The sequence below is a fragment of the Lepidochelys olivacea genome, assembly GCF_965140295.1.
Source record: "Lepidochelys olivacea isolate rLepOli2 genome assembly, chromosome: 11".
In the NCBI taxonomy this organism is placed as follows: Eukaryota; Metazoa; Chordata; order Testudines; family Cheloniidae; genus Lepidochelys; species Lepidochelys olivacea.
The window spans coordinates 72889005-73033183 of record NC_140421.1 but is presented as its reverse complement, the minus strand read 5'-3'; positions in this window follow the sequence as shown (position 1 = coordinate 73033183).

The following is a 144179-nucleotide window of genomic DNA, read 5'->3' as shown; positions in this document are numbered from 1 at the left end:
CACTGCGCAGCCTGCTCTGAATCTTCAGAACCTTGTGCCTGTAGAAGTCCGTATGTGTTCATTGTTTATTATGTTTTATGTTTTAAAGCACTGCTGTCAGCATTCTGCATCTGACTGGCCATTGCATGCAGAGTGTAATAAATTAAAACAGTGTTTAATTGTATAGTAGCGTAATAGTAGGCATTTGGATATGCATATAGGCTGTTAGAATTTGTTTGTATACGAATATATACTTGTTACGTTAAAAAGGTTTTTGGTTTATTCTTTTAGTATATGCATTAGACTTATTACGTTAATTTATTTAATACAAAATATTCCCTATTTTGTTTTCAAAGAAATTACTGCCTGTGTGTTAATCCTTTGAATGGACGGCTGTATCCATGTTCTCCCAAGGGGTAACAGAGCTAGTCTGTTATGGGGAGTCCTCTGCAGGTCAGAGACAAACTCCCTGGTAAAAGTCAGGGCTTGATGAGTCTCGGCAGACTCTCCGTCACATCGCGAATCTTAGCCTGAATGGTAGAATATAGAATTATTCTTTATTCCTCATGACAGCAGTAAAACAAAATCGACACAAATATAGTGCTGCTCCAAAACTTTGAATTGCTGAGCTACAGCAGGACCTGGGGACAGATCCTGCAACCCTCATGGGTTCAATAGGATTAAGTGTCTGAGTAAGGACTCCTTGCTGTGTAAAGGTTTCAGGATCAAACCTTAGGCTCCTGCTGATAGGTTTCTGCATGCTCCCAAGAATAAAGTAAAGGAAGGCGAGAACCCAGGCAGATGGAGTGGGAGATAGACCCATATCAAACTAGTGCAGAGAAGCTGAGAGATGGTGGTAGGCGCTGTTGAGCATGATTTCAGGCGTCTAATCTGAGACGTATGTGCAATTATTTGTAAAATACACAACAATAAAAACGAATAACCCCTGCTGCACCTCTTCTCCACAACGCCTCCTGCTGTTACCCCAAAATTCAGCCATACGGCACCCCACAAGGGCCTTCCTATCCTAATACCGAATTGTACACAGTTTTGTTATGTAACAGGAGGTGGCCTGCCCTAGAGGAATTGCCTGACTTTTACCTGTCCCCGCCCCCGGGGAAATGACCCCCCTTGGGTCTGCCAGCTGGGCAGGGCGCAGGAGAGGAGCTGCTGGGAGACATGGCGGGAAAGGAGCCGAAGTGAAGGGAGGGGGCAGTAGTATGGGCCACAGGGTAGGGACATCAGACTGGGGGTGGTGCAAGTTGGTACCGAGGGCCAGAGCCTGATCCCGGTGGGAGTGGCAGGGTTCAGCATTTGGCCCCATCTTTATAGGGAACCAAGCCCAGAGCCTAAAGACTGTAGGGGGTCACATGATTCCTGTGATGGACCCCCCCCTGGATACTCCACCCCTGGAAGGAGCCCTGCTCTTCCATTGGGCCACAGATGCAGCAAAGGACTCGATCACTGCACTGCCACCAATGGGAATGGAAGGAAACAGGCACCAAAACTGGAATGACAAGTTGGACCCATGTCTCTCTGTCCCCGAGGGCTGAGCATCCAAGAGGCCAGAGAGCTGTGGAGCCAGAACAGGCCCCAGGAGTGCTGGCTCCTGACCGACGTGAACACAGCCAAGGTGGGGCAGCTGAGGGCACTTAGCCAGGGAATTGTATGAGCTCAGCACAGGAGCTCCCTGCAGCAGCTGCATCCTAGATCCAGGACGGAGTCTGCTACTTATTCCCAACTTGTGTAGTTCCTCCTTCAGCTCTGGAGGGAGGCTGGTACGGAGGGGCCCAGGTTGCAGTCTCGCTAACGGCTGAGGTTTGTGTGGTGCATGGGTTCACTGCTGCTAGGTAGGCGTAAAAAGAATCCCTGGGAGGGTGAGTTAATGCAGGATCGTATCTCTAGGGTCTTGGGTCCTTGTGCAGTCTCCATGACTGATATGTGACTGTCTGAGAAGGGTGCCATTACTGCTCCATAGGCTGGGTTGGCCTTAGGGGTGGGCAATGTGGGCAACTGCCCAGGGAACCTGGTTGTGGCGGGGCAGGGGGAGACGCCATAGGTGTGTGCTGCCGGCAGGCAGGGGAGACCACCGGACCAGGGGGATGAGGTGGACGAGGCACAATGAGTGACAGCAGTGAGTACTGCATAGAGGCAGAGTTGGGGGACATGGGACCATTGCCCCCCTAAAGTCACAGCGGCAATACATGGGGGGACACCCAGATTTCTCCCTGCTTCCTGCCTGTGGAGGACTAGTCAGTGACGGGAGAGGTGAGGGTTAAAGACGCAGAGAACCAAGTGCTCTGCGCATCCCCAGGTCACTTTCCCCACCTGGGCTGTGCTGCTCTCCTGCTCTCCCCTTATGCAGCTAACCTGGAGAAACTGACCTGGCTGTACAGGAGTGCCCGGAATTGCTGCTTGCTCCTCCCCTCCCAGCCCCCTCGAGGGGCACGGAGGAATGTTCGACGGCAGCTGAGCAGCAACGCCGGGTGCTCGGGGTGTCAGTTCACTTTCCCCACGTGGGCACAGAATGGGGTGCAGAAGGGATTGGTGGAGAAGGGGCCCCAGGAAGGGTTTGGGAGACGGGGCGCAGTGATTCAGAGCATTTTTCCGGTGCTCTCTCTAAGCTGAAAACGCTGTTCAGCACTAGGTGCTGTCCAGTATCAGTGTCGCTGATCTGTCACCATGAGCTGATGCAGGGAGAGATCGAGAGTTGGGCCTATGTAAATTAGTGAAATTGGAGTGGTGACAGTGAAATAGCATGATAAGGTGCTTATAAATGTGTAATATGTTTGGTAATTAGAAGATGTTAATAGTTAATATAATTTTATGCGGTTAGAGTTAGGGAAAACAAAATGATGGCTGTAAGGAATCAGAGCTGTGAAAACCAAAATGGAGGCCTTAGAATGGTTTGACCAATGGCAATCGGGTAGACTGGGGTGAAATAAAGATCACTCCAACACCTGAAGGGAGGGGTCAGTCAGGTGGAACACAGGTCTTCAAGTAGATCCAGCTCTAAAGGCGCAGGTTTTCAACCGGGTCCAGATTCTAAAAGGCTTGAAGCTGATTAGTGGGTTAACTATATACATAAGGCAGAGAGCTGACAGGCTTCAGACTGTCCATGTCACACAAGTGGAGGGCTCTGGAGTGAGTGAGAAGAACAGCAGAGGAAACGTTGGAAGAGAAGATTAAGAAGACGAAGAAGAAGAATATCTAAACGAGCTAAAACACTTGAAGAAGCAAAGCTGATACCAGCTGCAGGAGGCCGAACAGAAAGACCTAGACAGAGCAAAGGGAAAGAAGCCATCAGAGAAAGTAAGCATGATGATTTTAGTAGAAGACTGCAATTGAAACAGGTATTTGTATCAGACTTCGTAAAGCTGAATCACAGAATAACAGAGTTGGAAGGGTCCTCTGGAGGCCATCTAGTCCAACCCCCTGCCCACAGCAGGACCAATCCCAACTAAATCATCCCAGCCAGGATGTCAAGCTTGACCTTAAAAACTTCTAAGGAAGGGGATTCCACCACCTCCCTAGGTTACGCATTCCAGTGTTTCACCACCCTCCTAGTGAAAAAGTTTTTCCTAATAGCCAACCTAAATCTCCCCCACTGCAACTTGAGACCATTACTCCTTGTTCTGTCATCTGCTACCACTGAGAACAGTCTAGATCCATCCTCTTTGGATCCACCTCTCAGGTAGTTGAAAGCAGCTATCAAATCCCCCGTCATTCTTCTCTTCCATACACTAAACAATCCTAGTTCCCTCAGCCTCTCCTCATAAGTCATGTGTTCCAGACCCCTTATCATTTTTGTTGCCCTTCGCTGGACTCTCTCCAATTTCTCCACATCCTTCTTGTAGAGTGGGGCCCAAAACTGGACACAGTACTCCAGATGAGGCCTCACCAGTGTCGAATAGAAGGGAACGATCATGTCCCTCGATCTGCTGGCAATGCCCCTATTTATACATCCCAAAGTGCCATTGGCCTTCTTGGCAACAAGGGCACACTGCTGACTCATATCCAGCTTCTCGTCCACTGTCACCCCTAGGTCCTTCTCTGCAGAACTGCTGCCTAGCCAATCGTTCCCTAATCTGTAGCGGTGCATTGGGTTCTTCCGTCCTAAGTGCAGGACTCTGCGCTTGTCCTTGTTGAACCTCATCGGATTTCTTTGGGCCCAATCCTCCAATTTGTCTCGGTCCCTCTATATCCTATCCCTACCCCCCAGCGTATCTACCACTCCTCCCAGTTTAGTGTCATCTGCAAACTTGCTGAGGGTGCAATCCACACCATCCTCCAGATCATTTATGAAGATATTGAACAAAACCGGCCCCAGGACCGACCCTTGGGGCACTCCCCTAGATACCGGCTGCCAACTAGACATGGAGCCATTGATCACTACCCGTTGAGTCCGACAATCTAGCCAACTTTCTACCCACCTTGTAGTGCATCCATCCAGCCCATACTTCTTTAACTTGCTGACAAGGATACTGTGGGAGACCGTGTCAAAAGCTTTGCTAAAGTCGAGGAACAACATGGCCACTGCTTTCCCTTCATCCACAGAACCAGTTATCGCATCATACGAGGCAATAAGCTTAGTCAGGCAAGACTTTTCCTCGGTGAAGCCATGCTGACTGTTCCTGAACACGTTCTTCTCGTCTAAGTGCTTGAGAATTGATTCCTTGAGGACATGCTCCATGATTTTTCCGGGGACTGAGGTGAGGCTGACCGGCCTGTAGTTCCCAGGATCCTCCTTCTTCCCTTTTTTAACGATTGGCACTACATTAGCCTTTTCCCAGTCTTCTGGGATTTCCCCCGATCGCCATGAATTTTCAAAGATAATGGCCAATGGCTCTGCAATCACATCCGCCAATTCCTTTAGCACTCTCGGATGGAACGCATGCGGCCCCATGGACTTGTGCACGTCCAGCTTCTCTAAATAGTCTCGAACCAGGTCTTTCTCCAGCGGGCTGGTCGCCTCCTCCCCATGCTCTGCTGCCCAGTGCAGTAGTCTGGGAGCTGACCTTGTTCGTGAAGACAGAGGCAAAAAAGCATTGAGTACATTAGCTTTTTCCACATCCCCTGTCACTAGGTTGCCTCCCTCATTCAGTAAGCTGCCTACACTTTCCTTGGCTTTCTTCTTATTGCCAACATACCTGAAGAAACCCTTCTTGTTACGCTTAAGATCCCTCGCTAGCTGCAACTCCAGGTGTGATTTAGCCTTCCTGATTTCATTCCTACATGCCCAAGCAATATTTATATACTCATCCCTGCTCATATGTCCAATCTTCCACTTCTTGTAAGCTTCTTTTTTGTGTTTAAGATCAGCAAGGCTTTCACTGTTAAGCCAAAGCTGGTCGCCTGCCATATTTACTATTCTTTCTACACATCGGGATGGTTTGTCCCTGTAACCTCCATAAGGATTCTTTAAAATACAGCCAGCTCTTCTGGACTCCTTTCCCCCTCATGTTATTCTCCCAGGGGATCTTGCCCATCAGTTCCCTGAGGGAGTCAAAGTCTGCTTTTCTGAAGTCCAGGGTCCGTATTCTGCTGCTTTCCTTTCTTCCTTGTGTCAGGATCCTGAACTCGACCATCTCATGGTCACTGCCTCCCAGGTTCCCATCCACTTTTGCTTCCCCTACTAATTCTTCCCGGTTTGTGTGCAGCAGGTTAAGAAGAGCTCCGCTCCTAGTTGGTTCCTCCAGCACTTGCACCAGGAAATTGTCCCCTACAGTTTCCAAAAACTTCCTGGATTGTCTGTGCACCGCTATATTGCTCTCCCAGCAGATATCAGGAGGATTGAAGTCGCCCATGAGAACCAGGGCGTGTGATCTAGTAGCTTCTGCGAGTTGCCGGAAGAAAGCCTCGTCCACCTCATCCCCCTGGTCCGGTGGTCTATAGCAGACTCCCACCACGACATCACCCTTGTTGCTCAGGCTTCTAAACTTAATCCAGAGACTCTCAGGTTTTTCTGCCGTTTCATACTTGAGCTCTGAGCAGTCCTACTGCTCCCTTACGTACAGTGCAACTCCCCCACCTTTTCTGGCCCCCCCCCCGTCCTTCCTGAACAGTTTATACCAATCCATGACAGTACTCCTATCATGTGCGTTATCCCACCAAGTCTCTGTTATTCCAATCACATCATAATTCCCTGACTTTGCCAGGACCTCCAGTTCTCCCTGCTTGTTTCCTAGGCTTTGTGCATTTGTGTATAGGCACTTGAGATAACTCGCTGATCGCCCCTCGTTCTCAGTATGAGGCAGGAGCCCTCCCCTCTCACACGCTCCTGCTCGTGCTTCCTCCCGATATCCCGCTTCCCCACTTACCTCAGGGCTTTGGTCTCCTTCCCCCGGTAAACCTAGTTTAAAGCCCTCCTCACTAGGTTAGCCAGCCTGCTCGCAAAGATGCTCTTCCCCCTCTTCGTAAGATGGAGCAGGTCTCTGCCTAGCACTCCTTCTTGGAACACCATCCCATGGTTGAAGACTCCAAAGCCTTCTCTCCGGCATCACCTGCGTTGCCATTCATTGACTTCCACGAGTCGACAATCCCTACCCCGGCTTTTTCCTTCCACGGGGGGGATGGACGAGAACACCACTTGCGCCTCATACTCCTTTATCCTCCATCCCAGAGCCACGTAGTCCGCAGTGATCCGCTCAAGGTCATTCTTGGCGGTATCATTGGTGCCCAGGTGAAGAAGCAGGAAGGGGTAGCGATCCGAGGGCTTGATGAGTCTCGGCAGTCTCTCCGTCACATCGCGAATCCTAGCCCCTGGCAAGCAGCAGACTTCTCGGTTTTCCCAGCCAGGGCGACAGATAGATGACTCAGTCCCCCTGAGGAGAGAGCCCCCGACCACCACCACCCGCCTCCTTCTCCTGGGAGTGGTGGTTGTGGAACCCCCAACCTTAGGACAGTGCATCTCATGCCTTTCAACTGGTGGAGTCTCCTTCTGCTCCCTTCCCCCAGACATATCATCAGGGCCACTCCCCGCAATGGTACCTGTGGCGAGAACATGAAAACGGTTACTTACCAAAATCTGCGTTGCTGGTACATGGACGTTTCCCCTTCTTCTTCTGGAGGTCACCTGTTGCCAAATTTCTTCACCGTCCTCCTGTCCCCACTGCGCAGCCTGCTCTGAATCTTCAGAACCTTGTGCCTGTAGAAGTCCGTATGTGTTCATTGTTTATTATGTTTTATGTTTTAAAGCACTGCTGTCAGCATTCTGCATCTGACTGGCCATTGCATGCAGAGTGTAATAAATTAAAACAGTGTTTAATTGTATAGTAGCGTAATAGTAGGCATTTGGATATGCATATAGGCTGTTAGAATTTGTTTGTATACGAATATATACTTGTTACGTTAAAAAGGTTTTTGGTTTATTCTTTTAGTATATGCATTAGACTTATTACGTTAATTTATTTAATACAAAATATTCCCTATTTTGTTTTCAAAGAAATTACTGCCTGTGTGTTAATCCTTTGAATGGACGGCTGTATCCATGTTCTCCCAAGGGGTAACAGAGCTAGTCTGTTATGGGGAGTCCTCTGCAGGTCAGAGACAAACTCCCTGGTAAAAGTCAGGGCTTGATGAGTCTCGGCAGACTCTCCGTCACATCGCGAATCTTAGCCTGAATGGTAGAATATAGAATTATTCTTTATTCCTCATGACAGCAGTAAAACAAAATCGACACAAATATAGTGCTGCTCCAAAACTTTGAATTGCTGAGCTACAGCAGGACCTGGGGACAGATCCTGCAACCCTCATGGGTTCAATAGGATTAAGTGTCTGAGTAAGGACTCCTTGCTGTGTAAAGGTTTCAGGATCAAACCTTAGGCTCCTGCTGATAGGTTTCTGCATGCTCCCAAGAATAAAGTAAAGGAAGGCGAGAACCCAGGCAGATGGAGTGGGAGATAGACCCATATCAAACTAGTGCAGAGAAGCTGAGAGATGGTGGTAGGCGCTGTTGAGCATGATTTCAGGCGTCTAATCTGAGACGTATGTGCAATTATTTGTAAAATACACAACAATAAAAACGAATAACCCCTGCTGCACCTCTTCTCCACAACGCCTCCTGCTGTTACCCCAAAATTCAGCCATACGGCACCCCACAAGGGCCTTCCTATCCTAATACCGAATTGTACACAGTTTTGTTATGTAACAGGAGGTGGCCTGCCCTAGAGGAATTGCCTGACTTTTACCTGTCCCCGCCCCCGGGGAAATGACCCCCCTTGGGTCTGCCAGCTGGGCAGGGCGCAGGAGAGGAGCTGCTGGGAGACATGGAGGGAAAGGAGCCGAAGTGAAGGGAGGGGGCAGTAGTATGGGCCACAGGGTAGGGACATCAGACTGGGGGTGGTGCAAGTTGGTACCGAGGGCCAGAGCCTGATCCCGGTGGGAGTGGCAGGGTTCAGCATTTGGCCCCATCTTTATAGGGAACCAAGCCCAGAGCCTAAAGACTGTAGGGGGTCACATGATTCCTGTGATGGACCCCCCCCTGGATACTCCACCCCTGGAAGGAGCCCTGCTCTTCCATTGGGCCACAGATGCAGCAAAGGACTCGATCACTGCACTGCCACCAATGGGAATGGAAGGAAACAGGCACCAAAACTGGAATGACAAGTTGGACCCATGTCTCTCTGTCCCCGAGGGCTGAGCATCCAAGAGGCCAGAGAGCTGTGGAGCCAGAACAGGCCCCAGGAGTGCTGGCTCCTGACCGACGTGAACACAGCCAAGGTGGGGCAGCTGAGGGCACTTAGCCAGGGAATTGTATGAGCTCAGCACAGGAGCTCCCTGCAGCAGCTGCATCCTAGATCCAGGACGGAGTCTGCTACTTATTCCCAACTTGTGTAGTTCCTCCTTCAGCTCTGGAGGGAGGCTGGTACGGAGGGGCCCAGGTTGCAGTCTCGCTAACGGCTGAGGTTTGTGTGGTGCATGGGTTCACTGCTGCTAGGTAGGCGTAAAAAGAATCCCTGGGAGGGTGAGTTAATGCAGGATCGTATCTCTAGGGTCTTGGGTCCTTGTGCAGTCTCCATGACTGATATGTGACTGTCTGAGAAGGGTGCCATTACTGCTCCATAGGCTGGGTTGGCCTTAGGGGTGGGCAATGTGGGCAACTGCCCAGGGAACCTGGTTGTGGCGGGGCAGGGGGAGACGCCATAGGTGTGTGCTGCCGGCAGGCAGGGGAGACCACCGGACCAGGGGGATGAGGTGGACGAGGCACAATGAGTGACAGCAGTGAGTACTGCATAGAGGCAGAGTTGGGGGACATGGGACCATTGCCCCCCTAAAGTCACAGCGGCAATACATGGGGGGACACCCAGATTTCTCCCTGCTTCCTGCCTGTGGAGGACTAGTCAGTGACGGGAGAGGTGAGGGTTAAAGACGCAGAGAACCAAGTGCTCTGCGCATCCCCAGGTCACTTTCCCCACCTGGGCTGTGCTGCTCTCCTGCTCTCCCCTTATGCAGCTAACCTGGAGAAACTGACCTGGCTGTACAGGAGTGCCCGGAATTGCTGCTTGCTCCTCCCCTCCCAGCCCCCTCGAGGGGCACGGAGGAATGTTCGACGGCAGCTGAGCAGCAACGCCGGGTGCTCGGGGTGTCAGTTCACTTTCCCCACGTGGGCACAGAATGGGGTGCAGAAGGGATTGGTGGAGAAGGGGCCCCAGGAAGGGTTTGGGAGACGGGGCGCAGTGATTCAGAGCATTTTTCCGGTGCTCTCTCTAAGCTGAAAACGCTGTTCAGCACTAGGTGCTGTCCAGTATCAGTGTCGCTGATCTGTCACCATGAGCTGATGCAGGGAGAGATCGAGAGTTGGGCCTATGTAAATTAGTGAAATTGGAGTGGTGACAGTGAAATAGCATGATAAGGTGCTTATAAATGTGTAATATGTTTGGTAATTAGAAGATGTTAATAGTTAATATAATTTTATGCGGTTAGAGTTAGGGAAAACAAAATGATGGCTGTAAGGAATCAGAGCTGTGAAAACCAAAATGGAGGCCTTAGAATGGTTTGACCAATGGCAATCGGGTAGACTGGGGTGAAATAAAGATCACTCCAACACCTGAAGGGAGGGGTCAGTCAGGTGGAACACAGGTCTTCAAGTAGATCCAGCTCTAAAGGCGCAGGTTTTCAACCGGGTCCAGATTCTAAAAGGCTTGAAGCTGATTAGTGGGTTAACTATATACATAAGGCAGAGAGCTGACAGGCTTCAGACTGTCCATGTCACACAAGTGGAGGGCTCTGGAGTGAGTGAGAAGAACAGCAGAGGAAACGTTGGAAGAGAAGATTAAGAAGACGAAGAAGAAGAATATCTAAACGAGCTAAAACACTTGAAGAAGCAAAGCTGATACCAGCTGCAGGAGGCCGAACAGAAAGACCTAGACAGAGCAAAGGGAAAGAAGCCATCAGAGAAAGTAAGCATGATGATTTTAGTAGAAGACTGCAATTGAAACAGGTATTTGTATCAGACTTCGTAAAGCTGAATCACAGAATAACAGAGTTGGAAGGGTCCTCTGGAGGCCATCTAGTCCAACCCCCTGCCCACAGCAGGACCAATCCCAACTAAATCATCCCAGCCAGGATGTCAAGCTTGACCTTAAAAACTTCTAAGGAAGGGGATTCCACCACCTCCCTAGGTTACGCATTCCAGTGTTTCACCACCCTCCTAGTGAAAAAGTTTTTCCTAATAGCCAACCTAAATCTCCCCCACTGCAACTTGAGACCATTACTCCTTGTTCTGTCATCTGCTACCACTGAGAACAGTCTAGATCCATCCTCTTTGGATCCACCTCTCAGGTAGTTGAAAGCAGCTATCAAATCCCCCGTCATTCTTCTCTTCCATACACTAAACAATCCTAGTTCCCTCAGCCTCTCCTCATAAGTCATGTGTTCCAGACCCCTTATCATTTTTGTTGCCCTTCGCTGGACTCTCTCCAATTTCTCCACATCCTTCTTGTAGAGTGGGGCCCAAAACTGGACACAGTACTCCAGATGAGGCCTCACCAGTGTCGAATAGAAGGGAACGATCATGTCCCTCGATCTGCTGGCAATGCCCCTATTTATACATCCCAAAGTGCCATTGGCCTTCTTGGCAACAAGGGCACACTGCTGACTCATATCCAGCTTCTCGTCCACTGTCACCCCTAGGTCCTTCTCTGCAGAACTGCTGCCTAGCCAATCGTTCCCTAATCTGTAGCGGTGCATTGGGTTCTTCCGTCCTAAGTGCAGGACTCTGCGCTTGTCCTTGTTGAACCTCATCGGATTTCTTTGGGCCCAATCCTCCAATTTGTCTCGGTCCCTCTATATCCTATCCCTACCCCCCAGCGTATCTACCACTCCTCCCAGTTTAGTGTCATCTGCAAACTTGCTGAGGGTGCAATCCACACCATCCTCCAGATCATTTATGAAGATATTGAACAAAACCGGCCCCAGGACCGACCCTTGGGGCACTCCCCTAGATACCGGCTGCCAACTAGACATGGAGCCATTGATCACTACCCGTTGAGTCCGACAATCTAGCCAACTTTCTACCCACCTTGTAGTGCATCCATCCAGCCCATACTTCTTTAACTTGCTGACAAGGATACTGTGGGAGACCGTGTCAAAAGCTTTGCTAAAGTCGAGGAACAACATGGCCACTGCTTTCCCTTCATCCACAGAACCAGTTATCGCATCATACGAGGCAATAAGCTTAGTCAGGCAAGACTTTTCCTCGGTGAAGCCATGCTGACTGTTCCTGAACACGTTCTTCTCGTCTAAGTGCTTGAGAATTGATTCCTTGAGGACATGCTCCATGATTTTTCCGGGGACTGAGGTGAGGCTGACCGGCCTGTAGTTCCCAGGATCCTCCTTCTTCCCTTTTTTAACGATTGGCACTACATTAGCCTTTTTCCAGTCTTCTGGGATTTCCCCCGATCGCCATGAATTTTCAAAGATAATGGCCAATGGCTCTGCAATCACATCCGCCAATTCCTTTAGCACTCTCGGATGGAACGCATGCGGCCCCATGGACTTGTGCACGTCCAGCTTCTCTAAATAGTCTCGAACCAGGTCTTTCTCCAGCGGGCTGGTCGCCTCCTCCCCATGCTCTGCTGCCCAGTGCAGTAGTCTGGGAGCTGACCTTGTTCGTGAAGACAGAGGCAAAAAAGCATTGAGTACATTAGCTTTTTCCACATCCCCTGTCACTAGGTTGCCTCCCTCATTCAGTAAGCTGCCTACACTTTCCTTGGCTTTCTTCTTATTGCCAACATACCTGAAGAAACCCTTCTTGTTACGCTTAAGATCCCTCGCTAGCTGCAACTCCAGGTGTGATTTAGCCTTCCTGATTTCATTCCTACATGCCCAAGCAATATTTATATACTCATCCCTGCTCATATGTCCAATCTTCCACTTCTTGTAAGCTTCTTTTTTGTGTTTAAGACCAGCAAGGCTTTCACTGTTAAGCCAAAGCTGGTCGCCTGCCATATTTACTATTCTTTCTACACATCGGGATGGTTTGTCCCTGTAACCTCCATAAGGATTCTTTAAAATACAGCCAGCTCTTCTGGACTCCTTTCCCCCTCATGTTATTCTCCCAGGGGATCTTGCCCATCAGTTCCCTGAGGGAGTCAAAGTCTGCTTTTCTGAAGTCCAGGGTCCGTATTCTGCTGCTTTCCTTTCTTCCTTGTGTCAGGATCCTGAACTCGACCATCTCATGGTCACTGCCTCCCAGGTTCCCATCCACTTTTGCTTCCCCTACTAATTCTTCCCGGTTTGTGTGCAGCAGGTTAAGAAGAGCTCCGCTCCTAGTTGGTTCCTCCAGCACTTGCACCAGGAAATTGTCCCCTACAGTTTCCAAAAACTTCCTGGATTGTCTGTGCACCGCTATATTGCTCTCCCAGCAGATATCAGGAGGATTGAAGTCGCCCATGAGAACCAGGGCGTGTGATCTAGTAGCTTCTGCAAGTTGCCGGAAGAAAGCCTCGTCCACCTCATCCCCCTGGTCCGGTGGTCTATAGCAGACTCCCACCACGACATCACCCTTGTTGCTCAGGCTTCTAAACTTAATCCAGAGACTCTCAGGTTTTTCTGCCGTTTCATACTTGAGCTCTGAGCAGTCCTACTGCTCCCTTACGTACAGTGCAACTCCCCCACCTTTTCTGGCCCCCCTGTCCTTCCTGAACAGTTTATACCAATCCATGACAGTACTCCTATCATGTGCGTTATCCCACCAAGTCTCTGTTATTCCAATCACATCATAATTCCCTGACTTTGCCAGGACCTCCAGTTCTCCCTGCTTGTTTCCCAGGCTTTGTGCATTTGTGTATAGGCACTTGAGATAACTCGCTGATCGCCCCTCGTTCTCAGTATGAGGCAGGAGCCCTCCCCTCTCACACGCTCCTGCTCGTGCTTCCTCCCGATATCCCGCTTCCCCACTTACCTCAGGGCTTTGGTCTCCTTCCCCCGGTAAACCTAGTTTAAAGCCCTCCTCACTAGGTTAGCCAGCCTGCTCGCAAAGATGCTCTTCCCCCTCTTCGTAAGATGGAGCAGGTCTCTGCCTAGCACTCTTTCTTGGAACACCATCCCATGGTTGAAGACTCCAAAGCCTTCTCTCCGGCATCACCTGCGTTGCCATTCATTGACTTCCACGAGTCGACAATCCCTACCCCGGCTTTTTCCTTCCACGGGGGGGATGGACGAGAACACCACTTGCGCCTCATACTCCTTTATCCTCCATCCCAGAGCCACGTAGTCCGCAGTGATCCGCTCAAGGTCATTCTTGGCGGTATCATTGGTGCCCAGGTGAAGAAGCAGGAAGGGGTAGCGATCCGAGGGCTTGATGAGTCTCGGCAGTCTCTCCGTCACATCGCGAATCCTAGCCCCTGGCAAGCAGCAGACTTCTCGGTTTTCCCAGCCAGGGCGACAGATAGATGACTCAGTCCCCCTGAGGAGAGAGCCCCCGACCACCACCACCCGCCTCCTTCTCCTGGGAGTGGTGGTTGTGGAACCCCCAACCTTAGGACAGTGCATCTCATGCCTTTCAACTGGTGGAGTCTCCTTCTGCTCCCTTCCCCCAGACATATCATCAGGGCCACTCCCCGCAATGGTACCTGTGGCGAGAACATGAAAACGGTTACTTACCAAAATCTGCGTTGCTGGTACATGGACGTTTCCCCTTCTTCTTCTGGAGGTCACCTGTTGCCAAATTTCTTCACCGTCCTCCTGTCCCCACTGCGCAGCCTGCTCTGAATCTTCAGAACCTTGTGCCTGTAGAAGTCCGTATGTGTTCATTGTTTATTATGTTTTATGTTTTAAAGCACTGCTGTCAGCATTCTGCATCTGACTGGCAATTGCATGCAGAGTGTAATAAATTAAAACAGTGTTTAATTGTATAGTAGCGTAATAGTAGGCATTTGGATATGCATATAGGCTGTTAGAATTTGTTTGTATACGAATATATACTTATTACGTTAAAAAGGTTTTTGGTTTATTCTTTTAGTATATGCATTAGACTTATTACGTTAATTTATTTAATACAAAATATTCCCTATTTTGTTTTCAAAGAAATTACTGCCTGTGTGTTAATCCTTTGAATGGACGGCTGTATCCATGTTCTCCCAAGGGGTAACAGAGCTAGTCTGTTATGGGGAGTCCTCTGCAGGTCAGAGACAAACTCCCTGGTAAAAGTCAGGGCTTGATGAGTCTCGGCAGACTCTCCGTCACATCGCGAATCTTAGCCTGAATGGTAGAATATAGAATTATTCTTTATTCCTCATGACAGCAGTAAAACAAAATCGACACAAATATAGTGCTGCTCCAAAACTTTGAATTGCTGAGCTACAGCAGGACCTGGGGACAGATCCTGCAACCCTCATGGGTTCAATAGGATTAAGTGTCTGAGTAAGGACTCCTTGCTGTGTAAAGGTTTCAGGATCAAACCTTAGGCTCCTGCTGATAGGTTTCTGCATGCTCCCAAGAATAAAGTAAAGGAAGGCGAGAACCCAGGCAGATGGAGTGGGAGATAGACCCATATCAAACTAGTGCAGAGAAGCTGAGAGATGGTGGTAGGCGCTGTTGAGCATGATTTCAGGCGTCTAATCTGAGACGTATGTGCAATTATTTGTAAAATACACAACAATAAAAACGAATAACCCCTGCTGCACCTCTTCTCCACAACGCCTCCTGCTGTTACCCCAAAATTCAGCCATACGGCACCCCACAAGGGCCTTCCTATCCTAATACCGAATTGTACACAGTTTTGTTATGTAACAGGAGGTGGCCTGCCCTAGAGGAATTGCCTGACTTTTACCTGTCCCCGCCCCCGGGGAAATGACCCCCCTTGGGTCTGCCAGCTGGGCAGGGCGCAGGAGAGGAGCTGCTGGGAGACATGGAGGGAAAGGAGCCGAAGTGAAGGGAGGGGGCAGTAGTATGGGCCACAGGGTAGGGACATCAGACTGGGGGTGGTGCAAGTTGGTACCGAGGGCCAGAGCCTGATCCCGGTGGGAGTGGCAGGGTTCAGCATTTGGCCCCATCTTTATAGGGAACCAAGCCCAGAGCCTAAAGACTGTAGGGGGTCACATGATTCCTGTGATGGACCCCCCCCTGGATACTCCACCCCTGGAAGGAGCCCTGCTCTTCCATTGGGCCACAGATGCAGCAAAGGACTCGATCACTGCACTGCCACCAATGGGAATGGAAGGAAACAGGCACCAAAACTGGAATGACAAGTTGGACCCATGTCTCTCTGTCCCCGAGGGCTGAGCATCCAAGAGGCCAGAGAGCTGTGGAGCCAGAACAGGCCCCAGGAGTGCTGGCTCCTGACCGACGTGAACACAGCCAAGGTGGGGCAGCTGAGGGCACTTAGCCAGGGAATTGTATGAGCTCAGCACAGGAGCTCCCTGCAGCAGCTGCATCCTAGATCCAGGACGGAGTCTGCTACTTATTCCCAACTTGTGTAGTTCCTCCTTCAGCTCTGGAGGGAGGCTGGTACGGAGGGGCCCAGGTTGCAGTCTCGCTAACGGCTGAGGTTTGTGTGGTGCATGGGTTCACTGCTGCTAGGTAGGCGTAAAAAGAATCCCTGGGAGGGTGAGTTAATGCAGGATCGTATCTCTAGGGTCTTGGGTCCTTGTGCAGTCTCCATGACTGATATGTGACTGTCTGAGAAGGGTGCCATTACTGCTCCATAGGCTGGGTTGGCCTTAGGGGTGAGCAATGTGGGCAACTGCCCAGGGAACCTGGTTGTGGCGGGGCAGGGGGAGACGCCATAGGTGTGTGCTGCCGGCAGGCAGGGGAGACCACCGGACCAGGGGGATGAGGTGGACGAGGCACAATGAGTGACAGCAGTGAGTACTGCATAGAGGCAGAGTTGGGGGACATGGGACCATTGCCCCCCTAAAGTCACAGCGGCAATACATGGGGGGACACCCAGATTTCTCCCTGCTTCCTGCCTGTGGAGGACTAGTCAGTGACGGGAGAGGTGAGGGTTAAAGACGCAGAGAACCAAGTGCTCTGCGCATCCCCAGGTCACTTTCCCCACCTGGGCTGTGCTGCTCTCCTGCTCTCCCCTTATGCAGCTAACCTGGAGAAACTGACCTGGCTGTACAGGAGTGCCCGGAATTGCTGCTTGCTCCTCCCCTCCCAGCCCCCTCGAGGGGCACGGAGGAATGTTCGACGGCAGCTGAGCAGCAACGCCGGGTGCTCGGGGTGTCAGTTCACTTTCCCCACGTGGGCACAGAATGGGGTGCAGAAGGGATTGGTGGAGAAGGGGCCCCAGGAAGGGTTTGGGAGACGGGGCGCAGTGATTCAGAGCATTTTTCCGGTGCTCTCTCTAAGCTGAAAACGCTGTTCAGCACTAGGTGCTGTCCAGTATCAGTGTCGCTGATCTGTCACCATGAGCTGATGCAGGGAGAGATCGAGAGTTGGGCCTATGTAAATTAGTGAAATTGGAGTGGTGACAGTGAAATAGCATGATAAGGTGCTTATAAATGTGTAATATGTTTGGTAATTAGAAGATGTTAATAGTTAATATAATTTTATGCGGTTAGAGTTAGGGAAAACAAAATGATGGCTGTAAGGAATCAGAGCTGTGAAAACCAAAATGGAGGCCTTAGAATGGTTTGACCAATGGCAATCGGGTAGACTGGGGTGAAATAAAGATCACTCCAACACCTGAAGGGAGGGGTCAGTCAGGTGGAACACAGGTCTTCAAGTAGATCCAGCTCTAAAGGCGCAGGTTTTCAACCGGGTCCAGATTCTAAAAGGCTTGAAGCTGATTAGTGGGTTAACTATATACATAAGGCAGAGAGCTGACAGGCTTCAGACTGTCCATGTCACACAAGTGGAGGGCTCTGGAGTGAGTGAGAAGAACAGCAGAGGAAACGTTGGAAGAGAAGATTAAGAAGACGAAGAAGAAGAATATCTAAACGAGCTAAAACACTTGAAGAAGCAAAGCTGATACCAGCTGCAGGAGGCCGAACAGAAAGACCTAGACAGAGCAAAGGGAAAGAAGCCATCAGAGAAAGTAAGCATGATGATTTTAGTAGAAGACTGCAATTGAAACAGGTATTTGTATCAGACTTCGTAAAGCTGAATCACAGAATAACAGAGTTGGAAGGGTCCTCTGGAGGCCATCTAGTCCAACCCCCTGCCCACAGCAGGACCAATCCCAACTAAATCATCCCAGCCAGGATGTCAAGCTTGACCTTAAAAACTTCTAAGGAAGGGGATTCCACCACCTCCCTAGGTTACGCATTCCAGTGTTTCACCACCCTCCTAGTGAAAAAGTTTTTCCTAATAGCCAACCTAAATCTCCCCCACTGCAACTTGAGACCATTACTCCTTGTTCTGTCATCTGCTACCACTGAGAACAGTCTAGATCCATCCTCTTTGGATCCACCTCTCAGGTAGTTGAAAGCAGCTATCAAATCCCCCGTCATTCTTCTCTTCCATACACTAAACAATCCTAGTTCCCTCAGCCTCTCCTCATAAGTCATGTGTTCCAGACCCCTTATCATTTTTGTTGCCCTTCGCTGGACTCTCTCCAATTTCTCCACATCCTTCTTGTAGAGTGGGGCCCAAAACTGGACACAGTACTCCAGATGAGGCCTCACCAGTGTCGAATAGAAGGGAACGATCATGTCCCTCGATCTGCTGGCAATGCCCCTATTTATACATCCCAAAGTGCCATTGGCCTTCTTGGCAACAAGGGCACACTGCTGACTCATATCCAGCTTCTCGTCCACTGTCACCCCTAGGTCCTTCTCTGCAGAACTGCTGCCTAGCCAATCGTTCCCTAATCTGTAGCGGTGCATTGGGTTCTTCCGTCCTAAGTGCAGGACTCTGCGCTTGTCCTTGTTGAACCTCATCGGATTTCTTTGGGCCCAATCCTCCAATTTGTCTCGGTCCCTCTATATCCTATCCCTACCCCCCAGCGTATCTACCACTCCTCCCAGTTTAGTGTCATCTGCAAACTTGCTGAGGGTGCAATCCACACCATCCTCCAGATCATTTATGAAGATATTGAACAAAACCGGCCCCAGGACCGACCCTTGGGGCACTCCCCTAGATACCGGCTGCCAACTAGACATGGAGCCATTGATCACTACCCGTTGAGTCCGACAATCTAGCCAACTTTCTACCCACCTTGTAGTGCATCCATCCAGCCCATACTTCTTTAACTTGCTGACAAGGATACTGTGGGAGACCGTGTCAAAAGCTTTGCTAAAGTCGAGGAACAACATGGCCACTGCTTTCCCTTCATCCACAGAACCAGTTATCGCATCATACGAGGCAATAAGCTTAGTCAGGCAAGACTTTTCCTCGGTGAAGCCATGCTGACTGTTCCTGAACACGTTCTTCTCGTCTAAGTGCTTGAGAATTGATTCCTTGAGGACATGCTCCATGATTTTTCCGGGGACTGAGGTGAGGCTGACCGGCCTGTAGTTCCCAGGATCCTCCTTCTTCCCTTTTTTAACGATTGGCACTACATTAGCCTTTTTCCAGTCTTCTGGGATTTCCCCCGATCGCCATGAATTTTCAAAGATAATGGCCAATGGCTCTGCAATCACATCCGCCAATTCCTTTAGCACTCTCGGATGGAACGCATGCGGCCCCATGGACTTGTGCACGTCCAGCTTCTCTAAATAGTCTCGAACCAGGTCTTTCTCCAGCGGGCTGGTCGCCTCCTCCCCATGCTCTGCTGCCCAGTGCAGTAGTCTGGGAGCTGACCTTGTTCGTGAAGACAGAGGCAAAAAAGCATTGAGTACATTAGCTTTTTCCACATCCCCTGTCACTAGGTTGCCTCCCTCATTCAGTAAGCTGCCTACACTTTCCTTGGCTTTCTTCTTATTGCCAACATACCTGAAGAAACCCTTCTTGTTACGCTTAAGATCCCTCGCTAGCTGCAACTCCAGGTGTGATTTAGCCTTCCTGATTTCATTCCTACATGCCCAAGCAATATTTATATACTCATCCCTGCTCATATGTCCAATCTTCCACTTCTTGTAAGCTTCTTTTTTGTGTTTAAGACCAGCAAGGCTTTCACTGTTAAGCCAAAGCTGGTCGCCTGCCATATTTACTATTCTTTCTACACATCGGGATGGTTTGTCCCTGTAACCTCCATAAGGATTCTTTAAAATACAGCCAGCTCTTCTGGACTCCTTTCCCCCTCATGTTATTCTCCCAGGGGATCTTGCCCATCAGTTCCCTGAGGGAGTCAAAGTCTGCTTTTCTGAAGTCCAGGGTCCGTATTCTGCTGCTTTCCTTTCTTCCTTGTGTCAGGATCCTGAACTCGACCATCTCATGGTCACTGCCTCCCAGGTTCCCATCCACTTTTGCTTCCCCTACTAATTCTTCCCGGTTTGTGTGCAGCAGGTTAAGAAGAGCTCCGCTCCTAGTTGGTTCCTCCAGCACTTGCACCAGGAAATTGTCCCCTACAGTTTCCAAAAACTTCCTGGATTGTCTGTGCACCGCTATATTGCTCTCCCAGCAGATATCAGGAGGATTGAAGTCGCCCATGAGAACCAGGGCGTGTGATCTAGTAGCTTCTGCAAGTTGCCGGAAGAAAGCCTCGTCCACCTCATCCCCCTGGTCCGGTGGTCTATAGCAGACTCCCACCACGACATCACCCTTGTTGCTCAGGCTTCTAAACTTAATCCAGAGACTCTCAGGTTTTTCTGCCGTTTCATACTTGAGCTCTGAGCAGTCCTACTGCTCCCTTACGTACAGTGCAACTCCCCCACCTTTTCTGGCCCCCCTGTCCTTCCTGAACAGTTTATACCAATCCATGACAGTACTCCTATCATGTGCGTTATCCCACCAAGTCTCTGTTATTCCAATCACATCATAATTCCCTGACTTTGCCAGGACCTCCAGTTCTCCCTGCTTGTTTCCCAGGCTTTGTGCATTTGTGTATAGGCACTTGAGATAACTCGCTGATCGCCCCTCGTTCTCAGTATGAGGCAGGAGCCCTCCCCTCTCACACGCTCCTGCTCGTGCTTCCTCCCGATATCCCGCTTCCCCACTTACCTCAGGGCTTTGGTCTCCTTCCCCCGGTAAACCTAGTTTAAAGCCCTCCTCACTAGGTTAGCCAGCCTGCTCGCAAAGATGCTCTTCCCCCTCTTCGTAAGATGGAGCAGGTCTCTGCCTAGCACTCTTTCTTGGAACACCATCCCATGGTTGAAGACTCCAAAGCCTTCTCTCCGGCATCACCTGCGTTGCCATTCATTGACTTCCACGAGTCGACAATCCCTACCCCGGCTTTTTCCTTCCACGGGGGGGATGGACGAGAACACCACTTGCGCCTCATACTCCTTTATCCTCCATCCCAGAGCCACGTAGTCCGCAGTGATCCGCTCAAGGTCATTCTTGGCGGTATCATTGGTGCCCAGGTGAAGAAGCAGGAAGGGGTAGCGATCCGAGGGCTTGATGAGTCTCGGCAGTCTCTCCGTCACATCGCGAATCCTAGCCCCTGGCAAGCAGCAGACTTCTCGGTTTTCCCAGCCAGGGCGACAGATAGATGACTCAGTCCCCCTGAGGAGAGAGCCCCCGACCACCACCACCCGCCTCCTTCTCCTGGGAGTGGTGGTTGTGGAACCCCCAACCTTAGGACAGTGCATCTCATGCCTTTCAACTGGTGGAGTCTCCTTCTGCTCCCTTCCCCCAGACATATCATCAGGGCCACTCCCCGCAATGGTACCTGTGGCGAGAACATGAAAACGGTTACTTACCAAAATCTGCGTTGCTGGTACATGGACGTTTCCCCTTCTTCTTCTGGAGGTCACCTGTTGCCAAATTTCTTCACCGTCCTCCTGTCCCCACTGCGCAGCCTGCTCTGAATCTTCAGAACCTTGTGCCTGTAGAAGTCCGTATGTGTTCATTGTTTATTATGTTTTATGTTTTAAAGCACTGCTGTCAGCATTCTGCATCTGACTGGCAATTGCATGCAGAGTGTAATAAATTAAAACAGTGTTTAATTGTATAGTAGCGTAATAGTAGGCATTTGGATATGCATATAGGCTGTTAGAATTTGTTTGTATACGAATATATACTTATTACGTTAAAAAGGTTTTTGGTTTATTCTTTTAGTATATGCATTAGACTTATTACGTTAATTTATTTAATACAAAATATTCCCTATTTTGTTTTCAAAGAAATTACTGCCTGTGTGTTAATCCTTTGAATGGACGGCTGTATCCATGTTCTCCCAAGGGGTAACAGAGCTAGTCTGTTATGGGGAGTCCTCTGCAGGTCAGAGACAAACTCCCTGGTAAAAGTCAGGGCTTGATGAGTCTCGGCAGACTCTCCGTCACATCGCGAATCTTAGCCTGAATGGTAGAATATAGAATTATTCTTTATTCCTCATGACAGCAGTAAAACAAAATCGACACAAATATAGTGCTGCTCCAAAACTTTGAATTGCTGAGCTACAGCAGGACCTGGGGACAGATCCTGCAACCCTCATGGGTTCAATAGGATTAAGTGTCTGAGTAAGGACTCCTTGCTGTGTAAAGGTTTCAGGATCAAACCTTAGGCTCCTGCTGATAGGTTTCTGCATGCTCCCAAGAATAAAGTAAAGGAAGGCGAGAACCCAGGCAGATGGAGTGGGAGATAGACCCATATCAAACTAGTGCAGAGAAGCTGAGAGATGGTGGTAGGCGCTGTTGAGCATGATTTCAGGCGTCTAATCTGAGACGTATGTGCAATTATTTGTAAAATACACAACAATAAAAACGAATAACCCCTGCTGCACCTCTTCTCCACAACGCCTCCTGCTGTTACCCCAAAATTCAGCCATACGGCACCCCACAAGGGCCTTCCTATCCTAATACCGAATTGTACACAGTTTTGTTATGTAACAGGAGGTGGCCTGCCCTAGAGGAATTGCCTGACTTTTACCTGTCCCCGCCCCCGGGGAAATGACCCCCCTTGGGTCTGCCAGCTGGGCAGGGCGCAGGAGAGGAGCTGCTGGGAGACATGGAGGGAAAGGAGCCGAAGTGAAGGGAGGGGGCAGTAGTATGGGCCACAGGGTAGGGACATCAGACTGGGGGTGGTGCAAGTTGGTACCGAGGGCCAGAGCCTGATCCCGGTGGGAGTGGCAGGGTTCAGCATTTGGCCCCATCTTTATAGGGAACCAAGCCCAGAGCCTAAAGACTGTAGGGGGTCACATGATTCCTGTGATGGACCCCCCCCTGGATACTCCACCCCTGGAAGGAGCCCTGCTCTTCCATTGGGCCACAGATGCAGCAAAGGACTCGATCACTGCACTGCCACCAATGGGAATGGAAGGAAACAGGCACCAAAACTGGAATGACAAGTTGGACCCATGTCTCTCTGTCCCCGAGGGCTGAGCATCCAAGAGGCCAGAGAGCTGTGGAGCCAGAACAGGCCCCAGGAGTGCTGGCTCCTGACCGACGTGAACACAGCCAAGGTGGGGCAGCTGAGGGCACTTAGCCAGGGAATTGTATGAGCTCAGCACAGGAGCTCCCTGCAGCAGCTGCATCCTAGATCCAGGACGGAGTCTGCTACTTATTCCCAACTTGTGTAGTTCCTCCTTCAGCTCTGGAGGGAGGCTGGTACGGAGGGGCCCAGGTTGCAGTCTCGCTAACGGCTGAGGTTTGTGTGGTGCATGGGTTCACTGCTGCTAGGTAGGCGTAAAAAGAATCCCTGGGAGGGTGAGTTAATGCAGGATCGTATCTCTAGGGTCTTGGGTCCTTGTGCAGTCTCCATGACTGATATGTGACTGTCTGAGAAGGGTGCCATTACTGCTCCATAGGCTGGGTTGGCCTTAGGGGTGGGCAATGTGGGCAACTGCCCAGGGAACCTGGTTGTGGCGGGGCAGGGGGAGACGCCATAGGTGTGTGCTGCCGGCAGGCAGGGGAGACCACCGGACCAGGGGGATGAGGTGGACGAGGCACAATGAGTGACAGCAGTGAGTACTGCATAGAGGCAGAGTTGGGGGACATGGGACCATTGCCCCCCTAAAGTCACAGCGGCAATACATGGGGGGACACCCAGATTTCTCCCTGCTTCCTGCCTGTGGAGGACTAGTCAGTGACGGGAGAGGTGAGGGTTAAAGACGCAGAGAACCAAGTGCTCTGCGCATCCCCAGGTCACTTTCCCCACCTGGGCTGTGCTGCTCTCCCGCTCTCCCCTTATGCAGCTAACCTGGAGAAACTGACCTGGCTGTACAGGAGTGCCCGGAATTGCTGCTTGCTCCTCCCCTCCCAGCCCCCTCGAGGGGCACGGAGGAATGTTCGACGGCAGCTGAGCAGCAACGCCGGGTGCTCGGGGTGTCAGTTCACTTTCCCCACGTGGGCACAGAATGGGGTGCAGAAGGGATTGGTGGAGAAGGGGCCCCAGGAAGGGTTTGGGAGACGGGGCGCAGTGATTCAGAGCATTTTTCCGGTGCTCTCTCTAAGCTGAAAACGCTGTTCAGCACTAGGTGCTGTCCAGTATCAGTGTCGCTGATCTGTCACCATGAGCTGATGCAGGGAGAGATCGAGAGTTGGGCCTATGTAAATTAGTGAAATTGGAGTGGTGACAGTGAAATAGCATGATAAGGTGCTTATAAATGTGTAATATGTTTGGTAATTAGAAGATGTTAATAGTTAATATAATTTTATGCGGTTAGAGTTAGGGAAAACAAAATGATGGCTGTAAGGAATCAGAGCTGTGAAAACCAAAATGGAGGCCTTAGAATGGTTTGACCAATGGCAATCGGGTAGACTGGGGTGAAATAAAGATCACTCCAACACCTGAAGGGAGGGGTCAGTCAGGTGGAACACAGGTCTTCAAGTAGATCCAGCTCTAAAGGCGCAGGTTTTCAACCGGGTCCAGATTCTAAAAGGCTTGAAGCTGATTAGTGGGTTAACTATATACATAAGGCAGAGAGCTGACAGGCTTCAGACTGTCCATGTCACACAAGTGGAGGGCTCTGGAGTGAGTGAGAAGAACAGCAGAGGAAACGTTGGAAGAGAAGATTAAGAAGACGAAGAAGAAGAATATCTAAACGAGCTAAAACACTTGAAGAAGCAAAGCTGATACCAGCTGCAGGAGGCCGAACAGAAAGACCTAGACAGAGCAAAGGGAAAGAAGCCATCAGAGAAAGTAAGCATGATGATTTTAGTAGAAGACTGCAATTGAAACAGGTATTTGTATCAGACTTCGTAAAGCTGAATCACAGAATAACAGAGTTGGAAGGGTCCTCTGGAGGCCATCTAGTCCAACCCCCTGCCCACAGCAGGACCAATCCCAACTAAATCATCCCAGCCAGGATGTCAAGCTTGACCTTAAAAACTTCTAAGGAAGGGGATTCCACCACCTCCCTAGGTTACGCATTCCAGTGTTTCACCACCCTCCTAGTGAAAAAGTTTTTCCTAATAGCCAACCTAAATCTCCCCCACTGCAACTTGAGACCATTACTCCTTGTTCTGTCATCTGCTACCACTGAGAACAGTCTAGATCCATCCTCTTTGGATCCACCTCTCAGGTAGTTGAAAGCAGCTATCAAATCCCCCGTCATTCTTCTCTTCCATACACTAAACAATCCTAGTTCCCTCAGCCTCTCCTCATAAGTCATGTGTTCCAGACCCCTTATCATTTTTGTTGCCCTTCGCTGGACTCTCTCCAATTTCTCCACATCCTTCTTGTAGAGTGGGGCCCAAAACTGGACACAGTACTCCAGATGAGGCCTCACCAGTGTCGAATAGAAGGGAACGATCATGTCCCTCGATCTGCTGGCAATGCCCCTATTTATACATCCCAAAGTGCCATTGGCCTTCTTGGCAACAAGGGCACACTGCTGACTCATATCCAGCTTCTCGTCCACTGTCACCCCTAGGTCCTTCTCTGCAGAACTGCTGCCTAGCCAATCGTTCCCTAATCTGTAGCGGTGCATTGGGTTCTTCCGTCCTAAGTGCAGGACTCTGCGCTTGTCCTTGTTGAACCTCATCGGATTTCTTTGGGCCCAATCCTCCAATTTGTCTCGGTCCCTCTATATCCTATCCCTACCCCCCAGCGTATCTACCACTCCTCCCAGTTTAGTGTCATCTGCAAACTTGCTGAGGGTGCAATCCACACCATCCTCCAGATCATTTATGAAGATATTGAACAAAACCGGCCCCAGGACCGACCCTTGGGGCACTCCCCTAGATACCGGCTGCCAACTAGACATGGAGCCATTGATCACTACCCGTTGAGTCCGACAATCTAGCCAACTTTCTACCCACCTTGTAGTGCATCCATCCAGCCCATACTTCTTTAACTTGCTGACAAGGATACTGTGGGAGACCGTGTCAAAAGCTTTGCTAAAGTCGAGGAACAACATGGCCACTGCTTTCCCTTCATCCACAGAACCAGTTATCGCATCATACGAGGCAATAAGCTTAGTCAGGCAAGACTTTTCCTCGGTGAAGCCATGCTGACTGTTCCTGAACACGTTCTTCTCGTCTAAGTGCTTGAGAATTGATTCCTTGAGGACATGCTCCATGATTTTTCCGGGGACTGAGGTGAGGCTGACCGGCCTGTAGTTCCCAGGATCCTCCTTCTTCCCTTTTTTAACGATTGGCACTACATTAGCCTTTTTCCAGTCTTCTGGGATTTCCCCCGATCGCCATGAATTTTCAAAGATAATGGCCAATGGCTCTGCAATCACATCCGCCAATTCCTTTAGCACTCTCGGATGGAACGCATGCGGCCCCATGGACTTGTGCACGTCCAGCTTCTCTAAATAGTCTCGAACCAGGTCTTTCTCCAGCGGGCTGGTCGCCTCCTCCCCATGCTCTGCTGCCCAGTGCAGTAGTCTGGGAGCTGACCTTGTTCGTGAAGACAGAGGCAAAAAAGCATTGAGTACATTAGCTTTTTCCACATCCCCTGTCACTAGGTTGCCTCCCTCATTCAGTAAGCTGCCTACACTTTCCTTGGCTTTCTTCTTATTGCCAACATACCTGAAGAAACCCTTCTTGTTACGCTTAAGATCCCTCGCTAGCTGCAACTCCAGGTGTGATTTAGCCTTCCTGATTTCATTCCTACATGCCCAAGCAATATTTATATACTCATCCCTGCTCATATGTCCAATCTTCCACTTCTTGTAAGCTTCTTTTTTGTGTTTAAGATCAGCAAGGCTTTCACTGTTAAGCCAAAGCTGGTCGCCTGCCATATTTACTATTCTTTCTACACATCGGGATGGTTTGTCCCTGTAACCTCCATAAGGATTCTTTAAAATACAGCCAGCTCTTCTGGACTCCTTTCCCCCTCATGTTATTCTCCCAGGGGATCTTGCCCATCAGTTCCCTGAGGGAGTCAAAGTCTGCTTTTCTGAAGTCCAGGGTCCGTATTCTGCTGCTTTCCTTTCTTCCTTGTGTCAGGATCCTGAACTCGACCATCTCATGGTCACTGCCTCCCAGGTTCCCATCCACTTTTGCTTCCCCTACTAATTCTTCCCGGTTTGTGTGCAGCAGGTTAAGAAGAGCTCCGCTCCTAGTTGGTTCCTCCAGCACTTGCACCAGGAAATTGTCCCCTACAGTTTCCAAAAACTTCCTGGATTGTCTGTGCACCGCTATATTGCTCTCCCAGCAGATATCAGGAGGATTGAAGTCGCCCATGAGAACCAGGGCGTGTGATCTAGTAGCTTCTGCAAGTTGCCGGAAGAAAGCCTCGTCCACCTCATCCCCCTGGTCCGGTGGTCTATAGCAGACTCCCACCACGACATCACCCTTGTTGCTCAGGCTTCTAAACTTAATCCAGAGACTCTCAGGTTTTTCTGCCGTTTCATACTTGAGCTCTGAGCAGTCCTACTGCTCCCTTACGTACAGTGCAACTCCCCCACCTTTTCTGGCCCCCCTGTCCTTCCTGAACAGTTTATACCAATCCATGACAGTACTCCTATCATGTGCGTTATCCCACCAAGTCTCTGTTATTCCAATCACATCATAATTCCCTGACTTTGCCAGGACCTCCAGTTCTCCCTGCTTGTTTCCCAGGCTTTGTGCATTTGTGTATAGGCACTTGAGATAACTCGCTGATCGCCCCTCGTTCTCAGTATGAGGCAGGAGCCCTCCCCTCTCACACGCTCCTGCTCGTGCTTCCTCCCGATATCCCGCTTCCCCACTTACCTCAGGGCTTTGGTCTCCTTCCCCCGGTAAACCTAGTTTAAAGCCCTCCTCACTAGGTTAGCCAGCCTGCTCGCAAAGATGCTCTTCCCCCTCTTCGTAAGATGGAGCAGGTCTCTGCCTAGCACTCTTTCTTGGAACACCATCCCATGGTTGAAGACTCCAAAGCCTTCTCTCCGGCATCACCTGCGTTGCCATTCATTGACTTCCACGAGTCGACAATCCCTACCCCGGCTTTTTCCTTCCACGGGGGGGATGGACGAGAACACCACTTGCGCCTCATACTCCTTTATCCTCCATCCCAGAGCCACGTAGTCCGCAGTGATCCGCTCAAGGTCATTCTTGGCGGTATCATTGGTGCCCAGGTGAAGAAGCAGGAAGGGGTAGCGATCCGAGGGCTTGATGAGTCTCGGCAGTCTCTCCGTCACATCGCGAATCCTAGCCCCTGGCAAGCAGCAGACTTCTCGGTTTTCCCAGCCAGGGCGACAGATAGATGACTCAGTCCCCCTGAGGAGAGAGCCCCCGACCACCACCACCCGCCTCCTTCTCCTGGGAGTGGTGGTTGTGGAACCCCCAACCTTAGGACAGTGCATCTCATGCCTTTCAACTGGTGGAGTCTCCTTCTGCTCCCTTCCCCCAGACATATCATCAGGGCCACTCCCCGCAATGGTACCTGTGGCGAGAACATGAAAACGGTTACTTACCAAAATCTGCGTTGCTGGTACATGGACGTTTCCCCTTCTTCTTCTGGAGGTCACCTGTTGCCAAATTTCTTCACCGTCCTCCTGTCCCCACTGCGCAGCCTGCTCTGAATCTTCAGAACCTTGTGCCTGTAGAAGTCCGTATGTGTTCATTGTTTATTATGTTTTATGTTTTAAAGCACTGCTGTCAGCATTCTGCATCTGACTGGCCATTGCATGCAGAGTGTAATAAATTAAAACAGTGTTTAATTGTATAGTAGCGTAATAGTAGGCATTTGGATATGCATATAGGCTGTTAGAATTTGTTTGTATACGAATATATACTTATTACGTTAAAAAGGTTTTTGGTTTATTCTTTTAGTATATGCATTAGACTTATTACGTTAATTTATTTAATACAAAATATTCCCTATTTTGTTTTCAAAGAAATTACTGCCTGTGTGTTAATCCTTTGAATGGACGGCTGTATCCATGTTCTCCCAAGGGGTAACAGAGCTAGTCTGTTATGGGGAGTCCTCTGCAGGTCAGAGACAAACTCCCTGGTAAAAGTCAGGGCTTGATGAGTCTCGGCAGACTCTCCGTCACATCGCGAATCTTAGCCTGAATGGTAGAATATAGAATTATTCTTTATTCCTCATGACAGCAGTAAAACAAAATCGACACAAATATAGTGCTGCTCCAAAACTTTGAATTGCTGAGCTACAGCAGGACCTGGGGACAGATCCTGCAACCCTCATGGGTTCAATAGGATTAAGTGTCTGAGTAAGGACTCCTTGCTGTGTAAAGGTTTCAGGATCAAACCTTAGGCTCCTGCTGATAGGTTTCTGCATGCTCCCAAGAATAAAGTAAAGGAAGGCGAGAACCCAGGCAGATGGAGTGGGAGATAGACCCATATCAAACTAGTGCAGAGAAGCTGAGAGATGGTGGTAGGCGCTGTTGAGCATGATTTCAGGCGTCTAATCTGAGACGTATGTGCAATTATTTGTAAAATACACAACAATAAAAACGAATAACCCCTGCTGCACCTCTTCTCCACAACGCCTCCTGCTGTTACCCCAAAATTCAGCCATACGGCACCCCACAAGGGCCTTCCTATCCTAATACCGAATTGTACACAGTTTTGTTATGTAACAGGAGGTGGCCTGCCCTAGAGGAATTGCCTGACTTTTACCTGTCCCCGCCCCCGGGGAAATGACCCCCCTTGGGTCTGCCAGCTGGGCAGGGCGCAGGAGAGGAGCTGCTGGGAGACATGGAGGGAAAGGAGCCGAAGTGAAGGGAGGGGGCAGTAGTATGGGCCACAGGGTAGGGACATCAGACTGGGGGTGGTGCAAGTTGGTACCGAGGGCCAGAGCCTGATCCCGGTGGGAGTGGCAGGGTTCAGCATTTGGCCCCATCTTTATAGGGAACCAAGCCCAGAGCCTAAAGACTGTAGGGGGTCACATGATTCCTGTGATGGACCCCCCCTGGATACTCCACCCCTGGAAGGAGCCCTGCTCTTCCATTGGGCCACAGATGCAGCAAAGGACTCGATCACTGCACTGCCACCAATGGGAATGGAAGGAAACAGGCACCAAAACTGGAATGACAAGTTGGACCCATGTCTCTCTGTCCCCGAGGGCTGAGCATCCAAGAGGCCAGAGAGCTGTGGAGCCAGAACAGGCCCCAGGAGTGCTGGCTCCTGACCGACGTGAACACAGCCAAGGTGGGGCAGCTGAGGGCACTTAGCCAGGGAATTGTATGAGCTCAGCACAGGAGCTCCCTGCAGCAGCTGCATCCTAGATCCAGGACGGAGTCTGCTACTTATTCCCAACTTGTGTAGTTCCTCCTTCAGCTCTGGAGGGAGGCTGGTACGGAGGGGCCCAGGTTGCAGTCTCGCTAACGGCTGAGGTTTGTGTGGTGCATGGGTTCACTGCTGCTAGGTAGGCGTAAAAAGAATCCCTGGGAGGGTGAGTTAATGCAGGATCGTATCTCTAGGGTCTTGGGTCCTTGTGCAGTCTCCATGACTGATATGTGACTGTCTGAGAAGGGTGCCATTACTGCTCCATAGGCTGGGTTGGCCTTAGGGGTGGGCAATGTGGGCAACTGCCCAGGGAACCTGGTTGTGGCGGGGCAGGGGGAGACGCCATAGGTGTGTGCTGCCGGCAGGCAGGGGAGACCACCGGACCAGGGGGATGAGGTGGACGAGGCACAATGAGTGACAGCAGTGAGTACTGCATAGAGGCAGAGTTGGGGGACATGGGACCATTGCCCCCCTAAAGTCACAGCGGCAATACATGGGGGGACACCCAGATTTCTCCCTGCTTCCTGCCTGTGGAGGACTAGTCAGTGACGGGAGAGGTGAGGGTTAAAGACGCAGAGAACCAAGTGCTCTGCGCATCCCCAGGTCACTTTCCCCACCTGGGCTGTGCTGCTCTCCCGCTCTCCCCTTATGCAGCTAACCTGGAGAAACTGACCTGGCTGTACAGGAGTGCCCGGAATTGCTGCTTGCTCCTCCCCTCCCAGCCCCCTCGAGGGGCACGGAGGAATGTTCGACGGCAGCTGAGCAGCAACGCCGGGTGCTCGGGGTGTCAGTTCACTTTCCCCACGTGGGCACAGAATGGGGTGCAGAAGGGATTGGTGGAGAAGGGGCCCCAGGAAGGGTTTGGGAGACGGGGCGCAGTGATTCAGAGCATTTTTCCGGTGCTCTCTCTAAGCTGAAAACGCTGTTCAGCACTAGGTGCTGTCCAGTATCAGTGTCGCTGATCTGTCACCATGAGCTGATGCAGGGAGAGATCGAGAGTTGGGCCTATGTAAATTAGTGAAATTGGAGTGGTGACAGTGAAATAGCATGATAAGGTGCTTATAAATGTGTAATATGTTTGGTAATTAGAAGATGTTAATAGTTAATATAATTTTATGCGGTTAGAGTTAGGGAAAACAAAATGATGGCTGTAAGGAATCAGAGCTGTGAAAACCAAAATGGAGGCCTTAGAATGGTTTGACCAATGGCAATCGGGTAGACTGGGGTGAAATAAAGATCACTCCAACACCTGAAGGGAGGGGTCAGTCAGGTGGAACACAGGTCTTCAAGTAGATCCAGCTCTAAAGGCGCAGGTTTTCAACCGGGTCCAGATTCTAAAAGGCTTGAAGCTGATTAGTGGGTTAACTATATACATAAGGCAGAGAGCTGACAGGCTTCAGACTGTCCATGTCACACAAGTGGAGGGCTCTGGAGTGAGTGAGAAGAACAGCAGAGGAAACGTTGGAAGAGAAGATTAAGAAGACGAAGAAGAAGAATATCTAAACGAGCTAAAACACTTGAAGAAGCAAAGCTGATACCAGCTGCAGGAGGCCGAACAGAAAGACCTAGACAGAGCAAAGGGAAAGAAGCCATCAGAGAAAGTAAGCATGATGATTTTAGTAGAAGACTGCAATTGAAACAGGTATTTGTATCAGACTTCGTAAAGCTGAATCACAGAATAACAGAGTTGGAAGGGTCCTCTGGAGGCCATCTAGTCCAACCCCCTGCCCACAGCAGGACCAATCCCAACTAAATCATCCCAGCCAGGATGTCAAGCTTGACCTTAAAAACTTCTAAGGAAGGGGATTCCACCACCTCCCTAGGTTACGCATTCCAGTGTTTCACCACCCTCCTAGTGAAAAAGTTTTTCCTAATAGCCAACCTAAATCTCCCCCACTGCAACTTGAGACCATTACTCCTTGTTCTGTCATCTGCTACCACTGAGAACAGTCTAGATCCATCCTCTTTGGATCCACCTCTCAGGTAGTTGAAAGCAGCTATCAAATCCCCCGTCATTCTTCTCTTCCATACACTAAACAATCCTAGTTCCCTCAGCCTCTCCTCATAAGTCATGTGTTCCAGACCCCTTATCATTTTTGTTGCCCTTCGCTGGACTCTCTCCAATTTCTCCACATCCTTCTTGTAGAGTGGGGCCCAAAACTGGACACAGTACTCCAGATGAGGCCTCACCAGTGTCGAATAGAAGGGAACGATCATGTCCCTCGATCTGCTGGCAATGCCCCTATTTATACATCCCAAAGTGCCATTGGCCTTCTTGGCAACAAGGGCACACTGCTGACTCATATCCAGCTTCTCGTCCACTGTCACCCCTAGGTCCTTCTCTGCAGAACTGCTGCCTAGCCAATCGTTCCCTAATCTGTAGCGGTGCATTGGGTTCTTCCGTCCTAAGTGCAGGACTCTGCGCTTGTCCTTGTTGAACCTCATCGGATTTCTTTGGGCCCAATCCTCCAATTTGTCTCGGTCCCTCTATATCCTATCCCTACCCCCCAGCGTATCTACCACTCCTCCCAGTTTAGTGTCATCTGCAAACTTGCTGAGGGTGCAATCCACACCATCCTCCAGATCATTTATGAAGATATTGAACAAAACCGGCCCCAGGACCGACCCTTGGGGCACTCCCCTAGATACCGGCTGCCAACTAGACATGGAGCCATTGATCACTACCCGTTGAGTCCGACAATCTAGCCAACTTTCTACCCACCTTGTAGTGCATCCATCCAGCCCATACTTCTTTAACTTGCTGACAAGGATACTGTGGGAGACCGTGTCAAAAGCTTTGCTAAAGTCGAGGAACAACATGGCCACTGCTTTCCCTTCATCCACAGAACCAGTTATCGCATCATACGAGGCAATAAGCTTAGTCAGGCAAGACTTTTCCTCGGTGAAGCCATGCTGACTGTTCCTGAACACGTTCTTCTCGTCTAAGTGCTTGAGAATTGATTCCTTGAGGACATGCTCCATGATTTTTCCGGGGACTGAGGTGAGGCTGACCGGCCTGTAGTTCCCAGGATCCTCCTTCTTCCCTTTTTTAACGATTGGCACTACATTAGCCTTTTTCCAGTCTTCTGGGATTTCCCCCGATCGCCATGAATTTTCAAAGATAATGGCCAATGGCTCTGCAATCACATCCGCCAATTCCTTTAGCACTCTCGGATGGAACGCATGCGGCCCCATGGACTTGTGCACGTCCAGCTTCTCTAAATAGTCTCGAACCAGGTCTTTCTCCAGCGGGCTGGTCGCCTCCTCCCCATGCTCTGCTGCCCAGTGCAGTAGTCTGGGAGCTGACCTTGTTCGTGAAGACAGAGGCAAAAAAGCATTGAGTACATTAGCTTTTTCCACATCCCCTGTCACTAGGTTGCCTCCCTCATTCAGTAAGCTGCCTACACTTTCCTTGGCTTTCTTCTTATTGCCAACATACCTGAAGAAACCCTTCTTGTTACGCTTAAGATCCCTCGCTAGCTGCAACTCCAGGTGTGATTTAGCCTTCCTGATTTCATTCCTACATGCCCAAGCAATATTTATATACTCATCCCTGCTCATATGTCCAATCTTCCACTTCTTGTAAGCTTCTTTTTTGTGTTTAAGATCAGCAAGGCTTTCACTGTTAAGCCAAAGCTGGTCGCCTGCCATATTTACTATTCTTTCTACACATCGGGATGGTTTGTCCCTGTAACCTCCATAAGGATTCTTTAAAATACAGCCAGCTCTTCTGGACTCCTTTCCCCCTCATGTTATTCTCCCAGGGGATCTTGCCCATCAGTTCCCTGAGGGAGTCAAAGTCTGCTTTTCTGAAGTCCAGGGTCCGTATTCTGCTGCTTTCCTTTCTTCCTTGTGTCAGGATCCTGAACTCGACCATCTCATGGTCACTGCCTCCCAGGTTCCCATCCACTTTTGCTTCCCCTACTAATTCTTCCCGGTTTGTGTGCAGCAGGTTAAGAAGAGCTCCGCTCCTAGTTGGTTCCTCCAGCACTTGCACCAGGAAATTGTCCCCTACAGTTTCCAAAAACTTCCTGGATTGTCTGTGCACCGCTATATTGCTCTCCCAGCAGATATCAGGAGGATTGAAGTCGCCCATGAGAACCAGGGCGTGTGATCTAGTAGCTTCTGCGAGTTGCCGGAAGAAAGCCTCGTCCACCTCATCCCCCTGGTCCGGTGGTCTATAGCAGACTCCCACCACGACATCACCCTTGTTGCTCAGGCTTCTAAACTTAATCCAGAGACTCTCAGGTTTTTCTGCCGTTTCATACTTGAGCTCTGAGCAGTCCTACTGCTCCCTTACGTACAGTGCAACTCCCCCACCTTTTCTGGCCCCCCTGTCCTTCCTGAACAGTTTATACCAATCCATGACAGTACTCCTATCATGTGCGTTATCCCACCAAGTCTCTGTTATTCCAATCACATCATAATTCCCTGACTTTGCCAGGACCTCCAGTTCTCCCTGCTTGTTTCCCAGGCTTTGTGCATTTGTGTATAGGCACTTGAGATAACTCGCTGATCGCCCCTCGTTCTCAGTATGAGGCAGGAGCCCTCCCCTCTCACACGCTCCTGCTCGTGCTTCCTCCCGATATCCCGCTTCCCCACTTACCTCAGGGCTTTGGTCTCCTTCCCCCGGTAAACCTAGTTTAAAGCCCTCCTCACTAGGTTAGCCAGCCTGCTCGCAAAGATGCTCTTCCCCCTCTTCGTAAGATGGAGCAGGTCTCTGCCTAGCACTCTTTCTTGGAACACCATCCCATGGTTGAAGACTCCAAAGCCTTCTCTCCGGCATCACCTGCGTTGCCATTCATTGACTTCCACGAGTCGACAATCCCTACCCCGGCTTTTTCCTTCCACGGTGGGGGATGGACGAGAACACCACTTGCGCCTCATACTCCTTTATCCTCCATCCCAGAGCCACGTAGTCCGCAGTGATCCGCTCAAGGTCATTCTTGGCGGTATCATTGGTGCCCAGGTGAAGAAGCAGGAAGGGGTACCGATCCGAGGGCTTGATGAGTCTCGGCAGTCTCTCCGTCACATCGCGAATCCTAGCCCCTGGCAAGCAGCAGACTTCTCGGTTTTCCCAGCCAGGGCGACAGATAGATGACTCAGTCCCCCTGAGGAGAGAGCCCCCGACCACCACCACCCGCCTCCTTCTCCTGGGAGTGGTGGTTGTGGAACCCCCAACCTTAGGACAGTGCATCTCATGCCTTTCAACTGGTGGAGTCTCCTTCTGCTCCCTTCCCCCAGACATATCATCAGGGCCACTCCCCGCAATGGTACCTGTGGCGAGAACATGAAAACGGTTACTTACCAAAATCTGCGTTGCTGGTACATGGACGTTTCCCCTTCTTCTTCTGGAGGTCACCTGTTGCCAAATTTCTTCACCGTCCTCCTGTCCCCACTGCGCAGCCTGCTCTGAATCTTCAGAACCTTGTGCCTGTAGAAGTCCGTATGTGTTCATTGTTTATTATGTTTTATGTTTTAAAGCACTGCTGTCAGCATTCTGCATCTGACTGGCCATTGCATGCAGAGTGTAATAAATTAAAACAGTGTTTAATTGTATAGTAGCGTAATAGTAGGCATTTGGATATGCATATAGGCTGTTAGAATTTGTTTGTATACGAATATATACTTGTTACGTTAAAAAGGTTTTTGGTTTATTCTTTTAGTATATGCATTAGACTTATTACGTTAATTTATTTAATACAAAATATTCCCTATTTTGTTTTCAAAGAAATTACTGCCTGTGTGTTAATCCTTTGAATGGACGGCTGTATCCATGTTCTCCCAAGGGGTAACAGAGCTAGTCTGTTATGGGGAGTCCTCTGCAGGTCAGAGACAAACTCCCTGGTAAAAGTCAGGGCTTGATGAGTCTCGGCAGACTCTCCGTCACATCGCGAATCTTAGCCTGAATGGTAGAATATAGAATTATTCTTTATTCCTCATGACAGCAGTAAAACAAAATCGACACAAATATAGTGCTGCTCCAAAACTTTGAATTGCTGAGCTACAGCAGGACCTGGGGACAGATCCTGCAACCCTCATGGGTTCAATAGGATTAAGTGTCTGAGTAAGGACTCCTTGCTGTGTAAAGGTTTCAGGATCAAACCTTAGGCTCCTGCTGATAGGTTTCTGCATGCTCCCAAGAATAAAGTAAAGGAAGGCGAGAACCCAGGCAGATGGAGTGGGAGATAGACCCATATCAAACTAGTGCAGAGAAGCTGAGAGATGGTGGTAGGCGCTGTTGAGCATGATTTCAGGCGTCTAATCTGAGACGTATGTGCAATTATTTGTAAAATACACAACAATAAAAACGAATAACCCCTGCTGCACCTCTTCTCCACAACGCCTCCTGCTGTTACCCCAAAATTCAGCCATACGGCACCCCACAAGGGCCTTCCTATCCTAATACCGAATTGTACACAGTTTTGTTATGTAACAGGAGGTGGCCTGCCCTAGAGGAATTGCCTGACTTTTACCTGTCCCCGCCCCCGGGGAAATGACCCCCCTTGGGTCTGCCAGCTGGGCAGGGCGCAGGAGAGGAGCTGCTGGGAGACATGGAGGGAAAGGAGCCGAAGTGAAGGGAGGGGGCAGTAGTATGGGCCACAGGGTAGGGACATCAGACTGGGGGTGGTGCAAGTTGGTACCGAGGGCCAGAGCCTGATCCCGGTGGGAGTGGCAGGGTTCAGCATTTGGCCCCATCTTTATAGGGAACCAAGCCCAGAGCCTAAAGACTGTAGGGGGTCACATGATTCCTGTGATGGACCCCCCCTGGATACTCCACCCCTGGAAGGAGCCCTGCTCTTCCATTGGGCCACAGATGCAGCAAAGGACTCGATCACTGCACTGCCACCAATGGGAATGGAAGGAAACAGGCACCAAAACTGGAATGACAAGTTGGACCCATGTCTCTCTGTCCCCGAGGGCTGAGCATCCAAGAGGCCAGAGAGCTGTGGAGCCAGAACAGGCCCCAGGAGTGCTGGCTCCTGACCGACGTGAACACAGCCAAGGTGGGGCAGCTGAGGGCACTTAGCCAGGGAATTGTATGAGCTCAGCACAGGAGCTCCCTGCAGCAGCTGCATCCTAGATCCAGGACGGAGTCTGCTACTTATTCCCAACTTGTGTAGTTCCTCCTTCAGCTCTGGAGGGAGGCTGGTACGGAGGGGCCCAGGTTGCAGTCTCGCTAACGGCTGAGGTTTGTGTGGTGCATGGGTTCACTGCTGCTAGGTAGGCGTAAAAAGAATCCCTGGGAGGGTGAGTTAATGCAGGATCGTATCTCTAGGGTCTTGGGTCCTTGTGCAGTCTCCATGACTGATATGTGACTGTCTGAGAAGGGTGCCATTACTGCTCCATAGGCTGGGTTGGCCTTAGGGGTGGGCAATGTGGGCAACTGCCCAGGGAACCTGGTTGTGGCGGGGCAGGGGGAGACGCCATAGGTGTGTGCTGCCGGCAGGCAGGGGAGACCACCGGACCAGGGGGATGAGGTGGACGAGGCACAATGAGTGACAGCAGTGAGTACTGCATAGAGGCAGAGTTGGGGGACATGGGACCATTGCCCCCCTAAAGTCACAGCGGCAATACATGGGGGGACACCCAGATTTCTCCCTGCTTCCTGCCTGTGGAGGACTAGTCAGTGACGGGAGAGGTGAGGGTTAAAGACGCAGAGAACCAAGTGCTCTGCGCATCCCCAGGTCACTTTCCCCACCTGGGCTGTGCTGCTCTCCTGCTCTCCCCTTATGCAGCTAACCTGGAGAAACTGACCTGGCTGTACAGGAGTGCCCGGAATTGCTGCTTGCTCCTCCCCTCCCAGCCCCCTCGAGGGGCACGGAGGAATGTTCGACGGCAGCTGAGCAGCAACGCCGGGTGCTCGGGGTGTCAGTTCACTTTCCCCACGTGGGCACAGAATGGGGTGCAGAAGGGATTGGTGGAGAAGGGGCCCCAGGAAGGGTTTGGGAGACGGGGCGCAGTGATTCAGAGCATTTTTCCGGTGCTCTCTCTAAGCTGAAAACGCTGTTCAGCACTAGGTGCTGTCCAGTATCAGTGTCGCTGATCTGTCACCATGAGCTGATGCAGGGAGAGATCGAGAGTTGGGCCTATGTAAATTAGTGAAATTGGAGTGGTGACAGTGAAATAGCATGATAAGGTGCTTATAAATGTGTAATATGTTTGGTAATTAGAAGATGTTAATAGTTAATATAATTTTATGCGGTTAGAGTTAGGGAAAACAAAATGATGGCTGTAAGGAATCAGAGCTGTGAAAACCAAAATGGAGGCCTTAGAATGGTTTGACCAATGGCAATCGGGTAGACTGGGGTGAAATAAAGATCACTCCAACACCTGAAGGGAGGGGTCAGTCAGGTGGAACACAGGTCTTCAAGTAGATCCAGCTCTAAAGGCGCAGGTTTTCAACCGGGTCCAGATTCTAAAAGGCTTGAAGCTGATTAGTGGGTTAACTATATACATAAGGCAGAGAGCTGACAGGCTTCAGACTGTCCATGTCACACAAGTGGAGGGCTCTGGAGTGAGTGAGAAGAACAGCAGAGGAAACGTTGGAAGAGAAGATTAAGAAGACGAAGAAGAAGAATATCTAAACGAGCTAAAACACTTGAAGAAGCAAAGCTGATACCAGCTGCAGGAGGCCGAACAGAAAGACCTAGACAGAGCAAAGGGAAAGAAGCCATCAGAGAAAGTAAGCATGATGATTTTAGTAGAAGACTGCAATTGAAACAGGTATTTGTATCAGACTTCGTAAAGCTGAATCACAGAATAACAGAGTTGGAAGGGTCCTCTGGAGGCCATCTAGTCCAACCCCCTGCCCACAGCAGGACCAATCCCAACTAAATCATCCCAGCCAGGATGTCAAGCTTGACCTTAAAAACTTCTAAGGAAGGGGATTCCACCACCTCCCTAGGTTACGCATTCCAGTGTTTCACCACCCTCCTAGTGAAAAAGTTTTTCCTAATAGCCAACCTAAATCTCCCCCACTGCAACTTGAGACCATTACTCCTTGTTCTGTCATCTGCTACCACTGAGAACAGTCTAGATCCATCCTCTTTGGATCCACCTCTCAGGTAGTTGAAAGCAGCTATCAAATCCCCCGTCATTCTTCTCTTCCATACACTAAACAATCCTAGTTCCCTCAGCCTCTCCTCATAAGTCATGTGTTCCAGACCCCTTATCATTTTTGTTGCCCTTCGCTGGACTCTCTCCAATTTCTCCACATCCTTCTTGTAGAGTGGGGCCCAAAACTGGACACAGTACTCCAGATGAGGCCTCACCAGTGTCGAATAGAAGGGAACGATCATGTCCCTCGATCTGCTGGCAATGCCCCTATTTATACATCCCAAAGTGCCATTGGCCTTCTTGGCAACAAGGGCACACTGCTGACTCATATCCAGCTTCTCGTCCACTGTCACCCCTAGGTCCTTCTCTGCAGAACTGCTGCCTAGCCAATCGTTCCCTAATCTGTAGCGGTGCATTGGGTTCTTCCGTCCTAAGTGCAGGACTCTGCGCTTGTCCTTGTTGAACCTCATCGGATTTCTTTGGGCCCAATCCTCCAATTTGTCTCGGTCCCTCTATATCCTATCCCTACCCCCCAGCGTATCTACCACTCCTCCCAGTTTAGTGTCATCTGCAAACTTGCTGAGGGTGCAATCCACACCATCCTCCAGATCATTTATGAAGATATTGAACAAAACCGGCCCCAGGACCGACCCTTGGGGCACTCCCCTAGATACCGGCTGCCAACTAGACATGGAGCCATTGATCACTACCCGTTGAGTCCGACAATCTAGCCAACTTTCTACCCACCTTGTAGTGCATCCATCCAGCCCATACTTCTTTAACTTGCTGACAAGGATACTGTGGGAGACCGTGTCAAAAGCTTTGCTAAAGTCGAGGAACAACATGGCCACTGCTTTCCCTTCATCCACAGAACCAGTTATCGCATCATACGAGGCAATAAGCTTAGTCAGGCAAGACTTTTCCTCGGTGAAGCCATGCTGACTGTTCCTGAACACGTTCTTCTCGTCTAAGTGCTTGAGAATTGATTCCTTGAGGACATGCTCCATGATTTTTCCGGGGACTGAGGTGAGGCTGACCGGCCTGTAGTTCCCAGGATCCTCCTTCTTCCCTTTTTTAACGATTGGCACTACATTAGCCTTTTTCCAGTCTTCTGGGATTTCCCCCCGATCGCCATGAATTTTCAAAGATAATGGCCAATGGCTCTGCAATCACATCCGCCAATTCCTTTAGCACTCTCGGATGGAACGCATGCGGCCCCATGGACTTGTGCACGTCCAGCTTCTCTAAATAGTCTCGAACCAGGTCTTTCTCCAGCGGGCTGGTCGCCTCCTCCCCATGCTCTGCTGCCCAGTGCAGTAGTCTGGGAGCTGACCTTGTTCGTGAAGACAGAGGCAAAAAAGCATTGAGTACATTAGCTTTTTCCACATCCCCTGTCACTAGGTTGCCTCCCTCATTCAGTAAGCTGCCTACACTTTCCTTGGCTTTCTTCTTATTGCCAACATACCTGAAGAAACCCTTCTTGTTACGCTTAAGATCCCTCGCTAGCTGCAACTCCAGGTGTGATTTAGCCTTCCTGATTTCATTCCTACATGCCCAAGCAATATTTATATACTCATCCCTGCTCATATGTCCAATCTTCCACTTCTTGTAAGCTTCTTTTTTGTGTTTAAGATCAGCAAGGCTTTCACTGTTAAGCCAAAGCTGGTCGCCTGCCATATTTACTATTCTTTCTACACATCGGGATGGTTTGTCCCTGTAACCTCCATAAGGATTCTTTAAAATACAGCCAGCTCTTCTGGACTCCTTTCCCCCTCATGTTATTCTCCCAGGGGATCTTGCCCATCAGTTCCCTGAGGGAGTCAAAGTCTGCTTTTCTGAAGTCCAGGGTCCGTATTCTGCTGCTTTCCTTTCTTCCTTGTGTCAGGATCCTGAACTCGACCATCTCATGGTCACTGCCTCCCAGGTTCCCATCCACTTTTGCTTCCCCTACTAATTCTTCCCGGTTTGTGTGCAGCAGGTTAAGAAGAGCTCCGCTCCTAGTTGGTTCCTCCAGCACTTGCACCAGGAAATTGTCCCCTACAGTTTCCAAAAACTTCCTGGATTGTCTGTGCACCGCTATATTGCTCTCCCAGCAGATATCAGGAGGATTGAAGTCGCCCATGAGAACCAGGGCGTGTGATCTAGTAGCTTCTGCGAGTTGCCGGAAGAAAGCCTCGTCCACCTCATCCCCCTGGTCCGGTGGTCTATAGCAGACTCCCACCACGACATCACCCTTGTTGCTCAGGCTTCTAAACTTAATCCAGAGACTCTCAGGTTTTTCTGCCGTTTCATACTTGAGCTCTGAGCAGTCCTACTGCTCCCTTACGTACAGTGCAACTCCCCCACCTTTTCTGGCCCCCCTGTCCTTCCTGAACAGTTTATACCAATCCATGACAGTACTCCTATCATGTGCGTTATCCCACCAAGTCTCTGTTATTCCAATCACATCATAATTCCCTGACTTTGCCAGGACCTCCAGTTCTCCCTGCTTGTTTCCCAGGCTTTGTGCATTTGTGTATAGGCACTTGAGATAACTCGCTGATCGCCCCTCGTTCTCAGTATGAGGCAGGAGCCCTCCCCTCTCACACGCTCCTGCTCGTGCTTCCTCCCGATATCCCGCTTCCCCACTTACCTCAGGGCTTTGGTCTCCTTCCCCCGGTAAACCTAGTTTAAAGCCCTCCTCACTAGGTTAGCCAGCCTGCTCGCAAAGATGCTCTTCCCCCTCTTCGTAAGATGGAGCAGGTCTCTGCCTAGCACTCTTTCTTGGAACACCATCCCATGGTTGAAGACTCCAAAGCCTTCTCTCCGGCATCACCTGCGTTGCCATTCATTGACTTCCACGAGTCGACAATCCCTACCCCGGCTTTTTCCTTCCACGGTGGGGGATGGACGAGAACACCACTTGCGCCTCATACTCCTTTATCCTCCATCCCAGAGCCACGTAGTCCGCAGTGATCCGCTCAAGGTCATTCTTGGCGGTATCATTGGTGCCCAGGTGAAGAAGCAGGAAGGGGTACCGATCCGAGGGCTTGATGAGTCTCGGCAGTCTCTCCGTCACATCGCGAATCCTAGCCCCTGGCAAGCAGCAGACTTCTCGGTTTTCCCAGCCAGGGCGACAGATAGATGACTCAGTCCCCCTGAGGAGAGAGCCCCCGACCACCACCACCCGCCTCCTTCTCCTGGGAGTGGTGGTTGTGGAACCCCCAACCTTAGGACAGTGCATCTCATGCCTTTCAACTGGTGGAGTCTCCTTCTGCTCCCTTCCCCCAGACATATCATCAGGGCCACTCCCCGCAATGGTACCTGTGGCGAGAACATGAAAACGGTTACTTACCAAAATCTGCGTTGCTGGTACATGGACGTTTCCCCTTCTTCTTCTGGAGGTCACCTGTTGCCAAATTTCTTCACCGTCCTCCTGTCCCCACTGCGCAGCCTGCTCTGAATCTTCAGAACCTTGTGCCTGTAGAAGTCCGTATGTGTTCATTGTTTATTATGTTTTATGTTTTAAAGCACTGCTGTCAGCATTCTGCATCTGACTGGCCATTGCATGCAGAGTGTAATAAATTAAAACAGTGTTTAATTGTATAGTAGCGTAATAGTAGGCATTTGGATATGCATATAGGCTGTTAGAATTTGTTTGTATACGAATATATACTTGTTACGTTAAAAAGGTTTTTGGTTTATTCTTTTAGTATATGCATTAGACTTATTACGTTAATTTATTTAATACAAAATATTCCCTATTTTGTTTTCAAAGAAATTACTGCCTGTGTGTTAATCCTTTGAATGGACGGCTGTATCCATGTTCTCCCAAGGGGTAACAGAGCTAGTCTGTTATGGGGAGTCCTCTGCAGGTCAGAGACAAACTCCCTGGTAAAAGTCAGGGCTTGATGAGTCTCGGCAGACTCTCCGTCACATCGCGAATCTTAGCCTGAATGGTAGAATATAGAATTATTCTTTATTCCTCATGACAGCAGTAAAACAAAATCGACACAAATATAGTGCTGCTCCAAAACTTTGAATTGCTGAGCTACAGCAGGACCTGGGGACAGATCCTGCAACCCTCATGGGTTCAATAGGATTAAGTGTCTGAGTAAGGACTCCTTGCTGTGTAAAGGTTTCAGGATCAAACCTTAGGCTCCTGCTGATAGGTTTCTGCATGCTCCCAAGAATAAAGTAAAGGAAGGCGAGAACCCAGGCAGATGGAGTGGGAGATAGACCCATATCAAACTAGTGCAGAGAAGCTGAGAGATGGTGGTAGGCGCTGTTGAGCATGATTTCAGGCGTCTAATCTGAGACGTATGTGCAATTATTTGTAAAATACACAACAATAAAAACGAATAACCCCTGCTGCACCTCTTCTCCACAACGCCTCCTGCTGTTACCCCAAAATTCAGCCATACGGCACCCCACAAGGGCCTTCCTATCCTAATACCGAATTGTACACAGTTTTGTTATGTAACAGGAGGTGGCCTGCCCTAGAGGAATTGCCTGACTTTTACCTGTCCCCGCCCCCGGGGAAATGACCCCCCTTGGGTCTGCCAGCTGGGCAGGGCGCAGGAGAGGAGCTGCTGGGAGACATGGAGGGAAAGGAGCCGAAGTGAAGGGAGGGGGCAGTAGTATGGGCCACAGGGTAGGGACATCAGACTGGGGGTGGTGCAAGTTGGTACCGAGGGCCAGAGCCTGATCCCGGTGGGAGTGGCAGGGTTCAGCATTTGGCCCCATCTTTATAGGGAACCAAGCCCAGAGCCTAAAGACTGTAGGGGGTCACATGATTCCTGTGATGGACCCCCCCTGGATACTCCACCCCTGGAAGGAGCCCTGCTCTTCCATTGGGCCACAGATGCAGCAAAGGACTCGATCACTGCACTGCCACCAATGGGAATGGAAGGAAACAGGCACCAAAACTGGAATGACAAGTTGGACCCATGTCTCTCTGTCCCCGAGGGCTGAGCATCCAAGAGGCCAGAGAGCTGTGGAGCCAGAACAGGCCCCAGGAGTGCTGGCTCCTGACCGACGTGAACACAGCCAAGGTGGGGCAGCTGAGGGCACTTAGCCAGGGAATTGTATGAGCTCAGCACAGGAGCTCCCTGCAGCAGCTGCATCCTAGATCCAGGACGGAGTCTGCTACTTATTCCCAACTTGTGTAGTTCCTCCTTCAGCTCTGGAGGGAGGCTGGTACGGAGGGGCCCAGGTTGCAGTCTCGCTAACGGCTGAGGTTTGTGTGGTGCATGGGTTCACTGCTGCTAGGTAGGCGTAAAAAGAATCCCTGGGAGGGTGAGTTAATGCAGGATCGTATCTCTAGGGTCTTGGGTCCTTGTGCAGTCTCCATGACTGATATGTGACTGTCTGAGAAGGGTGCCATTACTGCTCCATAGGCTGGGTTGGCCTTAGGGGTGGGCAATGTGGGCAACTGCCCAGGGAACCTGGTTGTGGCGGGGCAGGGGGAGACGCCATAGGTGTGTGCTGCCGGCAGGCAGGGGAGACCACCGGACCAGGGGGATGAGGTGGACGAGGCACAATGAGTGACAGCAGTGAGTACTGCATAGAGGCAGAGTTGGGGGACATGGGACCATTGCCCCCCTAAAGTCACAGCGGCAATACATGGGGGGACACCCAGATTTCTCCCTGCTTCCTGCCTGTGGAGGACTAGTCAGTGACGGGAGAGGTGAGGGTTAAAGACGCAGAGAACCAAGTGCTCTGCGCATCCCCAGGTCACTTTCCCCACCTGGGCTGTGCTGCTCTCCTGCTCTCCCCTTATGCAGCTAACCTGGAGAAACTGACCTGGCTGTACAGGAGTGCCCGGAATTGCTGCTTGCTCCTCCCCTCCCAGCCCCCTCGAGGGGCACGGAGGAATGTTCGACGGCAGCTGAGCAGCAACGCCGGGTGCTCGGGGTGTCAGTTCACTTTCCCCACGTGGGCACAGAATGGGGTGCAGAAGGGATTGGTGGAGAAGGGGCCCCAGGAAGGGTTTGGGAGACGGGGCGCAGTGATTCAGAGCATTTTTCCGGTGCTCTCTCTAAGCTGAAAACGCTGTTCAGCACTAGGTGCTGTCCAGTATCAGTGTCGCTGATCTGTCACCATGAGCTGATGCAGGGAGAGATCGAGAGTTGGGCCTATGTAAATTAGTGAAATTGGAGTGGTGACAGTGAAATAGCATGATAAGGTGCTTATAAATGTGTAATATGTTTGGTAATTAGAAGATGTTAATAGTTAATATAATTTTATGCGGTTAGAGTTAGGGAAAACAAAATGATGGCTGTAAGGAATCAGAGCTGTGAAAACCAAAATGGAGGCCTTAGAATGGTTTGACCAATGGCAATCGGGTAGACTGGGGTGAAATAAAGATCACTCCAACACCTGAAGGGAGGGGTCAGTCAGGTGGAACACAGGTCTTCAAGTAGATCCAGCTCTAAAGGCGCAGGTTTTCAACCGGGTCCAGATTCTAAAAGGCTTGAAGCTGATTAGTGGGTTAACTATATACATAAGGCAGAGAGCTGACAGGCTTCAGACTGTCCATGTCACACAAGTGGAGGGCTCTGGAGTGAGTGAGAAGAACAGCAGAGGAAACGTTGGAAGAGAAGATTAAGAAGACGAAGAAGAAGAATATCTAAACGAGCTAAAACACTTGAAGAAGCAAAGCTGATACCAGCTGCAGGAGGCCGAACAGAAAGACCTAGACAGAGCAAAGGGAAAGAAGCCATCAGAGAAAGTAAGCATGATGATTTTAGTAGAAGACTGCAATTGAAACAGGTATTTGTATCAGACTTCGTAAAGCTGAATCACAGAATAACAGAGTTGGAAGGGTCCTCTGGAGGCCATCTAGTCCAACCCCCTGCCCACAGCAGGACCAATCCCAACTAAATCATCCCAGCCAGGATGTCAAGCTTGACCTTAAAAACTTCTAAGGAAGGGGATTCCACCACCTCCCTAGGTTACGCATTCCAGTGTTTCACCACCCTCCTAGTGAAAAAGTTTTTCCTAATAGCCAACCTAAATCTCCCCCACTGCAACTTGAGACCATTACTCCTTGTTCTGTCATCTGCTACCACTGAGAACAGTCTAGATCCATCCTCTTTGGATCCACCTCTCAGGTAGTTGAAAGCAGCTATCAAATCCCCCGTCATTCTTCTCTTCCATACACTAAACAATCCTAGTTCCCTCAGCCTCTCCTCATAAGTCATGTGTTCCAGACCCCTTATCATTTTTGTTGCCCTTCGCTGGACTCTCTCCAATTTCTCCACATCCTTCTTGTAGAGTGGGGCCCAAAACTGGACACAGTACTCCAGATGAGGCCTCACCAGTGTCGAATAGAAGGGAACGATCATGTCCCTCGATCTGCTGGCAATGCCCCTATTTATACATCCCAAAGTGCCATTGGCCTTCTTGGCAACAAGGGCACACTGCTGACTCATATCCAGCTTCTCGTCCACTGTCACCCCTAGGTCCTTCTCTGCAGAACTGCTGCCTAGCCAATCGTTCCCTAATCTGTAGCGGTGCATTGGGTTCTTCCGTCCTAAGTGCAGGACTCTGCGCTTGTCCTTGTTGAACCTCATCGGATTTCTTTGGGCCCAATCCTCCAATTTGTCTCGGTCCCTCTATATCCTATCCCTACCCCCCAGCGTATCTACCACTCCTCCCAGTTTAGTGTCATCTGCAAACTTGCTGAGGGTGCAATCCACACCATCCTCCAGATCATTTATGAAGATATTGAACAAAACCGGCCCCAGGACCGACCCTTGGGGCACTCCCCTAGATACCGGCTGCCAACTAGACATGGAGCCATTGATCACTACCCGTTGAGTCCGACAATCTAGCCAACTTTCTACCCACCTTGTAGTGCATCCATCCAGCCCATACTTCTTTAACTTGCTGACAAGGATACTGTGGGAGACCGTGTCAAAAGCTTTGCTAAAGTCGAGGAACAACATGGCCACTGCTTTCCCTTCATCCACAGAACCAGTTATCGCATCATACGAGGCAATAAGCTTAGTCAGGCAAGACTTTTCCTCGGTGAAGCCATGCTGACTGTTCCTGAACACGTTCTTCTCGTCTAAGTGCTTGAGAATTGATTCCTTGAGGACATGCTCCATGATTTTTCCGGGGACTGAGGTGAGGCTGACCGGCCTGTAGTTCCCAGGATCCTCCTTCTTCCCTTTTTTAACGATTGGCACTACATTAGCCTTTTTCCAGTCTTCTGGGATTTCCCCCCGATCGCCATGAATTTTCAAAGATAATGGCCAATGGCTCTGCAATCACATCCGCCAATTCCTTTAGCACTCTCGGATGGAACGCATGCGGCCCCATGGACTTGTGCACGTCCAGCTTCTCTAAATAGTCTCGAACCAGGTCTTTCTCCAGCGGGCTGGTCGCCTCCTCCCCATGCTCTGCTGCCCAGTGCAGTAGTCTGGGAGCTGACCTTGTTCGTGAAGACAGAGGCAAAAAAGCATTGAGTACATTAGCTTTTTCCACATCCCCTGTCACTAGGTTGCCTCCCTCATTCAGTAAGCTGCCTACACTTTCCTTGGCTTTCTTCTTATTGCCAACATACCTGAAGAAACCCTTCTTGTTACGCTTAAGATCCCTCGCTAGCTGCAACTCCAGGTGTGATTTAGCCTTCCTGATTTCATTCCTACATGCCCAAGCAATATTTATATACTCATCCCTGCTCATATGTCCAATCTTCCACTTCTTGTAAGCTTCTTTTTTGTGTTTAAGATCAGCAAGGCTTTCACTGTTAAGCCAAAGCTGGTCGCCTGCCATATTTACTATTCTTTCTACACATCGGGATGGTTTGTCCCTGTAACCTCCATAAGGATTCTTTAAAATACAGCCAGCTCTTCTGGACTCCTTTCCCCCTCATGTTATTCTCCCAGGGGATCTTGCCCATCAGTTCCCTGAGGGAGTCAAAGTCTGCTTTTCTGAAGTCCAGGGTCCGTATTCTGCTGCTTTCCTTTCTTCCTTGTGTCAGGATCCTGAACTCGACCATCTCATGGTCACTGCCTCCCAGGTTCCCATCCACTTTTGCTTCCCCTACTAATTCTTCCCGGTTTGTGTGCAGCAGGTTAAGAAGAGCTCCGCTCCTAGTTGGTTCCTCCAGCACTTGCACCAGGAAATTGTCCCCTACAGTTTCCAAAAACTTCCTGGATTGTCTGTGCACCGCTATATTGCTCTCCCAGCAGATATCAGGAGGATTGAAGTCGCCCATGAGAACCAGGGCGTGTGATCTAGTAGCTTCTGCGAGTTGCCGGAAGAAAGCCTCGTCCACCTCATCCCCCTGGTCCGGTGGTCTATAGCAGACTCCCACCACGACATCACCCTTGTTGCTCAGGCTTCTAAACTTAATCCAGAGACTCTCAGGTTTTTCTGCCGTTTCATACTTGAGCTCTGAGCAGTCCTACTGCTCCCTTACGTACAGTGCAACTCCCCCACCTTTTCTGGCCCCCCTGTCCTTCCTGAACAGTTTATACCAATCCATGACAGTACTCCTATCATGTGCGTTATCCCACCAAGTCTCTGTTATTCCAATCACATCATAATTCCCTGACTTTGCCAGGACCTCCAGTTCTCCCTGCTTGTTTCCCAGGCTTTGTGCATTTGTGTATAGGCACTTGAGATAACTCGCTGATCGCCCCTCGTTCTCAGTATGAGGCAGGAGCCCTCCCCTCTCACACGCTCCTGCTCGTGCTTCCTCCCGATATCCCGCTTCCCCACTTACCTCAGGGCTTTGGTCTCCTTCCCCCGGTAAACCTAGTTTAAAGCCCTCCTCACTAGGTTAGCCAGCCTGCTCGCAAAGATGCTCTTCCCCCTCTTCGTAAGATGGAGCAGGTCTCTGCCTAGCACTCCTTCTTGGAACACCATCCCATGGTTGAAGACTCCAAAGCCTTCTCTCCGGCATCACCTGCGTTGCCATTCATTGACTTCCACGAGTCGACAATCCCTACCCCGGCTTTTTCCTTCCACGGGGGGGATGGACGAGAACACCACTTGCGCCTCATACTCCTTTATCCTCCATCCCAGAGCCACGTAGTCCGCAGTGATCCGCTCAAGGTCATTCTTGGCGGTATCATTGGTGCCCAGGTGAAGAAGCAGGAAGGGGTAGCGATCCGAGGGCTTGATGAGTCTCGGCAGTCTCTCCGTCACATCGCGAATCCTAGCCCCTGGCAAGCAGCAGACTTCTCGGTTTTCCCAGCCAGGGCGACAGATAGATGACTCAGTCCCCCTGAGGAGAGAGCCCCCGACCACCACCACCCGCCTCCTTCTCCTGGGAGTGGTGGTTGTGGAACCCCCAACCTTAGGACAGTGCATCTCATGCCTTTCAACTGGTGGAGTCTCCTTCTGCTCCCTTCCCCCAGACATATCATCAGGGCCACTCCCCGCAATGGTACCTGTGGCGAGAACATGAAAACGGTTACTTACCAAAATCTGCGTTGCTGGTACATGGACGTTTCCCCTTCTTCTTCTGGAGGTCACCTGTTGCCAAATTTCTTCACCGTCCTCCTGTCCCCACTGCGCAGCCTGCTCTGAATCTTCAGAACCTTGTGCCTGTAGAAGTCCGTATGTGTTCATTGTTTATTATGTTTTATGTTTTAAAGCACTGCTGTCAGCATTCTGCATCTGACTGGCCATTGCATGCAGAGTGTAATAAATTAAAACAGTGTTTAATTGTATAGTAGCGTAATAGTAGGCATTTGGATATGCATATAGGCTGTTAGAATTTGTTTGTATACGAATATATACTTGTTACGTTAAAAAGGTTTTTGGTTTATTCTTTTAGTATATGCATTAGACTTATTACGTTAATTTATTTAATACAAAATATTCCCTATTTTGTTTTCAAAGAAATTACTGCCTGTGTGTTAATCCTTTGAATGGACGGCTGTATCCATGTTCTCCCAAGGGGTAACAGAGCTAGTCTGTTATGGGGAGTCCTCTGCAGGTCAGAGACAAACTCCCTGGTAAAAGTCAGGGCTTGATGAGTCTCGGCAGACTCTCCGTCACATCGCGAATCTTAGCCTGAATGGTAGAATATAGAATTATTCTTTATTCCTCATGACAGCAGTAAAACAAAATCGACACAAATATAGTGCTGCTCCAAAACTTTGAATTGCTGAGCTACAGCAGGACCTGGGGACAGATCCTGCAACCCTCATGGGTTCAATAGGATTAAGTGTCTGAGTAAGGACTCCTTGCTGTGTAAAGGTTTCAGGATCAAACCTTAGGCTCCTGCTGATAGGTTTCTGCATGCTCCCAAGAATAAAGTAAAGGAAGGCGAGAACCCAGGCAGATGGAGTGGGAGATAGACCCATATCAAACTAGTGCAGAGAAGCTGAGAGATGGTGGTAGGCGCTGTTGAGCATGATTTCAGGCGTCTAATCTGAGACGTATGTGCAATTATTTGTAAAATACACAACAATAAAAACGAATAACCCCTGCTGCACCTCTTCTCCACAACGCCTCCTGCTGTTACCCCAAAATTCAGCCATACGGCACCCCACAAGGGCCTTCCTATCCTAATACCGAATTGTACACAGTTTTGTTATGTAACAGGAGGTGGCCTGCCCTAGAGGAATTGCCTGACTTTTACCTGTCCCCGCCCCCGGGGAAATGACCCCCCTTGGGTCTGCCAGCTGGGCAGGGCGCAGGAGAGGAGCTGCTGGGAGACATGGAGGGAAAGGAGCCGAAGTGAAGGGAGGGGGCAGTAGTATGGGCCACAGGGTAGGGACATCAGACTGGGGGTGGTGCAAGTTGGTACCGAGGGCCAGAGCCTGATCCCGGTGGGAGTGGCAGGGTTCAGCATTTGGCCCCATCTTTATAGGGAACCAAGCCCAGAGCCTAAAGACTGTAGGGGGTCACATGATTCCTGTGATGGACCCCCCCTGGATACTCCACCCCTGGAAGGAGCCCTGCTCTTCCATTGGGCCACAGATGCAGCAAAGGACTCGATCACTGCACTGCCACCAATGGGAATGGAAGGAAACAGGCACCAAAACTGGAATGACAAGTTGGACCCATGTCTCTCTGTCCCCGAGGGCTGAGCATCCAAGAGGCCAGAGAGCTGTGGAGCCAGAACAGGCCCCAGGAGTGCTGGCTCCTGACCGACGTGAACACAGCCAAGGTGGGGCAGCTGAGGGCACTTAGCCAGGGAATTGTATGAGCTCAGCACAGGAGCTCCCTGCAGCAGCTGCATCCTAGATCCAGGACGGAGTCTGCTACTTATTCCCAACTTGTGTAGTTCCTCCTTCAGCTCTGGAGGGAGGCTGGTACGGAGGGGCCCAGGTTGCAGTCTCGCTAACGGCTGAGGTTTGTGTGGTGCATGGGTTCACTGCTGCTAGGTAGGCGTAAAAAGAATCCCTGGGAGGGTGAGTTAATGCAGGATCGTATCTCTAGGGTCTTGGGTCCTTGTGCAGTCTCCATGACTGATATGTGACTGTCTGAGAAGGGTGCCATTACTGCTCCATAGGCTGGGTTGGCCTTAGGGGTGGGCAATGTGGGCAACTGCCCAGGGAACCTGGTTGTGGCGGGGCAGGGGGAGACGCCATAGGTGTGTGCTGCCGGCAGGCAGGGGAGACCACCGGACCAGGGGGATGAGGTGGACGAGGCACAATGAGTGACAGCAGTGAGTACTGCATAGAGGCAGAGTTGGGGGACATGGGACCATTGCCCCCCTAAAGTCACAGCGGCAATACATGGGGGGACACCCAGATTTCTCCCTGCTTCCTGCCTGTGGAGGACTAGTCAGTGACGGGAGAGGTGAGGGTTAAAGACGCAGAGAACCAAGTGCTCTGCGCATCCCCAGGTCACTTTCCCCACCTGGGCTGTGCTGCTCTCCCGCTCTCCCCTTATGCAGCTAACCTGGAGAAACTGACCTGGCTGTACAGGAGTGCCCGGAATTGCTGCTTGCTCCTCCCCTCCCAGCCCCCTCGAGGGGCACGGAGGAATGTTCGACGGCAGCTGAGCAGCAACGCCGGGTGCTCGGGGTGTCAGTTCACTTTCCCCACGTGGGCACAGAATGGGGTGCAGAAGGGATTGGTGGAGAAGGGGCCCCAGGAAGGGTTTGGGAGACGGGGCGCAGTGATTCAGAGCATTTTTCCGGTGCTCTCTCTAAGCTGAAAACGCTGTTCAGCACTAGGTGCTGTCCAGTATCAGTGTCGCTGATCTGTCACCATGAGCTGATGCAGGGAGAGATCGAGAGTTGGGCCTATGTAAATTAGTGAAATTGGAGTGGTGACAGTGAAATAGCATGATAAGGTGCTTATAAATGTGTAATATGTTTGGTAATTAGAAGATGTTAATAGTTAATATAATTTTATGCGGTTAGAGTTAGGGAAAACAAAATGATGGCTGTAAGGAATCAGAGCTGTGAAAACCAAAATGGAGGCCTTAGAATGGTTTGACCAATGGCAATCGGGTAGACTGGGGTGAAATAAAGATCACTCCAACACCTGAAGGGAGGGGTCAGTCAGGTGGAACACAGGTCTTCAAGTAGATCCAGCTCTAAAGGCGCAGGTTTTCAACCGGGTCCAGATTCTAAAAGGCTTGAAGCTGATTAGTGGGTTAACTATATACAGAAGGCAGAGAGCTGACAGGCTTCAGACTGTCCATGTCACACAAGTGGAGGGCTCTGGAGTGAGTGAGAAGAACAGCAGAGGAAACGTTGGAAGAGAAGATTAAGAAGACGAAGAAGAAGAATATCTAAACGAGCTAAAACACTTGAAGAAGCAAAGCTGATACCAGCTGCAGGAGGCCGAACAGAAAGACCTAGACAGAGCAAAGGGAAAGAAGCCATCAGAGAAAGTAAGCATGATGATTTTAGTAGAAGACTGCAATTGAAACAGGTATTTGTATCAGACTTCGTAAAGCTGAATCACAGAATAACAGAGTTGGAAGGGTCCTCTGGAGGCCATCTAGTCCAACCCCCTGCCCACAGCAGGACCAATCCCAACTAAATCATCCCAGCCAGGATGTCAAGCTTGACCTTAAAAACTTCTAAGGAAGGGGATTCCACCACCTCCCTAGGTTACGCATTCCAGTGTTTCACCACCCTCCTAGTGAAAAAGTTTTTCCTAATAGCCAACCTAAATCTCCCCCACTGCAACTTGAGACCATTACTCCTTGTTCTGTCATCTGCTACCACTGAGAACAGTCTAGATCCATCCTCTTTGGATCCACCTCTCAGGTAGTTGAAAGCAGCTATCAAATCCCCCGTCATTCTTCTCTTCCATACACTAAACAATCCTAGTTCCCTCAGCCTCTCCTCATAAGTCATGTGTTCCAGACCCCTTATCATTTTTGTTGCCCTTCGCTGGACTCTCTCCAATTTCTCCACATCCTTCTTGTAGAGTGGGGCCCAAAACTGGACACAGTACTCCAGATGAGGCCTCACCAGTGTCGAATAGAAGGGAACGATCATGTCCCTCGATCTGCTGGCAATGCCCCTATTTATACATCCCAAAGTGCCATTGGCCTTCTTGGCAACAAGGGCACACTGCTGACTCATATCCAGCTTCTCGTCCACTGTCACCCCTAGGTCCTTCTCTGCAGAACTGCTGCCTAGCCAATCGTTCCCTAATCTGTAGCGGTGCATTGGGTTCTTCCGTCCTAAGTGCAGGACTCTGCGCTTGTCCTTGTTGAACCTCATCGGATTTCTTTGGGCCCAATCCTCCAATTTGTCTCGGTCCCTCTATATCCTATCCCTACCCCCCAGCGTATCTACCACTCCTCCCAGTTTAGTGTCATCTGCAAACTTGCTGAGGGTGCAATCCACACCATCCTCCAGATCATTTATGAAGATATTGAACAAAACCGGCCCCAGGACCGACCCTTGGGGCACTCCCCTAGATACCGGCTGCCAACTAGACATGGAGCCATTGATCACTACCCGTTGAGTCCGACAATCTAGCCAACTTTCTACCCACCTTGTAGTGCATCCATCCAGCCCATACTTCTTTAACTTGCTGACAAGGATACTGTGGGAGACCGTGTCAAAAGCTTTGCTAAAGTCGAGGAACAACATGGCCACTGCTTTCCCTTCATCCACAGAACCAGTTATCGCATCATACGAGGCAATAAGCTTAGTCAGGCAAGACTTTTCCTCGGTGAAGCCATGCTGACTGTTCCTGAACACGTTCTTCTCGTCTAAGTGCTTGAGAATTGATTCCTTGAGGACATGCTCCATGATTTTTCCGGGGACTGAGGTGAGGCTGACCGGCCTGTAGTTCCCAGGATCCTCCTTCTTCCCTTTTTTAACGATTGGCACTACATTAGCCTTTTTCCAGTCTTCTGGGATTTCCCCCCGATCGCCATGAATTTTCAAAGATAATGGCCAATGGCTCTGCAATCACATCCGCCAATTCCTTTAGCACTCTCGGATGGAACGCATGCGGCCCCATGGACTTGTGCACGTCCAGCTTCTCTAAATAGTCTCGAACCAGGTCTTTCTCCAGCGGGCTGGTCGCCTCCTCCCCATGCTCTGCTGCCCAGTGCAGTAGTCTGGGAGCTGACCTTGTTCGTGAAGACAGAGGCAAAAAAGCATTGAGTACATTAGCTTTTTCCACATCCCCTGTCACTAGGTTGCCTCCCTCATTCAGTAAGCTGCCTACACTTTCCTTGGCTTTCTTCTTATTGCCAACATACCTGAAGAAACCCTTCTTGTTACGCTTAAGATCCCTCGCTAGCTGCAACTCCAGGTGTGATTTAGCCTTCCTGATTTCATTCCTACATGCCCAAGCAATATTTATATACTCATCCCTGCTCATATGTCCAATCTTCCACTTCTTGTAAGCTTCTTTTTTGTGTTTAAGATCAGCAAGGCTTTCACTGTTAAGCCAAAGCTGGTCGCCTGCCATATTTACTATTCTTTCTACACATCGGGATGGTTTGTCCCTGTAACCTCCATAAGGATTCTTTAAAATACAGCCAGCTCTCCTGGACTCCTTTCCCCCTCATGTTATTCTCCCAGGGGATCTTGCCCATCAGTTCCCTGAGGGAGTCAAAGTCTGCTTTTCTGAAGTCCAGGGTCCGTATTCTGCTGCTTTCCTTTCTTCCTTGTGTCAGGATCCTGAACTCGACCATCTCATGGTCACTGCCTCCCAGGTTCCCATCCACTTTTGCTTCCCCTACTAATTCTTCCCGGTTTGTGTGCAGCAGGTTAAGAAGAGCTCCGCTCCTAGTTGGTTCCTCCAGCACTTGCACCAGGAAATTGTCCCCTACAGTTTCCAAAAACTTCCTGGATTGTCTGTGCACCGCTATATTGCTCTCCCAGCAGATATCAGGAGGATTGAAGTCGCCCATGAGAACCAGGGCGTGTGATCTAGTAGCTTCTGCGAGTTGCCGGAAGAAAGCCTCGTCCACCTCATCCCCCTGGTCCGGTGGTCTATAGCAGACTCCCACCACGACATCACCCTTGTTGCTCAGGCTTCTAAACTTAATCCAGAGACTCTCAGGTTTTTCTGCCGTTTCATACTTGAGCTCTGAGCAGTCCTACTGCTCCCTTACGTACAGTGCAACTCCCCCACCTTTTCTGGCCCCCCTGTCCTTCCTGAACAGTTTATACCAATCCATGACAGTACTCCTATCATGTGCGTTATCCCACCAAGTCTCTGTTATTCCAATCACATCATAATTCCCTGACTTTGCCAGGACCTCCAGTTCTCCCTGCTTGTTTCCCAGGCTTTGTGCATTTGTGTATAGGCACTTGAGATAACTCGCTGATCGCCCCTCGTTCTCAGTATGAGGCAGGAGCCCTCCCCTCTCACACGCTCCTGCTCGTGCTTCCTCCCGATATCCCGCTTCCCCACTTACCTCAGGGCTTTGGTCTCCTTCCCCCGGTAAACCTAGTTTAAAGCCCTCCTCACTAGGTTAGCCAGCCTGCTCGCAAAGATGCTCTTCCCCCTCTTCGTAAGATGGAGCAGGTCTCTGCCTAGCACTCTTTCTTGGAACACCATCCCATGGTTGAAGACTCCAAAGCCTTCTCTCCGGCATCACCTGCGTTGCCATTCATTGACTTCCACGAGTCGACAATCCCTACCCCGGCTTTTTCCTTCCACGGGGGGGGATGGACGAGAACACCACTTGCGCCTCATACTCCTTTATCCTCCATCCCAGAGCCACGTAGTCCGCAGTGATCCGCTCAAGGTCATTCTTGGCGGTATCATTGGTGCCCAGGTGAAGAAGCAGGAAGGGGTACCGATCCGAGGGCTTGATGAGTCTCGGCAGTCTCTCCGTCACATCGCGAATCCTAGCCCCTGGCAAGCAGCAGACTTCTCGGTTTTCCCAGCCAGGGCGACAGATAGATGACTCAGTCCCCCTGAGGAGAGAGCCCCCGACCACCACCACCCGCCTCCTTCTCCTGGGAGTGGTGGTTGTGGAACCCCCAACCTTAGGACAGTGCATCTCATGCCTTTCAACTGGTGGAGTCTCCTTCTGCTCCCTTCCCCCAGACATATCATCAGGGCCACTCCCCGCAATGGTACCTGTGGCGAGAACATGAAAACGGTTACTTACCAAAATCTGCGTTGCTGGTACATGGACGTTTCCCCTTCTTCTTCTGGAGGTCACCTGTTGCCAAATTTCTTCACCGTCCTCCTGTCCCCACTGCGCAGCCTGCTCTGAATCTTCAGAACCTTGTGCCTGTAGAAGTCCGTATGTGTTCATTGTTTATTATGTTTTATGTTTTAAAGCACTGCTGTCAGCATTCTGCATCTGACTGGCCATTGCATGCAGAGTGTAATAAATTAAAACAGTGTTTAATTGTATAGTAGCGTAATAGTAGGCATTTGGATATGCATATAGGCTGTTAGAATTTGTTTGTATACGAATATATACTTGTTACGTTAAAAAGGTTTTTGGTTTATTCTTTTAGTATATGCATTAGACTTATTACGTTAATTTATTTAATACAAAATATTCCCTATTTTGTTTTCAAAGAAATTACTGCCTGTGTGTTAATCCTTTGAATGGACGGCTGTATCCATGTTCTCCCAAGGGGTAACAGAGCTAGTCTGTTATGGGGAGTCCTCTGCAGGTCAGAGACAAACTCCCTGGTAAAAGTCAGGGCTTGATGAGTCTCGGCAGACTCTCCGTCACATCGCGAATCTTAGCCTGTATGGTAGAATATAGAATTATTCTTTATTCCTCATGACAGCAGTAAAACAAAATCGACACAAATATAGTGCTGCTCCAAAACTTTGAATTGCTGAGCTACAGCAGGACCTGGGGACAGATCCTGCAACCCTCATGGGTTCAATAGGATTAAGTGTCTGAGTAAGGACTCCTTGCTGTGTAAAGGTTTCAGGATCAAACCTTAGGCTCCTGCTGATAGGTTTCTGCATGCTCCCAAGAATAAAGTAAAGGAAGGCGAGAACCCAGGCAGATGGAGTGGGAGATAGACCCATATCAAACTAGTGCAGAGAAGCTGAGAGATGGTGGTAGGCGCTGTTGAGCATGATTTCAGGCGTCTAATCTGAGACGTATGTGCAATTATTTGTAAAATACACAACAATAAAAACGAATAACCCCTGCTGCACCTCTTCTCCACAACGCCTCCTGCTGTTACCCCAAAATTCAGCCATACGGCACCCCACAAGGGCCTTCCTATCCTAATACCGAATTGTACACAGTTTTGTTATGTAACAGGAGGTGGCCTGCCCTAGAGGAATTGCCTGACTTTTACCTGTCCCCGCCCCCGGGGAAATGACCCCCCTTGGGTCTGCCAGCTGGGCAGGGCGCAGGAGAGGAGCTGCTGGGAGACATGGAGGGAAAGGAGCCGAAGTGAAGGGAGGGGGCAGTAGTATGGGCCACAGGGTAGGGACATCAGACTGGGGGTGGTGCAAGTTGGTACCGAGGGCCAGAGCCTGATCCCGGTGGGAGTGGCAGGGTTCAGCATTTGGCCCCATCTTTATAGGGAACCAAGCCCAGAGCCTAAAGACTGTAGGGGGTCACATGATTCCTGTGATGGACCCCCCCTGGATACTCCACCCCTGGAAGGAGCCCTGCTCTTCCATTGGGCCACAGATGCAGCAAAGGACTCGATCACTGCACTGCCACCAATGGGAATGGAAGGAAACAGGCACCAAAACTGGAATGACAAGTTGGACCCATGTCTCTCTGTCCCCGAGGGCTGAGCATCCAAGAGGCCAGAGAGCTGTGGAGCCAGAACAGGCCCCAGGAGTGCTGGCTCCTGACCGACGTGAACACAGCCAAGGTGGGGCAGCTGAGGGCACTTAGCCAGGGAATTGTATGAGCTCAGCACAGGAGCTCCCTGCAGCAGCTGCATCCTAGATCCAGGACGGAGTCTGCTACTTATTCCCAACTTGTGTAGTTCCTCCTTCAGCTCTGGAGGGAGGCTGGTACGGAGGGGCCCAGGTTGCAGTCTCGCTAACGGCTGAGGTTTGTGTGGTGCATGGGTTCACTGCTGCTAGGTAGGCGTAAAAAGAATCCCTGGGAGGGTGAGTTAATGCAGGATCGTATCTCTAGGGTCTTGGGTCCTTGTGCAGTCTCCATGACTGATATGTGACTGTCTGAGAAGGGTGCCATTACTGCTCCATAGGCTGGGTTGGCCTTAGGGGTGGGCAATGTGGGCAACTGCCCAGAGAACCTGGTTGTGGCGGGGCAGGGGGAGACGCCATAGGTGTGTGCTGCCGGCAGGCAGGGGAGACCACCGGACCAGGGGGATGAGGTGGACGAGGCACAATGAGTGACAGCAGTGAGTACTGCATAGAGGCAGAGTTGGGGGACATGGGACCATTGCCCCCCTAAAGTCACAGCGGCAATACATGGGGGGACACCCAGATTTCTCCCTGCTTCCTGCCTGTGGAGGACTAGTCAGTGACGGGAGAGGTGAGGGTTAAAGACGCAGAGAACCAAGTGCTCTGCGCATCCCCAGGTCACTTTCCCCACCTGGGCTGTGCTGCTCTCCCGCTCTCCCCTTATGCAGCTAACCTGGAGAAACTGACCTGGCTGTACAGGAGTGCCCGGAATTGCTGCTTGCTCCTCCCCTCCCAGCCCCCTCGAGGGGCACGGAGGAATGTTCGACGGCAGCTGAGCAGCAACGCCGGGTGCTCGGGGTGTCAGTTCACTTTCCCCACGTGGGCACAGAATGGGGTGCAGAAGGGATTGGTGGAGAAGGGGCCCCAGGAAGGGTTTGGGAGACGGGGCGCAGTGATTCAGAGCATTTTTCCGGTGCTCTCTCTAAGCTGAAAACGCTGTTCAGCACTAGGTGCTGTCCAGTATCAGTGTCGCTGATCTGTCACCATGAGCTGATGCAGGGAGAGATCGAGAGTTGGGCCTATGTAAATTAGTGAAATTGGAGTGGTGACAGTGAAATAGCATGATAAGGTGCTTATAAATGTGTAATATGTTTGGTAATTAGAAGATGTTAATAGTTAATATAATTTTATGCGGTTAGAGTTAGGGAAAACAAAATGATGGCTGTAAGGAATCAGAGCTGTGAAAACCAAAATGGAGGCCTTAGAATGGTTTGACCAATGGCAATCGGGTAGACTGGGGTGAAATAAAGATCACTCCAACACCTGAAGGGAGGGGTCAGTCAGGTGGAACACAGGTCTTCAAGTAGATCCAGCTCTAAAGGCGCAGGTTTTCAACCGGGTCCAGATTCTAAAAGGCTTGAAGCTGATTAGTGGGTTAACTATATACATAAGGCAGAGAGCTGACAGGCTTCAGACTGTCCATGTCACACAAGTGGAGGGCTCTGGAGTGAGTGAGAAGAACAGCAGAGGAAACGTTGGAAGAGAAGATTAAGAAGACGAAGAAGAAGAATATCTAAACGAGCTAAAACACTTGAAGAAGCAAAGCTGATACCAGCTGCAGGAGGCCGAACAGAAAGACCTAGACAGAGCAAAGGGAAAGAAGCCATCAGAGAAAGTAAGCATGATGATTTTAGTAGAAGACTGCAATTGAAACAGGTATTTGTATCAGACTTCGTAAAGCTGAATCACAGAATAACAGAGTTGGAAGGGTCCTCTGGAGGCCATCTAGTCCAACCCCCTGCCCACAGCAGGACCAATCCCAACTAAATCATCCCAGCCAGGATGTCAAGCTTGACCTTAAAAACTTCTAAGGAAGGGGATTCCACCACCTCCCTAGGTTACGCATTCCAGTGTTTCACCACCCTCCTAGTGAAAAAGTTTTTCCTAATAGCCAACCTAAATCTCCCCCACTGCAACTTGAGACCATTACTCCTTGTTCTGTCATCTGCTACCACTGAGAACAGTCTAGATCCATCCTCTTTGGATCCACCTCTCAGGTAGTTGAAAGCAGCTATCAAATCCCCCGTCATTCTTCTCTTCCATACACTAAACAATCCTAGTTCCCTCAGCCTCTCCTCATAAGTCATGTGTTCCAGACCCCTTATCATTTTTGTTGCCCTTCGCTGGACTCTCTCCAATTTCTCCACATCCTTCTTGTAGAGTGGGGCCCAAAACTGGACACAGTACTCCAGATGAGGCCTCACCAGTGTCGAATAGAAGGGAACGATCATGTCCCTCGATCTGCTGGCAATGCCCCTATTTATACATCCCAAAGTGCCATTGGCCTTCTTGGCAACAAGGGCACACTGCTGACTCATATCCAGCTTCTCGTCCACTGTCACCCCTAGGTCCTTCTCTGCAGAACTGCTGCCTAGCCAATCGTTCCCTAATCTGTAGCGGTGCATTGGGTTCTTCCGTCCTAAGTGCAGGACTCTGCGCTTGTCCTTGTTGAACCTCATCGGATTTCTTTGGGCCCAATCCTCCAATTTGTCTCGGTCCCTCTATATCCTATCCCTACCCCCCAGCGTATCTACCACTCCTCCCAGTTTAGTGTCATCTGCAAACTTGCTGAGGGTGCAATCCACACCATCCTCCAGATCATTTATGAAGATATTGAACAAAACCGGCCCCAGGACCGACCCTTGGGGCACTCCCCTAGATACCGGCTGCCAACTAGACATGGAGCCATTGATCACTACCCGTTGAGTCCGACAATCTAGCCAACTTTCTACCCACCTTGTAGTGCATCCATCCAGCCCATACTTCTTTAACTTGCTGACAAGGATACTGTGGGAGACCGTGTCAAAAGCTTTGCTAAAGTCGAGGAACAACATGGCCACTGCTTTCCCTTCATCCACAGAACCAGTTATCGCATCATACGAGGCAATAAGCTTAGTCAGGCAAGACTTTTCCTCGGTGAAGCCATGCTGACTGTTCCTGAACACGTTCTTCTCGTCTAAGTGCTTGAGAATTGATTCCTTGAGGACATGCTCCATGATTTTTCCGGGGACTGAGGTGAGGCTGACCGGCCTGTAGTTCCCAGGATCCTCCTTCTTCCCTTTTTTAACGATTGGCACTACATTAGCCTTTTTCCAGTCTTCTGGGATTTCCCCCCGATCGCCATGAATTTTCAAAGATAATGGCCAATGGCTCTGCAATCACATCCGCCAATTCCTTTAGCACTCTCGGATGGAACGCATGCGGCCCCATGGACTTGTGCACGTCCAGCTTCTCTAAATAGTCTCGAACCAGGTCTTTCTCCAGCGGGCTGGTCGCCTCCTCCCCATGCTCTGCTGCCCAGTGCAGTAGTCTGGGAGCTGACCTTGTTCGTGAAGACAGAGGCAAAAAAGCATTGAGTACATTAGCTTTTTCCACATCCCCTGTCACTAGGTTGCCTCCCTCATTCAGTAAGCTGCCTACACTTTCCTTGGCTTTCTTCTTATTGCCAACATACCTGAAGAAACCCTTCTTGTTACGCTTAAGATCCCTCGCTAGCTGCAACTCCAGGTGTGATTTAGCCTTCCTGATTTCATTCCTACATGCCCAAGCAATATTTATATACTCATCCCTGCTCATATGTCCAATCTTCCACTTCTTGTAAGCTTCTTTTTTGTGTTTAAGATCAGCAAGGCTTTCACTGTTAAGCCAAAGCTGGTCGCCTGCCATATTTACTATTCTTTCTACACATCGGGATGGTTTGTCCCTGTAACCTCCATAAGGATTCTTTAAAATACAGCCAGCTCTCCTGGACTCCTTTCCCCCTCATGTTATTCTCCCAGGGGATCTTGCCCATCAGTTCCCTGAGGGAGTCAAAGTCTGCTTTTCTGAAGTCCAGGGTCCGTATTCTGCTGCTTTCCTTTCTTCCTTGTGTCAGGATCCTGAACTCGACCATCTCATGGTCACTGCCTCCCAGGTTCCCATCCACTTTTGCTTCCCCTACTAATTCTTCCCGGTTTGTGTGCAGCAGGTTAAGAAGAGCTCCGCTCCTAGTTGGTTCCTCCAGCACTTGCACCAGGAAATTGTCCCCTACAGTTTCCAAAAACTTCCTGGATTGTCTGTGCACCGCTATATTGCTCTCCCAGCAGATATCAGGAGGATTGAAGTCGCCCATGAGAACCAGGGCGTGTGATCTAGTAGCTTCTGCGAGTTGCCGGAAGAAAGCCTCGTCCACCTCATCCCCCTGGTCCGGTGGTCTATAGCAGACTCCCACCACGACATCACCCTTGTTGCTCAGGCTTCTAAACTTAATCCAGAGACTCTCAGGTTTTTCTGCCGTTTCATACTTGAGCTCTGAGCAGTCCTACTGCTCCCTTACGTACAGTGCAACTCCCCCACCTTTTCTGGCCCCCCTGTCCTTCCTGAACAGTTTATACCAATCCATGACAGTACTCCTATCATGTGCGTTATCCCACCAAGTCTCTGTTATTCCAATCACATCATAATTCCCTGACTTTGCCAGGACCTCCAGTTCTCCCTGCTTGTTTCCCAGGCTTTGTGCATTTGTGTATAGGCACTTGAGATAACTCGCTGATCGCCCCTCGTTCTCAGTATGAGGCAGGAGCCCTCCCCTCTCACACGCTCCTGCTCGTGCTTCCTCCCGATATCCCGCTTCCCCACTTACCTCAGGGCTTTGGTCTCCTTCCCCCGGTAAACCTAGTTTAAAGCCCTCCTCACTAGGTTAGCCAGCCTGCTCGCAAAGATGCTCTTCCCCCTCTTCGTAAGATGGAGCAGGTCTCTGCCTAGCACTCTTTCTTGGAACACCATCCCATGGTTGAAGACTCCAAAGCCTTCTCTCCGGCATCACCTGCGTTGCCATTCATTGACTTCCACGAGTCGACAATCCCTACCCCGGCTTTTTCCTTCCACGGGGGGGGATGGACGAGAACACCACTTGCGCCTCATACTCCTTTATCCTCCATCCCAGAGCCACGTAGTCCGCAGTGATCCGCTCAAGGTCATTCTTGGCGGTATCATTGGTGCCCAGGTGAAGAAGCAGGAAGGGGTACCGATCCGAGGGCTTGATGAGTCTCGGCAGTCTCTCCGTCACATCGCGAATCCTAGCCCCTGGCAAGCAGCAGACTTCTCGGTTTTCCCAGCCAGGGCGACAGATAGATGACTCAGTCCCCCTGAGGAGAGAGCCCCCGACCACCACCACCCGCCTCCTTCTCCTGGGAGTGGTGGTTGTGGAACCCCCAACCTTAGGACAGTGCATCTCATGCCTTTCAACTGGTGGAGTCTCCTTCTGCTCCCTTCCCCCAGACATATCATCAGGGCCACTCCCCGCAATGGTACCTGTGGCGAGAACATGAAAACGGTTACTTACCAAAATCTGCGTTGCTGGTACATGGACGTTTCCCCTTCTTCTTCTGGAGGTCACCTGTTGCCAAATTTCTTCACCGTCCTCCTGTCCCCACTGCGCAGCCTGCTCTGAATCTTCAGAACCTTGTGCCTGTAGAAGTCCGTATGTGTTCATTGTTTATTATGTTTTATGTTTTAAAGCACTGCTGTCAGCATTCTGCATCTGACTGGCCATTGCATGCAGAGTGTAATAAATTAAAACAGTGTTTAATTGTATAGTAGCGTAATAGTAGGCATTTGGATATGCATATAGGCTGTTAGAATTTGTTTGTATACGAATATATACTTATTACGTTAAAAAGGTTTTTGGTTTATTCTTTTAGTATATGCATTAGACTTATTACGTTAATTTATTTAATACAAAATATTCCCTATTTTGTTTTCAAAGAAATTACTGCCTGTGTGTTAATCCTTTGAATGGACGGCTGTATCCATGTTCTCCCAAGGGGTAACAGAGCTAGTCTGTTATGGGGAGTCCTCTGCAGGTCAGAGACAAACTCCCTGGTAAAAGTCAGGGCTTGATGAGTCTCGGCAGACTCTCCGTCACATCGCGAATCTTAGCCTGAATGGTAGAATATAGAATTATTCTTTATTCCTCATGACAGCAGTAAAACAAAATCGACACAAATATAGTGCTGCTCCAAAACTTTGAATTGCTGAGCTACAGCAGGACCTGGGGACAGATCCTGCAACCCTCATGGGTTCAATAGGATTAAGTGTCTGAGTAAGGACTCCTTGCTGTGTAAAGGTTTCAGGATCAAACCTTAGGCTCCTGCTGATAGGTTTCTGCATGCTCCCAAGAATAAAGTAAAGGAAGGCGAGAACCCAGGCAGATGGAGTGGGAGATAGACCCATATCAAACTAGTGCAGAGAAGCTGAGAGATGGTGGTAGGCGCTGTTGAGCATGATTTCAGGCATCTAATCTGAGACGTATGTGCAATTATTTGTAAAATACACAACAATAAAAACGAATAACCCCTGCTGCACCTCTTCTCCACAACGCCTCCTGCTGTTACCCCAAAATTCAGCCATACGGCACCCCACAAGGGCCTTCCTATCCTAATACCGAATTGTACACAGTTTTGTTATGTAACAGGAGGTGGCCTGCCCTAGAGGAATTGCCTGACTTTTACCTGTCCCCGCCCCCGGGGAAATGACCCCCCTTGGGTCTGCCAGCTGGGCAGGGCGCAGGAGAGGAGCTGCTGGGAGACATGGAGGGAAAGGAGCCGAAGTGAAGGGAGGGGGCAGTAGTATGGGCCACAGGGTAGGGACATCAGACTGGGGGTGGTGCAAGTTGGTACCGAGGGCCAGAGCCTGATCCCGGTGGGAGTGGCAGGGTTCAGCATTTGGCCCCATCTTTATAGGGAACCAAGCCCAGAGCCTAAAGACTGTAGGGGGTCACATGATTCCTGTGATGGACCCCCCCCCTGGATACTCCACCCCTGGAAGGAACCCTGCTCTTCCATTGGGCCACAGATGCAGCAAAGGACTCGATCACTGCACTGCCACCAATGGGAATGGAAGGAAACAGGCACCAAAACTGGAATGACAAGTTGGACCCATGTCTCTCTGTCCCCGAGGGCTGAGCATCCAAGAGGCCAGAGAGCTGTGGAGCCAGAACAGGCCCCAGGAGTGCTGGCTCCTGACCGACGTGAACACAGCCAAGGTGGGGCAGCTGAGGGCACTTAGCCAGGGAATTGTATGAGCTCAGCACAGGAGCTCCCTGCAGCAGCTGCATCCTAGATCCAGGACGGAGTCTGCTACTTATTCCCAACTTGTGTAGTTCCTCCTTCAGCTCTGGAGGGAGGCTGGTACGGAGGGGCCCAGGTTGCAGTCTCGCTAACGGCTGAGGTTTGTGTGGTGCATGGGTTCACTGCTGCTAGGTAGGCGTAAAAAGAATCCCTGGGAGGGTGAGTTAATGCAGGATCGTATCTCTAGGGTCTTGGGTCCTTGTGCAGTCTCCATGACTGATATGTGACTGTCTGAGAAGGGTGCCATTACTGCTCCATAGGCTGGGTTGGCCTTAGGGGTGGGCAATGTGGGCAACTGCCCAGGGAACCTGGTTGTGGCGGGGCAGGGGGAGACGCCATAGGTGTGTGCTGCCGGCAGGCAGGGGAGACCACCGGACCAGGGGGATGAGGTGGACGAGGCACAATGAGTGACAGCAGTGAGTACTGCATAGAGGCAGAGTTGGGGGACATGGGACCATTGCCCCCCTAAAGTCACAGCGGCAATACATGGGGGGACACCCAGATTTCTCCCTGCTTCCTGCCTGTGGAGGACTAGTCAGTGACGGGAGAGGTGAGGGTTAAAGACGCAGAGAACCAAGTGCTCTGCGCATCCCCAGGTCACTTTCCCCACCTGGGCTGTGCTGCTCTCCTGCTCTCCCCTTATGCAGCTAACCTGGAGAAACTGACCTGGCTGTACAGGAGTGCCCGGAATTGCTGCTTGCTCCTCCCCTCCCAGCCCCCTCGAGGGGCACGGAGGAATGTTCGACGGCAGCTGAGCAGCAACGCCGGGTGCTCGGGGTGTCAGTTCACTTTCCCCACGTGGGCACAGAATGGGGTGCAGAAGGGATTGGTGGAGAAGGGGCCCCAGGAAGGGTTTGGGAGACGGGGCGCAGTGATTCAGAGCATTTTTCCGGTGCTCTCTCTAAGCTGAAAACGCTGTTCAGCACTAGGTGCTGTCCAGTATCAGTGTCGCTGATCTGTCACCATGAGCTGATGCAGGGAGAGATCGAGAGTTGGGCCTATGTAAATTAGTGAAATTGGAGTGGTGACAGTGAAATAGCATGATAAGGTGCTTATAAATGTGTAATATGTTTGGTAATTAGAAGATGTTAATAGTTAATATAATTTTATGCGGTTAGAGTTAGGGAAAACAAAATGATGGCTGTAAGGAATCAGAGCTGTGAAAACCAAAATGGAGGCCTTAGAATGGTTTGACCAATGGCAATCGGGTAGACTGGGGTGAAATAAAGATCACTCCAACACCTGAAGGGAGGGGTCAGTCAGGTGGAACACAGGTCTTCAAGTAGATCCAGCTCTAAAGGCGCAGGTTTTCAACCGGGTCCAGATTCTAAAAGGCTTGAAGCTGATTAGTGGGTTAACTATATACATAAGGCAGAGAGCTGACAGGCTTCAGACTGTCCATGTCACACAAGTGGAGGGCTCTGGAGTGAGTGAGAAGAACAGCAGAGGAAACGTTGGAAGAGAAGATTAAGAAGACGAAGAAGAAGAATATCTAAACGAGCTAAAACACTTGAAGAAGCAAAGCTGATACCAGCTGCAGGAGGCCGAACAGAAAGACCTAGACAGAGCAAAGGGAAAGAAGCCATCAGAGAAAGTAAGCATGATGATTTTAGTAGAAGACTGCAATTGAAACAGGTATTTGTATCAGACTTCGTAAAGCTGAATCACAGAATAACAGAGTTGGAAGGGTCCTCTGGAGGCCATCTAGTCCAACCCCCTGCCCACAGCAGGACCAATCCCAACTAAATCATCCCAGCCAGGATGTCAAGCTTGACCTTAAAAACTTCTAAGGAAGGGGATTCCACCACCTCCCTAGGTTACGCATTCCAGTGTTTCACCACCCTCCTAGTGAAAAAGTTTTTCCTAATAGCCAACCTAAATCTCCCCCACTGCAACTTGAGACCATTACTCCTTGTTCTGTCATCTGCTACCACTGAGAACAGTCTAGATCCATCCTCTTTGGATCCACCTCTCAGGTAGTTGAAAGCAGCTATCAAATCCCCCGTCATTCTTCTCTTCCATACACTAAACAATCCTAGTTCCCTCAGCCTCTCCTCATAAGTCATGTGTTCCAGACCCCTTATCATTTTTGTTGCCCTTCGCTGGACTCTCTCCAATTTCTCCACATCCTTCTTGTAGAGTGGGGCCCAAAACTGGACACAGTACTCCAGATGAGGCCTCACCAGTGTCGAATAGAAGGGAACGATCATGTCCCTCGATCTGCTGGCAATGCCCCTATTTATACATCCCAAAGTGCCATTGGCCTTCTTGGCAACAAGGGCACACTGCTGACTCATATCCAGCTTCTCGTCCACTGTCACCCCTAGGTCCTTCTCTGCAGAACTGCTGCCTAGCCAATCGTTCCCTAATCTGTAGCGGTGCATTGGGTTCTTCCGTCCTAAGTGCAGGACTCTGCGCTTGTCCTTGTTGAACCTCATCGGATTTCTTTGGGCCCAATCCTCCAATTTGTCTCGGTCCCTCTATATCCTATCCCTACCCCCCAGCGTATCTACCACTCCTCCCAGTTTAGTGTCATCTGCAAACTTGCTGAGGGTGCAATCCACACCATCCTCCAGATCATTTATGAAGATATTGAACAAAACCGGCCCCAGGACCGACCCTTGGGGCACTCCCCTAGATACCGGCTGCCAACTAGACATGGAGCCATTGATCACTACCCGTTGAGTCCGACAATCTAGCCAACTTTCTACCCACCTTGTAGTGCATCCATCCAGCCCATACTTCTTTAACTTGCTGACAAGGATACTGTGGGAGACCGTGTCAAAAGCTTTGCTAAAGTCGAGGAACAACATGGCCACTGCTTTCCCTTCATCCACAGAACCAGTTATCGCATCATACGAGGCAATAAGCTTAGTCAGGCAAGACTTTTCCTCGGTGAAGCCATGCTGACTGTTCCTGAACACGTTCTTCTCGTCTAAGTGCTTGAGAATTGATTCCTTGAGGACATGCTCCATGATTTTTCCGGGGACTGAGGTGAGGCTGACCGGCCTGTAGTTCCCAGGATCCTCCTTCTTCCCTTTTTTAACGATTGGCACTACATTAGCCTTTTTCCAGTCTTCTGGGATTTCCCCCGATCGCCATGAATTTTCAAAGATAATGGCCAATGGCTCTGCAATCACATCCGCCAATTCCTTTAGCACTCTCGGATGGAACGCATGCGGCCCCATGGACTTGTGCACGTCCAGCTTCTCTAAATAGTCTCGAACCAGGTCTTTCTCCAGCGGGCTGGTCGCCTCCTCCCCATGCTCTGCTGCCCAGTGCAGTAGTCTGGGAGCTGACCTTGTTCGTGAAGACAGAGGCAAAAAAGCATTGAGTACATTAGCTTTTTCCACATCCCCTGTCACTAGGTTGCCTCCCTCATTCAGTAAGCTGCCTACACTTTCCTTGGCTTTCTTCTTATTGCCAACATACCTGAAGAAACCCTTCTTGTTACGCTTAAGATCCCTCGCTAGCTGCAACTCCAGGTGTGATTTAGCCTTCCTGATTTCATTCCTACATGCCCAAGCAATATTTATATACTCATCCCTGCTCATATGTCCAATCTTCCACTTCTTGTAAGCTTCTTTTTTGTGTTTAAGACCAGCAAGGCTTTCACTGTTAAGCCAAAGCTGGTCGCCTGCCATATTTACTATTCTTTCTACACATCGGGATGGTTTGTCCCTGTAACCTCCATAAGGATTCTTTAAAATACAGCCAGCTCTTCTGGACTCCTTTCCCCCTCATGTTATTCTCCCAGGGGATCTTGCCCATCAGTTCCCTGAGGGAGTCAAAGTCTGCTTTTCTGAAGTCCAGGGTCCGTATTCTGCTGCTTTCCTTTCTTCCTTGTGTCAGGATCCTGAACTCGACCATCTCATGGTCACTGCCTCCCAGGTTCCCATCCACTTTTGCTTCCCCTACTAATTCTTCCCGGTTTGTGTGCAGCAGGTTAAGAAGAGCTCCGCTCCTAGTTGGTTCCTCCAGCACTTGCACCAGGAAATTGTCCCCTACAGTTTCCAAAAACTTCCTGGATTGTCTGTGCACCGCTATATTGCTCTCCCAGCAGATATCAGGAGGATTGAAGTCGCCCATGAGAACCAGGGCGTGTGATCTAGTAGCTTCTGCAAGTTGCCGGAAGAAAGCCTCGTCCACCTCATCCCCCTGGTCCGGTGGTCTATAGCAGACTCCCACCACGACATCACCCTTGTTGCTCAGGCTTCTAAACTTAATCCAGAGACTCTCAGGTTTTTCTGCCGTTTCATACTTGAGCTCTGAGCAGTCCTACTGCTCCCTTACGTACAGTGCAACTCCCCCACCTTTTCTGGCCCCCCTGTCCTTCCTGAACAGTTTATACCAATCCATGACAGTACTCCTATCATGTGCGTTATCCCACCAAGTCTCTGTTATTCCAATCACATCATAATTCCCTGACTTTGCCAGGACCTCCAGTTCTCCCTGCTTGTTTCCCAGGCTTTGTGCATTTGTGTATAGGCACTTGAGATAACTCGCTGATCGCCCCTCGTTCTCAGTATGAGGCAGGAGCCCTCCCCTCTCACACGCTCCTGCTCGTGCTTCCTCCCGATATCCCGCTTCCCCACTTACCTCAGGGCTTTGGTCTCCTTCCCCCGGTAAACCTAGTTTAAAGCCCTCCTCACTAGGTTAGCCAGCCTGCTCGCAAAGATGCTCTTCCCCCTCTTCGTAAGATGGAGCAGGTCTCTGCCTAGCACTCTTTCTTGGAACACCATCCCATGGTTTAAGACTCCAAAGCCTTCTCTCCGGCATCACCTGCGTTGCCATTCATTGACTTCCACGAGTCGACAATCCCTACCCCGGCTTTTTCCTTCCACGGGGGGGATGGACGAGAACACCACTTGCGCCTCATACTCCTTTATCCTCCATCCCAGAGCCACGTAGTCCGCAGTGATCCGCTCAAGGTCATTCTTGGCGGTATCATTGGTGCCCAGGTGAAGAAGCAGGAAGGGGTAGCGATCCGAGGGCTTGATGAGTCTCGGCAGTCTCTCCGTCACATCGCGAATCCTAGCCCCTGGCAAGCAGCAGACTTCTCGGTTTTCCCAGCCAGGGCGACAGATAGATGACTCAGTCCCCCTGAGGAGAGAGCCCCCGACCACCACCACCCGCCTCCTTCTCCTGGGAGTGGTGGTTGTGGAACCCCCAACCTTAGGACAGTGCATCTCATGCCTTTCAACTGGTGGAGTCTCCTTCTGCTCCCTTCCCCCAGACATATCATCAGGGCCACTCCCCGCAATGGTACCTGTGGCGAGAACATGAAAACGGTTACTTACCAAAATCTGCGTTGCTGGTACATGGACGTTTCCCCTTCTTCTTCTGGAGGTCACCTGTTGCCAAATTTCTTCACCGTCCTCCTGTCCCCACTGCGCAGCCTGCTCTGAATCTTCAGAACCTTGTGCCTGTAGAAGTCCGTATGTGTTCATTGTTTATTATGTTTTATGTTTTAAAGCACTGCTGTCAGCATTCTGCATCTGACTGGCAATTGCATGCAGAGTGTAATAAATTAAAACAGTGTTTAATTGTATAGTAGCGTAATAGTAGGCATTTGGATATGCATATAGGCTGTTAGAATTTGTTTGTATACGAATATATACTTATTACGTTAAAAAGGTTTTTGGTTTATTCTTTTAGTATATGCATTAGACTTATTACGTTAATTTATTTAATACAAAATATTCCCTATTTTGTTTTCAAAGAAATTACTGCCTGTGTGTTAATCCTTTGAATGGACGGCTGTATCCATGTTCTCCCAAGGGGTAACAGAGCTAGTCTGTTATGGGGAGTCCTCTGCAGGTCAGAGACAAACTCCCTGGTAAAAGTCAGGGCTTGATGAGTCTCGGCAGACTCTCCGTCACATCGCGAATCTTAGCCTGAATGGTAGAATATAGAATTATTCTTTATTCCTCATGACAGCAGTAAAACAAAATCGACACAAATATAGTGCTGCTCCAAAACTTTGAATTGCTGAGCTACAGCAGGACCTGGGGACAGATCCTGCAACCCTCATGGGTTCAATAGGATTAAGTGTCTGAGTAAGGACTCCTTGCTGTGTAAAGGTTTCAGGATCAAACCTTAGGCTCCTGCTGATAGGTTTCTGCATGCTCCCAAGAATAAAGTAAAGGAAGGCGAGAACCCAGGCAGATGGAGTGGGAGATAGACCCATATCAAACTAGTGCAGAGAAGCTGAGAGATGGTGGTAGGCGCTGTTGAGCATGATTTCAGGCGTCTAATCTGAGACGTATGTGCAATTATTTGTAAAATACACAACAATAAAAACGAATAACCCCTGCTGCACCTCTTCTCCACAACGCCTCCTGCTGTTACCCCAAAATTCAGCCATACGGCACCCCACAAGGGCCTTCCTATCCTAATACCGAATTGTACACAGTTTTGTTATGTAACAGGAGGTGGCCTGCCCTAGAGGAATTGCCTGACTTTTACCTGTCCCCGCCCCCGGGGAAATGACCCCCCTTGGGTCTGCCAGCTGGGCAGGGCGCAGGAGAGGAGCTGCTGGGAGACATGGAGGGAAAGGAGCCGAAGTGAAGGGAGGGGGCAGTAGTATGGGCCACAGGGTAGGGACATCAGACTGGGGGTGGTGCAAGTTGGTACCGAGGGCCAGAGCCTGATCCCGGTGGGAGTGGCAGGGTTCAGCATTTGGCCCCATCTTTATAGGGAACCAAGCCCAGAGCCTAAAGACTGTAGGGGGTCACATGATTCCTGTGATGGACCCCCCCCCTGGATACTCCACCCCTGGAAGGAGCCCTGCTCTTCCATTGGGCCACAGATGCAGCAAAGGACTCGATCACTGCACTGCCACCAATGGGAATGGAAGGAAACAGGCACCAAAACTGGAATGACAAGTTGGACCCATGTCTCTCTGTCCCCGAGGGCTGAGCATCCAAGAGGCCAGAGAGCTGTGGAGCCAGAACAGGCCCCAGGAGTGCTGGCTCCTGACCGACGTGAACACAGCCAAGGTGGGGCAGCTGAGGGCACTTAGCCAGGGAATTGTATGAGCTCAGCACAGGAGCTCCCTGCAGCAGCTGCATCCTAGATCCAGGACGGAGTCTGCTACTTATTCCCAACTTGTGTAGTTCCTCCTTCAGCTCTGGAGGGAGGCTGGTACGGAGGGGCCCAGGTTGCAGTCTCGCTAACGGCTGAGGTTTGTGTGGTGCATGGGTTCACTGCTGCTAGGTAGGCGTAAAAAGAATCCCTGGGAGGGTGAGTTAATGCAGGATCGTATCTCTAGGGTCTTGGGTCCTTGTGCAGTCTCCATGACTGATATGTGACTGTCTGAGAAGGGTGCCATTACTGCTCCATAGGCTGGGTTGGCCTTAGGGGTGGGCAATGTGGGCAACTGCCCAGGGAACCTGGTTGTGGCGGGGCAGGGGGAGACGCCATAGGTGTGTGCTGCCGGCAGGCAGGGGAGACCACCGGACCAGGGGGATGAGGTGGACGAGGCACAATGAGTGACAGCAGTGAGTACTGCATAGAGGCAGAGTTGGGGGACATGGGACCATTGCCCCCCTAAAGTCACAGCGGCAATACATGGGGGGACACCCAGATTTCTCCCTGCTTCCTGCCTGTGGAGGACTAGTCAGTGACGGGAGAGGTGAGGGTTAAAGACGCAGAGAACCAAGTGCTCTGCGCATCCCCAGGTCACTTTCCCCACCTGGGCTGTGCTGCTCTCCTGCTCTCCCCTTATGCAGCTAACCTGGAGAAACTGACCTGGCTGTACAGGAGTGCCCGGAATTGCTGCTTGCTCCTCCCCTCCCAGCCCCCTCGAGGGGCACGGAGGAATGTTCGACGGCAGCTGAGCAGCAACGCCGGGTGCTCGGGGTGTCAGTTCACTTTCCCCACGTGGGCACAGAATGGGGTGCAGAAGGGATTGGTGGAGAAGGGGCCCCAGGAAGGGTTTGGGAGACGGGGCGCAGTGATTCAGAGCATTTTTCCGGTGCTCTCTCTAAGCTGAAAACGCTGTTCAGCACTAGGTGCTGTCCAGTATCAGTGTCGCTGATCTGTCACCATGAGCTGATGCAGGGAGAGATCGAGAGTTGGGCCTATGTAAATTAGTGAAATTGGAGTGGTGACAGTGAAATAGCATGATAAGGTGCTTATAAATGTGTAATATGTTTGGTAATTAGAAGATGTTAATAGTTAATATAATTTTATGCGGTTAGAGTTAGGGAAAACAAAATGATGGCTGTAAGGAATCAGAGCTGTGAAAACCAAAATGGAGGCCTTAGAATGGTTTGACCAATGGCAATCGGGTAGACTGGGGTGAAATAAAGATCACTCCAACACCTGAAGGGAGGGGTCAGTCAGGTGGAACACAGGTCTTCAAGTAGATCCAGCTCTAAAGGCGCAGGTTTTCAACCGGGTCCAGATTCTAAAAGGCTTGAAGCTGATTAGTGGGTTAACTATATACATAAGGCAGAGAGCTGACAGGCTTCAGACTGTCCATGTCACACAAGTGGAGGGCTCTGGAGTGAGTGAGAAGAACAGCAGAGGAAACGTTGGAAGAGAAGATTAAGAAGACGAAGAAGAAGAATATCTAAACGAGCTAAAACACTTGAAGAAGCAAAGCTGATACCAGCTGCAGGAGGCCGAACAGAAAGACCTAGACAGAGCAAAGGGAAAGAAGCCATCAGAGAAAGTAAGCATGATGATTTTAGTAGAAGACTGCAATTGAAACAGGTATTTGTATCAGACTTCGTAAAGCTGAATCACAGAATAACAGAGTTGGAAGGGTCCTCTGGAGGCCATCTAGTCCAACCCCCTGCCCACAGCAGGACCAATCCCAACTAAATCATCCCAGCCAGGATGTCAAGCTTGACCTTAAAAACTTCTAAGGAAGGGGATTCCACCACCTCCCTAGGTTACGCATTCCAGTGTTTCACCACCCTCCTAGTGAAAAAGTTTTTCCTAATAGCCAACCTAAATCTCCCCCACTGCAACTTGAGACCATTACTCCTTGTTCTGTCATCTGCTACCACTGAGAACAGTCTAGATCCATCCTCTTTGGATCCACCTCTCAGGTAGTTGAAAGCAGCTATCAAATCCCCCGTCATTCTTCTCTTCCATACACTAAACAATCCTAGTTCCCTCAGCCTCTCCTCATAAGTCATGTGTTCCAGACCCCTTATCATTTTTGTTGCCCTTCGCTGGACTCTCTCCAATTTCTCCACATCCTTCTTGTAGAGTGGGGCCCAAAACTGGACACAGTACTCCAGATGAGGCCTCACCAGTGTCGAATAGAAGGGAACGATCATGTCCCTCGATCTGCTGGCAATGCCCCTATTTATACATCCCAAAGTGCCATTGGCCTTCTTGGCAACAAGGGCACACTGCTGACTCATATCCAGCTTCTCGTCCACTGTCACCCCTAGGTCCTTCTCTGCAGAACTGCTGCCTAGCCAATCGTTCCCTAATCTGTAGCGGTGCATTGGGTTCTTCCGTCCTAAGTGCAGGACTCTGCGCTTGTCCTTGTTGAACCTCATCGGATTTCTTTGGGCCCAATCCTCCAATTTGTCTCGGTCCCTCTATATCCTATCCCTACCCCCCAGCGTATCTACCACTCCTCCCAGTTTAGTGTCATCTGCAAACTTGCTGAGGGTGCAATCCACACCATCCTCCAGATCATTTATGAAGATATTGAACAAAACCGGCCCCAGGACCGACCCTTGGGGCACTCCCCTAGATACCGGCTGCCAACTAGACATGGAGCCATTGATCACTACCCGTTGAGTCCGACAATCTAGCCAACTTTCTACCCACCTTGTAGTGCATCCATCCAGCCCATACTTCTTTAACTTGCTGACAAGGATACTGTGGGAGACCGTGTCAAAAGCTTTGCTAAAGTCGAGGAACAACATGGCCACTGCTTTCCCTTCATCCACAGAACCAGTTATCGCATCATACGAGGCAATAAGCTTAGTCAGGCAAGACTTTTCCTCGGTGAAGCCATGCTGACTGTTCCTGAACACGTTCTTCTCGTCTAAGTGCTTGAGAATTGATTCCTTGAGGACATGCTCCATGATTTTTCCGGGGACTGAGGTGAGGCTGACCGGCCTGTAGTTCCCAGGATCCTCCTTCTTCCCTTTTTTAACGATTGGCACTACATTAGCCTTTTTCCAGTCTTCTGGGATTTCCCCCGATCGCCATGAATTTTCAAAGATAATGGCCAATGGCTCTGCAATCACATCCGCCAATTCCTTTAGCACTCTCGGATGGAACGCATGCGGCCCCATGGACTTGTGCACGTCCAGCTTCTCTAAATAGTCTCGAACCAGGTCTTTCTCCAGCGGGCTGGTCGCCTCCTCCCCATGCTCTGCTGCCCAGTGCAGTAGTCTGGGAGCTGACCTTGTTCGTGAAGACAGAGGCAAAAAAGCATTGAGTACATTAGCTTTTTCCACATCCCCTGTCACTAGGTTGCCTCCCTCATTCAGTAAGCTGCCTACACTTTCCTTGGCTTTCTTCTTATTGCCAACATACCTGAAGAAACCCTTCTTGTTACGCTTAAGATCCCTCGCTAGCTGCAACTCCAGGTGTGATTTAGCCTTCCTGATTTCATTCCTACATGCCCAAGCAATATTTATATACTCATCCCTGCTCATATGTCCAATCTTCCACTTCTTGTAAGCTTCTTTTTTGTGTTTAAGACCAGCAAGGCTTTCACTGTTAAGCCAAAGCTGGTCGCCTGCCATATTTACTATTCTTTCTACACATCGGGATGGTTTGTCCCTGTAACCTCCATAAGGATTCTTTAAAATACAGCCAGCTCTTCTGGACTCCTTTCCCCCTCATGTTATTCTCCCAGGGGATCTTGCCCATCAGTTCCCTGAGGGAGTCAAAGTCTGCTTTTCTGAAGTCCAGGGTCCGTATTCTGCTGCTTTCCTTTCTTCCTTGTGTCAGGATCCTGAACTCGACCATCTCATGGTCACTGCCTCCCAGGTTCCCATCCACTTTTGCTTCCCCTACTAATTCTTCCCGGTTTGTGTGCAGCAGGTTAAGAAGAGCTCCGCTCCTAGTTGGTTCCTCCAGCACTTGCACCAGGAAATTGTCCCCTACAGTTTCCAAAAACTTCCTGGATTGTCTGTGCACCGCTATATTGCTCTCCCAGCAGATATCAGGAGGATTGAAGTCGCCCATGAGAACCAGGGCGTGTGATCTAGTAGCTTCTGCAAGTTGCCGGAAGAAAGCCTCGTCCACCTCATCCCCCTGGTCCGGTGGTCTATAGCAGACTCCCACCACGACATCACCCTTGTTGCTCAGGCTTCTAAACTTAATCCAGAGACTCTCAGGTTTTTCTGCCGTTTCATACTTGAGCTCTGAGCAGTCCTACTGCTCCCTTACGTACAGTGCAACTCCCCCACCTTTTCTGGCCCCCCTGTCCTTCCTGAACAGTTTATACCAATCCATGACAGTACTCCTATCATGTGCGTTATCCCACCAAGTCTCTGTTATTCCAATCACATCATAATTCCCTGACTTTGCCAGGACCTCCAGTTCTCCCTGCTTGTTTCCCAGGCTTTGTGCATTTGTGTATAGGCACTTGAGATAACTCGCTGATCGCCCCTCGTTCTCAGTATGAGGCAGGAGCCCTCCCCTCTCACACGCTCCTGCTCGTGCTTCCTCCCGATATCCCGCTTCCCCACTTACCTCAGGGCTTTGGTCTCCTTCCCCCGGTAAACCTAGTTTAAAGCCCTCCTCACTAGGTTAGCCAGCCTGCTCGCAAAGATGCTCTTCCCCCTCTTCGTAAGATGGAGCAGGTCTCTGCCTAGCACTCTTTCTTGGAACACCATCCCATGGTTGAAGACTCCAAAGCCTTCTCTCCGGCATCACCTGCGTTGCCATTCATTGACTTCCACGAGTCGACAATCCCTACCCCGGCTTTTTCCTTCCACGGGGGGGATGGACGAGAACACCACTTGCGCCTCATACTCCTTTATCCTCCATCCCAGAGCCACGTAGTCCGCAGTGATCCGCTCAAGGTCATTCTTGGCGGTATCATTGGTGCCCAGGTGAAGAAGCAGGAAGGGGTAGCGATCCGAGGGCTTGATGAGTCTCGGCAGTCTCTCCGTCACATCGCGAATCCTAGCCCCTGGCAAGCAGCAGACTTCTCGGTTTTCCCAGCCAGGGCGACAGATAGATGACTCAGTCCCCCTGAGGAGAGAGCCCCCGACCACCACCACCCGCCTCCTTCTCCTGGGAGTGGTGGTTGTGGAACCCCCAACCTTAGGACAGTGCATCTCATGCCTTTCAACTGGTGGAGTCTCCTTCTGCTCCCTTCCCCCAGACATATCATCAGGGCCACTCCCCGCAATGGTACCTGTGGCGAGAACATGAAAACGGTTACTTACCAAAATCTGCGTTGCTGGTACATGGACGTTTCCCCTTCTTCTTCTGGAGGTCACCTGTTGCCAAATTTCTTCACCGTCCTCCTGTCCCCACTGCGCAGCCTGCTCTGAATCTTCAGAACCTTGTGCCTGTAGAAGTCCGTATGTGTTCATTGTTTATTATGTTTTATGTTTTAAAGCACTGCTGTCAGCATTCTGCATCTGACTGGCAATTGCATGCAGAGTGTAATAAATTAAAACAGTGTTTAATTGTATAGTAGCGTAATAGTAGGCATTTGGATATGCATATAGGCTGTTAGAATTTGTTTGTATACGAATATATACTTATTACGTTAAAAAGGTTTTTGGTTTATTCTTTTAGTATATGCATTAGACTTATTACGTTAATTTATTTAATACAAAATATTCCCTATTTTGTTTTCAAAGAAATTACTGCCTGTGTGTTAATCCTTTGAATGGACGGCTGTATCCATGTTCTCCCAAGGGGTAACAGAGCTAGTCTGTTATGGGGAGTCCTCTGCAGGTCAGAGACAAACTCCCTGGTAAAAGTCAGGGCTTGATGAGTCTCGGCAGACTCTCCGTCACATCGCGAATCTTAGCCTGAATGGTAGAATATAGAATTATTCTTTATTCCTCATGACAGCAGTAAAACAAAATCGACACAAATATAGTGCTGCTCCAAAACTTTGAATTGCTGAGCTACAGCAGGACCTGGGGACAGATCCTGCAACCCTCATGGGTTCAATAGGATTAAGTGTCTGAGTAAGGACTCCTTGCTGTGTAAAGGTTTCAGGATCAAACCTTAGGCTCCTGCTGATAGGTTTCTGCATGCTCCCAAGAATAAAGTAAAGGAAGGCGAGAACCCAGGCAGATGGAGTGGGAGATAGACCCATATCAAACTAGTGCAGAGAAGCTGAGAGATGGTGGTAGGCGCTGTTGAGCATGATTTCAGGCGTCTAATCTGAGACGTATGTGCAATTATTTGTAAAATACACAACAATAAAAACGAATAACCCCTGCTGCACCTCTTCTCCACAACGCCTCCTGCTGTTACCCCAAAATTCAGCCATACGGCACCCCACAAGGGCCTTCCTATCCTAATACCGAATTGTACACAGTTTTGTTATGTAACAGGAGGTGGCCTGCCCTAGAGGAATTGCCTGACTTTTACCTGTCCCCGCCCCCGGGGAAATGACCCCCCTTGGGTCTGCCAGCTGGGCAGGGCGCAGGAGAGGAGCTGCTGGGAGACATGGAGGGAAAGGAGCCGAAGTGAAGGGAGGGGGCAGTAGTATGGGCCACAGGGTAGGGACATCAGACTGGGGGTGGTGCAAGTTGGTACCGAGGGCCAGAGCCTGATCCCGGTGGGAGTGGCAGGGTTCAGCATTTGGCCCCATCTTTATAGGGAACCAAGCCCAGAGCCTAAAGACTGTAGGGGGTCACATGATTCCTGTGATGGACCCCCCCTGGATACTCCACCCCTGGAAGGAGCCCTGCTCTTCCATTGGGCCACAGATGCAGCAAAGGACTCGATCACTGCACTGCCACCAATGGGAATGGAAGGAAACAGGCACCAAAACTGGAATGACAAGTTGGACCCATGTCTCTCTGTCCCCGAGGGCTGAGCATCCAAGAGGCCAGAGAGCTGTGGAGCCAGAACAGGCCCCAGGAGTGCTGGCTCCTGACCGACGTGAACACAGCCAAGGTGGGGCAGCTGAGGGCACTTAGCCAGGGAATTGTATGAGCTCAGCACAGGAGCTCCCTGCAGCAGCTGCATCCTAGATCCAGGACGGAGTCTGCTACTTATTCCCAACTTGTGTAGTTCCTCCTTCAGCTCTGGAGGGAGGCTGGTACGGAGGGGCCCAGGTTGCAGTCTCGCTAACGGCTGAGGTTTGTGTGGTGCATGGGTTCACTGCTGCTAGGTAGGCGTAAAAAGAATCCCTGGGAGGGTGAGTTAATGCAGGATCGTATCTCTAGGGTCTTGGGTCCTTGTGCAGTCTCCATGACTGATATGTGACTGTCTGAGAAGGGTGCCATTACTGCTCCATAGGCTGGGTTGGCCTTAGGGGTGGGCAATGTGGGCAACTGCCCAGGGAACCTGGTTGTGGCGGGGCAGGGGGAGACGCCATAGGTGTGTGCTGCCGGCAGGCAGGGGAGACCACCGGACCAGGGGGATGAGGTGGACGAGGCACAATGAGTGACAGCAGTGAGTACTGCATAGAGGCAGAGTTGGGGGACATGGGACCATTGCCCCCCTAAAGTCACAGCGGCAATACATGGGGGGACACCCAGATTTCTCCCTGCTTCCTGCCTGTGGAGGACTAGTCAGTGACGGGAGAGGTGAGGGTTAAAGACGCAGAGAACCAAGTGCTCTGCGCATCCCCAGGTCACTTTCCCCACCTGGGCTGTGCTGCTCTCCCGCTCTCCCCTTATGCAGCTAACCTGGAGAAACTGACCTGGCTGTACAGGAGTGCCCGGAATTGCTGCTTGCTCCTCCCCTCCCAGCCCCCTCGAGGGGCACGGAGGAATGTTCGACGGCAGCTGAGCAGCAACGCCGGGTGCTCGGGGTGTCAGTTCACTTTCCCCACGTGGGCACAGAATGGGGTGCAGAAGGGATTGGTGGAGAAGGGGCCCCAGGAAGGGTTTGGGAGACGGGGCGCAGTGATTCAGAGCATTTTTCCGGTGCTCTCTCTAAGCTGAAAACGCTGTTCAGCACTAGGTGCTGTCCAGTATCAGTGTCGCTGATCTGTCACCATGAGCTGATGCAGGGAGAGATCGAGAGTTGGGCCTATGTAAATTAGTGAAATTGGAGTGGTGACAGTGAAATAGCATGATAAGGTGCTTATAAATGTGTAATATGTTTGGTAATTAGAAGATGTTAATAGTTAATATAATTTTATGCGGTTAGAGTTAGGGAAAACAAAATGATGGCTGTAAGGAATCAGAGCTGTGAAAACCAAAATGGAGGCCTTAGAATGGTTTGACCAATGGCAATCGGGTAGACTGGGGTGAAATAAAGATCACTCCAACACCTGAAGGGAGGGGTCAGTCAGGTGGAACACAGGTCTTCAAGTAGATCCAGCTCTAAAGGCGCAGGTTTTCAACCGGGTCCAGATTCTAAAAGGCTTGAAGCTGATTAGTGGGTTAACTATATACAGAAGGCAGAGAGCTGACAGGCTTCAGACTGTCCATGTCACACAAGTGGAGGGCTCTGGAGTGAGTGAGAAGAACAGCAGAGGAAACGTTGGAAGAGAAGATTAAGAAGACGAAGAAGAAGAATATCTAAACGAGCTAAAACACTTGAAGAAGCAAAGCTGATACCAGCTGCAGGAGGCCGAACAGAAAGACCTAGACAGAGCAAAGGGAAAGAAGCCATCAGAGAAAGTAAGCATGATGATTTTAGTAGAAGACTGCAATTGAAACAGGTATTTGTATCAGACTTCGTAAAGCTGAATCACAGAATAACAGAGTTGGAAGGGTCCTCTGGAGGCCATCTAGTCCAACCCCCTGCCCACAGCAGGACCAATCCCAACTAAATCATCCCAGCCAGGATGTCAAGCTTGACCTTAAAAACTTCTAAGGAAGGGGATTCCACCACCTCCCTAGGTTACGCATTCCAGTGTTTCACCACCCTCCTAGTGAAAAAGTTTTTCCTAATAGCCAACCTAAATCTCCCCCACTGCAACTTGAGACCATTACTCCTTGTTCTGTCATCTGCTACCACTGAGAACAGTCTAGATCCATCCTCTTTGGATCCACCTCTCAGGTAGTTGAAAGCAGCTATCAAATCCCCCGTCATTCTTCTCTTCCATACACTAAACAATCCTAGTTCCCTCAGCCTCTCCTCATAAGTCATGTGTTCCAGACCCCTTATCATTTTTGTTGCCCTTCGCTGGACTCTCTCCAATTTCTCCACATCCTTCTTGTAGAGTGGGGCCCAAAACTGGACACAGTACTCCAGATGAGGCCTCACCAGTGTCGAATAGAAGGGAACGATCATGTCCCTCGATCTGCTGGCAATGCCCCTATTTATACATCCCAAAGTGCCATTGGCCTTCTTGGCAACAAGGGCACACTGCTGACTCATATCCAGCTTCTCGTCCACTGTCACCCCTAGGTCCTTCTCTGCAGAACTGCTGCCTAGCCAATCGTTCCCTAATCTGTAGCGGTGCATTGGGTTCTTCCGTCCTAAGTGCAGGACTCTGCGCTTGTCCTTGTTGAACCTCATCGGATTTCTTTGGGCCCAATCCTCCAATTTGTCTCGGTCCCTCTATATCCTATCCCTACCCCCCAGCGTATCTACCACTCCTCCCAGTTTAGTGTCATCTGCAAACTTGCTGAGGGTGCAATCCACACCATCCTCCAGATCATTTATGAAGATATTGAACAAAACCGGCCCCAGGACCGACCCTTGGGGCACTCCCCTAGATACCGGCTGCCAACTAGACATGGAGCCATTGATCACTACCCGTTGAGTCCGACAATCTAGCCAACTTTCTACCCACCTTGTAGTGCATCCATCCAGCCCATACTTCTTTAACTTGCTGACAAGGATACTGTGGGAGACCGTGTCAAAAGCTTTGCTAAAGTCGAGGAACAACATGGCCACTGCTTTCCCTTCATCCACAGAACCAGTTATCGCATCATACGAGGCAATAAGCTTAGTCAGGCAAGACTTTTCCTCGGTGAAGCCATGCTGACTGTTCCTGAACACGTTCTTCTCGTCTAAGTGCTTGAGAATTGATTCCTTGAGGACATGCTCCATGATTTTTCCGGGGACTGAGGTGAGGCTGACCGGCCTGTAGTTCCCAGGATCCTCCTTCTTCCCTTTTTTAACGATTGGCACTACATTAGCCTTTTTCCAGTCTTCTGGGATTTCCCCCGATCGCCATGAATTTTCAAAGATAATGGCCAATGGCTCTGCAATCACATCCGCCAATTCCTTTAGCACTCTCGGATGGAACGCATGCGGCCCCATGGACTTGTGCACGTCCAGCTTCTCTAAATAGTCTCGAACCAGGTCTTTCTCCAGCGGGCTGGTCGCCTCCTCCCCATGCTCTGCTGCCCAGTGCAGTAGTCTGGGAGCTGACCTTGTTCGTGAAGACAGAGGCAAAAAAGCATTGAGTACATTAGCTTTTTCCACATCCCCTGTCACTAGGTTGCCTCCCTCATTCAGTAAGCTGCCTACACTTTCCTTGGCTTTCTTCTTATTGCCAACATACCTGAAGAAACCCTTCTTGTTACGCTTAAGATCCCTCGCTAGCTGCAACTCCAGGTGTGATTTAGCCTTCCTGATTTCATTCCTACATGCCCAAGCAATATTTATATACTCATCCCTGCTCATATGTCCAATCTTCCACTTCTTGTAAGCTTCTTTTTTGTGTTTAAGACCAGCAAGGCTTTCACTGTTAAGCCAAAGCTGGTCGCCTGCCATATTTACTATTCTTTCTACACATCGGGATGGTTTGTCCCTGTAACCTCCATAAGGATTCTTTAAAATACAGCCAGCTCTTCTGGACTCCTTTCCCCCTCATGTTATTCTCCCAGGGGATCTTGCCCATCAGTTCCCTGAGGGAGTCAAAGTCTGCTTTTCTGAAGTCCAGGGTCCGTATTCTGCTGCTTTCCTTTCTTCCTTGTGTCAGGATCCTGAACTCGACCATCTCATGGTCACTGCCTCCCAGGTTCCCATCCACTTTTGCTTCCCCTACTAATTCTTCCCGGTTTGTGTGCAGCAGGTTAAGAAGAGCTCCGCTCCTAGTTGGTTCCTCCAGCACTTGCACCAGGAAATTGTCCCCTACAGTTTCCAAAAACTTCCTGGATTGTCTGTGCACCGCTATATTGCTCTCCCAGCAGATATCAGGAGGATTGAAGTCGCCCATGAGAACCAGGGCGTGTGATCTAGTAGCTTCTGCAAGTTGCCGGAAGAAAGCCTCGTCCACCTCATCCCCCTGGTCCGGTGGTCTATAGCAGACTCCCACCACGACATCACCCTTGTTGCTCAGGCTTCTAAACTTAATCCAGAGACTCTCAGGTTTTTCTGCCGTTTCATACTTGAGCTCTGAGCAGTCCTACTGCTCCCTTACGTACAGTGCAACTCCCCCACCTTTTCTGGCCCCCCTGTCCTTCCTGAACAGTTTATACCAATCCATGACAGTACTCCTATCATGTGCGTTATCCCACCAAGTCTCTGTTATTCCAATCACATCATAATTCCCTGACTTTGCCAGGACCTCCAGTTCTCCCTGCTTGTTTCCCAGGCTTTGTGCATTTGTGTATAGGCACTTGAGATAACTCGCTGATCGCCCCTCGTTCTCAGTATGAGGCAGGAGCCCTCCCCTCTCACACGCTCCTGCTCGTGCTTCCTCCCGATATCCCGCTTCCCCACTTACCTCAGGGCTTTGGTCTCCTTCCCCCGGTAAACCTAGTTTAAAGCCCTCCTCACTAGGTTAGCCAGCCTGCTCGCAAAGATGCTCTTCCCCCTCTTCGTAAGATGGAGCAGGTCTCTGCCTAGCACTCTTTCTTGGAACACCATCCCATGGTTGAAGACTCCAAAGCCTTCTCTCCGGCATCACCTGCGTTGCCATTCATTGACTTCCACGAGTCGACAATCCCTACCCCGGCTTTTTCCTTCCACGGGGGGGATGGACGAGAACACCACTTGCGCCTCATACTCCTTTATCCTCCATCCCAGAGCCACGTAGTCCGCAGTGATCCGCTCAAGGTCATTCTTGGCGGTATCATTGGTGCCCAGGTGAAGAAGCAGGAAGGGGTAGCGATCCGAGGGCTTGATGAGTCTCGGCAGTCTCTCCGTCACATCGCGAATCCTAGCCCCTGGCAAGCAGCAGACTTCTCGGTTTTCCCAGCCAGGGCGACAGATAGATGACTCAGTCCCCCTGAGGAGAGAGCCCCCGACCACCACCACCCGCCTCCTTCTCCTGGGAGTGGTGGTTGTGGAACCCCCAACCTTAGGACAGTGCATCTCATGCCTTTCAACTGGTGGAGTCTCCTTCTGCTCCCTTCCCCCAGACATATCATCAGGGCCACTCCCCGCAATGGTACCTGTGGCGAGAACATGAAAACGGTTACTTACCAAAATCTGCGTTGCTGGTACATGGACGTTTCCCCTTCTTCTTCTGGAGGTCACCTGTTGCCAAATTTCTTCACCGTCCTCCTGTCCCCACTGCGCAGCCTGCTCTGAATCTTCAGAACCTTGTGCCTGTAGAAGTCCGTATGTGTTCATTGTTTATTATGTTTTATGTTTTAAAGCACTGCTGTCAGCATTCTGCATCTGACTGGCAATTGCATGCAGAGTGTAATAAATTAAAACAGTGTTTAATTGTATAGTAGCGTAATAGTAGGCATTTGGATATGCATATAGGCTGTTAGAATTTGTTTGTATACGAATATATACTTATTACGTTAAAAAGGTTTTTGGTTTATTCTTTTAGTATATGCATTAGACTTATTACGTTAATTTATTTAATACAAAATATTCCCTATTTTGTTTTCAAAGAAATTACTGCCTGTGTGTTAATCCTTTGAATGGACGGCTGTATCCATGTTCTCCCAAGGGGTAACAGAGCTAGTCTGTTATGGGGAGTCCTCTGCAGGTCAGAGACAAACTCCCTGGTAAAAGTCAGGGCTTGATGAGTCTCGGCAGACTCTCCGTCACATCGCGAATCTTAGCCTGAATGGTAGAATATAGAATTATTCTTTATTCCTCATGACAGCAGTAAAACAAAATCGACACAAATATAGTGCTGCTCCAAAACTTTGAATTGCTGAGCTACAGCAGGACCTGGGGACAGATCCTGCAACCCTCATGGGTTCAATAGGATTAAGTGTCTGAGTAAGGACTCCTTGCTGTGTAAAGGTTTCAGGATCAAACCTTAGGCTCCTGCTGATAGGTTTCTGCATGCTCCCAAGAATAAAGTAAAGGAAGGCGAGAACCCAGGCAGATGGAGTGGGAGATAGACCCATATCAAACTAGTGCAGAGAAGCTGAGAGATGGTGGTAGGCGCTGTTGAGCATGATTTCAGGCGTCTAATCTGAGACGTATGTGCAATTATTTGTAAAATACACAACAATAAAAACGAATAACCCCTGCTGCACCTCTTCTCCACAACGCCTCCTGCTGTTACCCCAAAATTCAGCCATACGGCACCCCACAAGGGCCTTCCTATCCTAATACCGAATTGTACACAGTTTTGTTATGTAACAGGAGGTGGCCTGCCCTAGAGGAATTGCCTGACTTTTACCTGTCCCCGCCCCCGGGGAAATGACCCCCCTTGGGTCTGCCAGCTGGGCAGGGCGCAGGAGAGGAGCTGCTGGGAGACATGGAGGGAAAGGAGCCGAAGTGAAGGGAGGGGGCAGTAGTATGGGCCACAGGGTAGGGACATCAGACTGGGGGTGGTGCAAGTTGGTACCGAGGGCCAGAGCCTGATCCCGGTGGGAGTGGCAGGGTTCAGCATTTGGCCCCATCTTTATAGGGAACCAAGCCCAGAGCCTAAAGACTGTAGGGGGTCACATGATTCCTGTGATGGACCCCCCCTGGATACTCCACCCCTGGAAGGAGCCCTGCTCTTCCATTGGGCCACAGATGCAGCAAAGGACTCGATCACTGCACTGCCACCAATGGGAATGGAAGGAAACAGGCACCAAAACTGGAATGACAAGTTGGACCCATGTCTCTCTGTCCCCGAGGGCTGAGCATCCAAGAGGCCAGAGAGCTGTGGAGCCAGAACAGGCCCCAGGAGTGCTGGCTCCTGACCGACGTGAACACAGCCAAGGTGGGGCAGCTGAGGGCACTTAGCCAGGGAATTGTATGAGCTCAGCACAGGAGCTCCCTGCAGCAGCTGCATCCTAGATCCAGGACGGAGTCTGCTACTTATTCCCAACTTGTGTAGTTCCTCCTTCAGCTCTGGAGGGAGGCTGGTACGGAGGGGCCCAGGTTGCAGTCTCGCTAACGGCTGAGGTTTGTGTGGTGCATGGGTTCACTGCTGCTAGGTAGGCGTAAAAAGAATCCCTGGGAGGGTGAGTTAATGCAGGATCGTATCTCTAGGGTCTTGGGTCCTTGTGCAGTCTCCATGACTGATATGTGACTGTCTGAGAAGGGTGCCATTACTGCTCCATAGGCTGGGTTGGCCTTAGGGGTGGGCAATGTGGGCAACTGCCCAGGGAACCTGGTTGTGGCGGGGCAGGGGGAGACGCCATAGGTGTGTGCTGCCGGCAGGCAGGGGAGACCACCGGACCAGGGGGATGAGGTGGACGAGGCACAATGAGTGACAGCAGTGAGTACTGCATAGAGGCAGAGTTGGGGGACATGGGACCATTGCCCCCCTAAAGTCACAGCGGCAATACATGGGGGGACACCCAGATTTCTCCCTGCTTCCTGCCTGTGGAGGACTAGTCAGTGACGGGAGAGGTGAGGGTTAAAGACGCAGAGAACCAAGTGCTCTGCGCATCCCCAGGTCACTTTCCCCACCTGGGCTGTGCTGCTCTCCCGCTCTCCCCTTATGCAGCTAACCTGGAGAAACTGACCTGGCTGTACAGGAGTGCCCGGAATTGCTGCTTGCTCCTCCCCTCCCAGCCCCCTCGAGGGGCACGGAGGAATGTTCGACGGCAGCTGAGCAGCAACGCCGGGTGCTCGGGGTGTCAGTTCACTTTCCCCACGTGGGCACAGAATGGGGTGCAGAAGGGATTGGTGGAGAAGGGGCCCCAGGAAGGGTTTGGGAGACGGGGCGCAGTGATTCAGAGCATTTTTCCGGTGCTCTCTCTAAGCTGAAAACGCTGTTCAGCACTAGGTGCTGTCCAGTATCAGTGTCGCTGATCTGTCACCATGAGCTGATGCAGGGAGAGATCGAGAGTTGGGCCTATGTAAATTAGTGAAATTGGAGTGGTGACAGTGAAATAGCATGATAAGGTGCTTATAAATGTGTAATATGTTTGGTAATTAGAAGATGTTAATAGTTAATATAATTTTATGCGGTTAGAGTTAGGGAAAACAAAATGATGGCTGTAAGGAATCAGAGCTGTGAAAACCAAAATGGAGGCCTTAGAATGGTTTGACCAATGGCAATCGGGTAGACTGGGGTGAAATAAAGATCACTCCAACACCTGAAGGGAGGGGTCAGTCAGGTGGAACACAGGTCTTCAAGTAGATCCAGCTCTAAAGGCGCAGGTTTTCAACCGGGTCCAGATTCTAAAAGGCTTGAAGCTGATTAGTGGGTTAACTATATACAGAAGGCAGAGAGCTGACAGGCTTCAGACTGTCCATGTCACACAAGTGGAGGGCTCTGGAGTGAGTGAGAAGAACAGCAGAGGAAACGTTGGAAGAGAAGATTAAGAAGACGAAGAAGAAGAATATCTAAACGAGCTAAAACACTTGAAGAAGCAAAGCTGATACCAGCTGCAGGAGGCCGAACAGAAAGACCTAGACAGAGCAAAGGGAAAGAAGCCATCAGAGAAAGTAAGCATGATGATTTTAGTAGAAGACTGCAATTGAAACAGGTATTTGTATCAGACTTCGTAAAGCTGAATCACAGAATAACAGAGTTGGAAGGGTCCTCTGGAGGCCATCTAGTCCAACCCCCTGCCCACAGCAGGACCAATCCCAACTAAATCATCCCAGCCAGGATGTCAAGCTTGACCTTAAAAACTTCTAAGGAAGGGGATTCCACCACCTCCCTAGGTTACGCATTCCAGTGTTTCACCACCCTCCTAGTGAAAAAGTTTTTCCTAATAGCCAACCTAAATCTCCCCCACTGCAACTTGAGACCATTACTCCTTGTTCTGTCATCTGCTACCACTGAGAACAGTCTAGATCCATCCTCTTTGGATCCACCTCTCAGGTAGTTGAAAGCAGCTATCAAATCCCCCGTCATTCTTCTCTTCCATACACTAAACAATCCTAGTTCCCTCAGCCTCTCCTCATAAGTCATGTGTTCCAGACCCCTTATCATTTTTGTTGCCCTTCGCTGGACTCTCTCCAATTTCTCCACATCCTTCTTGTAGAGTGGGGCCCAAAACTGGACACAGTACTCCAGATGAGGCCTCACCAGTGTCGAATAGAAGGGAACGATCATGTCCCTCGATCTGCTGGCAATGCCCCTATTTATACATCCCAAAGTGCCATTGGCCTTCTTGGCAACAAGGGCACACTGCTGACTCATATCCAGCTTCTCGTCCACTGTCACCCCTAGGTCCTTCTCTGCAGAACTGCTGCCTAGCCAATCGTTCCCTAATCTGTAGCGGTGCATTGGGTTCTTCCGTCCTAAGTGCAGGACTCTGCGCTTGTCCTTGTTGAACCTCATCGGATTTCTTTGGGCCCAATCCTCCAATTTGTCTCGGTCCCTCTATATCCTATCCCTACCCCCCAGCGTATCTACCACTCCTCCCAGTTTAGTGTCATCTGCAAACTTGCTGAGGGTGCAATCCACACCATCCTCCAGATCATTTATGAAGATATTGAACAAAACCGGCCCCAGGACCGACCCTTGGGGCACTCCCCTAGATACCGGCTGCCAACTAGACATGGAGCCATTGATCACTACCCGTTGAGTCCGACAATCTAGCCAACTTTCTACCCACCTTGTAGTGCATCCATCCAGCCCATACTTCTTTAACTTGCTGACAAGGATACTGTGGGAGACCGTGTCAAAAGCTTTGCTAAAGTCGAGGAACAACATGGCCACTGCTTTCCCTTCATCCACAGAACCAGTTATCGCATCATACGAGGCAATAAGCTTAGTCAGGCAAGACTTTTCCTCGGTGAAGCCATGCTGACTGTTCCTGAACACGTTCTTCTCGTCTAAGTGCTTGAGAATTGATTCCTTGAGGACATGCTCCATGATTTTTCCGGGGACTGAGGTGAGGCTGACCGGCCTGTAGTTCCCAGGATCCTCCTTCTTCCCTTTTTTAACGATTGGCACTACATTAGCCTTTTTCCAGTCTTCTGGGATTTCCCCCGATCGCCATGAATTTTCAAAGATAATGGCCAATGGCTCTGCAATCACATCCGCCAATTCCTTTAGCACTCTCGGATGGAACGCATGCGGCCCCATGGACTTGTGCACGTCCAGCTTCTCTAAATAGTCTCGAACCAGGTCTTTCTCCAGCGGGCTGGTCGCCTCCTCCCCATGCTCTGCTGCCCAGTGCAGTAGTCTGGGAGCTGACCTTGTTCGTGAAGACAGAGGCAAAAAAGCATTGAGTACATTAGCTTTTTCCACATCCCCTGTCACTAGGTTGCCTCCCTCATTCAGTAAGCTGCCTACACTTTCCTTGGCTTTCTTCTTATTGCCAACATACCTGAAGAAACCCTTCTTGTTACGCTTAAGATCCCTCGCTAGCTGCAACTCCAGGTGTGATTTAGCCTTCCTGATTTCATTCCTACATGCCCAAGCAATATTTATATACTCATCCCTGCTCATATGTCCAATCTTCCACTTCTTGTAAGCTTCTTTTTTGTGTTTAAGATCAGCAAGGCTTTCACTGTTAAGCCAAAGCTGGTCGCCTGCCATATTTACTATTCTTTCTACACATCGGGATGGTTTGTCCCTGTAACCTCCATAAGGATTCTTTAAAATACAGCCAGCTCTCCTGGACTCCTTTCCCCCTCATGTTATTCTCCCAGGGGATCTTGCCCATCAGTTCCCTGAGGGAGTCAAAGTCTGCTTTTCTGAAGTCCAGGGTCCGTATTCTGCTGCTTTCCTTTCTTCCTTGTGTCAGGATCCTGAACTCGACCATCTCATGGTCACTGCCTCCCAGGTTCCCATCCACTTTTGCTTCCCCTACTAATTCTTCCCGGTTTGTGTGCAGCAGGTTAAGAAGAGCTCCGCTCCTAGTTGGTTCCTCCAGCACTTGCACCAGGAAATTGTCCCCTACAGTTTCCAAAAACTTCCTGGATTGTCTGTGCACCGCTATATTGCTCTCCCAGCAGATATCAGGAGGATTGAAGTCGCCCATGAGAACCAGGGCGTGTGATCTAGTAGCTTCTGCAAGTTGCCGGAAGAAAGCCTCGTCCACCTCATCCCCCTGGTCCGGTGGTCTATAGCAGACTCCCACCACGACATCACCCTTGTTGCTCAGGCTTCTAAACTTAATCCAGAGACTCTCAGGTTTTTCTGCCGTTTCATACTTGAGCTCTGAGCAGTCCTACTGCTCCCTTACGTACAGTGCAACTCCCCCACCTTTTCTGGCCCCCCTGTCCTTCCTGAACAGTTTATACCAATCCATGACAGTACTCCTATCATGTGCGTTATCCCACCAAGTCTCTGTTATTCCAATCACATCATAATTCCCTGACTTTGCCAGGACCTCCAGTTCTCCCTGCTTGTTTCCCAGGCTTTGTGCATTTGTGTATAGGCACTTGAGATAACTCGCTGATCGCCCCTCGTTCTCAGTATGAGGCAGGAGCCCTCCCCTCTCACACGCTCCTGCTCGTGCTTCCTCCCGATATCCCGCTTCCCCACTTACCTCAGGGCTTTGGTCTCCTTCCCCCGGTAAACCTAGTTTAAAGCCCTCCTCACTAGGTTAGCCAGCCTGCTCGCAAAGATGCTCTTCCCCCTCTTCGTAAGATGGAGCAGGTCTCTGCCTAGCACTCTTTCTTGGAACACCATCCCATGGTTGAAGACTCCAAAGCCTTCTCTCCGGCATCACCTGCGTTGCCATTCATTGACTTCCACGAGTCGACAATCCCTACCCCGGCTTTTTCCTTCCACGGGGGGGATGGACGAGAACACCACTTGCGCCTCATACTCCTTTATCCTCCATCCCAGAGCCACGTAGTCCGCAGTGATCCGCTCAAGGTCATTCTTGGCGGTATCATTGGTGCCCAGGTGAAGAAGCAGGAAGGGGTAGCGATCCGAGGGCTTGATGAGTCTCGGCAGTCTCTCCGTCACATCGCGAATCCTAGCCCCTGGCAAGCAGCAGACTTCTCGGTTTTCCCAGCCAGGGCGACAGATAGATGACTCAGTCCCCCTGAGGAGAGAGCCCCCGACCACCACCACCCGCCTCCTTCTCCTGGGAGTGGTGGTTGTGGAACCCCCAACCTTAGGACAGTGCATCTCATGCCTTTCAACTGGTGGAGTCTCCTTCTGCTCCCTTCCCCCAGACATATCATCAGGGCCACTCCCCGCAATGGTACCTGTGGCGAGAACATGAAAACGGTTACTTACCAAAATCTGCGTTGCTGGTACATGGACGTTTCCCCTTCTTCTTCTGGAGGTCACCTGTTGCCAAATTTCTTCACCGTCCTCCTGTCCCCACTGCGCAGCCTGCTCTGAATCTTCAGAACCTTGTGCCTGTAGAAGTCCGTATGTGTTCATTGTTTATTATGTTTTATGTTTTAAAGCACTGCTGTCAGCATTCTGCATCTGACTGGCCATTGCATGCAGAGTGTAATAAATTAAAACAGTGTTTAATTGTATAGTAGCGTAATAGTAGGCATTTGGATATGCATATAGGCTGTTAGAATTTGTTTGTATACGAATATATACTTATTACGTTAAAAAGGTTTTTGGTTTATTCTTTTAGTATATGCATTAGACTTATTACGTTAATTTATTTAATACAAAATATTCCCTATTTTGTTTTCAAAGAAATTACTGCCTGTGTGTTAATCCTTTGAATGGACGGCTGTATCCATGTTCTCCCAAGGGGTAACAGAGCTAGTCTGTTATGGGGAGTCCTCTGCAGGTCAGAGACAAACTCCCTGGTAAAAGTCAGGGCTTGATGAGTCTCGGCAGACTCTCCGTCACATCGCGAATCTTAGCCTGAATGGTAGAATATAGAATTATTCTTTATTCCTCATGACAGCAGTAAAACAAAATCGACACAAATATAGTGCTGCTCCAAAACTTTGAATTGCTGAGCTACAGCAGGACCTGGGGACAGATCCTGCAACCCTCATGGGTTCAATAGGATTAAGTGTCTGAGTAAGGACTCCTTGCTGTGTAAAGGTTTCAGGATCAAACCTTAGGCTCCTGCTGATAGGTTTCTGCATGCTCCCAAGAATAAAGTAAAGGAAGGCGAGAACCCAGGCAGATGGAGTGGGAGATAGACCCATATCAAACTAGTGCAGAGAAGCTGAGAGATGGTGGTAGGCGCTGTTGAGCATGATTTCAGGCGTCTAATCTGAGACGTATGTGCAATTATTTGTAAAATACACAACAATAAAAACGAATAACCCCTGCTGCACCTCTTCTCCACAACGCCTCCTGCTGTTACCCCAAAATTCAGCCATACGGCACCCCACAAGGGCCTTCCTATCCTAATACCGAATTGTACACAGTTTTGTTATGTAACAGGAGGTGGCCTGCCCTAGAGGAATTGCCTGACTTTTACCTGTCCCCGCCCCCGGGGAAATGACCCCCCTTGGGTCTGCCAGCTGGGCAGGGCGCAGGAGAGGAGCTGCTGGGAGACATGGAGGGAAAGGAGCCGAAGTGAAGGGAGGGGGCAGTAGTATGGGCCACAGGGTAGGGACATCAGACTGGGGGTGGTGCAAGTTGGTACCGAGGGCCAGAGCCTGATCCCGGTGGGAGTGGCAGGGTTCAGCATTTGGCCCCATCTTTATAGGGAACCAAGCCCAGAGCCTAAAGACTGTAGGGGGTCACATGATTCCTGTGATGGACCCCCCCTGGATACTCCACCCCTGGAAGGAGCCCTGCTCTTCCATTGGGCCACAGATGCAGCAAAGGACTCGATCACTGCACTGCCACCAATGGGAATGGAAGGAAACAGGCACCAAAACTGGAATGACAAGTTGGACCCATGTCTCTCTGTCCCCGAGGGCTGAGCATCCAAGAGGCCAGAGAGCTGTGGAGCCAGAACAGGCCCCAGGAGTGCTGGCTCCTGACCGACGTGAACACAGCCAAGGTGGGGCAGCTGAGGGCACTTAGCCAGGGAATTGTATGAGCTCAGCACAGGAGCTCCCTGCAGCAGCTGCATCCTAGATCCAGGACGGAGTCTGCTACTTATTCCCAACTTGTGTAGTTCCTCCTTCAGCTCTGGAGGGAGGCTGGTACGGAGGGGCCCAGGTTGCAGTCTCGCTAACGGCTGAGGTTTGTGTGGTGCATGGGTTCACTGCTGCTAGGTAGGCGTAAAAAGAATCCCTGGGAGGGTGAGTTAATGCAGGATCGTATCTCTAGGGTCTTGGGTCCTTGTGCAGTCTCCATGACTGATATGTGACTGTCTGAGAAGGGTGCCATTACTGCTCCATAGGCTGGGTTGGCCTTAGGGGTGGGCAATGTGGGCAACTGCCCAGGGAACCTGGTTGTGGCGGGGCAGGGGGAGACGCCATAGGTGTGTGCTGCCGGCAGGCAGGGGAGACCACCGGACCAGGGGGATGAGGTGGACGAGGCACAATGAGTGACAGCAGTGAGTACTGCATAGAGGCAGAGTTGGGGGACATGGGACCATTGCCCCCCTAAAGTCACAGCGGCAATACATGGGGGGACACCCAGATTTCTCCCTGCTTCCTGCCTGTGGAGGACTAGTCAGTGACGGGAGAGGTGAGGGTTAAAGACGCAGAGAACCAAGTGCTCTGCGCATCCCCAGGTCACTTTCCCCACCTGGGCTGTGCTGCTCTCCCGCTCTCCCCTTATGCAGCTAACCTGGAGAAACTGACCTGGCTGTACAGGAGTGCCCGGAATTGCTGCTTGCTCCTCCCCTCCCAGCCCCCTCGAGGGGCACGGAGGAATGTTCGACGGCAGCTGAGCAGCAACGCCGGGTGCTCGGGGTGTCAGTTCACTTTCCCCACGTGGGCACAGAATGGGGTGCAGAAGGGATTGGTGGAGAAGGGGCCCCAGGAAGGGTTTGGGAGACGGGGCGCAGTGATTCAGAGCATTTTTCCGGTGCTCTCTCTAAGCTGAAAACGCTGTTCAGCACTAGGTGCTGTCCAGTATCAGTGTCGCTGATCTGTCACCATGAGCTGATGCAGGGAGAGATCGAGAGTTGGGCCTATGTAAATTAGTGAAATTGGAGTGGTGACAGTGAAATAGCATGATAAGGTGCTTATAAATGTGTAATATGTTTGGTAATTAGAAGATGTTAATAGTTAATATAATTTTATGCGGTTAGAGTTAGGGAAAACAAAATGATGGCTGTAAGGAATCAGAGCTGTGAAAACCAAAATGGAGGCCTTAGAATGGTTTGACCAATGGCAATCGGGTAGACTGGGGTGAAATAAAGATCACTCCAACACCTGAAGGGAGGGGTCAGTCAGGTGGAACACAGGTCTTCAAGTAGATCCAGCTCTAAAGGCGCAGGTTTTCAACCGGGTCCAGATTCTAAAAGGCTTGAAGCTGATTAGTGGGTTAACTATATACAGAAGGCAGAGAGCTGACAGGCTTCAGACTGTCCATGTCACACAAGTGGAGGGCTCTGGAGTGAGTGAGAAGAACAGCAGAGGAAACGTTGGAAGAGAAGATTAAGAAGACGAAGAAGAAGAATATCTAAACGAGCTAAAACACTTGAAGAAGCAAAGCTGATACCAGCTGCAGGAGGCCGAACAGAAAGACCTAGACAGAGCAAAGGGAAAGAAGCCATCAGAGAAAGTAAGCATGATGATTTTAGTAGAAGACTGCAATTGAAACAGGTATTTGTATCAGACTTCGTAAAGCTGAATCACAGAATAACAGAGTTGGAAGGGTCCTCTGGAGGCCATCTAGTCCAACCCCCTGCCCACAGCAGGACCAATCCCAACTAAATCATCCCAGCCAGGATGTCAAGCTTGACCTTAAAAACTTCTAAGGAAGGGGATTCCACCACCTCCCTAGGTTACGCATTCCAGTGTTTCACCACCCTCCTAGTGAAAAAGTTTTTCCTAATAGCCAACCTAAATCTCCCCCACTGCAACTTGAGACCATTACTCCTTGTTCTGTCATCTGCTACCACTGAGAACAGTCTAGATCCATCCTCTTTGGATCCACCTCTCAGGTAGTTGAAAGCAGCTATCAAATCCCCCGTCATTCTTCTCTTCCATACACTAAACAATCCTAGTTCCCTCAGCCTCTCCTCATAAGTCATGTGTTCCAGACCCCTTATCATTTTTGTTGCCCTTCGCTGGACTCTCTCCAATTTCTCCACATCCTTCTTGTAGAGTGGGGCCCAAAACTGGACACAGTACTCCAGATGAGGCCTCACCAGTGTCGAATAGAAGGGAACGATCATGTCCCTCGATCTGCTGGCAATGCCCCTATTTATACATCCCAAAGTGCCATTGGCCTTCTTGGCAACAAGGGCACACTGCTGACTCATATCCAGCTTCTCGTCCACTGTCACCCCTAGGTCCTTCTCTGCAGAACTGCTGCCTAGCCAATCGTTCCCTAATCTGTAGCGGTGCATTGGGTTCTTCCGTCCTAAGTGCAGGACTCTGCGCTTGTCCTTGTTGAACCTCATCGGATTTCTTTGGGCCCAATCCTCCAATTTGTCTCGGTCCCTCTATATCCTATCCCTACCCCCCAGCGTATCTACCACTCCTCCCAGTTTAGTGTCATCTGCAAACTTGCTGAGGGTGCAATCCACACCATCCTCCAGATCATTTATGAAGATATTGAACAAAACCGGCCCCAGGACCGACCCTTGGGGCACTCCCCTAGATACCGGCTGCCAACTAGACATGGAGCCATTGATCACTACCCGTTGAGTCCGACAATCTAGCCAACTTTCTACCCACCTTGTAGTGCATCCATCCAGCCCATACTTCTTTAACTTGCTGACAAGGATACTGTGGGAGACCGTGTCAAAAGCTTTGCTAAAGTCGAGGAACAACATGGCCACTGCTTTCCCTTCATCCACAGAACCAGTTATCGCATCATACGAGGCAATAAGCTTAGTCAGGCAAGACTTTTCCTCGGTGAAGCCATGCTGACTGTTCCTGAACACGTTCTTCTCGTCTAAGTGCTTGAGAATTGATTCCTTGAGGACATGCTCCATGATTTTTCCGGGGACTGAGGTGAGGCTGACCGGCCTGTAGTTCCCAGGATCCTCCTTCTTCCCTTTTTTAACGATTGGCACTACATTAGCCTTTTTCCAGTCTTCTGGGATTTCCCCCGATCGCCATGAATTTTCAAAGATAATGGCCAATGGCTCTGCAATCACATCCGCCAATTCCTTTAGCACTCTCGGATGGAACGCATGCGGCCCCATGGACTTGTGCACGTCCAGCTTCTCTAAATAGTCTCGAACCAGGTCTTTCTCCAGCGGGCTGGTCGCCTCCTCCCCATGCTCTGCTGCCCAGTGCAGTAGTCTGGGAGCTGACCTTGTTCGTGAAGACAGAGGCAAAAAAGCATTGAGTACATTAGCTTTTTCCACATCCCCTGTCACTAGGTTGCCTCCCTCATTCAGTAAGCTGCCTACACTTTCCTTGGCTTTCTTCTTATTGCCAACATACCTGAAGAAACCCTTCTTGTTACGCTTAAGATCCCTCGCTAGCTGCAACTCCAGGTGTGATTTAGCCTTCCTGATTTCATTCCTACATGCCCAAGCAATATTTATATACTCATCCCTGCTCATATGTCCAATCTTCCACTTCTTGTAAGCTTCTTTTTTGTGTTTAAGACCAGCAAGGCTTTCACTGTTAAGCCAAAGCTGGTCGCCTGCCATATTTACTATTCTTTCTACACATCGGGATGGTTTGTCCCTGTAACCTCCATAAGGATTCTTTAAAATACAGCCAGCTCTTCTGGACTCCTTTCCCCCTCATGTTATTCTCCCAGGGGATCTTGCCCATCAGTTCCCTGAGGGAGTCAAAGTCTGCTTTTCTGAAGTCCAGGGTCCGTATTCTGCTGCTTTCCTTTCTTCCTTGTGTCAGGATCCTGAACTCGACCATCTCATGGTCACTGCCTCCCAGGTTCCCATCCACTTTTGCTTCCCCTACTAATTCTTCCCGGTTTGTGTGCAGCAGGTTAAGAAGAGCTCCGCTCCTAGTTGGTTCCTCCAGCACTTGCACCAGGAAATTGTCCCCTACAGTTTCCAAAAACTTCCTGGATTGTCTGTGCACCGCTATATTGCTCTCCCAGCAGATATCAGGAGGATTGAAGTCGCCCATGAGAACCAGGGCGTGTGATCTAGTAGCTTCTGCAAGTTGCCGGAAGAAAGCCTCGTCCACCTCATCCCCCTGGTCCGGTGGTCTATAGCAGACTCCCACCACGACATCACCCTTGTTGCTCAGGCTTCTAAACTTAATCCAGAGACTCTCAGGTTTTTCTGCCGTTTCATACTTGAGCTCTGAGCAGTCCTACTGCTCCCTTACGTACAGTGCAACTCCCCCACCTTTTCTGGCCCCCCTGTCCTTCCTGAACAGTTTATACCAATCCATGACAGTACTCCTATCATGTGCGTTATCCCACCAAGTCTCTGTTATTCCAATCACATCATAATTCCCTGACTTTGCCAGGACCTCCAGTTCTCCCTGCTTGTTTCCCAGGCTTTGTGCATTTGTGTATAGGCACTTGAGATAACTCGCTGATCGCCCCTCGTTCTCAGTATGAGGCAGGAGCCCTCCCCTCTCACACGCTCCTGCTCGTGCTTCCTCCCGATATCCCGCTTCCCCACTTACCTCAGGGCTTTGGTCTCCTTCCCCCGGTAAACCTAGTTTAAAGCCCTCCTCACTAGGTTAGCCAGCCTGCTCGCAAAGATGCTCTTCCCCCTCTTCGTAAGATGGAGCAGGTCTCTGCCTAGCACTCTTTCTTGGAACACCATCCCATGGTTGAAGACTCCAAAGCCTTCTCTCCGGCATCACCTGCGTTGCCATTCATTGACTTCCACGAGTCGACAATCCCTACCCCGGCTTTTTCCTTCCACGGGGGGGATGGACGAGAACACCACTTGCGCCTCATACTCCTTTATCCTCCATCCCAGAGCCACGTAGTCCGCAGTGATCCGCTCAAGGTCATTCTTGGCGGTATCATTGGTGCCCAGGTGAAGAAGCAGGAAGGGGTAGCGATCCGAGGGCTTGATGAGTCTCGGCAGTCTCTCCGTCACATCGCGAATCCTAGCCCCTGGCAAGCAGCAGACTTCTCGGTTTTCCCAGCCAGGGCGACAGATAGATGACTCAGTCCCCCTGAGGAGAGAGCCCCCGACCACCACCACCCGCCTCCTTCTCCTGGGAGTGGTGGTTGTGGAACCCCCAACCTTAGGACAGTGCATCTCATGCCTTTCAACTGGTGGAGTCTCCTTCTGCTCCCTTCCCCCAGACATATCATCAGGGCCACTCCCCGCAATGGTACCTGTGGCGAGAACATGAAAACGGTTACTTACCAAAATCTGCGTTGCTGGTACATGGACGTTTCCCCTTCTTCTTCTGGAGGTCACCTGTTGCCAAATTTCTTCACCGTCCTCCTGTCCCCACTGCGCAGCCTGCTCTGAATCTTCAGAACCTTGTGCCTGTAGAAGTCCGTATGTGTTCATTGTTTATTATGTTTTATGTTTTAAAGCACTGCTGTCAGCATTCTGCATCTGACTGGCAATTGCATGCAGAGTGTAATAAATTAAAACAGTGTTTAATTGTATAGTAGCGTAATAGTAGGCATTTGGATATGCATATAGGCTGTTAGAATTTGTATACGAATATATACTTATTACGTTAAAAAGGTTTTTGGTTTATTCTTTTAGTATATGCATTAGACTTATTACGTTAATTTATTTAATACAAAATATTCCCTATTTTGTTTTCAAAGAAATTACTGCCTGTGTGTTAATCCTTTGAATGGACGGCTGTATCCATGTTCTCCCAAGGGGTAACAGAGCTAGTCTGTTATGGGGAGTCCTCTGCAGGTCAGAGACAAACTCCCTGGTAAAAGTCAGGGCTTGATGAGTCTCGGCAGACTCTCCGTCACATCGCGAATCTTAGCCTGAATGGTAGAATATAGAATTATTCTTTATTCCTCATGACAGCAGTAAAACAAAATCGACACAAATATAGTGCTGCTCCAAAACTTTGAATTGCTGAGCTACAGCAGGACCTGGGGACAGATCCTGCAACCCTCATGGGTTCAATAGGATTAAGTGTCTGAGTAAGGACTCCTTGCTGTGTAAAGGTTTCAGGATCAAACCTTAGGCTCCTGCTGATAGGTTTCTGCATGCTCCCAAGAATAAAGTAAAGGAAGGCGAGAACCCAGGCAGATGGAGTGGGAGATAGACCCATATCAAACTAGTGCAGAGAAGCTGAGAGATGGTGGTAGGCGCTGTTGAGCATGATTTCAGGCGTCTAATCTGAGACGTATGTGCAATTATTTGTAAAATACACAACAATAAAAACGAATAACCCCTGCTGCACCTCTTCTCCACAACGCCTCCTGCTGTTACCCCAAAATTCAGCCATACGGCACCCCACAAGGGCCTTCCTATCCTAATACCGAATTGTACACAGTTTTGTTATGTAACAGGAGGTGGCCTGCCCTAGAGGAATTGCCTGACTTTTACCTGTCCCCGCCCCCGGGGAAATGACCCCCCTTGGGTCTGCCAGCTGGGCAGGGCGCAGGAGAGGAGCTGCTGGGAGACATGGAGGGAAAGGAGCCGAAGTGAAGGGAGGGGGCAGTAGTATGGGCCACAGGGTAGGGACATCAGACTGGGGGTGGTGCAAGTTGGTACCGAGGGCCAGAGCCTGATCCCGGTGGGAGTGGCAGGGTTCAGCATTTGGCCCCATCTTTATAGGGAACCAAGCCCAGAGCCTAAAGACTGTAGGGGGTCACATGATTCCTGTGATGGACCCCCCCTGGATACTCCACCCCTGGAAGGAGCCCTGCTCTTCCATTGGGCCACAGATGCAGCAAAGGACTCGATCACTGCACTGCCACCAATGGGAATGGAAGGAAACAGGCACCAAAACTGGAATGACAAGTTGGACCCATGTCTCTCTGTCCCCGAGGGCTGAGCATCCAAGAGGCCAGAGAGCTGTGGAGCCAGAACAGGCCCCAGGAGTGCTGGCTCCTGACCGACGTGAACACAGCCAAGGTGGGGCAGCTGAGGGCACTTAGCCAGGGAATTGTATGAGCTCAGCACAGGAGCTCCCTGCAGCAGCTGCATCCTAGATCCAGGACGGAGTCTGCTACTTATTCCCAACTTGTGTAGTTCCTCCTTCAGCTCTGGAGGGAGGCTGGTACGGAGGGGCCCAGGTTGCAGTCTCGCTAACGGCTGAGGTTTGTGTGGTGCATGGGTTCACTGCTGCTAGGTAGGCGTAAAAAGAATCCCTGGGAGGGTGAGTTAATGCAGGATCGTATCTCTAGGGTCTTGGGTCCTTGTGCAGTCTCCATGACTGATATGTGACTGTCTGAGAAGGGTGCCATTACTGCTCCATAGGCTGGGTTGGCCTTAGGGGTGGGCAATGTGGGCAACTGCCCAGGGAACCTGGTTGTGGCGGGGCAGGGGGAGACGCCATAGGTGTGTGCTGCCGGCAGGCAGGGGAGACCACCGGACCAGGGGGATGAGGTGGACGAGGCACAATGAGTGACAGCAGTGAGTACTGCATAGAGGCAGAGTTGGGGGACATGGGACCATTGCCCCCCTAAAGTCACAGCGGCAATACATGGGGGGACACCCAGATTTCTCCCTGCTTCCTGCCTGTGGAGGACTAGTCAGTGACGGGAGAGGTGAGGGTTAAAGACGCAGAGAACCAAGTGCTCTGCGCATCCCCAGGTCACTTTCCCCACCTGGGCTGTGCTGCTCTCCCGCTCTCCCCTTATGCAGCTAACCTGGAGAAACTGACCTGGCTGTACAGGAGTGCCCGGAATTGCTGCTTGCTCCTCCCCTCCCAGCCCCCTCGAGGGGCACGGAGGAATGTTCGACGGCAGCTGAGCAGCAACGCCGGGTGCTCGGGGTGTCAGTTCACTTTCCCCACGTGGGCACAGAATGGGGTGCAGAAGGGATTGGTGGAGAAGGGGCCCCAGGAAGGGTTTGGGAGACGGGGCGCAGTGATTCAGAGCATTTTTCCGGTGCTCTCTCTAAGCTGAAAACGCTGTTCAGCACTAGGTGCTGTCCAGTATCAGTGTCGCTGATCTGTCACCATGAGCTGATGCAGGGAGAGATCGAGAGTTGGGCCTATGTAAATTAGTGAAATTGGAGTGGTGACAGTGAAATAGCATGATAAGGTGCTTATAAATGTGTAATATGTTTGGTAATTAGAAGATGTTAATAGTTAATATAATTTTATGCGGTTAGAGTTAGGGAAAACAAAATGATGGCTGTAAGGAATCAGAGCTGTGAAAACCAAAATGGAGGCCTTAGAATGGTTTGACCAATGGCAATCGGGTAGACTGGGGTGAAATAAAGATCACTCCAACACCTGAAGGGAGGGGTCAGTCAGGTGGAACACAGGTCTTCAAGTAGATCCAGCTCTAAAGGCGCAGGTTTTCAACCGGGTCCAGATTCTAAAAGGCTTGAAGCTGATTAGTGGGTTAACTATATACAGAAGGCAGAGAGCTGACAGGCTTCAGACTGTCCATGTCACACAAGTGGAGGGCTCTGGAGTGAGTGAGAAGAACAGCAGAGGAAACGTTGGAAGAGAAGATTAAGAAGACGAAGAAGAAGAATATCTAAACGAGCTAAAACACTTGAAGAAGCAAAGCTGATACCAGCTGCAGGAGGCCGAACAGAAAGACCTAGACAGAGCAAAGGGAAAGAAGCCATCAGAGAAAGTAAGCATGATGATTTTAGTAGAAGACTGCAATTGAAACAGGTATTTGTATCAGACTTCGTAAAGCTGAATCACAGAATAACAGAGTTGGAAGGGTCCTCTGGAGGCCATCTAGTCCAACCCCCTGCCCACAGCAGGACCAATCCCAACTAAATCATCCCAGCCAGGATGTCAAGCTTGACCTTAAAAACTTCTAAGGAAGGGGATTCCACCACCTCCCTAGGTTACGCATTCCAGTGTTTCACCACCCTCCTAGTGAAAAAGTTTTTCCTAATAGCCAACCTAAATCTCCCCCACTGCAACTTGAGACCATTACTCCTTGTTCTGTCATCTGCTACCACTGAGAACAGTCTAGATCCATCCTCTTTGGATCCACCTCTCAGGTAGTTGAAAGCAGCTATCAAATCCCCCGTCATTCTTCTCTTCCATACACTAAACAATCCTAGTTCCCTCAGCCTCTCCTCATAAGTCATGTGTTCCAGACCCCTTATCATTTTTGTTGCCCTTCGCTGGACTCTCTCCAATTTCTCCACATCCTTCTTGTAGAGTGGGGCCCAAAACTGGACACAGTACTCCAGATGAGGCCTCACCAGTGTCGAATAGAAGGGAACGATCATGTCCCTCGATCTGCTGGCAATGCCCCTATTTATACATCCCAAAGTGCCATTGGCCTTCTTGGCAACAAGGGCACACTGCTGACTCATATCCAGCTTCTCGTCCACTGTCACCCCTAGGTCCTTCTCTGCAGAACTGCTGCCTAGCCAATCGTTCCCTAATCTGTAGCGGTGCATTGGGTTCTTCCGTCCTAAGTGCAGGACTCTGCGCTTGTCCTTGTTGAACCTCATCGGATTTCTTTGGGCCCAATCCTCCAATTTGTCTCGGTCCCTCTATATCCTATCCCTACCCCCCAGCGTATCTACCACTCCTCCCAGTTTAGTGTCATCTGCAAACTTGCTGAGGGTGCAATCCACACCATCCTCCAGATCATTTATGAAGATATTGAACAAAACCGGCCCCAGGACCGACCCTTGGGGCACTCCCCTAGATACCGGCTGCCAACTAGACATGGAGCCATTGATCACTACCCGTTGAGTCCGACAATCTAGCCAACTTTCTACCCACCTTGTAGTGCATCCATCCAGCCCATACTTCTTTAACTTGCTGACAAGGATACTGTGGGAGACCGTGTCAAAAGCTTTGCTAAAGTCGAGGAACAACATGGCCACTGCTTTCCCTTCATCCACAGAACCAGTTATCGCATCATACGAGGCAATAAGCTTAGTCAGGCAAGACTTTTCCTCGGTGAAGCCATGCTGACTGTTCCTGAACACGTTCTTCTCGTCTAAGTGCTTGAGAATTGATTCCTTGAGGACATGCTCCATGATTTTTCCGGGGACTGAGGTGAGGCTGACCGGCCTGTAGTTCCCAGGATCCTCCTTCTTCCCTTTTTTAACGATTGGCACTACATTAGCCTTTTTCCAGTCTTCTGGGATTTCCCCCGATCGCCATGAATTTTCAAAGATAATGGCCAATGGCTCTGCAATCACATCCGCCAATTCCTTTAGCACTCTCGGATGGAACGCATGCGGCCCCATGGACTTGTGCACGTCCAGCTTCTCTAAATAGTCTCGAACCAGGTCTTTCTCCAGCGGGCTGGTCGCCTCCTCCCCATGCTCTGCTGCCCAGTGCAGTAGTCTGGGAGCTGACCTTGTTCGTGAAGACAGAGGCAAAAAAGCATTGAGTACATTAGCTTTTTCCACATCCCCTGTCACTAGGTTGCCTCCCTCATTCAGTAAGCTGCCTACACTTTCCTTGGCTTTCTTCTTATTGCCAACATACCTGAAGAAACCCTTCTTGTTACGCTTAAGATCCCTCGCTAGCTGCAACTCCAGGTGTGATTTAGCCTTCCTGATTTCATTCCTACATGCCCAAGCAATATTTATATACTCATCCCTGCTCATATGTCCAATCTTCCACTTCTTGTAAGCTTCTTTTTTGTGTTTAAGATCAGCAAGGCTTTCACTGTTAAGCCAAAGCTGGTCGCCTGCCATATTTACTATTCTTTCTACACATCGGGATGGTTTGTCCCTGTAACCTCCATAAGGATTCTTTAAAATACAGCCAGCTCTCCTGGACTCCTTTCCCCCTCATGTTATTCTCCCAGGGGATCTTGCCCATCAGTTCCCTGAGGGAGTCAAAGTCTGCTTTTCTGAAGTCCAGGGTCCGTATTCTGCTGCTTTCCTTTCTTCCTTGTGTCAGGATCCTGAACTCGACCATCTCATGGTCACTGCCTCCCAGGTTCCCATCCACTTTTGCTTCCCCTACTAATTCTTCCCGGTTTGTGTGCAGCAGGTTAAGAAGAGCTCCGCTCCTAGTTGGTTCCTCCAGCACTTGCACCAGGAAATTGTCCCCTACAGTTTCCAAAAACTTCCTGGATTGTCTGTGCACCGCTATATTGCTCTCCCAGCAGATATCAGGAGGATTGAAGTCGCCCATGAGAACCAGGGCGTGTGATCTAGTAGCTTCTGCAAGTTGCCGGAAGAAAGCCTCGTCCACCTCATCCCCCTGGTCCGGTGGTCTATAGCAGACTCCCACCACGACATCACCCTTGTTGCTCAGGCTTCTAAACTTAATCCAGAGACTCTCAGGTTTTTCTGCCGTTTCATACTTGAGCTCTGAGCAGTCCTACTGCTCCCTTACGTACAGTGCAACTCCCCCACCTTTTCTGGCCCCCCTGTCCTTCCTGAACAGTTTATACCAATCCATGACAGTACTCCTATCATGTGCGTTATCCCACCAAGTCTCTGTTATTCCAATCACATCATAATTCCCTGACTTTGCCAGGACCTCCAGTTCTCCCTGCTTGTTTCCCAGGCTTTGTGCATTTGTGTATAGGCACTTGAGATAACTCGCTGATCGCCCCTCGTTCTCAGTATGAGGCAGGAGCCCTCCCCTCTCACACGCTCCTGCTCGTGCTTCCTCCCGATATCCCGCTTCCCCACTTACCTCAGGGCTTTGGTCTCCTTCCCCCGGTAAACCTAGTTTAAAGCCCTCCTCACTAGGTTAGCCAGCCTGCTCGCAAAGATGCTCTTCCCCCTCTTCGTAAGATGGAGCAGGTCTCTGCCTAGCACTCTTTCTTGGAACACCATCCCATGGTTGAAGACTCCAAAGCCTTCTCTCCGGCATCACCTGCGTTGCCATTCATTGACTTCCACGAGTCGACAATCCCTACCCCGGCTTTTTCCTTCCACGGGGGGGATGGACGAGAACACCACTTGCGCCTCATACTCCTTTATCCTCCATCCCAGAGCCACGTAGTCCGCAGTGATCCGCTCAAGGTCATTCTTGGCGGTATCATTGGTGCCCAGGTGAAGAAGCAGGAAGGGGTAGCGATCCGAGGGCTTGATGAGTCTCGGCAGTCTCTCCGTCACATCGCGAATCCTAGCCCCTGGCAAGCAGCAGACTTCTCGGTTTTCCCAGCCAGGGCGACAGATAGATGACTCAGTCCCCCTGAGGAGAGAGCCCCCGACCACCACCACCCGCCTCCTTCTCCTGGGAGTGGTGGTTGTGGAACCCCCAACCTTAGGACAGTGCATCTCATGCCTTTCAACTGGTGGAGTCTCCTTCTGCTCCCTTCCCCCAGACATATCATCAGGGCCACTCCCCGCAATGGTACCTGTGGCGAGAACATGAAAACGGTTACTTACCAAAATCTGCGTTGCTGGTACATGGACGTTTCCCCTTCTTCTTCTGGAGGTCACCTGTTGCCAAATTTCTTCACCGTCCTCCTGTCCCCACTGCGCAGCCTGCTCTGAATCTTCAGAACCTTGTGCCTGTAGAAGTCCGTATGTGTTCATTGTTTATTATGTTTTATGTTTTAAAGCACTGCTGTCAGCATTCTGCATCTGACTGGCCATTGCATGCAGAGTGTAATAAATTAAAACAGTGTTTAATTGTATAGTAGCGTAATAGTAGGCATTTGGATATGCATATAGGCTGTTAGAATTTGTTTGTATACGAATATATACTTATTACGTTAAAAAGGTTTTTGGTTTATTCTTTTAGTATATGCATTAGACTTATTACGTTAATTTATTTAATACAAAATATTCCCTATTTTGTTTTCAAAGAAATTACTGCCTGTGTGTTAATCCTTTGAATGGACGGCTGTATCCATGTTCTCCCAAGGGGTAACAGAGCTAGTCTGTTATGGGGAGTCCTCTGCAGGTCAGAGACAAACTCCCTGGTAAAAGTCAGGGCTTGATGAGTCTCGGCAGACTCTCCGTCACATCGCGAATCTTAGCCTGAATGGTAGAATATAGAATTATTCTTTATTCCTCATGACAGCAGTAAAACAAAATCGACACAAATATAGTGCTGCTCCAAAACTTTGAATTGCTGAGCTACAGCAGGACCTGGGGACAGATCCTGCAACCCTCATGGGTTCAATAGGATTAAGTGTCTGAGTAAGGACTCCTTGCTGTGTAAAGGTTTCAGGATCAAACCTTAGGCTCCTGCTGATAGGTTTCTGCATGCTCCCAAGAATAAAGTAAAGGAAGGCGAGAACCCAGGCAGATGGAGTGGGAGATAGACCCATATCAAACTAGTGCAGAGAAGCTGAGAGATGGTGGTAGGCGCTGTTGAGCATGATTTCAGGCGTCTAATCTGAGACGTATGTGCAATTATTTGTAAAATACACAACAATAAAAACGAATAACCCCTGCTGCACCTCTTCTCCACAACGCCTCCTGCTGTTACCCCAAAATTCAGCCATACGGCACCCCACAAGGGCCTTCCTATCCTAATACCGAATTGTACACAGTTTTGTTATGTAACAGGAGGTGGCCTGCCCTAGAGGAATTGCCTGACTTTTACCTGTCCCCGCCCCCGGGGAAATGACCCCCCTTGGGTCTGCCAGCTGGGCAGGGCGCAGGAGAGGAGCTGCTGGGAGACATGGAGGGAAAGGAGCCGAAGTGAAGGGAGGGGGCAGTAGTATGGGCCACAGGGTAGGGACATCAGACTGGGGGTGGTGCAAGTTGGTACCGAGGGCCAGAGCCTGATCCCGGTGGGAGTGGCAGGGTTCAGCATTTGGCCCCATCTTTATAGGGAACCAAGCCCAGAGCCTAAAGACTGTAGGGGGTCACATGATTCCTGTGATGGACCCCCCCTGGATACTCCACCCCTGGAAGGAGCCCTGCTCTTCCATTGGGCCACAGATGCAGCAAAGGACTCGATCACTGCACTGCCACCAATGGGAATGGAAGGAAACAGGCACCAAAACTGGAATGACAAGTTGGACCCATGTCTCTCTGTCCCCGAGGGCTGAGCATCCAAGAGGCCAGAGAGCTGTGGAGCCAGAACAGGCCCCAGGAGTGCTGGCTCCTGACCGACGTGAACACAGCCAAGGTGGGGCAGCTGAGGGCACTTAGCCAGGGAATTGTATGAGCTCAGCACAGGAGCTCCCTGCAGCAGCTGCATCCTAGATCCAGGACGGAGTCTGCTACTTATTCCCAACTTGTGTAGTTCCTCCTTCAGCTCTGGAGGGAGGCTGGTACGGAGGGGCCCAGGTTGCAGTCTCGCTAACGGCTGAGGTTTGTGTGGTGCATGGGTTCACTGCTGCTAGGTAGGCGTAAAAAGAATCCCTGGGAGGGTGAGTTAATGCAGGATCGTATCTCTAGGGTCTTGGGTCCTTGTGCAGTCTCCATGACTGATATGTGACTGTCTGAGAAGGGTGCCATTACTGCTCCATAGGCTGGGTTGGCCTTAGGGGTGGGCAATGTGGGCAACTGCCCAGGGAACCTGGTTGTGGCGGGGCAGGGGGAGACGCCATAGGTGTGTGCTGCCGGCAGGCAGGGGAGACCACCGGACCAGGGGGATGAGGTGGACGAGGCACAATGAGTGACAGCAGTGAGTACTGCATAGAGGCAGAGTTGGGGGACATGGGACCATTGCCCCCCTAAAGTCACAGCGGCAATACATGGGGGGACACCCAGATTTCTCCCTGCTTCCTGCCTGTGGAGGACTAGTCAGTGACGGGAGAGGTGAGGGTTAAAGACGCAGAGAACCAAGTACTCTGCGCATCCCCAGGTCACTTTCCCCACCTGGGCTGTGCTGCTCTCCTGCTCTCCCCTTATGCAGCTAACCTGGAGAAACTGACCTGGCTGTACAGGAGTGCCCGGAATTGCTGCTTGCTCCTCCCCTCCCAGCCCCCTCGAGGGGCACGGAGGAATGTTCGACGGCAGCTGAGCAGCAACGCCGGGTGCTCGGGGTGTCAGTTCACTTTCCCCACGTGGGCACAGAATGGGGTGCAGAAGGGATTGGTGGAGAAGGGGCCCCAGGAAGGGTTTGGGAGACGGGGCGCAGTGATTCAGAGCATTTTTCCGGTGCTCTCTCTAAGCTGAAAACGCTGTTCAGCACTAGGTGCTGTCCAGTATCAGTGTCGCTGATCTGTCACCATGAGCTGATGCAGGGAGAGATCGAGAGTTGGGCCTATGTAAATTAGTGAAATTGGAGTGGTGACAGTGAAATAGCATGATAAGGTGCTTATAAATGTGTAATATGTTTGGTAATTAGAAGATGTTAATAGTTAATATAATTTTATGCGGTTAGAGTTAGGGAAAACAAAATGATGGCTGTAAGGAATCAGAGCTGTGAAAACCAAAATGGAGGCCTTAGAATGGTTTGACCAATGGCAATCGGGTAGACTGGGGTGAAATAAAGATCACTCCAACACCTGAAGGGAGGGGTCAGTCAGGTGGAACACAGGTCTTCAAGTAGATCCAGCTCTAAAGGCGCAGGTTTTCAACCGGGTCCAGATTCTAAAAGGCTTGAAGCTGATTAGTGGGTTAACTATATACATAAGGCAGAGAGCTGACAGGCTTCAGACTGTCCATGTCACACAAGTGGAGGGCTCTGGAGTGAGTGAGAAGAACAGCAGAGGAAACGTTGGAAGAGAAGATTAAGAAGACGAAGAAGAAGAATATCTAAACGAGCTAAAACACTTGAAGAAGCAAAGCTGATACCAGCTGCAGGAGGCCGAACAGAAAGACCTAGACAGAGCAAAGGGAAAGAAGCCATCAGAGAAAGTAAGCATGATGATTTTAGTAGAAGACTGCAATTGAAACAGGTATTTGTATCAGACTTCGTAAAGCTGAATCACAGAATAACAGAGTTGGAAGGGTCCTCTGGAGGCCATCTAGTCCAACCCCCTGCCCACAGCAGGACCAATCCCAACTAAATCATCCCAGCCAGGATGTCAAGCTTGACCTTAAAAACTTCTAAGGAAGGGGATTCCACCACCTCCCTAGGTTACGCATTCCAGTGTTTCACCACCCTCCTAGTGAAAAAGTTTTTCCTAATAGCCAACCTAAATCTCCCCCACTGCAACTTGAGACCATTACTCCTTGTTCTGTCATCTGCTACCACTGAGAACAGTCTAGATCCATCCTCTTTGGATCCACCTCTCAGGTAGTTGAAAGCAGCTATCAAATCCCCCGTCATTCTTCTCTTCCATACACTAAACAATCCTAGTTCCCTCAGCCTCTCCTCATAAGTCATGTGTTCCAGACCCCTTATCATTTTTGTTGCCCTTCGCTGGACTCTCTCCAATTTCTCCACATCCTTCTTGTAGAGTGGGGCCCAAAACTGGACACAGTACTCCAGATGAGGCCTCACCAGTGTCGAATAGAAGGGAACGATCATGTCCCTCGATCTGCTGGCAATGCCCCTATTTATACATCCCAAAGTGCCATTGGCCTTCTTGGCAACAAGGGCACACTGCTGACTCATATCCAGCTTCTCGTCCACTGTCACCCCTAGGTCCTTCTCTGCAGAACTGCTGCCTAGCCAATCGTTCCCTAATCTGTAGCGGTGCATTGGGTTCTTCCGTCCTAAGTGCAGGACTCTGCGCTTGTCCTTGTTGAACCTCATCGGATTTCTTTGGGCCCAATCCTCCAATTTGTCTCGGTCCCTCTATATCCTATCCCTACCCCCCAGCGTATCTACCACTCCTCCCAGTTTAGTGTCATCTGCAAACTTGCTGAGGGTGCAATCCACACCATCCTCCAGATCATTTATGAAGATATTGAACAAAACCGGCCCCAGGACCGACCCTTGGGGCACTCCCCTAGATACCGGCTGCCAACTAGACATGGAGCCATTGATCACTACCCGTTGAGTCCGACAATCTAGCCAACTTTCTACCCACCTTGTAGTGCATCCATCCAGCCCATACTTCTTTAACTTGCTGACAAGGATACTGTGGGAGACCGTGTCAAAAGCTTTGCTAAAGTCGAGGAACAACATGGCCACTGCTTTCCCTTCATCCACAGAACCAGTTATCGCATCATACGAGGCAATAAGCTTAGTCAGGCAAGACTTTTCCTCGGTGAAGCCATGCTGACTGTTCCTGAACACGTTCTTCTCGTCTAAGTGCTTGAGAATTGATTCCTTGAGGACATGCTCCATGATTTTTCCGGGGACTGAGGTGAGGCTGACCGGCCTGTAGTTCCCAGGATCCTCCTTCTTCCCTTTTTTAACGATTGGCACTACATTAGCCTTTTTCCAGTCTTCTGGGATTTCCCCCCGATCGCCATGAATTTTCAAAGATAATGGCCAATGGCTCTGCAATCACATCCGCCAATTCCTTTAGCACTCTCGGATGGAACGCATGCGGCCCCATGGACTTGTGCACGTCCAGCTTCTCTAAATAGTCTCGAACCAGGTCTTTCTCCAGCGGGCTGGTCGCCTCCTCCCCATGCTCTGCTGCCCAGTGCAGTAGTCTGGGAGCTGACCTTGTTCGTGAAGACAGAGGCAAAAAAGCATTGAGTACATTAGCTTTTTCCACATCCCCTGTCACTAGGTTGCCTCCCTCATTCAGTAAGCTGCCTACACTTTCCTTGGCTTTCTTCTTATTGCCAACATACCTGAAGAAACCCTTCTTGTTACGCTTAAGATCCCTCGCTAGCTGCAACTCCAGGTGTGATTTAGCCTTCCTGATTTCATTCCTACATGCCCAAGCAATATTTATATACTCATCCCTGCTCATATGTCCAATCTTCCACTTCTTGTAAGCTTCTTTTTTGTGTTTAAGATCAGCAAGGCTTTCACTGTTAAGCCAAAGCTGGTCGCCTGCCATATTTACTATTCTTTCTACACATCGGGATGGTTTGTCCCTGTAACCTCCATAAGGATTCTTTAAAATACAGCCAGCTCTCCTGGACTCCTTTCCCCCTCATGTTATTCTCCCAGGGGATCTTGCCCATCAGTTCCCTGAGGGAGTCAAAGTCTGCTTTTCTGAAGTCCAGGGTCCGTATTCTGCTGCTTTCCTTTCTTCCTTGTGTCAGGATCCTGAACTCGACCATCTCATGGTCACTGCCTCCCAGGTTCCCATCCACTTTTGCTTCCCCTACTAATTCTTCCCGGTTTGTGTGCAGCAGGTTAAGAAGAGCTCCGCTCCTAGTTGGTTCCTCCAGCACTTGCACCAGGAAATTGTCCCCTACAGTTTCCAAAAACTTCCTGGATTGTCTGTGCACCGCTATATTGCTCTCCCAGCAGATATCAGGAGGATTGAAGTCGCCCATGAGAACCAGGGCGTGTGATCTAGTAGCTTCTGCGAGTTGCCGGAAGAAAGCCTCGTCCACCTCATCCCCCTGGTCCGGTGGTCTATAGCAGACTCCCACCACGACATCACCCTTGTTGCTCAGGCTTCTAAACTTAATCCAGAGACTCTCAGGTTTTTCTGCCGTTTCATACTTGAGCTCTGAGCAGTCCTACTGCTCCCTTACGTACAGTGCAACTCCCCCACCTTTTCTGGCCCCCCTGTCCTTCCTGAACAGTTTATACCAATCCATGACAGTACTCCTATCATGTGCGTTATCCCACCAAGTCTCTGTTATTCCAATCACATCATAATTCCCTGACTTTGCCAGGACCTCCAGTTCTCCCTGCTTGTTTCCCAGGCTTTGTGCATTTGTGTATAGGCACTTGAGATAACTCGCTGATCGCCCCTCGTTCTCAGTATGAGGCAGGAGCCCTCCCCTCTCACACGCTCCTGCTCGTGCTTCCTCCCGATATCCCGCTTCCCCACTTACCTCAGGGCTTTGGTCTCCTTCCCCCGGTAAACCTAGTTTAAAGCCCTCCTCACTAGGTTAGCCAGCCTGCTCGCAAAGATGCTCTTCCCCCTCTTCGTAAGATGGAGCAGGTCTCTGCCTAGCACTCTTTCTTGGAACACCATCCCATGGTTGAAGACTCCAAAGCCTTCTCTCCGGCATCACCTGCGTTGCCATTCATTGACTTCCACGAGTCGACAATCCCTACCCCGGCTTTTTCCTTCCACGGGGGGGATGGACGAGAACACCACTTGCGCCTCATACTCCTTTATCCTCCATCCCAGAGCCACGTAGTCCGCAGTGATCCGCTCAAGGTCATTCTTGGCGGTATCATTGGTGCCCAGGTGAAGAAGCAGGAAGGGGTAGCGATCCGAGGGCTTGATGAGTCTCGGCAGTCTCTCCGTCACATCGCGAATCCTAGCCCCTGGCAAGCAGCAGACTTCTCGGTTTTCCCAGCCAGGGCGACAGATAGATGACTCAGTCCCCCTGAGGAGAGAGCCCCCGACCACCACCACCCGCCTCCTTCTCCTGGGAGTGGTGGTTGTGGAACCCCCAACCTTAGGACAGTGCATCTCATGCCTTTCAACTGGTGGAGTCTCCTTCTGCTCCCTTCCCCCAGACATATCATCAGGGCCACTCCCCGCAATGGTACCTGTGGCGAGAACATGAAAACGGTTACTTACCAAAATCTGCGTTGCTGGTACATGGACGTTTCCCCTTCTTCTTCTGGAGGTCACCTGTTGCCAAATTTCTTCACCGTCCTCCTGTCCCCACTGCGCAGCCTGCTCTGAATCTTCAGAACCTTGTGCCTGTAGAAGTCCGTATGTGTTCATTGTTTATTATGTTTTATGTTTTAAAGCACTGCTGTCAGCATTCTGCATCTGACTGGCAATTGCATGCAGAGTGTAATAAATTAAAACAGTGTTTAATTGTATAGTAGCGTAATAGTAGGCATTTGGATATGCATATAGGCTGTTAGAATTTGTTTGTATACGAATATATACTTATTACGTTAAAAAGGTTTTTGGTTTATTCTTTTAGTATATGCATTAGACTTATTACGTTAATTTATTTAATACAAAATATTCCCTATTTTGTTTTCAAAGAAATTACTGCCTGTGTGTTAATCCTTTGAATGGACGGCTGTATCCATGTTCTCCCAAGGGGTAACAGAGCTAGTCTGTTATGGGGAGTCCTCTGCAGGTCAGAGACAAACTCCCTGGTAAAAGTCAGGGCTTGATGAGTCTCGGCAGACTCTCCGTCACATCGCGAATCTTAGCCTGAATGGTAGAATATAGAATTATTCTTTATTCCTCATGACAGCAGTAAAACAAAATCGACACAAATATAGTGCTGCTCCAAAACTTTGAATTGCTGAGCTACAGCAGGACCTGGGGACAGATCCTGCAACCCTCATGGGTTCAATAGGATTAAGTGTCTGAGTAAGGACTCCTTGCTGTGTAAAGGTTTCAGGATCAAACCTTAGGCTCCTGCTGATAGGTTTCTGCATGCTCCCAAGAATAAAGTAAAGGAAGGCGAGAACCCAGGCAGATGGAGTGGGAGATAGACCCATATCAAACTAGTGCAGAGAAGCTGAGAGATGGTGGTAGGCGCTGTTGAGCATGATTTCAGGCGTCTAATCTGAGACGTATGTGCAATTATTTGTAAAATACACAACAATAAAAACGAATAACCCCTGCTGCACCTCTTCTCCACAACGCCTCCTGCTGTTACCCCAAAATTCAGCCATACGGCACCCCACAAGGGCCTTCCTATCCTAATACCGAATTGTACACAGTTTTGTTATGTAACAGGAGGTGGCCTGCCCTAGAGGAATTGCCTGACTTTTACCTGTCCCCGCCCCCGGGGAAATGACCCCCCTTGGGTCTGCCAGCTGGGCAGGGCGCAGGAGAGGAGCTGCTGGGAGACATGGAGGGAAAGGAGCCGAAGTGAAGGGAGGGGGCAGTAGTATGGGCCACAGGGTAGGGACATCAGACTGGGGGTGGTGCAAGTTGGTACCGAGGGCCAGAGCCTGATCCCGGTGGGAGTGGCAGGGTTCAGCATTTGGCCCCATCTTTATAGGGAACCAAGCCCAGAGCCTAAAGACTGTAGGGGGTCACATGATTCCTGTGATGGACCCCCCCTGGATACTCCACCCCTGGAAGGAGCCCTGCTCTTCCATTGGGCCACAGATGCAGCAAAGGACTCGATCACTGCACTGCCACCAATGGGAATGGAAGGAAACAGGCACCAAAACTGGAATGACAAGTTGGACCCATGTCTCTCTGTCCCCGAGGGCTGAGCATCCAAGAGGCCAGAGAGCTGTGGAGCCAGAACAGGCCCCAGGAGTGCTGGCTCCTGACCGACGTGAACACAGCCAAGGTGGGGCAGCTGAGGGCACTTAGCCAGGGAATTGTATGAGCTCAGCACAGGAGCTCCCTGCAGCAGCTGCATCCTAGATCCAGGACGGAGTCTGCTACTTATTCCCAACTTGTGTAGTTCCTCCTTCAGCTCTGGAGGGAGGCTGGTACGGAGGGGCCCAGGTTGCAGTCTCGCTAACGGCTGAGGTTTGTGTGGTGCATGGGTTCACTGCTGCTAGGTAGGCGTAAAAAGAATCCCTGGGAGGGTGAGTTAATGCAGGATCGTATCTCTAGGGTCTTGGGTCCTTGTGCAGTCTCCATGACTGATATGTGACTGTCTGAGAAGGGTGCCATTACTGCTCCATAGGCTGGGTTGGCCTTAGGGGTGGGCAATGTGGGCAACTGCCCAGGGAACCTGGTTGTGGCGGGGCAGGGGGAGACGCCATAGGTGTGTGCTGCCGGCAGGCAGGGGAGACCACCGGACCAGGGGGATGAGGTGGACGAGGCACAATGAGTGACAGCAGTGAGTACTGCATAGAGGCAGAGTTGGGGGACATGGGACCATTGCCCCCCTAAAGTCACAGCGGCAATACATGGGGGGACACCCAGATTTCTCCCTGCTTCCTGCCTGTGGAGGACTAGTCAGTGACGGGAGAGGTGAGGGTTAAAGACGCAGAGAACCAAGTGCTCTGCGCATCCCCAGGTCACTTTCCCCACCTGGGCTGTGCTGCTCTCCCGCTCTCCCCTTATGCAGCTAACCTGGAGAAACTGACCTGGCTGTACAGGAGTGCCCGGAATTGCTGCTTGCTCCTCCCCTCCCAGCCCCCTCGAGGGGCACGGAGGAATGTTCGACGGCAGCTGAGCAGCAACGCCGGGTGCTCGGGGTGTCAGTTCACTTTCCCCACGTGGGCACAGAATGGGGTGCAGAAGGGATTGGTGGAGAAGGGGCCCCAGGAAGGGTTTGGGAGACGGGGCGCAGTGATTCAGAGCATTTTTCCGGTGCTCTCTCTAAGCTGAAAACGCTGTTCAGCACTAGGTGCTGTCCAGTATCAGTGTCGCTGATCTGTCACCATGAGCTGATGCAGGGAGAGATCGAGAGTTGGGCCTATGTAAATTAGTGAAATTGGAGTGGTGACAGTGAAATAGCATGATAAGGTGCTTATAAATGTGTAATATGTTTGGTAATTAGAAGATGTTAATAGTTAATATAATTTTATGCGGTTAGAGTTAGGGAAAACAAAATGATGGCTGTAAGGAATCAGAGCTGTGAAAACCAAAATGGAGGCCTTAGAATGGTTTGACCAATGGCAATCGGGTAGACTGGGGTGAAATAAAGATCACTCCAACACCTGAAGGGAGGGGTCAGTCAGGTGGAACACAGGTCTTCAAGTAGATCCAGCTCTAAAGGCGCAGGTTTTCAACCGGGTCCAGATTCTAAAAGGCTTGAAGCTGATTAGTGGGTTAACTATATACAGAAGGCAGAGAGCTGACAGGCTTCAGACTGTCCATGTCACACAAGTGGAGGGCTCTGGAGTGAGTGAGAAGAACAGCAGAGGAAACGTTGGAAGAGAAGATTAAGAAGACGAAGAAGAAGAATATCTAAACGAGCTAAAACACTTGAAGAAGCAAAGCTGATACCAGCTGCAGGAGGCCGAACAGAAAGACCTAGACAGAGCAAAGGGAAAGAAGCCATCAGAGAAAGTAAGCATGATGATTTTAGTAGAAGACTGCAATTGAAACAGGTATTTGTATCAGACTTCGTAAAGCTGAATCACAGAATAACAGAGTTGGAAGGGTCCTCTGGAGGCCATCTAGTCCAACCCCCTGCCCACAGCAGGACCAATCCCAACTAAATCATCCCAGCCAGGATGTCAAGCTTGACCTTAAAAACTTCTAAGGAAGGGGATTCCACCACCTCCCTAGGTTACGCATTCCAGTGTTTCACCACCCTCCTAGTGAAAAAGTTTTTCCTAATAGCCAACCTAAATCTCCCCCACTGCAACTTGAGACCATTACTCCTTGTTCTGTCATCTGCTACCACTGAGAACAGTCTAGATCCATCCTCTTTGGATCCACCTCTCAGGTAGTTGAAAGCAGCTATCAAATCCCCCGTCATTCTTCTCTTCCATACACTAAACAATCCTAGTTCCCTCAGCCTCTCCTCATAAGTCATGTGTTCCAGACCCCTTATCATTTTTGTTGCCCTTCGCTGGACTCTCTCCAATTTCTCCACATCCTTCTTGTAGAGTGGGGCCCAAAACTGGACACAGTACTCCAGATGAGGCCTCACCAGTGTCGAATAGAAGGGAACGATCATGTCCCTCGATCTGCTGGCAATGCCCCTATTTATACATCCCAAAGTGCCATTGGCCTTCTTGGCAACAAGGGCACACTGCTGACTCATATCCAGCTTCTCGTCCACTGTCACCCCTAGGTCCTTCTCTGCAGAACTGCTGCCTAGCCAATCGTTCCCTAATCTGTAGCGGTGCATTGGGTTCTTCCGTCCTAAGTGCAGGACTCTGCGCTTGTCCTTGTTGAACCTCATCGGATTTCTTTGGGCCCAATCCTCCAATTTGTCTCGGTCCCTCTATATCCTATCCCTACCCCCCAGCGTATCTACCACTCCTCCCAGTTTAGTGTCATCTGCAAACTTGCTGAGGGTGCAATCCACACCATCCTCCAGATCATTTATGAAGATATTGAACAAAACCGGCCCCAGGACCGACCCTTGGGGCACTCCCCTAGATACCGGCTGCCAACTAGACATGGAGCCATTGATCACTACCCGTTGAGTCCGACAATCTAGCCAACTTTCTACCCACCTTGTAGTGCATCCATCCAGCCCATACTTCTTTAACTTGCTGACAAGGATACTGTGGGAGACCGTGTCAAAAGCTTTGCTAAAGTCGAGGAACAACATGGCCACTGCTTTCCCTTCATCCACAGAACCAGTTATCGCATCATACGAGGCAATAAGCTTAGTCAGGCAAGACTTTTCCTCGGTGAAGCCATGCTGACTGTTCCTGAACACGTTCTTCTCGTCTAAGTGCTTGAGAATTGATTCCTTGAGGACATGCTCCATGATTTTTCCGGGGACTGAGGTGAGGCTGACCGGCCTGTAGTTCCCAGGATCCTCCTTCTTCCCTTTTTTAACGATTGGCACTACATTAGCCTTTTTCCAGTCTTCTGGGATTTCCCCCGATCGCCATGAATTTTCAAAGATAATGGCCAATGGCTCTGCAATCACATCCGCCAATTCCTTTAGCACTCTCGGATGGAACGCATGCGGCCCCATGGACTTGTGCACGTCCAGCTTCTCTAAATAGTCTCGAACCAGGTCTTTCTCCAGCGGGCTGGTCGCCTCCTCCCCATGCTCTGCTGCCCAGTGCAGTAGTCTGGGAGCTGACCTTGTTCGTGAAGACAGAGGCAAAAAAGCATTGAGTACATTAGCTTTTTCCACATCCCCTGTCACTAGGTTGCCTCCCTCATTCAGTAAGCTGCCTACACTTTCCTTGGCTTTCTTCTTATTGCCAACATACCTGAAGAAACCCTTCTTGTTACGCTTAAGATCCCTCGCTAGCTGCAACTCCAGGTGTGATTTAGCCTTCCTGATTTCATTCCTACATGCCCAAGCAATATTTATATACTCATCCCTGCTCATATGTCCAATCTTCCACTTCTTGTAAGCTTCTTTTTTGTGTTTAAGATCAGCAAGGCTTTCACTGTTAAGCCAAAGCTGGTCGCCTGCCATATTTACTATTCTTTCTACACATCGGGATGGTTTGTCCCTGTAACCTCCATAAGGATTCTTTAAAATACAGCCAGCTCTCCTGGACTCCTTTCCCCCTCATGTTATTCTCCCAGGGGATCTTGCCCATCAGTTCCCTGAGGGAGTCAAAGTCTGCTTTTCTGAAGTCCAGGGTCCGTATTCTGCTGCTTTCCTTTCTTCCTTGTGTCAGGATCCTGAACTCGACCATCTCATGGTCACTGCCTCCCAGGTTCCCATCCACTTTTGCTTCCCCTACTAATTCTTCCCGGTTTGTGTGCAGCAGGTTAAGAAGAGCTCCGCTCCTAGTTGGTTCCTCCAGCACTTGCACCAGGAAATTGTCCCCTACAGTTTCCAAAAACTTCCTGGATTGTCTGTGCACCGCTATATTGCTCTCCCAGCAGATATCAGGAGGATTGAAGTCGCCCATGAGAACCAGGGCGTGTGATCTAGTAGCTTCTGCGAGTTGCCGGAAGAAAGCCTCGTCCACCTCATCCCCCTGGTCCGGTGGTCTATAGCAGACTCCCACCACGACATCACCCTTGTTGCTCAGGCTTCTAAACTTAATCCAGAGACTCTCAGGTTTTTCTGCCGTTTCATACTTGAGCTCTGAGCAGTCCTACTGCTCCCTTACGTACAGTGCAACTCCCCCACCTTTTCTGGCCCCCCTGTCCTTCCTGAACAGTTTATACCAATCCATGACAGTACTCCTATCATGTGCGTTATCCCACCAAGTCTCTGTTATTCCAATCACATCATAATTCCCTGACTTTGCCAGGACCTCCAGTTCTCCCTGCTTGTTTCCCAGGCTTTGTGCATTTGTGTATAGGCACTTGAGATAACTCGCTGATCGCCCCTCGTTCTCAGTATGAGGCAGGAGCCCTCCCCTCTCACACGCTCCTGCTCGTGCTTCCTCCCGATATCCCGCTTCCCCACTTACCTCAGGGCTTTGGTCTCCTTCCCCCGGTAAACCTAGTTTAAAGCCCTCCTCACTAGGTTAGCCAGCCTGCTCGCAAAGATGCTCTTCCCCCTCTTCGTAAGATGGAGCAGGTCTCTGCCTAGCACTCTTTCTTGGAACACCATCCCATGGTTGAAGACTCCAAAGCCTTCTCTCCGGCATCACCTGCGTTGCCATTCATTGACTTCCACGAGTCGACAATCCCTACCCCGGCTTTTTCCTTCCACGGGGGGGGATGGACGAGAACACCACTTGCGCCTCATACTCCTTTATCCTCCATCCCAGAGCCACGTAGTCCGCAGTGATCCGCTCAAGGTCATTCTTGGCGGTATCATTGGTGCCCAGGTGAAGAAGCAGGAAGGGGTACCGATCCGAGGGCTTGATGAGTCTCGGCAGTCTCTCCGTCACATCGCGAATCCTAGCCCCTGGCAAGCAGCAGACTTCTCGGTTTTCCCAGCCAGGGCGACAGATAGATGACTCAGTCCCCCTGAGGAGAGAGCCCCCGACCACCACCACCCGCCTCCTTCTCCTGGGAGTGGTGGTTGTGGAACCCCCAACCTTAGGACAGTGCATCTCATGCCTTTCAACTGGTGGAGTCTCCTTCTGCTCCCTTCCCCCAGACATATCATCAGGGCCACTCCCCGCAATGGTACCTGTGGCGAGAACATGAAAACGGTTACTTACCAAAATCTGCGTTGCTGGTACATGGACGTTTCCCCTTCTTCTTCTGGAGGTCACCTGTTGCCAAATTTCTTCACCGTCCTCCTGTCCCCACTGCGCAGCCTGCTCTGAATCTTCAGAACCTTGTGCCTGTAGAAGTCCGTATGTGTTCATTGTTTATTATGTTTTATGTTTTAAAGCACTGCTGTCAGCATTCTGCATCTGACTGGCCATTGCATGCAGAGTGTAATAAATTAAAACAGTGTTTAATTGTATAGTAGCGTAATAGTAGGCATTTGGATATGCATATAGGCTGTTAGAATTTGTTTGTATACGAATATATACTTGTTACGTTAAAAAGGTTTTTGGTTTATTCTTTTAGTATATGCATTAGACTTATTACGTTAATTTATTTAATACAAAATATTCCCTATTTTGTTTTCAAAGAAATTACTGCCTGTGTGTTAATCCTTTGAATGGACGGCTGTATCCATGTTCTCCCAAGGGGTAACAGAGCTAGTCTGTTATGGGGAGTCCTCTGCAGGTCAGAGACAAACTCCCTGGTAAAAGTCAGGGCTTGATGAGTCTCGGCAGACTCTCCGTCACATCGCGAATCTTAGCCTGTATGGTAGAATATAGAATTATTCTTTATTCCTCATGACAGCAGTAAAACAAAATCGACACAAATATAGTGCTGCTCCAAAACTTTGAATTGCTGAGCTACAGCAGGACCTGGGGACAGATCCTGCAACCCTCATGGGTTCAATAGGATTAAGTGTCTGAGTAAGGACTCCTTGCTGTGTAAAGGTTTCAGGATCAAACCTTAGGCTCCTGCTGATAGGTTTCTGCATGCTCCCAAGAATAAAGTAAAGGAAGGCGAGAACCCAGGCAGATGGAGTGGGAGATAGACCCATATCAAACTAGTGCAGAGAAGCTGAGAGATGGTGGTAGGCGCTGTTGAGCATGATTTCAGGCGTCTAATCTGAGACGTATGTGCAATTATTTGTAAAATACACAACAATAAAAACGAATAACCCCTGCTGCACCTCTTCTCCACAACGCCTCCTGCTGTTACCCCAAAATTCAGCCATACGGCACCCCACAAGGGCCTTCCTATCCTAATACCGAATTGTACACAGTTTTGTTATGTAACAGGAGGTGGCCTGCCCTAGAGGAATTGCCTGACTTTTACCTGTCCCCGCCCCCGGGGAAATGACCCCCCTTGGGTCTGCCAGCTGGGCAGGGCGCAGGAGAGGAGCTGCTGGGAGACATGGAGGGAAAGGAGCCGAAGTGAAGGGAGGGGGCAGTAGTATGGGCCACAGGGTAGGGACATCAGACTGGGGGTGGTGCAAGTTGGTACCGAGGGCCAGAGCCTGATCCCGGTGGGAGTGGCAGGGTTCAGCATTTGGCCCCATCTTTATAGGGAACCAAGCCCAGAGCCTAAAGACTGTAGGGGGTCACATGATTCCTGTGATGGACCCCCCCTGGATACTCCACCCCTGGAAGGAGCCCTGCTCTTCCATTGGGCCACAGATGCAGCAAAGGACTCGATCACTGCACTGCCACCAATGGGAATGGAAGGAAACAGGCACCAAAACTGGAATGACAAGTTGGACCCATGTCTCTCTGTCCCCGAGGGCTGAGCATCCAAGAGGCCAGAGAGCTGTGGAGCCAGAACAGGCCCCAGGAGTGCTGGCTCCTGACCGACGTGAACACAGCCAAGGTGGGGCAGCTGAGGGCACTTAGCCAGGGAATTGTATGAGCTCAGCACAGGAGCTCCCTGCAGCAGCTGCATCCTAGATCCAGGACGGAGTCTGCTACTTATTCCCAACTTGTGTAGTTCCTCCTTCAGCTCTGGAGGGAGGCTGGTACGGAGGGGCCCAGGTTGCAGTCTCGCTAACGGCTGAGGTTTGTGTGGTGCATGGGTTCACTGCTGCTAGGTAGGCGTAAAAAGAATCCCTGGGAGGGTGAGTTAATGCAGGATCGTATCTCTAGGGTCTTGGGTCCTTGTGCAGTCTCCATGACTGATATGTGACTGTCTGAGAAGGGTGCCATTACTGCTCCATAGGCTGGGTTGGCCTTAGGGGTGGGCAATGTGGGCAACTGCCCAGGGAACCTGGTTGTGGCGGGGCAGGGGGAGACGCCATAGGTGTGTGCTGCCGGCAGGCAGGGGAGACCACCGGACCAGGGGGATGAGGTGGACGAGGCACAATGAGTGACAGCAGTGAGTACTGCATAGAGGCAGAGTTGGGGGACATGGGACCATTGCCCCCCTAAAGTCACAGCGGCAATACATGGGGGGACACCCAGATTTCTCCCTGCTTCCTGCCTGTGGAGGACTAGTCAGTGACGGGAGAGGTGAGGGTTAAAGACGCAGAGAACCAAGTGCTCTGCGCATCCCCAGGTCACTTTCCCCACCTGGGCTGTGCTGCTCTCCTGCTCTCCCCTTATGCAGCTAACCTGGAGAAACTGACCTGGCTGTACAGGAGTGCCCGGAATTGCTGCTTGCTCCTCCCCTCCCAGCCCCCTCGAGGGGCACGGAGGAATGTTCGACGGCAGCTGAGCAGCAACGCCGGGTGCTCGGGGTGTCAGTTCACTTTCCCCACGTGGGCACAGAATGGGGTGCAGAAGGGATTGGTGGAGAAGGGGCCCCAGGAAGGGTTTGGGAGACGGGGCGCAGTGATTCAGAGCATTTTTCCGGTGCTCTCTCTAAGCTGAAAACGCTGTTCAGCACTAGGTGCTGTCCAGTATCAGTGTCGCTGATCTGTCACCATGAGCTGATGCAGGGAGAGATCGAGAGTTGGGCCTATGTAAATTAGTGAAATTGGAGTGGTGACAGTGAAATAGCATGATAAGGTGCTTATAAATGTGTAATATGTTTGGTAATTAGAAGATGTTAATAGTTAATATAATTTTATGCGGTTAGAGTTAGGGAAAACAAAATGATGGCTGTAAGGAATCAGAGCTGTGAAAACCAAAATGGAGGCCTTAGAATGGTTTGACCAATGGCAATCGGGTAGACTGGGGTGAAATAAAGATCACTCCAACACCTGAAGGGAGGGGTCAGTCAGGTGGAACACAGGTCTTCAAGTAGATCCAGCTCTAAAGGCGCAGGTTTTCAACCGGGTCCAGATTCTAAAAGGCTTGAAGCTGATTAGTGGGTTAACTATATACATAAGGCAGAGAGCTGACAGGCTTCAGACTGTCCATGTCACACAAGTGGAGGGCTCTGGAGTGAGTGAGAAGAACAGCAGAGGAAACGTTGGAAGAGAAGATTAAGAAGACGAAGAAGAAGAATATCTAAACGAGCTAAAACACTTGAAGAAGCAAAGCTGATACCAGCTGCAGGAGGCCGAACAGAAAGACCTAGACAGAGCAAAGGGAAAGAAGCCATCAGAGAAAGTAAGCATGATGATTTTAGTAGAAGACTGCAATTGAAACAGGTATTTGTATCAGACTTCGTAAAGCTGAATCACAGAATAACAGAGTTGGAAGGGTCCTCTGGAGGCCATCTAGTCCAACCCCCTGCCCACAGCAGGACCAATCCCAACTAAATCATCCCAGCCAGGATGTCAAGCTTGACCTTAAAAACTTCTAAGGAAGGGGATTCCACCACCTCCCTAGGTTACGCATTCCAGTGTTTCACCACCCTCCTAGTGAAAAAGTTTTTCCTAATAGCCAACCTAAATCTCCCCCACTGCAACTTGAGACCATTACTCCTTGTTCTGTCATCTGCTACCACTGAGAACAGTCTAGATCCATCCTCTTTGGATCCACCTCTCAGGTAGTTGAAAGCAGCTATCAAATCCCCCGTCATTCTTCTCTTCCATACACTAAACAATCCTAGTTCCCTCAGCCTCTCCTCATAAGTCATGTGTTCCAGACCCCTTATCATTTTTGTTGCCCTTCGCTGGACTCTCTCCAATTTCTCCACATCCTTCTTGTAGAGTGGGGCCCAAAACTGGACACAGTACTCCAGATGAGGCCTCACCAGTGTCGAATAGAAGGGAACGATCATGTCCCTCGATCTGCTGGCAATGCCCCTATTTATACATCCCAAAGTGCCATTGGCCTTCTTGGCAACAAGGGCACACTGCTGACTCATATCCAGCTTCTCGTCCACTGTCACCCCTAGGTCCTTCTCTGCAGAACTGCTGCCTAGCCAATCGTTCCCTAATCTGTAGCGGTGCATTGGGTTCTTCCGTCCTAAGTGCAGGACTCTGCGCTTGTCCTTGTTGAACCTCATCGGATTTCTTTGGGCCCAATCCTCCAATTTGTCTCGGTCCCTCTATATCCTATCCCTACCCCCCAGCGTATCTACCACTCCTCCCAGTTTAGTGTCATCTGCAAACTTGCTGAGGGTGCAATCCACACCATCCTCCAGATCATTTATGAAGATATTGAACAAAACCAGCCCCAGGACCGACCCTTGGGGCACTCCCCTAGATACCGGCTGCCAACTAGACATGGAGCCATTGATCACTACCCGTTGAGTCCGACAATCTAGCCAACTTTCTACCCACCTTGTAGTGCATCCATCCAGCCCATACTTCTTTAACTTGCTGACAAGGATACTGTGGGAGACCGTGTCAAAAGCTTTGCTAAAGTCGAGGAACAACATGGCCACTGCTTTCCCTTCATCCACAGAACCAGTTATCGCATCATACGAGGCAATAAGCTTAGTCAGGCAAGACTTTTCCTCGGTGAAGCCATGCTGACTGTTCCTGAACACGTTCTTCTCGTCTAAGTGCTTGAGAATTGATTCCTTGAGGACATGCTCCATGATTTTTCCGGGGACTGAGGTGAGGCTGACCGGCCTGTAGTTCCCAGGATCCTCCTTCTTCCCTTTTTTAACGATTGGCACTACATTAGCCTTTTTCCAGTCTTCTGGGATTTCCCCCCGATCGCCATGAATTTTCAAAGATAATGGCCAATGGCTCTGCAATCACATCCGCCAATTCCTTTAGCACTCTCGGATGGAACGCATGCGGCCCCATGGACTTGTGCACGTCCAGCTTCTCTAAATAGTCTCGAACCAGGTCTTTCTCCAGCGGGCTGGTCGCCTCCTCCCCATGCTCTGCTGCCCAGTGCAGTAGTCTGGGAGCTGACCTTGTTCGTGAAGACAGAGGCAAAAAAGCATTGAGTACATTAGCTTTTTCCACATCCCCTGTCACTAGGTTGCCTCCCTCATTCAGTAAGCTGCCTACACTTTCCTTGGCTTTCTTCTTATTGCCAACATACCTGAAGAAACCCTTCTTGTTACGCTTAAGATCCCTCGCTAGCTGCAACTCCAGGTGTGATTTAGCCTTCCTGATTTCATTCCTACATGCCCAAGCAATATTTATATACTCATCCCTGCTCATATGTCCAATCTTCCACTTCTTGTAAGCTTCTTTTTTGTGTTTAAGATCAGCAAGGCTTTCACTGTTAAGCCAAAGCTGGTCGCCTGCCATATTTACTATTCTTTCTACACATCGGGATGGTTTGTCCCTGTAACCTCCATAAGGATTCTTTAAAATACAGCCAGCTCTCCTGGACTCCTTTCCCCCTCATGTTATTCTCCCAGGGGATCTTGCCCATCAGTTCCCTGAGGGAGTCAAAGTCTGCTTTTCTGAAGTCCAGGGTCCGTATTCTGCTGCTTTCCTTTCTTCCTTGTGTCAGGATCCTGAACTCGACCATCTCATGGTCACTGCCTCCCAGGTTCCCATCCACTTTTGCTTCCCCTACTAATTCTTCCCGGTTTGTGTGCAGCAGGTTAAGAAGAGCTCCGCTCCTAGTTGGTTCCTCCAGCACTTGCACCAGGAAATTGTCCCCTACAGTTTCCAAAAACTTCCTGGATTGTCTGTGCACCGCTATATTGCTCTCCCAGCAGATATCAGGAGGATTGAAGTCGCCCATGAGAACCAGGGCGTGTGATCTAGTAGCTTCTGCGAGTTGCCGGAAGAAAGCCTCGTCCACCTCATCCCCCTGGTCCGGTGGTCTATAGCAGACTCCCACCACGACATCACCCTTGTTGCTCAGGCTTCTAAACTTAATCCAGAGACTCTCAGGTTTTTCTGCCGTTTCATACTTGAGCTCTGAGCAGTCCTACTGCTCCCTTACGTACAGTGCAACTCCCCCACCTTTTCTGGCCCCCCTGTCCTTCCTGAACAGTTTATACCAATCCATGACAGTACTCCTATCATGTGCGTTATCCCACCAAGTCTCTGTTATTCCAATCACATCATAATTCCCTGACTTTGCCAGGACCTCCAGTTCTCCCTGCTTGTTTCCCAGGCTTTGTGCATTTGTGTATAGGCACTTGAGATAACTCGCTGATCGCCCCTCGTTCTCAGTATGAGGCAGGAGCCCTCCCCTCTCACACGCTCCTGCTCGTGCTTCCTCCCGATATCCCGCTTCCCCACTTACCTCAGGGCTTTGGTCTCCTTCCCCCGGTAAACCTAGTTTAAAGCCCTCCTCACTAGGTTAGCCAGCCTGCTCGCAAAGATGCTCTTCCCCCTCTTCGTAAGATGGAGCAGGTCTCTGCCTAGCACTCTTTCTTGGAACACCATCCCATGGTTGAAGACTCCAAAGCCTTCTCTCCGGCATCACCTGCGTTGCCATTCATTGACTTCCACGAGTCGACAATCCCTACCCCGGCTTTTTCCTTCCACGGGGGGGATGGACGAGAACACCACTTGCGCCTCATACTCCTTTATCCTCCATCCCAGAGCCACGTAGTCCGCAGTGATCCGCTCAAGGTCATTCTTGGCGGTATCATTGGTGCCCAGGTGAAGAAGCAGGAAGGGGTAGCGATCCGAGGGCTTGATGAGTCTCGGCAGTCTCTCCGTCACATCGCGAATCCTAGCCCCTGGCAAGCAGCAGACTTCTCGGTTTTCCCAGCCAGGGCGACAGATAGATGACTCAGTCCCCCTGAGGAGAGAGCCCCCGACCACCACCACCCGCCTCCTTCTCCTGGGAGTGGTGGTTGTGGAACCCCCAACCTTAGGACAGTGCATCTCATGCCTTTCAACTGGTGGAGTCTCCTTCTGCTCCCTTCCCCCAGACATATCATCAGGGCCACTCCCCGCAATGGTACCTGTGGCGAGAACATGAAAACGGTTACTTACCAAAATCTGCGTTGCTGGTACATGGACGTTTCCCCTTCTTCTTCTGGAGGTCACCTGTTGCCAAATTTCTTCACCGTCCTCCTGTCCCCACTGCGCAGCCTGCTCTGAATCTTCAGAACCTTGTGCCTGTAGAAGTCCGTATGTGTTCATTGTTTATTATGTTTTATTATGTATTATGTTTTAAAGCACTGCTGTCAGCATTCTGCATCTGACTGGCCATTGCATGCAGAGTGTAATAAATTAAAACAGTGTTTAATTGTATAGTAGCGTAATAGTAGGCATTTGGATATGCATATAGGCTGTTAGAATTTGTTTGTATACGAATATATACTTATTACGTTAAAAAGGTTTTTGGTTTATTCTTTTAGTATATGCATTAGACTTATTACGTTAATTTATTTAATACAAAATATTCCCTATTTTGTTTTCAAAGAAATTACTGCCTGTGTGTTAATCCTTTGAATGGACGGCTGTATCCATGTTCTCCCAAGGGGTAACAGAGCTAGTCTGTTATGGGGAGTCCTCTGCAGGTCAGAGACAAACTCCCTGGTAAAAGTCAGGGCTTGATGAGTCTCGGCAGACTCTCCGTCACATCGCGAATCTTAGCCTGAATGGTAGAATATAGAATTATTCTTTATTCCTCATGACAGCAGTAAAACAAAATCGACACAAATATAGTGCTGCTCCAAAACTTTGAATTGCTGAGCTACAGCAGGACCTGGGGACAGATCCTGCAACCCTCATGGGTTCAATAGGATTAAGTGTCTGAGTAAGGACTCCTTGCTGTGTAAAGGTTTCAGGATCAAACCTTAGGCTCCTGCTGATAGGTTTCTGCATGCTCCCAAGAATAAAGTAAAGGAAGGCGAGAACCCAGGCAGATGGAGTGGGAGATAGACCCATATCAAACTAGTGCAGAGAAGCTGAGAGATGGTGGTAGGCGCTGTTGAGCATGATTTCAGGCATCTAATCTGAGACGTATGTGCAATTATTTGTAAAATACACAACAATAAAAACGAATAACCCCTGCTGCACCTCTTCTCCACAACGCCTCCTGCTGTTACCCCAAAATTCAGCCATACGGCACCCCACAAGGGCCTTCCTATCCTAATACCGAATTGTACACAGTTTTGTTATGTAACAGGAGGTGGCCTGCCCTAGAGGAATTGCCTGACTTTTACCTGTCCCCGCCCCCGGGGAAATGACCCCCCTTGGGTCTGCCAGCTGGGCAGGGCGCAGGAGAGGAGCTGCTGGGAGACATGGAGGGAAAGGAGCCGAAGTGAAGGGAGGGGGCAGTAGTATGGGCCACAGGGTAGGGACATCAGACTGGGGGTGGTGCAAGTTGGTACCGAGGGCCAGAGCCTGATCCCGGTGGGAGTGGCAGGGTTCAGCATTTGGCCCCATCTTTATAGGGAACCAAGCCCAGAGCCTAAAGACTGTAGGGGGTCACATGATTCCTGTGATGGACCCCCCTGGATACTCCACCCCTGGAAGGAACCCTGCTCTTCCATTGGGCCACAGATGCAGCAAAGGACTCGATCACTGCACTGCCACCAATGGGAATGGAAGGAAACAGGCACCAAAACTGGAATGACAAGTTGGACCCATGTCTCTCTGTCCCCGAGGGCTGAGCATCCAAGAGGCCAGAGAGCTGTGGAGCCAGAACAGGCCCCAGGAGTGCTGGCTCCTGACCGACGTGAACACAGCCAAGGTGGGGCAGCTGAGGGCACTTAGCCAGGGAATTGTATGAGCTCAGCACAGGAGCTCCCTGCAGCAGCTGCATCCTAGATCCAGGACGGAGTCTGCTACTTATTCCCAACTTGTGTAGTTCCTCCTTCAGCTCTGGAGGGAGGCTGGTACGGAGGGGCCCAGGTTGCAGTCTCGCTAACGGCTGAGGTTTGTGTGGTGCATGGGTTCACTGCTGCTAGGTAGGCGTAAAAAGAATCCCTGGGAGGGTGAGTTAATGCAGGATCGTATCTCTAGGGTCTTGGGTCCTTGTGCAGTCTCCATGACTGATATGTGACTGTCTGAGAAGGGTGCCATTACTGCTCCATAGGCTGGGTTGGCCTTAGGGGTGGGCAATGTGGGCAACTGCCCAGGGAACCTGGTTGTGGCGGGGCAGGGGGAGACGCCATAGGTGTGTGCTGCCGGCAGGCAGGGGAGACCACCGGACCAGGGGGATGAGGTGGACGAGGCACAATGAGTGACAGCAGTGAGTACTGCATAGAGGCAGAGTTGGGGGACATGGGACCATTGCCCCCCTAAAGTCACAGCGGCAATACATGGGGGGACACCCAGATTTCTCCCTGCTTCCTGCCTGTGGAGGACTAGTCAGTGACGGGAGAGGTGAGGGTTAAAGACGCAGAGAACCAAGTGCTCTGCGCATCCCCAGGTCACTTTCCCCACCTGGGCTGTGCTGCTCTCCTGCTCTCCCCTTATGCAGCTAACCTGGAGAAACTGACCTGGCTGTACAGGAGTGCCCGGAATTGCTGCTTGCTCCTCCCCTCCCAGCCCCCTCGAGGGGCACGGAGGAATGTTCGACGGCAGCTGAGCAGCAACGCCGGGTGCTCGGGGTGTCAGTTCACTTTCCCCACGTGGGCACAGAATGGGGTGCAGAAGGGATTGGTGGAGAAGGGGCCCCAGGAAGGGTTTGGGAGACGGGGCGCAGTGATTCAGAGCATTTTTCCGGTGCTCTCTCTAAGCTGAAAACGCTGTTCAGCACTAGGTGCTGTCCAGTATCAGTGTCGCTGATCTGTCACCATGAGCTGATGCAGGGAGAGATCGAGAGTTGGGCCTATGTAAATTAGTGAAATTGGAGTGGTGACAGTGAAATAGCATGATAAGGTGCTTATAAATGTGTAATATGTTTGGTAATTAGAAGATGTTAATAGTTAATATAATTTTATGCGGTTAGAGTTAGGGAAAACAAAATGATGGCTGTAAGGAATCAGAGCTGTGAAAACCAAAATGGAGGCCTTAGAATGGTTTGACCAATGGCAATCGGGTAGACTGGGGTGAAATAAAGATCACTCCAACACCTGAAGGGAGGGGTCAGTCAGGTGGAACACAGGTCTTCAAGTAGATCCAGCTCTAAAGGCGCAGGTTTTCAACCGGGTCCAGATTCTAAAAGGCTTGAAGCTGATTAGTGGGTTAACTATATACATAAGGCAGAGAGCTGACAGGCTTCAGACTGTCCATGTCACACAAGTGGAGGGCTCTGGAGTGAGTGAGAAGAACAGCAGAGGAAACGTTGGAAGAGAAGATTAAGAAGACGAAGAAGAAGAATATCTAAACGAGCTAAAACACTTGAAGAAGCAAAGCTGATACCAGCTGCAGGAGGCCGAACAGAAAGACCTAGACAGAGCAAAGGGAAAGAAGCCATCAGAGAAAGTAAGCATGATGATTTTAGTAGAAGACTGCAATTGAAACAGGTATTTGTATCAGACTTCGTAAAGCTGAATCACAGAATAACAGAGTTGGAAGGGTCCTCTGGAGGCCATCTAGTCCAACCCCCTGCCCACAGCAGGACCAATCCCAACTAAATCATCCCAGCCAGGATGTCAAGCTTGACCTTAAAAACTTCTAAGGAAGGGGATTCCACCACCTCCCTAGGTTACGCATTCCAGTGTTTCACCACCCTCCTAGTGAAAAAGTTTTTCCTAATAGCCAACCTAAATCTCCCCCACTGCAACTTGAGACCATTACTCCTTGTTCTGTCATCTGCTACCACTGAGAACAGTCTAGATCCATCCTCTTTGGATCCACCTCTCAGGTAGTTGAAAGCAGCTATCAAATCCCCCGTCATTCTTCTCTTCCATACACTAAACAATCCTAGTTCCCTCAGCCTCTCCTCATAAGTCATGTGTTCCAGACCCCTTATCATTTTTGTTGCCCTTCGCTGGACTCTCTCCAATTTCTCCACATCCTTCTTGTAGAGTGGGGCCCAAAACTGGACACAGTACTCCAGATGAGGCCTCACCAGTGTCGAATAGAAGGGAACGATCATGTCCCTCGATCTGCTGGCAATGCCCCTATTTATACATCCCAAAGTGCCATTGGCCTTCTTGGCAACAAGGGCACACTGCTGACTCATATCCAGCTTCTCGTCCACTGTCACCCCTAGGTCCTTCTCTGCAGAACTGCTGCCTAGCCAATCGTTCCCTAATCTGTAGCGGTGCATTGGGTTCTTCCGTCCTAAGTGCAGGACTCTGCGCTTGTCCTTGTTGAACCTCATCGGATTTCTTTGGGCCCAATCCTCCAATTTGTCTCGGTCCCTCTATATCCTATCCCTACCCCCCAGCGTATCTACCACTCCTCCCAGTTTAGTGTCATCTGCAAACTTGCTGAGGGTGCAATCCACACCATCCTCCAGATCATTTATGAAGATATTGAACAAAACCGGCCCCAGGACCGACCCTTGGGGCACTCCCCTAGATACCGGCTGCCAACTAGACATGGAGCCATTGATCACTACCCGTTGAGTCCGACAATCTAGCCAACTTTCTACCCACCTTGTAGTGCATCCATCCAGCCCATACTTCTTTAACTTGCTGACAAGGATACTGTGGGAGACCGTGTCAAAAGCTTTGCTAAAGTCGAGGAACAACATGGCCACTGCTTTCCCTTCATCCACAGAACCAGTTATCGCATCATACGAGGCAATAAGCTTAGTCAGGCAAGACTTTTCCTCGGTGAAGCCATGCTGACTGTTCCTGAACACGTTCTTCTCGTCTAAGTGCTTGAGAATTGATTCCTTGAGGACATGCTCCATGATTTTTCCGGGGACTGAGGTGAGGCTGACCGGCCTGTAGTTCCCAGGATCCTCCTTCTTCCCTTTTTTAACGATTGGCACTACATTAGCCTTTTTCCAGTCTTCTGGGATTTCCCCCCGATCGCCATGAATTTTCAAAGATAATGGCCAATGGCTCTGCAATCACATCCGCCAATTCCTTTAGCACTCTCGGATGGAACGCATGCGGCCCCATGGACTTGTGCACGTCCAGCTTCTCTAAATAGTCTCGAACCAGGTCTTTCTCCAGCGGGCTGGTCGCCTCCTCCCCATGCTCTGCTGCCCAGTGCAGTAGTCTGGGAGCTGACCTTGTTCGTGAAGACAGAGGCAAAAAAGCATTGAGTACATTAGCTTTTTCCACATCCCCTGTCACTAGGTTGCCTCCCTCATTCAGTAAGCTGCCTACACTTTCCTTGGCTTTCTTCTTATTGCCAACATACCTGAAGAAACCCTTCTTGTTACGCTTAAGATCCCTCGCTAGCTGCAACTCCAGGTGTGATTTAGCCTTCCTGATTTCATTCCTACATGCCCAAGCAATATTTATATACTCATCCCTGCTCATATGTCCAATCTTCCACTTCTTGTAAGCTTCTTTTTTGTGTTTAAGATCAGCAAGGCTTTCACTGTTAAGCCAAAGCTGGTCGCCTGCCATATTTACTATTCTTTCTACACATCGGGATGGTTTGTCCCTGTAACCTCCATAAGGATTCTTTAAAATACAGCCAGCTCTCCTGGACTCCTTTCCCCCTCATGTTATTCTCCCAGGGGATCTTGCCCATCAGTTCCCTGAGGGAGTCAAAGTCTGCTTTTCTGAAGTCCAGGGTCCGTATTCTGCTGCTTTCCTTTCTTCCTTGTGTCAGGATCCTGAACTCGACCATCTCATGGTCACTGCCTCCCAGGTTCCCATCCACTTTTGCTTCCCCTACTAATTCTTCCCGGTTTGTGTGCAGCAGGTTAAGAAGAGCTCCGCTCCTAGTTGGTTCCTCCAGCACTTGCACCAGGAAATTGTCCCCTACAGTTTCCAAAAACTTCCTGGATTGTCTGTGCACCGCTATATTGCTCTCCCAGCAGATATCAGGAGGATTGAAGTCGCCCATGAGAACCAGGGCGTGTGATCTAGTAGCTTCTGCGAGTTGCCGGAAGAAAGCCTCGTCCACCTCATCCCCCTGGTCCGGTGGTCTATAGCAGACTCCCACCACGACATCACCCTTGTTGCTCAGGCTTCTAAACTTAATCCAGAGACTCTCAGGTTTTTCTGCCGTTTCATACTTGAGCTCTGAGCAGTCCTACTGCTCCCTTACGTACAGTGCAACTCCCCCACCTTTTCTGGCCCCCCCCGTCCTTCCTGAACAGTTTATACCAATCCATGACAGTACTCCTATCATGTGCGTTATCCCACCAAGTCTCTGTTATTCCAATCACATCATAATTCCCTGACTTTGCCAGGACCTCCAGTTCTCCCTGCTTGTTTCCTAGGCTTTGTGCATTTGTGTATAGGCACTTGAGATAACTCGCTGATCGCCCCTCGTTCTCAGTATGAGGCAGGAGCCCTCCCCTCTCACACGCTCCTGCTCGTGCTTCCTCCCGATATCCCGCTTCCCCACTTACCTCAGGGCTTTGGTCTCCTTCCCCCGGTAAACCTAGTTTAAAGCCCTCCTCACTAGGTTAGCCAGCCTGCTCGCAAAGATGCTCTTCCCCCTCTTCGTAAGATGGAGCAGGTCTCTGCCTAGCACTCCTTCTTGGAACACCATCCCATGGTTGAAGACTCCAAAGCCTTCTCTCCGGCATCACCTGCGTTGCCATTCATTGACTTCCACGAGTCGACAATCCCTACCCCGGCTTTTTCCTTCCACGGGGGGGATGGACGAGAACACCACTTGCGCCTCATACTCCTTTATCCTCCATCCCAGAGCCACGTAGTCCGCAGTGATCCGCTCAAGGTCATTCTTGGCGGTATCATTGGTGCCCAGGTGAAGAAGCAGGAAGGGGTACCGATCCGAGGGCTTGATGAGTCTCGGCAGTCTCTCCGTCACATCGCGAATCCTAGCCCCTGGCAAGCAGCAGACTTCTCGGTTTTCCCAGCCAGGGCGACAGATAGATGACTCAGTCCCCCTGAGGAGAGAGCCCCCGACCACCACCACCCGCCTCCTTCTCCTGGGAGTGGTGGTTGTGGAACCCCCAACCTTAGGACAGTGCATCTCATGCCTTTCAACTGGTGGAGTCTCCTTCTGCTCCCTTCCCCCAGACATATCATCAGGGCCACTCCCCGCAATGGTACCTGTGGCGAGAACATGAAAACGGTTACTTACCAAAATCTGCGTTGCTGGTACATGGACGTTTCCCCTTCTTCTTCTTCTGGAGGTCACCTGTTGCCAAATTTCTTCACCGTCCTCCTGTCCCCACTGCGCAGCCTGCTCTGAATCTTCAGAACCTTGTGCCTGTAGAAGTCCGTATGTGTTCATTGTTTATTATGTTTTATGTTTTAAAGCACTGCTGTCAGCATTCTGCATCTGACTGGCCATTGCATGCAGAGTGTAATAAATTAAAACAGTGTTTAATTGTATAGTAGCGTAATAGTAGGCATTTGGATATGCATATAGGCTGTTAGAATTTGTTTGTATACGAATATATACTTATTACGTTAAAAAGGTTTTTGGTTTATTCTTTTAGTATATGCATTAGACTTATTACGTTAATTTATTTAATACAAAATATTCCCTATTTTGTTTTCAAAGAAATTACTGCCTGTGTGTTAATCCTTTGAATGGACGGCTGTATCCATGTTCTCCCAAGGGGTAACAGAGCTAGTCTGTTATGGGGAGTCCTCTGCAGGTCAGAGACAAACTCCCTGGTAAAAGTCAGGGCTTGATGAGTCTCGGCAGACTCTCCGTCACATCGCGAATCTTAGCCTGAATGGTAGAATATAGAATTATTCTTTATTCCTCATGACAGCAGTAAAACAAAATCGACACAAATATAGTGCTGCTCCAAAACTTTGAATTGCTGAGCTACAGCAGGACCTGGGGACAGATCCTGCAACCCTCATGGGTTCAATAGGATTAAGTGTCTGAGTAAGGACTCCTTGCTGTGTAAAGGTTTCAGGATCAAACCTTAGGCTCCTGCTGATAGGTTTCTGCATGCTCCCAAGAATAAAGTAAAGGAAGGCGAGAACCCAGGCAGATGGAGTGGGAGATAGACCCATATCAAACTAGTGCAGAGAAGCTGAGAGATGGTGGTAGGCGCTGTTGAGCATGATTTCAGGCATCTAATCTGAGACGTATGTGCAATTATTTGTAAAATACACAACAATAAAAACGAATAACCCCTGCTGCACCTCTTCTCCACAACGCCTCCTGCTGTTACCCCAAAATTCAGCCATACGGCACCCCACAAGGGCCTTCCTATCCTAATACCGAATTGTACACAGTTTTGTTATGTAACAGGAGGTGGCCTGCCCTAGAGGAATTGCCTGACTTTTACCTGTCCCCGCCCCCGGGGAAATGACCCCCCTTGGGTCTGCCAGCTGGGCAGGGCGCAGGAGAGGAGCTGCTGGGAGACATGGAGGGAAAGGAGCCGAAGTGAAGGGAGGGGGCAGTAGTATGGGCCACAGGGTAGGGACATCAGACTGGGGGTGGTGCAAGTTGGTACCGAGGGCCAGAGCCTGATCCCGGTGGGAGTGGCAGGGTTCAGCATTTGGCCCCATCTTTATAGGGAACCAAGCCCAGAGCCTAAAGACTGTAGGGGGTCACATGATTCCTGTGATGGACCCCCCTGGATACTCCACCCCTGGAAGGAGCCCTGCTCTTCCATTGGGCCACAGATGCAGCAAAGGACTCGATCACTGCACTGCCACCAATGGGAATGGAAGGAAACAGGCACCAAAACTGGAATGACAAGTTGGACCCATGTCTCTCTGTCCCCGAGGGCTGAGCATCCAAGAGGCCAGAGAGCTGTGGAGCCAGAACAGGCCCCAGGAGTGCTGGCTCCTGACCGACGTGAACACAGCCAAGGTGGGGCAGCTGAGGGCACTTAGCCAGGGAATTGTATGAGCTCAGCACAGGAGCTCCCTGCAGCAGCTACATCCTAGATCCAGGACGGAGTCTGCTACTTATTCCCAACTTGTGTAGTTCCTCCTTCAGCTCTGGAGGGAGGCAGGTACGGAGGGGCCCAAGTTGCAGTCTCGCTAACGGCTGAGGTTTGTGTGGTGCATGGGTTCACTGCTGCTAGGTAGGCGTAAAAAGAATCCCTGGGAGGGTGAGTTAATGCAGGATCGTATCTCTAGGGTCTTGGGTCCTTGTGCAGTCTCCATGACTGATATGTGACTGTCTGAGAAGGGTGCCATTACTGCTCCATAGGCTGGGTTGGCCTTAGGGGTGGGCAATGTGGGCAACTGCCCAGGGAACCTGGTTGTGGCGGGGCAGGGGGAGACGCCATAGGTGTGTGCTGCCGGCAGGCAGGGGAGACCACCGGACCAGGGGGATGAGGTGGACGAGGCACAATGAGTGACAGCAGTGAGTACTGCATAGAGGCAGAGTTGGGGGACATGGGACCATTGCCCCCCTAAAGTCACAGCGGCAATACATGGGGGGACACCCAGATTTCTCCCTGCTTCCTGCCTGTGGAGGACTAGTCAGTGACGGGAGAGGTGAGGGTTAAAGACGCAGAGAACCAAGTGCTCTGCGCATCCCCAGGTCACTTTCCCCACCTGGGCTGTGCTGCTCTCCTGCTCTCCCCTTATGCAGCTAACCTGGAGAAACTGACCTGGCTGTACAGGAGTGCCCGGAATTGCTGCTTGCTCCTCCCCTCCCAGCCCCCTCGAGGGGCACGGAGGAATGTTCGACGGCAGCTGAGCAGCAACGCCGGGTGCTCGGGGTGTCAGTTCACTTTCCCCACGTGGGCACAGAATGGGGTGCAGAAGGGATTGGTGGAGAAGGGGCCCCAGGAAGGGTTTGGGAGACGGGGCGCAGTGATTCAGAGCATTTTTCCGGTGCTCTCTCTAAGCTGAAAACGCTGTTCAGCACTAGGTGCTGTCCAGTATCAGTGTCGCTGATCTGTCACCATGAGCTGATGCAGGGAGAGATCGAGAGTTGGGCCTATGTAAATTAGTGAAATTGGAGTGGTGACAGTGAAATAGCATGATAAGGTGCTTATAAATGTGTAATATGTTTGGTAATTAGAAGATGTTAATAGTTAATATAATTTTATGCGGTTAGAGTTAGGGAAAACAAAATGATGGCTGTAAGGAATCAGAGCTGTGAAAACCAAAATGGAGGCCTTAGAATGGTTTGACCAATGGCAATCGGGTAGACTGGGGTGAAATAAAGATCACTCCAACACCTGAAGGGAGGGGTCAGTCAGGTGGAACACAGGTCTTCAAGTAGATCCAGCTCTAAAGGCGCAGGTTTTCAACCGGGTCCAGATTCTAAAAGGCTTGAAGCTGATTAGTGGGTTAACTATATACATAAGGCAGAGAGCTGACAGGCTTCAGACTGTCCATGTCACACAAGTGGAGGGCTCTGGAGTGAGTGAGAAGAACAGCAGAGGAAACGTTGGAAGAGAAGATTAAGAAGACGAAGAAGAAGAATATCTAAACGAGCTAAAACACTTGAAGAAGCAAAGCTGATACCAGCTGCAGGAGGCCGAACAGAAAGACCTAGACAGAGCAAAGGGAAAGAAGCCATCAGAGAAAGTAAGCATGATGATTTTAGTAGAAGACTGCAATTGAAACAGGTATTTGTATCAGACTTCGTAAAGCTGAATCACAGAATAACAGAGTTGGAAGGGTCCTCTGGAGGCCATCTAGTCCAACCCCCTGCCCACAGCAGGACCAATCCCAACTAAATCATCCCAGCCAGGATGTCAAGCTTGACCTTAAAAACTTCTAAGGAAGGGGATTCCACCACCTCCCTAGGTTACGCATTCCAGTGTTTCACCACCCTCCTAGTGAAAAAGTTTTTCCTAATAGCCAACCTAAATCTCCCCCACTGCAACTTGAGACCATTACTCCTTGTTCTGTCATCTGCTACCACTGAGAACAGTCTAGATCCATCCTCTTTGGATCCACCTCTCAGGTAGTTGAAAGCAGCTATCAAATCCCCCGTCATTCTTCTCTTCCATACACTAAACAATCCTAGTTCCCTCAGCCTCTCCTCATAAGTCATGTGTTCCAGACCCCTTATCATTTTTGTTGCCCTTCGCTGGACTCTCTCCAATTTCTCCACATCCTTCTTGTAGAGTGGGGCCCAAAACTGGACACAGTACTCCAGATGAGGCCTCACCAGTGTCGAATAGAAGGGAACGATCATGTCCCTCGATCTGCTGGCAATGCCCCTATTTATACATCCCAAAGTGCCATTGGCCTTCTTGGCAACAAGGGCACACTGCTGACTCATATCCAGCTTCTCGTCCACTGTCACCCCTAGGTCCTTCTCTGCAGAACTGCTGCCTAGCCAATCGTTCCCTAATCTGTAGCGGTGCATTGGGTTCTTCCGTCCTAAGTGCAGGACTCTGCGCTTGTCCTTGTTGAACCTCATCGGATTTCTTTGGGCCCAATCCTCCAATTTGTCTCGGTCCCTCTATATCCTATCCCTACCCCCCAGCGTATCTACCACTCCTCCCAGTTTAGTGTCATCTGCAAACTTGCTGAGGGTGCAATCCACACCATCCTCCAGATCATTTATGAAGATATTGAACAAAACCGGCCCCAGGACCGACCCTTGGGGCACTCCCCTAGATACCGGCTGCCAACTAGACATGGAGCCATTGATCACTACCCGTTGAGTCCGACAATCTAGCCAACTTTCTACCCACCTTGTAGTGCATCCATCCAGCCCATACTTCTTTAACTTGCTGACAAGGATACTGTGGGAGACCGTGTCAAAAGCTTTGCTAAAGTCGAGGAACAACATGGCCACTGCTTTCCCTTCATCCACAGAACCAGTTATCGCATCATACGAGGCAATAAGCTTAGTCAGGCAAGACTTTTCCTCGGTGAAGCCATGCTGACTGTTCCTGAACACGTTCTTCTCGTCTAAGTGCTTGAGAATTGATTCCTTGAGGACATGCTCCATGATTTTTCCGGGGACTGAGGTGAGGCTGACCGGCCTGTAGTTCCCAGGATCCTCCTTCTTCCCTTTTTTAACGATTGGCACTACATTAGCCTTTTCCCAGTCTTCTGGGATTTCCCCCGATCGCCATGAATTTTCAAAGATAATGGCCAATGGCTCTGCAATCACATCCGCCAATTCCTTTAGCACTCTCGGATGGAACGCATGCGGCCCCATGGACTTGTGCACGTCCAGCTTCTCTAAATAGTCTCGAACCAGGTCTTTCTCCAGCGGGCTGGTCGCCTCCTCCCCATGCTCTGCTGCCCAGTGCAGTAGTCTGGGAGCTGACCTTGTTCGTGAAGACAGAGGCAAAAAAGCATTGAGTACATTAGCTTTTTCCACATCCCCTGTCACTAGGTTGCCTCCCTCATTCAGTAAGCTGCCTACACTTTCCTTGGCTTTCTTCTTATTGCCAACATACCTGAAGAAACCCTTCTTGTTACGCTTAAGATCCCTCGCTAGCTGCAACTCCAGGTGTGATTTAGCCTTCCTGATTTCATTCCTACATGCCCAAGCAATATTTATATACTCATCCCTGCTCATATGTCCAATCTTCCACTTCTTGTAAGCTTCTTTTTTGTGTTTAAGATCAGCAAGGCTTTCACTGTTAAGCCAAAGCTGGTCGTCTGCCATATTTACTATTCTTTCTACACATCGGGATGGTTTGTCCCTGTAACCTCCATAAGGATTCTTTAAAATACAGCCAGCTCTTCTGGACTCCTTTCCCCCTCATGTTATTCTCCCAGGGGATCTTGCCCATCAGTTCCCTGAGGGAGTCAAAGTCTGCTTTTCTGAAGTCCAGGGTCCGTATTCTGCTGCTTTCCTTTCTTCCTTGTGTCAGGATCCTGAACTCGACCATCTCATGGTCACTGCCTCCCAGGTTCCCATCCACTTTTGCTTCCCCTACTAATTCTTCCCGGTTTGTGTGCAGCAGGTTAAGAAGAGCTCCGCTCCTAGTTGGTTCCTCCAGCACTTGCACCAGGAAATTGTCCCCTACAGTTTCCAAAAACTTCCTGGATTGTCTGTGCACCGCTATATTGCTCTCCCAGCAGATATCAGGAGGATTGAAGTCGCCCATGAGAACCAGGGCGTGTGATCTAGTAGCTTCTGCGAGTTGCCGGAAGAAAGCCTCGTCCACCTCATCCCCCTGGTCCGGTGGTCTATAGCAGACTCCCACCACGACATCACCCTTGTTGCTCAGGCTTCTAAACTTAATCCAGAGACTCTCAGGTTTTTCTGCCGTTTCATACTTGAGCTCTGAGCAGTCCTACTGCTCCCTTACGTACAGTGCAACTCCCCCACCTTTTCTGGCCCCCCTGTCCTTCCTGAACAGTTTATACCAATCCATGACAGTACTCCTATCATGTGCGTTATCCCACCAAGTCTCTGTTATTCCAATCACATCATAATTCCCTGACTTTGCCAGGACCTCCAGTTCTCCCTGCTTGTTTCCTAGGCTTTGTGCATTTGTGTATAGGCACTTGAGATAACTCGCTGATCGCCCCTCGTTCTCAGTATGAGGCAGGAGCCCTCCCCTCTCACACGCTCCTGCTCGTGCTTCCTCCCGATATCCCGCTTCCCCACTTACCTCAGGGCTTTGGTCTCCTTCCCCCGGTAAACCTAGTTTAAAGCCCTCCTCACTAGGTTAGCCAGCCTGCTCGCAAAGATGCTCTTCCCCCTCTTCGTAAGATGGAGCAGGTCTCTGCCTAGCACTCCTTCTTGGAACACCATCCCATGGTTGAAGACTCCAAAGCCTTCTCTCCGGCATCACCTGCGTTGCCATTCATTGACTTCCACGAGTCGACAATCCCTACCCCGGCTTTTTCCTTCCACGGGGGGGATGGACGAGAACACCACTTGCGCCTCATACTCCTTTATCCTCCATCCCAGAGCCACGTAGTCCGCAGTGATCCGCTCAAGGTCATTCTTGGCGGTATCATTGGTGCCCAGGTGAAGAAGCAGGAAGGGGTACCGATCCGAGGGCTTGATGAGTCTCGGCAGTCTCTCCGTCACATCGCGAATCCTAGCCCCTGGCAAGCAGCAGACTTCTCGGTTTTCCCAGCCAGGGCGACAGATAGATGACTCAGTCCCCCTGAGGAGAGAGCCCCCGACCACCACCACCCGCCTCCTTCTCCTGGGAGTGGTGGTTGTGGAACCCCCAACCTTAGGACAGTGCATCTCATGCCTTTCAACTGGTGGAGTCTCCTTCTGCTCCCTTCCCCCAGACATATCATCAGGGCCACTCCCCGCAATGGTACCTGTGGCGAGAACATGAAAACGGTTACTTACCAAAATCTGCGTTGCTGGTACATGGACGTTTCCCCTTCTTCTTCTTCTGGAGGTCACCTGTTGCCAAATTTCTTCACCGTCCTCCTGTCCCCACTGCGCAGCCTGCTCTGAATCTTCAGAACCTTGTGCCTGTAGAAGTCCGTATGTGTTCATTGTTTATTATGTTTTATTATGTATTATGTTTTAAAGCACTGCTGTCAGCATTCTGCATCTGACTGGCCATTGCATGCAGAGTGTAATAAATTAAAACAGTGTTTAATTGTATAGTAGCGTAATAGTAGGCATTTGGATATGCATATAGGCTGTTAGAATTTGTTTGTATACGAATATATACTTATTACGTTAAAAAGGTTTTTGGTTTATTCTTTTAGTATATGCATTAGACTTATTACGTTAATTTATTTAATACAAAATATTCCCTATTTTGTTTTCAAAGAAATTACTGCCTGTGTGTTAATCCTTTGAATGGACGGCTGTATCCATGTTCTCCCAAGGGGTAACAGAGCTAGTCTGTTATGGGGAGTCCTCTGCAGGTCAGAGACAAACTCCCTGGTAAAAGTCAGGGCTTGATGAGTCTCGGCAGACTCTCCGTCACATCGCGAATCTTAGCCTGAATGGTAGAATATAGAATTATTCTTTATTCCTCATGACAGCAGTAAAACAAAATCGACACAAATATAGTGCTGCTCCAAAACTTTGAATTGCTGAGCTACAGCAGGACCTGGGGACAGATCCTGCAACCCTCATGGGTTCAATAGGATTAAGTGTCTGAGTAAGGACTCCTTGCTGTGTAAAGGTTTCAGGATCAAACCTTAGGCTCCTGCTGATAGGTTTCTGCATGCTCCCAAGAATAAAGTAAAGGAAGGCGAGAACCCAGGCAGATGGAGTGGGAGATAGACCCATATCAAACTAGTGCAGAGAAGCTGAGAGATGGTGGTAGGCGCTGTTGAGCATGATTTCAGGCATCTAATCTGAGACGTATGTGCAATTATTTGTAAAATACACAACAATAAAAACGAATAACCCCTGCTGCACCTCTTCTCCACAACGCCTCCTGCTGTTACCCCAAAATTCAGCCATACGGCACCCCACAAGGGCCTTCCTATCCTAATACCGAATTGTACACAGTTTTGTTATGTAACAGGAGGTGGCCTGCCCTAGAGGAATTGCCTGACTTTTACCTGTCCCCGCCCCCGGGGAAATGACCCCCCTTGGGTCTGCCAGCTGGGCAGGGCGCAGGAGAGGAGCTGCTGGGAGACATGGAGGGAAAGGAGCCGAAGTGAAGGGAGGGGGCAGTAGTATGGGCCACAGGGTAGGGACATCAGACTGGGGGTGGTGCAAGTTGGTACCGAGGGCCAGAGCCTGATCCCGGTGGGAGTGGCAGGGTTCAGCATTTGGCCCCATCTTTATAGGGAACCAAGCCCAGAGCCTAAAGACTGTAGGGGGTCACATGATTCCTGTGATGGACCCCCCTGGATACTCCACCCCTGGAAGGAACCCTGCTCTTCCATTGGGCCACAGATGCAGCAAAGGACTCGATCACTGCACTGCCACCAATGGGAATGGAAGGAAACAGGCACCAAAACTGGAATGACAAGTTGGACCCATGTCTCTCTGTCCCCGAGGGCTGAGCATCCAAGAGGCCAGAGAGCTGTGGAGCCAGAACAGGCCCCAGGAGTGCTGGCTCCTGACCGACGTGAACACAGCCAAGGTGGGGCAGCTGAGGGCACTTAGCCAGGGAATTGTATGAGCTCAGCACAGGAGCTCCCTGCAGCAGCTGCATCCTAGATCCAGGACGGAGTCTGCTACTTATTCCCAACTTGTGTAGTTCCTCCTTCAGCTCTGGAGGGAGGCTGGTACGGAGGGGCCCAGGTTGCAGTCTCGCTAACGGCTGAGGTTTGTGTGGTGCATGGGTTCACTGCTGCTAGGTAGGCGTAAAAAGAATCCCTGGGAGGGTGAGTTAATGCAGGATCGTATCTCTAGGGTCTTGGGTCCTTGTGCAGTCTCCATGACTGATATGTGACTGTCTGAGAAGGGTGCCATTACTGCTCCATAGGCTGGGTTGGCCTTAGGGGTGGGCAATGTGGGCAACTGCCCAGGGAACCTGGTTGTGGCGGGGCAGGGGGAGACGCCATAGGTGTGTGCTGCCGGCAGGCAGGGGAGACCACCGGACCAGGGGGATGAGGTGGACGAGGCACAATGAGTGACAGCAGTGAGTACTGCATAGAGGCAGAGTTGGGGGACATGGGACCATTGCCCCCCTAAAGTCACAGCGGCAATACATGGGGGGACACCCAGATTTCTCCCTGCTTCCTGCCTGTGGAGGACTAGTCAGTGACGGGAGAGGTGAGGGTTAAAGACGCAGAGAACCAAGTGCTCTGCGCATCCCCAGGTCACTTTCCCCACCTGGGCTGTGCTGCTCTCCTGCTCTCCCCTTATGCAGCTAACCTGGAGAAACTGACCTGGCTGTACAGGAGTGCCCGGAATTGCTGCTTGCTCCTCCCCTCCCAGCCCCCTCGAGGGGCACGGAGGAATGTTCGACGGCAGCTGAGCAGC